General features: G+C 41.0%; 4 protein-coding genes across 12 annotated transcripts in view; 3 read left to right on the top strand and 1 right to left on the bottom strand.

Annotated features, from left to right (window-relative positions):
• The window catches only part of LOC144607158 (E3 ubiquitin-protein ligase TRIM62-like), a 5,890-nt gene extending 137 nt beyond the window's left edge, over window positions 1-5,753 (top strand). The window contains exons 1-6 of the mRNA XM_078423800.1: window positions 1-427; window positions 1,805-1,900; window positions 2,513-2,746; window positions 3,610-3,632; window positions 4,421-4,569; window positions 5,114-5,753. The exon at window positions 1-427 is cut by the window's left edge and continues 137 nt beyond it. Of these exons, the coding sequence (XP_078279926.1) occupies window positions 1-427; window positions 1,805-1,900; window positions 2,513-2,746; window positions 3,610-3,632; window positions 4,421-4,569; window positions 5,114-5,658 (1,474 nt within the window). The 3' untranslated portion in view covers window positions 5,659-5,753. The remainder of the gene's footprint in view (window positions 428-1,804; window positions 1,901-2,512; window positions 2,747-3,609; window positions 3,633-4,420; window positions 4,570-5,113) is intronic.
• A 2,548-nt stretch (window positions 5,754-8,301) lies between these two features.
• On the bottom strand, window positions 8,302-30,873 carry c28h19orf44 (chromosome 28 C19orf44 homolog). 2 transcript variants are annotated; one of them, XM_078423717.1, is made up of 9 exons: window positions 30,798-30,873; window positions 24,045-24,153; window positions 23,037-23,756; window positions 19,311-19,521; window positions 17,675-17,757; window positions 15,438-16,014; window positions 12,880-12,975; window positions 9,535-9,701; window positions 8,302-8,899 (listed from the first exon to the last, which is right to left on the bottom strand). In XM_078423717.1, the coding sequence occupies exons 2-9, from the start codon at window positions 24,150-24,152 to the stop codon at window positions 8,810-8,812; spliced, it is 2,052 nt and encodes a 683-aa protein (XP_078279843.1). In that variant the 5' UTR covers window position 24,153; window positions 30,798-30,873; the 3' UTR covers window positions 8,302-8,809. The 2 variants fall into 2 exon arrangements, with proteins under 2 accessions (XP_078279843.1, XP_078279842.1); XM_078423716.1 differs by lacking the exon at window positions 30,798-30,873 and adding an exon at window positions 24,452-24,682.
• A 1,191-nt stretch (window positions 30,874-32,064) lies between these two features.
• Window positions 32,065-88,438, top strand: LOC144607200 (uncharacterized). Its single transcript, XM_078423880.1, has 20 exons — window positions 32,065-32,261; window positions 35,667-35,768; window positions 40,165-40,368; window positions 41,072-41,166; window positions 42,736-42,945; window positions 43,297-43,410; window positions 45,698-45,841; window positions 47,710-47,802; window positions 49,224-49,406; window positions 53,331-53,486; window positions 58,710-58,802; window positions 69,011-69,092; window positions 73,230-73,309; window positions 73,946-74,265; window positions 77,646-77,701; window positions 79,297-79,424; window positions 80,959-81,052; window positions 81,210-81,337; window positions 82,925-83,068; window positions 85,108-88,438. The coding sequence occupies exons 1-20, from the start codon at window positions 32,171-32,173 to the stop codon at window positions 85,219-85,221; spliced, it is 2,631 nt and encodes an 876-aa protein (XP_078280006.1). The 5' UTR covers window positions 32,065-32,170; the 3' UTR covers window positions 85,222-88,438.
• Window positions 88,439-97,467: 9,029 nt separating this feature from the next.
• The window catches only part of eps15l1a (epidermal growth factor receptor pathway substrate 15-like 1a), a 207,958-nt gene continuing 175,899 nt past the window's right edge, over window positions 97,468-129,526 (top strand). For 4 of the 8 annotated variants that reach the window (XM_078423948.1, XM_078423949.1, XM_078423953.1 and 1 more), the window contains exons 1-3: window positions 97,470-97,739; window positions 119,133-119,174; window positions 122,658-122,747. In XM_078423948.1, the coding sequence (XP_078280074.1) occupies window positions 97,713-97,739; window positions 119,133-119,174; window positions 122,658-122,747 (159 nt within the window). In that variant the 5' untranslated portion in view covers window positions 97,470-97,712. Of the gene's footprint in view, window positions 97,740-119,132; window positions 119,175-122,657; window positions 122,748-129,526 lie in introns of all 8 variants that reach the window. The other 4 variants (XM_078423951.1, XM_078423950.1, XM_078423955.1 and 1 more) reach the window with 3 other exon arrangements.

Genomic DNA, 129,526 nt, shown 5'->3' with positions numbered 1-129,526 from the left:
GGTGAACGTAGCCAACTACTCGTGTCCCGAATGCAGGGCGGAATACAGCGAGCGCCCAGCGCTGGAGAAAAACTTCAAGCTGGCAAATATTGTTCAAAGGTACCTGGCTCTGGAGGTCTCCCAGAATGCGATTTTATGCAACTACTGCACTCAAAAACGGCGACCGGCTGTAAAAACCTGCCTCAAGTGCGAAGCCTCGATGTGTGCCGAACATCTGAGGCATCACACCGAGAGTGCGGTGTTCAAGAACCATCTCCTCGTCGACCCCACTGCCGACGTGTCCCGGTGGAAGTGCACGGAGCACCAGGAGCTGCTGAAGATTTACTGTAAAGATGACCAAGTGTGTGTCTGCACCCTGTGCACTTTAATCGGGAAACACAAGGACCACAGCTGCGAGAGCATTGGCGAGGGAGAGAAGGAGCTGAGGGTAAGGATGTGTCCCAGATAACGAGGGGGGTTCCACACCTGCTACTTCATCTCTGTGCCTGCACACATGTGCCTCAATCGGCGTTCGGGGCATCAATGGGGTGCCAGATGTGCAGATTGCTTTGTTTTGGATATTTGCACACTTCGAAAACAAAGCATACAAGCATCTTTCTACGTTAAATCCAATCCCAATTTCCACGTGTTTTTTAACTAACTAGTCCTTCCCCACGGCCTCCGTACCCCCCTCCCCCTCCAAATATTTTCTGCTTCACCAGGGAGCGATTTACAGACGCTGATTAGCACCTTTAGCACGAGGGATGTGGGAGGGGCGCACTATAAGGAAGGCCATTGACGGTTGGGTTTAAGCCACTACCAGAAATGTCTAAACTGCATTGATGTCCTGAGAATGTGTTGATTGGCTTCCACCAACCACAGCCATCTGTGCAGAGTGTGACTCCCAACAGCTGGCGTATTTCCCTGTGTTGCCCATTGACTTGTTTCACCAAATGCCTTGATGTCAGACTCAGTCATGTGTTGCCTTGATGTAATTTTCATCTCATCTCTGCAATTCAATGCCTAGGTCCATATTTTGAGCAGTGCTGGAATCGCCTGGAGCCAGTAGTCTTGATGAATAGTGAGTGGGTTATTGATGAGAAAATGTAGTCTTGATACAACTGTCACTGACAATTTCCGTCCCTTTACTAATTATTCAGAATAGACTGAATAATAATTAGCCAGATTGGATTTGTCCTGCTTTTTGAATAGTCCTAGGCTAAAGCTGGGAAGATGTCTGATCTCATAACCTTTACTATGTTCAGTGGTCTCATCTATTTCTTAAATTAAATTGATTGGAGATTAGATTTTCTTTTCATGTGGATCTCAGGAGGAAGTCTAGCAAATGCTTTGATCTTGTCTTTAGCAGTCACACACCAGGTCTTGTCATTGTTGTGAATGGGGGTGTTTCAGAAGCTTCCTCTTGTGAGCTGTTTAATTTTCCACCACCATTGAAGACTAGGTTGCATGATGTTTTTTTGCTGCTAGTATGCATGTGTCCTCCTGGAAGTTGCTTTCATCAATTGTAAATGGAGGGGCCGTGGTCCTCTTTTTCTGAATGGTTCAGGTTGTGTGTCGTTGCCCAATGACTTGGTTCCTCATTTTGTGAACTAATTGAATTGCCTGGGCATACTGCTCCTCTCACCTACAGATTCGATGCCAGCCACTGTTTCTGCTCAATGGTGAGCAATGTCAGTGACAATGTTATGATTTCCTCCATCTTGCTTTGTTTAAATACATTGTGTGTGTGTGTGTGTGAAATTGCTAACAAGCATCCTATGCCGATAAGCTTGACTCTCATTGTGTTTTCAATGCCTCACTTTAGAATCATTTGCAACATCAGCTCCAGAAAATCCGAGATAACGTCGAAGCTGTTCAATTAGCTCTGAGCAACCTTCACAAAGAGAAGAGGAATGCACAGGTAGGATATTGTTCAGTTATAGCAAGTACTAAACCAGACCACTATTTTCCCTGACTACTCAGCAAACTCAGGCTGTGCATGATGAAGCCATATTAGACTTCAGGTCCCAAGTATCATGTCTGCATTGTGCTGAGCTAATTGGTTTGGGGGAACCAAACATTAGCCTTAATTCCTCTGAATCAGTTGCTGTCTCTCCATCCATAAAGTGGATGGCATTTGTCAGTGAACAATGGACTTGGCCCATATTGGCATTGAGTTGCCAAATGACACTCAAATGCTGATACATGAGCATTTTTCCATAGAATCACAAGTAAATAACTTTGTGTAGGAAAGAACTGCAGATGCTAGTTTAAATTGAAGGTAGACACAAAATGCTAAGTAAATAACATTGTTGCTTTTAAAGAGGGGCTGCAAAGTGAAAGAAAATGTTGAGAACAACTTGTGCCACTCGGCACCAAAACCTTTGGTGAGTTCTGCTATGGATAATCAAGAGATGTTCACATGTGGCAGGACTGCACAACTCTCTCACCTGCAATACTCATCTATTTTCAACAATTATTCTGAGGAAATGGTCAACAATGGGTGATTAAAAATTTCTTCTGCATTTTTAAGAGCGTAAAAAGAAATGTACAAGTGAAAATTAAAGCGAAGTATGAGACCCTGAGGAAGCACATCGACAAGGAGGAGAGGAGAGTTCTGCGATTCCTGGAAAGTGAGCATATTTGCTTAGCTACGGAGATTGATGGCAAAATCAGTGAGCTGGAAGGGAAAGTGAAAGACTTTGAAAAGTCATTTTCCGATCTCGGTGAACTTCTGAAGCACAATGAGGAGCTTTCATTTATCCAGGTAATGTTGTACCAGTCTAATCTCTTCACAAGAATCGATAGATTTTTGACCAAAGAATAAGAGTTTATGAATTTGGGAAGGCCAAAATCACTGGTTCACAACTTTCTGGAGTTTCTGGAAAGAAAGATGTTAAATTCATACAATTAACAGATTATGGATACTTACGTTTCCAAATAATTGATGAATTAAAAATAATATGGGCATCTGGTAGTTTAACCCACTCAATAAACTGTCTAGGAATTGAAACAATGTTTAATGAAAAAGATAAGGTCTAAATGCATCTTACAACTCTGAGAAGAGGGCAAAGTGGCAACAAAAAAAATCACTTGTTAACTTGCAGCTGTAGAGACCCAAGTTCAATCCTAACCTCCGGATACAGTCTGTGTGGAGTTTGCACGTTTTGTCTGTGACCATATAGGTTTCCTCCAGGTGCTCTACTTCTCTCGCACATCCCGAAGAAGTGCTGGTAGGTTAATTGAGATCTGCAAATTACCCCTTGGGTGGCAGGGGAATGGGGGGGGGGGCATAGACTTGACAGACTGAATTACCTTCTACATTGTAAGGAAAAGAGAAATATGGGAAAGAGGTTAATGACAACATGGAGCCTGCGTGTCTTTCTTTGGGTTAGTCAATTGCACACAAATGTTGGGACATTGGAAAAATTGAGAAATGTTAGAAAATCAATAAATATCTTGCTTACTTCAGCGCGGAGTTGTCATTTTTGCCTTAAATAAACAAGAATAACAAATAGCAGGAAATTACCTTGAATGTTCAGTATTTGGGTCGCCAGATAGGATATTTTATAAAACACATGGTTCTGACACATTTATTTACACCATTTTTCAATGTGTGTTTCCTTTCAGCAGCTGAATTCGATGGCAGACAGGTAACAGGCAGAAACGTTATGTACTTCACTATGACAATTCCCGCTTAATTATCCTGAAATCGTGTAATTCTTTATTTCTTGTGCTTGTAATTTAGCACTTATCGACATTTGTTTGTTCGTGGTTGAGTATCGGTGGGTATCCAGTAATTGCTTTAAAGTGCAAATAATTAAATTAAGATTAGTATTGTGCTCACTCAAGTAACGTGGTCACTTGCATCAAAGCATTTCCAAATAGCATTTTGTCTGCAGACACCAGACAAGGGTGATGCAGCAACAACAGACTGAAATTGGACTGGCCAGTTAGAATATGTCAGCCATAGCTAAGTGCGTGGGTCTGTCTCCTGAGACTTGAGGATACGGGCTTCTACCTCTGTGCAAATACAAGGGTTAATGCTGCCCTGTTCCAGGAGGGCCCTTTTGTATGAGACATCAGACCAAGATCTCTTCTCTCCTTCGATCAACATAAAATATCTCGGGACACAAAGTGCTGGAGTAACTCAGCAGGTCAGGCACAGTGTCTGGAGAACATGGATAGGTGATGTTTTGGGTCGGGATGCTTTTTCAGACTGAAAACATCTCAGGCTTTATTTAAAGACCAGAATTCTATAATGTAAGCCATTGTTTGTCCCATGATCAATACAACTGGGAAGATTATCTTGTAGTTGGAAAGCTTGGATGTATCTTGGCAGTTAGATCTTCCAAATTACAAAAACAAATTATAATTCAAATGTAATTCATCAGCTGTGAAGTAGTTTGGAATGTTATAAAACAAGTTGTTTTTCCTTTAGATTGAAGGAAGCTTCTGAACCGTTCGTGACAGAGACTCCAACCTTTGATCTGGGTAAAACTGTTGTGGAAAGGCTTGCAGACTGGGTCCAGGGACAGTATGTGGCAGCACCTCCACCAACTCTGGGTAGTAACTTCCTGGTCAGTATGTGTAAGTACCTATAGCATTACTTGGAGAGAGCACTCGCAGTCCTGCCCACTTGCACTCTGCCTGGTGGAATGGATTATAGGGACTCTTGCACACCAATGCAGCAAAAGTGAGGCTATGTGGGCTGGGAATCAAAAGTTGTGAAAATGGTGGAAGCCATGCGAGGTGTCCTTCACGCAGTTTGTAAGGGGCTAGACAAGGGGAGATAGGATAGAATTAAGATATGAAGAGATATGTCCAGAAAGGCAACAGCAGGCAGAAACAGTGGGTCTGCTAGGAAAGTCCCATTTATAGACCTTGTATGTGATAGAAGGGGACAGTAATGGGGAATTATCAGATTACAGGCAGTGGTGGGGAGATCTCCTGATGCGATGAGATCTGTTACAATGCCTAATTTTCATTGGTGGAGCCATAGTCCAGGGGTAGGCATGAAGAGGTGCCCAGAGAGCTGCTATCTGGCCTCTGCAATGTAGATGCTCTGATTTTGTCCCTCACCCTGACAGAGGCAGACAGTTGGAGCTCATTCAGATACTCCTTTGCTTCACAGATGGACAAACTCCGAGTATGGATCCCCGTACGGCGTTTCCACACCTGATCCTGTCCATTGGCAACCTCTCTGTGTTGGGTTCCAAGCACCGGCAGCCTTACCCTGACAGCCCCAAGAGGTTCGACTACTGGTGGCAGGTTATGTGTACAGAGAGAGTAAGCTGTGGCCGCTGCTACTGGGAGGTGGAGGTGGGCGGAGAGCGCCGCCGCTGGGACATCGGTGTGTGTTACGAGAGCCTGAGCCGGAAGGGAGAGGGGAAAGAATGTTCTCTGGGACAGAACAAGGAATCATGGTGCCTGTACTCGGAACCTGGCAGTCTTGCAGCCTTGTACGATGACAACGTTACCAGGCTGACTGTTCCCATGCCCAGTAGGGTGGGTGTGTATGTGGACTTTGAAGCTGGAATTATTTCCTTTTACAGTGTCGTGGACAAGAGATTATTTCTGTTACACACCTTTCGGCAGCAAGCGTTCACTAAACCCCTGCACCCAGCACTGGGAGTGGCCGATTTCACCACCTCCCTGGCACTGTGCACTCTTAAGTAATAATCTCAGCAATGATAATACTTTAGATGTAAAGGAAGAATTACTGAAAGGTAAGAAACTACAAAATAGAAACAGCAATAGGCCACATATCTGCCCTGCCCTACCCTACCCTTGCACAAGACCTGGCTGATCTTTACCTTGATAAACCTCTGCCCTCAGTCTTCCCATGTCCACGCATCCACTGCTCATCCATACTCAGTGACTGGAGATCAGAGGAAGAGGGTAATAGTGGATGGGTGTTGTTCGGACTGGAAGTCTGTAATAAGTAGAATGTAGGTGGTCTGATTAGTAAATTTGTAGGCAACATGAAAATTGTTAAAGTCATAGATGATGAAGAAGATTACTTAAAGATCAGCTGGAAAGTTGGGTAGATGGATGGCTGATGGAAATTAATACAGACCAATGTGAGGTATCGCAGTTTGAGTAGTCAAATTCTGGTGGGACATGTGGAATAAATCGCAGGGACAGGAGCATTTATGTTTGGAGGGAACTTTGGGTACAAGTTTATAGCTTGCTGAAAGTAGTGACACAGGTGGATGATGTAATCAAGAAGGCATTTAATAAGTTTGCCTTCATGGACTGAAACTTTGAGTATAACAGTTGGGACATCATGTTGCAGTTGTACAAAACATCGGTTAGATTACACTTGGAGTTTTACGTACAATTCCTATTGGTACACAACAGGAAGAATGTGGCAGCAACAGAGAGAATGCAGAAGAGATTCACAAGAACTTTGCCTGAACTGAAGGTCTTATATTTTCTGGGACAGAATAGAGAGGCTGGATTTAAGCATCGGCTTAAGGCAAGAGGCAAGATATTTCAGAGGGACCTTGAGGGCAACTTTTTCATGCAGAGAGTAGATTGTGTCTGGAATGAGCTGCCAGAGGAAGCTACAGAAAAAAACCCACAATTACAACTTTAAAAAGACATCTGGATAGATATATGGATAGGAAGGGTTTTGAGGGGTAAGGACCAAATGCAGGCACGTTGGATTGAAGGAGTGACTTTTCCTGTCGAGTGAACAGCTCATGAGCCTTTGGCTCACCCAATAAGATACCAGCATTGTACCTATTTGCTATGGACATCAGCATGTACCCCAACCCTAGAAGCTACACGAGTCCATGGGGAACCTCTACTCCAACCTTGCCTGCCGAAGGAGACAAATTGATCCTCCAGGTAGCTTCAGTGCCAGGGCTGGAAACAACATAATCTTTCAGTAGGGCATGATTAACAAAGAGTAAGCATGGAGAGTTAACACTAACTGAGGTTTTCGCCTGAAGAAATGCATGTTTTTTTTGTAACAAACTCCCTTTTCACAAGAGGGAAAAGCACAAGATCTCACGGGAATACCCCTGGTTAGTACAGTTCAGTTATATAGAATCATAGTGCCATGCAGCTCAAAAACAGGCCCTTCAGATCAACTTGTCCATGCCAAACAAGATGCTAATGCCATTTACCCAAATATCTTTTAAATGTTATTGTGCCTGAATCAACTACTTCCTCTGGTAACTCGTTCCATTTAGAAGCCACCCTGTGTGGAAAACGTTGCCCCTCACGTTCCTATTAAATCATTCTGCTCTCTCTCATTCAACCTCTGCCATCTTGATTTCCCTACCCTAGGAAAAAGAATGGTTATTCACCCAATCTATTCCTGTCGCGATTTTATATACCTTTATGAAATCACTCCTCAGCCTGTTGTGCTCCAAGAAATGAAGTCTTAGCCTGCCCAACATATGGCTCATGCTTTCGAGTACTGGAAACATCAGGGCAAGGCACAAGCTGTGAACATTCTGTGGTTCCTGTCAGCTGGGAATCGACAGACTGAGATGTATGAGAACATCGAGCATTATGGGGGTGTTTAAAAGCTTTGACACGGGTTCTTTGGGGTGCACTTCTGGCAACGCTAATGTTTTGGAGATAGGAAATATTAGAGGAGAGTAGGTAGTTGTCAGTCCAGCAGTCATCAGAGCCTGTCATGGCAGAGGTGATGCTGACATCTGATTCTTGCCGGGACAAAGATATAAGACAACAGGTCCCATGATGTCTTATAGTTGTCCCTCTGACCAGAAAGGGTCTGCCTTGTGATAAGGACATGCTTCGATCCTTTCAAGAGAAGAACTGCATTGGAGTTAGCCTTCCCTACTCCTTTCTTGCTGAGGGTTGCAGCATGTCTAATCCTGTCATTGAAGCCGCTCTGGAGAATCAGTTTGTTTCATGATATGGTCCAGGGTTTTTTCAGGGCTAGAGTAGGGGTCCAAAGGCAAAGCTTCTAGAATTCAGGTGTTGGCACCAATGACCATATAATATTGGTTTCATGTTAGATTGAGCAAAAGGTCAAAAGGCATTCACTAATTCGGGTGGAGAGGGGTGGTTCCTGAACTAGCTCATTCTTGAAGGCAAAAGTAACTTCATAAAACAATGTTCCTCTTCTGTTTATCACTCCAAAAAGTGTACCTTTTTGGTTCATTAAATTGGCCATATTAGAAACAGTTGATGCTGTAGACAATAGGTCCAGGAGTAGGCCACTCAGCCCTTCGAGCCAGCACGGCTAGTTCTCCAGTGATGCTGTTACTCAACCTGCACTAGCTGGGTACTTTTATTATTGAGCACACCACCACCAATGGAACTGGATCTCCTTGCTGATATTATTCTTTCAACCAACCCTCTGAAATAAATTAATGTTAATTATCTAATTTGATGATTGTAGGACACTGAACAAATGACTAATTTCACACCATTTTGAAAATCATTTATTGACTATAGTGTTTAGAGGCCTTTTGACGTTCTCACAAACTTCATGTGGACCTGGACTGTGATAAAATATAAAACATTTATTGTTGTTCCCATATTGGTGATTATTGCTACAAAAACACTGATAATTTAGCAGATTCTGCAGAGATAATCGGTCTGTTTGCACAAAGTGTGTGAGTTATTCTATACATTTTTCATCCATGTCTGATTGTAATTTGTGTCAAGATTAGAAATATGTTTCCTCAGGATTTAAATACTTGGATATACATAGAACCAGAGTTTGAAAATCTGCTTTACCAGATCAGCAGCAAGAGATTGATTACTTTACTGGATAACATTGTTACGAGTGCCAATCTTGGCCGCAGTTGCTCTTCATCGCTGGCAGTGCAAACTCAGGCAGTCAGATGATGTGATATTGCTGCATTTCTTCTTGCACTTCTTTCAGAGCTTGGTCCAAGGTCAGTGGTGGTGATCTATGATTTCTGACATACTGTGCAAGGATTGGTACAAGTTAAGATGGCATAGGTTTAATAATTGGCAACATAGTAAGTTAAAGAGTAAATAAATTAAAATATTTCCTCTGCTTGTACCACCTTCTCCAAGTTGGTTATTTTTTAATGAAAGTATCTGAACATGTTCCTGTGATCAGTTGTATTTTTTGCATTACAACAGTGACTACATAAGTATCTAAATATTTACATGTATTTTTGGATGTACTGACGTCACATAGAAGATGCTATATAAATGCAAGTCCTTTTCTCAGACCACTGCTCAGCCTTTAGATCCCATCATTTCCCATCAGTGATGCCTTGCAGGCAAGCCACATTATCTGCCTAGATACCAGATTTTGGAATTTATTTCCCATTCTGCATTTCCTACTCTTTCTTTAACATCCTCCTTTAAATCCAACTCTTTGCAGCTTCTTCCTAATTTATTTCCTTTGATTTTTCGGTGCACTTATGATTATGACTGAAATATATTATTTCCAAATCAAAGATACTAAACAAATGCAAGACAAAATTATCAAACTTAAAATGAGTCTGTATTGTATCATCCATCTCCCCAACAAATTAAGTAGAATTGATTCTGACTGATTGAGAGGAGGAGGGTGGTCTACTTGCTTACCTCTTTAGTTTCTTCCAAAGTCGTGTAATGATATTTATCCTGTTCTATTGAATCCATAATGGACAAGTAGAGATGTTGATTGACTTGCACAAACTGGCGAGTGAGAGAGAGCTGCTGTTTCAGCAAGTCATTCAGCGCAAAAATGGCAGGACTGTATGCAGTCAGTGCTGTGGATTTGACAAGTAGAGGCAGCAGAAAGTGGCACACTAAAATGCAATACAATAATCCATAATCATGCAGTCACCACAGGACAGGTAGGTTTCATTTCCAGCACAACTCATATTATTTAAAAAAAATATGATGCTGTGTTACAAATTGACAGGACTCTTCTTTACATTGTTTTCTTTCCTCATACCGCAACTATGTGCCCAGGATATAAATAATGGAACATTAATCCAAAATGTAGACACAAAAAGCCTGAATAACCCAGCGGAACAGGCAGCATCTCTGGAGAGAAGGAATGGGTGAGGTTTCGGGTTGAGACCCTTCTTCAGACAGTCTGAACCCGAAACGTCACCCATTCCTTCTCTCCAGACATGCTGCCTGTCCCGCTGAGTTACAGTGCCCTCCATAATGTTTGTGACAAAGACCCATCATTTGAGATTTGTAATAGAAAAAAAACACATATGGTTAAAGTACACATTGTCAGATTTTAATAAAGGCCATTTTTATACAATTTGGTTTCACCATATAGAAATTACAGCAGTGTTTATACATAGTTCCCCCATTTCAGGGCACCATAATGTTTGGGACACAGCAATGTCATGTAAATGAAAGTAGTCATGTTTAGTATTTTGTTGCATATCCTTTGCATGCAATGACTGCTTGAAGTCTGCGATTCACGGACATCACCAGTTGCTGGGCGTCTTCTCTGGTGATGCTCTGCCAGGCCTGTAGTGCAGCCATCTTTAGCTTATGCTTGTTTTGGGGGCTAGTCCCCATCAGTTTTGGGGGGGGGGGGGGGGGGGGGGGGGGGGGGGGGGGGGGGGGGGGGTGTGTTGGGGGGGGGTTTGGGGTTTAGGTCCGTTGAGTGACTTGGCACTCAAGAATTGACCATTATTTAGCTTTGAAAAACTCCTTTGTTGCTTTAGCAGTATGTTTGGGATCATTGTCTTGCCGTAGAATGAACCGCCGGCCAATGAGTTTTGAGGCATTTGTTTGAACTTGAGCAGATAGGATGCGTCTATACACTTCAGAATTCATTATGCTACTACCATCAGCAGTTGTATCATTAATGAAGATAGGTGAGCCAGTACCTTCAGCAGCCATAACACACCGTGTTTCACAGATGAGGTGGTATGCTTTGGATCTTGGGCAGTTCCTTCTCTCATCCATACTTTGCTCTTGCCATCACTCTGATCTCAGTTAATCTTCATCTCATCTGTCCACAAGACCCTTTTCCAGACTGTGGTTGCTCTTTTAAGTACTTCTTGTACTTCTTGGCTATCCTATTTTTGCAGCTAACCAGTGGTTTGCATCTTGCAGTGTAGCCTCTGTATTTCTGTTCATGAGGTCTTCTGCGGACAGTGGTCATTGACAAATCCACACCTGACTCCTGAAGAGTGTTTCTGACTATGTATAAACACAGCTGTAATTTCTACATGGTGAAACCAAAATGTATAAAAATGGCCTTTATTAAAATCTGACAATGTGCACTTTAATCACATGTGATTTTTTTTCTCTATTACAATTCTCAAATTGTGGAGTACAGAGGCAAATAAATAAATGATGGATCTTTGTCCCAAACATTATGGAGGGCACTGTACTTCAGCTTTTTGTCTATCTTCCGTTTAAACCAGCATCTGCAGTACCTTCCTACACATTAATCCAAAATGTATGACCAACAATCACCTCACCACCAACACCATCACAATATCATTTCTCCTCCCAGGTAGTTTTCAACAATGTATAGATTGCAAGATTTGGTGCCCAGAATGTAGTTCATCTGATTATCAGGTCACAGGGCGGCACGGTAGCGCAGCGGTAGAGTTGCTGCTTTACAGCGAATGCAGCGCCGGAGACTCAGGTTCGATCCTGACTACGGGTGCTGCACTGTAAGGAGTTTGTACGTTCTCCCCGTGACCTGCGTGGGTTTTCTCCGAGATCTTCGGTTTCCTCCCACACTCCAAAGACGTACAGGTATGTAGGTTAATTGGCTGGGTAAATGTAAAAATTGTCCCTAGTGGGTGTAGGATAGTGTTAATGTACGGGGATCGCTGGGCGGCACGGACTTGGTGGGCCGAAAGGGCCTGTTTCCGGCTGTATATATATGATATGATATGATTAACAAGTCACTGATTAAAATTAAAGTACCAGTGATAAGCTACAAAATTCATCACCGAGTTTCAGATTCCCAAATCAACTTTAGCCTCTTCAACATTCCCTTTGATTTATCATGCCACCCAATCTACTAGATTGCTGGATGCGTGATGGTGCTACCTGTGGCATATTCAGCTATCTTTTTATTTAACTTTTTATGTTTAAAAACTCTGAGCGATTCAAACCTGAACTTTTAGATTCCCAGAGGTAGATTTGCATGCTGCACAATATAATTCCACATTTTAAATACAATGTGCCTGGTCTTTATGAAACCTTTTTGAAGATAAAAGCAATCTTTGAGGTATCATCTAATATCCCAACAATTAGCTTGTTACACATTTCTTGATGGATAGAGGAATTGTGAGTGAAATCACAGAGAAAACTGTATATAAAGCATTTTAAGATACACAGTTACAGATAAGGCACTATATTATTGCAATTATTAATTTGTCTTTAACAGACATCTGGACAGGACATGTATATGAAAGGATTTGAGGGATATGGGCCAAACATAGGTTGGTGGGAATAGTGTAGATGGGGCATCTTGGTCAGCATGGCAAATTGGGTTGAAGGGCCTGGTTCCATGCTGTATTAGTCCCCCAGGCAACTGCACTGCTGAAAATATAAGCAGTTTACATCAATAGCCTCAATTTGAGAATATTGTCCCACATTTTAGATTTCTAACTTCCCAACCACAGCTTCTATCCTTTTTTCACATCAACTTGCTCAAATGAGTACAGATTTGATCAGAATTGTTTTGTACCTCGTTAATTCTACTATTCTACATCGTTATTCAGCTTCCTGTTTCATAGTTGGCATAATTTTACGATGATTAATCTACCTACGCAGATTCTATTTTAAGAAGGTAATATACTCCATCCGATCAACTTCAGATGCATAGGTTATTTCAATATACCTTTGCAACTTTACATGCCATTACCAAACATCATTTGCCATTGCGGATTTACTAGATGTTGCACACTTCTGTTTAGTATTGTTACATAATGTTACATGCAAAATATTTACCTTCCATTGCCTCAGGGCTGATAACATGACTGGCAATAGGGGTAGGATCCACATATGCAGCTCCAAGAGATGTTCCAAGTACTGCCAGTCTTTCATCTGTGAAAAGAGTAATGAATGCTTATTTAAGAGACACAAATCTATCATTATAGAACATAGAACAGAACCGTACAGTACATGAACAAGTCCTTTGGCCCACAATGTCTGTGCCAGACATGATGCCAAAATCATTACATCCATCTGGACATAATCCGTATCCCTCCATTCCCTCCATATCCAAAAGGCATGAGAAACCACTAGTTTCCTCCTCCCTGACTCTGTCTGATGAAGGGTCTTGACCTGAAACGTCACCTATTCCTTTTCTCCAGAGATGCTGCCTGACCCACTGAGTTACTCCAGCATTTCACGTCTATCTTCGGTGTAAACCAGCATCTGTAGTTCCTTCTTACGCAATCCTCCCCAACAGTTTCCCTACCACTGACGTGAGGCTCACTGGCCTATAATCCCTGGATTCTCCCCTCTTCCCTTAAATAAAGAAACAACATTCCAAATTCTGAAATTAATATACCCAATGACCGAGTCTTCACAGAGAAGTGAAATCTAACGAATTGTGAAAATCTTGATGAAAAAAAAAAATCTCAGTCCTTAAAAACTGATCCCTTCATCTCTGAAAAGAGTGGCCATTCCTGGCAATCTCAAGAAAATAACCATTGTGGCCAACCATAAAACAGGGGACAAATCTGACTTTGGCAACCACAGAAGGAATTACGTCTCTTTTATTCCATGTAATGTATGGTCTGTATCCTTTTGAACAGCCTTCTAACCATTTCTAGTAGATTCTCCTAGAAAGGCAGTGTGCTCATCTTCACGTTGTTCTCTGCATATCTGACTGTCATACACTTCTCCTGAGATGGCATACCCTCTGATAAGCATTGAGTGGGCAAGTAATCTAATTTTTGTTGTTTCTGGGCTTAAAAACTCATGACCAAGATCATTCTCAACCCTCCGGTTGTGGATAACTACTGTACAAAAACTACGGTCCAAAAACGCTCACCAAATCCACCCAAAACTTCATCCTCAACATTGATGGTCTCCCAGTATCCACCTCACCTCACATCCGGAATCTTGGAATCATCCTTGATCAAACCCTCTCCTTCGACAAACACATCAAACACATCACAAAGACAGCCTTTTTCCACCTCAAAAACATTGCCCGTCTCCGTCCATCCCTCTCCTCTACAGCTGCATAAACCCTCATCCACGCCTTCATCACCTCCCGTCTGGACTACTGCAACAGCCTCCTCTATGGCGCACCCTCAAAAATCATCAATAAACTTCAATACATTCAAAACTCCGCTGCCCGTCTACTCACACACACCTCGATCCGTGACCATATCACCCCCGTCCTTTATAAACTCCACTGGCTCCCCATCCCCCAGAGAATCCAGTACAAAATCCTCCTCATAACATACAAAGCCCTCCATAACCTGGCCCCATCCTACCTGACCGACCTCCACAGGCACACTCCCACCTGCACCCTCCGCTCTGCCGCTGCCAATCTCCTATCCCCCCCACATCCGGACCAAACTCAGATCCTGGGGGGACAGGGCTTTCTCCATCGCTGCTCCCACCCTATGGAACTCACTACCCCAAACCGTTAGAGACTCCTCCACACTCACCACATTCAAAACATCACTGAAGTCTCACCTGTTCTCTACTGCCTTCAACCACTGAAGGTCACCTCACCTTCTGTCTCCTTTCTCTGTTCATTTATTTATTTACTTATTTATCTATTTATTCATTTCCCTATGTTCTCAAAATCTCTGTAAAGCGTCTTTGAGTATATGAAAAGCGCTATATAAATAAAATGCATTATTATTATTATTATTATTATTACATCAGTTTAGTTTTCAAATGGCTTACAAAGGGTTGTAAATTCCTTCAATGTTTCTAATATAGAACTTGACCTGTCATTGAATGTCAACAAAACAAAGGTCTTACAATAACATCCTCTAGGCTAGATGATTAAATCTCTTGTGTCATTCAAAGGGACGGATCTGGAAGATGTGGAACACTTTCTGTACCTCAACAGGCACTGCTCCCTAGACTGGCAACAATGAAAAAATCTAGTATTGGGTCAACTGCACTGGTGCTGCTTTCAATAAGCTGTGTCAAATGTCTTCAAAAATGTACATCTTTGAGAGTCAATGAAGGTCTTGGTTTATGTGAGTTTAATGCAGACTAACTATTTTGCTGCAGAGAAACTTGGACCCAAAACAAATTAAAACCTTTTGAGAGCTACCACCAATGTGGCTGAATCAAATCCTGGATTCAAATGAGACGATCACCAGACCAATGCAAAGACCCTGTGTAAAGCTGCATCCACCAGCAATGAAGCCTTGCTTTTGAAAAATACGCTCTGGTGGATTACTGTGTCCAGATGCTCAAGATCCATCTCCCCTACCAAGTTCCCCTCAGCTCTATCAATTGCCAGGCTTTGTCCTGACCCCACCTCTTTTCCAGCTTTCTGTAAATGAAAGTAAAAATATTCATAGACTAACCTCTGTGCCACGTGTAATGAAATCCAGATGGTTGTGTCTGTATTGCTGTATCTTTTACAGCCACTTTGGATAGTTTTAACTTTGTATATCTCACTGACTGGGAGGACTCTGTGCAGGTTGCTAGATTGGATTGGTCTGGAGTTGGGGATGAGGATGTTGAGTAGAAAGTGTTATCAGAATAATCAGTTCTTGACTCCTCTTCAGACGACTGCTGAAAATGTGATTCATCCTGATCCATTTTTACCGATGGCACTTCACAGTTAGAAGTTTCAAAGTCTTCTGAGTATTTGGAACACAGGGTGCTCTGATCATCTACTTCTAATTGCTCAGGCACATTCCCTGGAGATTTTCTTCCCTTCTTTGATACATTGGAATCTTCATTTAAACATTCAGAGATGTCACTTCCGGTTGCATCAAATTCTGCCCAGATCTCATTTTCCAAGTTATTTGCATTTTTCTCTCTTGAAAGTTTAGTGGGTTGGGAACATGAACTGATGACCTCATTTGTCATGTTTAACCTTGAGTTGTGGGAAACTGACTGTTTACTTTGATCACCCAAGTGCTGGATCTCTTCATTCTTCAAAAAAACAGATCAACAAAACTGTCTTTATAAAACATTCCTAAACACTGAAGTACATACAAGTAACGAGTGATATAAACATATTACTCAATTAGCTGCTTAAACATTAATAGCATATACTATATCTCCTTGATAGCTCAGCCAAAAGATCCGTAGCAAACAAACTCAATTTACTTTATGATTTCTCAAATTTACCAGAACTGTCATCTGTGATAATGGCTCAGTTTTCTCTCCCTAGTGCACTGCCTAACTAGTTGGTATGTCCTAGAATGCTGCATTTTGCAACTTTTACATCCCTTTGTTTGTTTTCTCACTCTCAAATTGCTCATATATCACAGTTTTTATGGTCCTTTGTTCAGATTCTCTCTCTCTATCTGTCCCCATTAATCCATCGACCAGAATTACAGCTTCTCCCCTTGCAATCGTATTATACTCCATTTATCCTGTCCAATCCTGCACCATGTTTTCTGCAACTTAAAACCAACATGCTTTCTCTCATTTTCAATTCTGACCAAGGGTGTTTGACCTACGAAGTTAACTCTGTTTCTCATTCTACTGATGCTGCCTGACCTTTTGTGCGTTTCCAGCATTTTCTATTTTTACTCAGAAAATTAAAGTTAGTTTAAAGGTAGAGAAACAGAAATTACAACGTCCTCAGAAAATGTAGTGTTGATATGAATTATGTGCAAAAATCCAACCCTAGTCATTTCCAACGGTGTGGTCACCAAGCATGATTGACTGCAGAATTACCCATTCATCTGTCTGCCTGATTTTGGGACAATCATTACCTGCAGTAAAAAAAACCTCCAGTCCACACTGCAATATTGTTAAATGTATTCAAGAGAGAGTTAGATATAGCTCTTGGGGCTAACGGAATCAAGGGATATGGGGAAAAAGCAGGAACAATGTACTGATTCTGGATGATCAGCCATGATCATATTAAATGGTGGTGCTGGCTCGAAAGGCCGAATGGCCTACTCCTGCACTTACTTTCAATGTTTAAATAACTAAAAACATGAAGCCTAATTCAAATAATTCAAAAAGGAATCCTTCTAATTACCCTTCCACCTTGCAGCCATTCCTCTCTAATCAAATGAATAGGATTGCAGTTCCTGTACCAAGTATAAACTGTTCCAGGCTCAGTGGTCACATTTCAGAAGGTTGTGCTCTGCTACATGATGTTCTGGGGCAGGGTGGCGGTCCAACATTGGTGTGCAGCCTTGAACTTGCCATTTTCCAGCTCAAACCAGAATAACAAGCCACTCACCAACTTTGATTTCTTAATAACTTTCAGAAAAGCTATTGCGGTAACCTTCTTATGATTATCAATGTGCTCCTTGTTAGATACATGCATTGTCTGTTTATTATTTCTGAACCGATCAGGAAAGATCCAATTGGACTAGAAAAAAGGCAGTGCAGAACTCATATTGGTGCAACATTCTGATTGCAGACCCTGTCATTACGACTGGCTTAAGCTTCATTGTGACATTTAAGTGAGCTTTTAAAATATTAGATTGGCAGATCACCCACTTGAAGATAAGAAAGTGCAAGTTATTGCACAAATTTTAAACCTTGTAGCCACTTCCAGAGGCCAATGCTGAAATGGATTTGACAATGGCATAGTATAGTTAGACAGAAAAATGTTAGAACCAGTTACCTTCAAAGCCAGTGATTTGTTCATACATTTTTGTTCAACAGATGGAACAAAATCCTCTAGAGTCAAAATATTTAGTTTGAAGTCTGAAACATACAAGGAATATATTAGAACTTAATACCGTATTTAAGTTACTATTGTACAAATTACTATTGTATAATTCAGTTATAAAAAGCAGATACTGAAATAACACCTCCCAATTACAGCATGGGAAACATAGCCCAGTGAGTTTAAGGGGTACACAGGAAATAGAACTAGGTATATTTAAATGGAAGCAGAGCAGAGTTTTTATAAGGAACATGGGCCCCAAAAGGCTTGAAGTGAGATTGGGAATTGAAGCCCCAATGTGTTAATGCATGGGTCCCAGGGTTCCAAAGTGTTAAAGGGGCATGGGAATTAGCAACTGGTATTGAACAAGTGAATGGAGGATATAGAGTTGTAATCGATGTTAGTAGCTAGCCTATCTGCTGAGATAGAGATAGTGATATCCAGAAAAAGAGAAGTGTCAGTAATTGACCGTGAAGGTAAGGGCAGGGTGGAAATTGATAACAACAAAAGGTCTTATCGAAACGTATAAGATTATTAAGGGGTTGGACACATTAGAGGCAGGAAACATGTTCCCAATGTTGGGGAGTCCAGAACCAGGGGCCACAGTTTAAGAATAAGGGGTAGGCCATTTAGAACAGAGATGAGGAAAAACTTTTTCAGTCAGAGTTGTGAATCTGTGGAATTCTCTGCCTCAGAGGGCAGTGGAGGCCAATTCTCTGAATACATTCAAGAGAGAGCTAGATAGAGCTCTTAAGGATAGCGGAGTCGGGGGGTATGGGGAGAAAGCAGGAACGGGGTACTGATTGAGAATGATCAGCCATGATCACATTGAATGGCAGTGCTGGCTCGAAGGGCCGAATGGCCTACTCCTGTACCTATTGTCTATTGTCATGAAATCGTCAAGTTCTCATGAGTCCAAGAGAGAGTACCAATGCAGTCATCGATGTGCCAGAAAGAGTTGCGTGGGCCCAGGTAGGACTGAAAGAAAGACGATTCCACATATCCCACAAAATAAAAGGGATAGCTTGGGCCCATTACTACAATTCTGATCTGGAGAAAATTATTGGAATTGAAGAAGTAGTTCAATATGAGGACAAGTTCAGCCAGATGAATGAGTGTATTGGTGGAGGGGAACTGGATAGGTATTGGCTCTAGAAAGAAGTGGAGGGCACTCAAACCATTCTGATGTGGTCATGCCCATCGTGAAGATGAGCTTTTTGGGACCGCAAGGAACTGGAAATTGTCAAAGGCCTGGCTGAAAAGGTGACATGATACAGGAGAACTCCAGGAATCTAATTTACCAGCTTGGGATGAGTTCAAGAAACAGTTAGATATTTCAAGAAGGAGTGAATAGATTAAAATGGTGAGAAGTAAATGTGAAACAGAGATCATTTTTTAAAAAGGGACACATTTATTGGTCCAAAAGACCCTTTCCTATTGCTACAATTTTCAATGTAACTTTAGTTATCATATTGTACATAGCAGGGATAGATACAAATCATCATAAGAAAAAGGTGAAGAGCAGACTCTTTATAAAAGTATCCAATTTTATGTTTGACCAATTCAAATCAGGATGCAAATAGGTACTTACCTTCAAAGGTCTCGTCAAGACTTTCGACATCATCAGCAATAGAGGGTTCAGTAAATAACTCATCCAGAGATTTAATCTCACTTCGGTCAGTTGAGGAAGTTGGGATATGTTTTACAAATTTCATTCTTGGAGACAGACTCAGTTGGGGGGAGCCGACACTGGGTGGAGAAGGCATTCTTAGATGGCCCCTTGGATAGTTTCTCAAGACAGACTACAATTAAAATGGAGCAGCAGTCAAAAAGAGACCAGTAGACCAAATATTTAAATATTTGCAACAAATAAATTGATAACCTTCTCGATTTGGTTATTATTTATGTGCTTTCACCTAGACCAAGGAGTGTGTTGAATTGAAAAAAATCTCAGTAATTGAAAACCCTGTCCTACAATGGTTCTCATTACTCTAATTTCACCAGCGTTCCTTTATGCCACACATGGTAAAATACGGCTACGATATCAATGGCGGGTCTCTCTCTTGGAATTCTTGGAATTCTCTGCCACAGAAGGTAGTTGAGGCCAGTTCATTGGCTATATTTAAGAGGGAGTTAAATGTGGCCCTTTTTGCTAAAGGGATCGGGGGTATGGAGAGAAGGCAGGTACAGGCTACTGAGCTGGATGATCAGCCATGATCATATTGAATGGCGGTGCAGGCTCGAAGGGCCGAATGGCCTACTCCTGCACCCATTTTCTATGTTTCTCTCACTTTATCTCAGGAAGTCAGTTCTTTCATCCATGCTTTGTCTAAGTCTGTAATTAAATCTGGAGCTGAATGATCCTGGTAAAATCAAAACTGAGCCTTTGGTAAGATGTTATTGGTGAATAAGTGCTGTTTGATAGAACAGTTGATGCCATAGATGATAGTGATAACCAGCTGCATTGGATCTGTCCTGCAATTTGTTGGTTTGACCTTTCTGGTTACATATTACCAGGTGAATGACAGTCTTGAAGCGCTGGGAGTAGAGGCATGGCTGCTCTCAAGTACAAACTTTCAGTACAAAACAATCAGGATGTTGTTTGGTCTTGTACAATTTTCTATATATAGTGCTCTCAGCCATTATATAAATATAAATTAGCATGAATTGAATTGACTAAAGCCTGATTTCTTTATATTAAATACACGTGAAGGAATTATTGAATATGGTACAGAATGAAGAATATGGTACTGAAAATTTAGAAACATTTATACCAGGAAGTGACGACCCATAGACAGAACATTAGCTGACTGATGGAAAGCAAAAGACTAAATGGATGTTGTTCAGAAAGGCAATGATGTTTCAACCCTTCGTTGCAAGTTACTGTTGGTGGCAAGGTCAGCATTTATTATCCATCTCTATAAAGGATCAAAGTGGCAGTTTCAGAGAAGATACGTGAATCTTGACTGATCAGTCAGATAACATATTTCCTTTCCCAAAGGAAGTAAATTAATTATACGGTTATTATTTAAATGACAATCTGATAATTTCATGGTCACTATTACTGTTACAAATAAATCTGAATTCGGGCATCTCAAGGGCGATGGCAAGATACTGACTCTTGATATACAACTGCACGAATTGGGGATATTGAGCACAATCTTAAAATTTGTTAATTACACAAGTGTTTCACAACCAATGAGGACGGGTGTGAAAGATGTCAAAGGTGGAGAAAGTGGAATATGCAAAAAGTAACAGATTAATTTGATATAGTTAAGCGAGAAGCAATAAATGTTGGGAGGGAGAAAATATAATAAAGGGGTTTAAATTCATCCTTGGTCCTATTAAATGCGCAACAAACTAGGAGCTGTGAATTGTACTGCACTACCAAAATTCAGTTCCTTTGCCATCGACAGAATTGAATATCTGAAGAAAAGTACAATCTGCAGCTGTTACCCTGGCAAAGGGTTTAGTGCAAGTGACTAAAACCATTTTCTAACCCTTTGTGTATACCATCAATGAAAGAATTCTGAATGTTCAAAAATATAATTTCTGAATCCTGAAAGATGTTAAGTGATTGAGAACGAATTTCTACCCCCTTCTGTATACAATCAATGAAAGAATTCTGAAAAAGTTCAAAATTATAATTTCAAGGAAGTGTAAATGCAGGTGTACAAGTCTATAAAAAAATAAAATCATTGGCATTGTGGATTTAATCCATTAGAGCACAGTGTGCACGCATAAAAGAAACAAACGTGTATACAATATTAATTAGATTGTAAGTGGTAGGCACAAAATTATAGCAAAGTTACAGGCCAAGTACAATGTAATTTAATCAAGGTAATGTAAGTGATAGGAAACCATGGTTATACTAAGATTTATACTGTGAAAGATTTCTTGGTTTATACAATGTTTGGGGTGCATGCTTCATTGACCAGCTGGGAAAGGTACAACCACAATGCTCTCAAGTAAGGGCCCCTGGATTTAGATCCAGCAGCAATGAAGGACTGATGATATTTTTTCAAGGCAGCATATTACATGATTTGAAGGGAAAGTTGCAGGTGGCAAAGTTCCCCATGAACTGCATCCCGCTCTCCCAGCTTGTCCTGCTTGGTGTTCGAGGTCACAGATTTGGTGAGATGGGGGTAGGAGTGGGTGGGGGAGGGCCTTGCAGGATGCTATCAGAATAGATTGCATAACAAACTGCAGTGCAATTTGTAGATGGAACACACTACAACCACAGTGCACCAAAGGTGAAGGGCATAAATGTTTCAGGTGGTGGATACAGTGTTAAATAAGTGGGTTGCTTTATCCTGGGTGGTGTTGACTATTATTGAATACCTCGACTGCACTTACCTATCACACTTTTGTCTTATGCCTTAATGACAGTGGTTCGGCTTGGAATGTCAAAAGGATACTTCACTCATCACAGGATATAAAGCTCAAAGTACAATATTATCCATTTGTGTTTCTGGTCAAAGGTAATCTTTGGGATATAGATGGTCGGGGGCTGGTGATAGAAATGCCATTGAACATCAGGGATAGTCAGAGTCGCTTCTGCTGGAGTTAGTCATTGTTGAAAGGGCCCCTGGATTTAGTGATATGAAAAGTGTTTGCCACATTTCCGTGATGTATAGCACTATGACTCCATGTCATCAACATTTGAATCAGTACTAAGGAAGTCATGGGCTAATTTCCTCCAGGCTAATCCTGTACATGCTGTAAACTTTGAAGCCCTTGGGATCCTGCCGTTACCTCAATTGCCAAGAGTGCCAAATATGTGCCACGCGGTGTCCATTCACTCAACACCAACCCTCACCTTACCCTCTTCAATATTCCTGTATAATTTGTGCTTCTGATAAGGATCAGCCTTTGGTAAATTCATGCTCAACGCATCTTCATAATCTGCAGTATCTGATTTTTTATAAACTTAACAAAATTATTCATTCAAATAAAGTAAAAATATTCTGTGTACTGACTCTTCAAATTGGTTTTGTACAGCTTTCAATTTTCCACCCTCCATTAACTTCATTACTGTGCATCTCTAAACCTCTTTTGCTCTACCATTGGTGGCTTTGCTTTTACTTATCTAGCCCAACCTAAAATTCCCACCTGGTGTCTTTCATAACTCTCCTTAAATCCTATTTCTTTCAGCAAGCTTGTGGTTATATGTCCTAATATTAGTTCATACCCCCTAGTATTTCCATATGTAGTTTGGTTTCAAACTTTGTCGGACAAGGCTCTTGCAATGGTTTTAAGGCGCATTCCTGCATTAAAAACAAGTTACAAATGTACGTTGTCATTGAAATAATACTACCTTTTTGTGTAATTTGGAACTGTATTGTAGGCTCCCTTGTGATCTTTTAAGAAGTTCACTTTCATCAGAGAGTTCCAGGGAGTCTCCTAACATCTTTTTCATTTCTTCCTCATCACTATCAATAGTGGGCACTTCAACTGGAGTCCGAAGATATGCATGAGGCAGGTCTTTTTTTGAAGCTTCTTTATTCTGAAACTCAGCTTTTAAATCCTGTTTTGCCGCAGTATTCATTGTTCTCTTCAGGAACCTGCTCCCTTTCCCACTCAGCTCAGTACTTGACTTAGGGGAGATTTGTTCATCGTCATACATCTGTAAATTTTTATCTTGATTGATTTGATGTTTATTCAGCTTCCTGTTCATGATTTTGTTTTCTATTTGTGCCAGTCTGGCCAGCACAGTATTGGAGGACCCAGCCGTTGCTGGTGCAGCGTAAAGGTTTTTTGTGTTTGCTTCATCAACTTTTTTCAATGCACAATTGCTCACTTTCAGATTCTGTGTTACTGCCAATTTGTCCCCTTTCTTCAAGAACTGATCGTAAGTCAATAACTGCTCACTGATGCCTTCTGCTGGCTTGATAGTGGCTGCAGTTATTGCAAATTGTTTTCCTTTCCATTCTCTTTCAACTGTGTCCTCCATTGAAAGATCACTTAGATCACTAATTTCATTGTTGAAAGGGCTAACCATCAGGGCACTGTTTTTCTTGCAGCCAATCATATAGTCCTGCAAATCAAGAGATTAAAAGATTAAAACACAGTTACAGTTATCATTTCAAAGAGAAAGCACATAGGTTCATGTAATTCCAGTAGTCGAACCTAACACCTTCACGTTTTCAATATCATTTGAATGAAGAGGAAGAGCTTTGAGGGGAAATCAAAGCTATTCACTTGAGAGGCATTGCCAGAAATACCATTGTTCAGCATCAATGCAAAATGGGAAGGGAACAAAATAAAATGAGAAAATCCAGAAACTGAAGATATTGTTATTAAATAAAATCAGTATTTTCATTACCTGAAGTTCATCTCCATGGACATTTAAACTCTCTAACATTCTTCGCCCAGAGAGCTGGGCCTGGGCTCTTGCTAGGGCAGAACCTTCAAGTCCACTTCTTCTGAACATCCTAATAAAAGCACAATACCTGGTCAGGTAAGAGGATTAGTGACAGACATTCTTTCAACAATAAATAAATGATTGTTTGCAAACATATTCCCATCTCTGCCCCCAAAAAAAGCCACCTCTAGCATCTCTTCCAGTTTCAAATGGTTGGCTGCTAGCAATAGATAGTACAACTGTAACCGGTCCTTTTCAGTGTCCAGTCCACACCATGACATCTGATGTGGCCCATGGACCTATCCTTGGCCATCTCCAATTTCTCATCTAGGGCGACATGGTGGCGCAGAGGCAGAATTGCTACTTACAGTGCCAGAGATCCGGGTTGAATCCTGACAATGGGTGCTGTCTGTAAGGACTTTGTACGTTCTCTCCGTGACATGCGTGGGTTTTCTTCCAATTCACTGGTTTCCTCCCACACTCCAAAGACATAAATGTTTGTAGGTTAATTGGCTTGGTGAAATTGTAAATTGTCCCTTGTGTGTGTAGGATAGTTTTAGTACGCGGGGATCGGCACAGGCTCGGTGGGCCGAAGGGCCTGTTGCCGCGCTGCATCTCGAAGCTAAACTAAACTAATCTACACTGACAATATATTTGAAAACATAATTCCTGATGACCAGAGTTGCAAACCAGGTGCAACTTATTGCTGGAAAAATAGACCTGAATGGCCCTTCTGATAAACAAAATATCCAACACCCAGGTTACATAATCTGTGGGCTGCTGACTGATCCTATCATTCAGATCCTTTTAATGTCTTTCTGTAACCAAAACCAAACCCTTTCTGTAACCAAAAGCTGAAGGCATTTATGACTTTGGCAGTTATTATTAAAATTTGGCTAGCTGGTCTACTCAGCAGCTGTTTCAGCAGGCAGGAAATGTTAGCAACTACCTGACATAAGAATCTGAGACACTAGACTGACATTTTGAGGAAGCTTATCTTTTGCGAGTAGACAATAGACAATAGGTGCAGGAGGAGGCCATTCGGCCCTTCGAGCCAGCACCGCCATTCAATGTGATCATGGCTGATCATTCTCAATCAGTACCCCGTTCCTGCCTTCTCCCCCATACCCCCTGACTCCGCTATCCTTAAGAGCTCTATATAGCTCTCTCTTGAATGCATTCAGAGAATTGGCCTCCACTGCCTTCTGAGGCAGAGAATTCCACAGATTCACAACTCTCTGACTGAAAAAGTATTTCCTCATCTCAGTTCTAAATGGCCTACCCCTTATTCTTAAACTGTGGCCCCTTGTTCTAGACTCCCCCAACATTGGGAACATGTTTCCTGCCTCTAACGTGTCCAACCCCTTAATAATCTTATACGTTTCGATAAGATCCCCTCTCATCCTTCTAAATTCCAGTGTATACAAGCCGAGTCGCTCCAGTCTTTTAACATATGAAGTCCCGCCATTCCGGGAATTAACCTAGTAAACCTATACCTTGTTTCCCTACACATCCCTGCCCTCTCACTCCTCGCACATCGGCTCTTTTCTCTCAAGTCCCTGGGCCACTTTCACTATCTCATCATCCCCCCCCATCTCTCCCACTCCTCCAGCCTTCCTTCTCCCTACTCCTCCGCGCTCTCTCCCACTCCTCTGGCACTTGCTCCCCTAAATCCTCTGCTGCTCACTCTTCCGCATACCTCCCGCCTGTTCTTTCCCTAACCCTCCGTCCCTCCCTCTCCTTGGACCTTGCTAGGGCCTCTCTTCACTCCTGCGGTCTTCTCTCTCTCACCACTCCTCCGACTCTCTCCTCCCCATTCCACTGGCTTCTCTCTCCCCAATCCCCCTTCCCTCTCGCCTCCCAGACGTTTGTCCCTCCAAATAGCTAATGTTTCAGTCCTCCCTTCCGCCAATCTACCTCCCCCCTTTATTCCCAGTCGTCTGGCCCACTCTCCCTCCTCTTCCCCATCCCACTCTCCCCCCTGCACATCTCCAATAGGCTCTCCTCATTTCCCCCCCCCCCCCTCCGCTGGCCTTTACTTTCCATTTCTATAGGCACTTTCCCTCACACTTTCGACCTTTTCTCAGCCCCGTACCTCTCTCTCTTCTCTTCTGGCCCATACTCCCAAAATCCAGCGACTCCCTCTCACCCATCCCAAAAGCGCGGGCCCTCTTTCTCACCAATCCCCCGGGCTTCTCTCCTCACTTCCCAGGCCCTGTCTCCTCCTCCACTCTTCTACCACCTCCTCTACCAACACCTTGCATGCCTCTCAGCATCCACTGCTCCACCCCTACCCCTACTCCGTCCCTCTCACCCCTACACCTCCAGTCTCGCCTCTATTCACTCCTCCAGCCCTACCTTTTCCACATTCCACTGGCCCTCCCTATCTCTACTTCTCTGGCACCCTCGGCTCCCACTCCGGCCCTCTTCTCGCAATCCTCCGTCAATCTCGCCACGGTGGCGCAGCGGTAGAGTTGCTGCCTTACAGCGCTTGCAGCACCGGAGACCCGGATTCGATCCCAACCATGGGTGTTGTCTGTACGGAGTTTGTACGTTCTCCCCGTGACCGCGTGGGTTTTTTCCGAGATATTCGGTTTCCTCCCACACTCCAAAGATATACAGGTTTGTAGGTTAATTGACTTGGTGTATGTGTAAAATTGCCCTTAGTGTGTGCGGGGATCGCTGGTCAGTACGAACGGTGGGGCGAAGGGCCTGTTTTCCCGTTGTATCTCTAAACTAAACCACTCCATCACACACTCTCTGAGAGTCCCGTATTAGGTTCGCGGGCCGCTGTAGGCCCCGACAATGTAGGCTAACAGCTTGTTAGTGTTAATACAATACAATACAATATATATTGTCATTGTACAGGGGTACAACGAGATTGGGGATGTGCCTCCCAAATGATGCAATAAATCAATTAGCTAGTCAGTATTAATTTAAAGAACCCAATGAAACAAATTAGAACAGTTTTAAAACAGAATAAAGTGCAAGTAGATCTGTGCCGGTTCACTGTGCGATGTGACCATCTGGCTCAGCAGGACCGGTTCATAGCAGCTATGGCCCTGGGGATGAAGCTGTTCCTGAGTCTGGAGGTGCGGGCCTTGAAGGCCTTGTATCGTCTGCCCGATGGTAGAAGTTCGAACAGACTGTTGCAGGGGTGTGAAGAGTCTTTGTGGATGCTGGTGGCTTTTCTGAGGCATTGTGTGTTGTAGATGCCCTCCAAGGCTGGTAGCTGTGTTCCGATAGTCTTCTGAGCTCTATGGATTACCCGCTGAAGAGCTTTCCTCTCTGCCTCCATGCAGCTGAGATACCACACAGGGATGCCATGTGTTAGGATGCTCTCTATGGTGCAGCGGTAGAAGGTCGTCAGCAGCTGTTGGGGAGCTCGGAGTTTGGGGAGCGGGGCTGAGTGTGTTTGGGGAGCGGGGCTGAGTGTGTTTGGGGAGCGGGGCCGAGTGTGTTGGAGGAGCGGGGCCGAGTGTGTTGGGGGAGCGGGGCCGAGTGTGTTGGGGGAGCGGGGCCGAGTGTGTTGGGGGAGCGGGGCCGAGTGTGTTGGGGGAGCGGGGCCGAGTGTGTTTGCGGAGCGGGGCTGAGTGTGTTTGGGGAGCAGAGCCGAGTTGCAACCCGCCTCCCGGCCTGGGCGGCCGTCATTGGTGGAGTGGGAGCACGTGGCCGCTGGCTGGGTGACGTCACCTTGTCCCGTATTTAAGGCCCCTTTATAACATATGCTACGGGCCCTGCACTAGCTTAATCCGGCACTGACTGGGAGCTGCTGCAAGCTGCACCTGTACTGTTTGGACTGGTCAGAACTTCAAGAAGTTGATCAGCCAAATAAGCTTTCAAAGTTGTCAAAGTGACCTTTCAGACAAGTACTCCAGATAAAGCCTTCTACATAAGCAAACAGAAAAGTGGCTATTAGGTGCCAACATGTTTTGGAACAATTCTCGGTGACGTCAAGCAGTAGACAATGAATCCTGATAAGCATTAAGCATTCTCTGTAATGTTTGTAATCAAAGAGACCAATAATAAACCCATCCTAAATGCAATTTAATGAAAGATAATTGGAGGTGACCAAAATAAAAAATTTGAAAATACAAATCCTATTTAACATCACGTCAACAAAGAGCAGTTTACAGTTTAAAGATAGACAGCTTAAAGAGTTGGTCTACACAGGCAAGACTAAGTGTAATTATAAAAGACGAAATTGCGGAGCATTTGGATAGGAGTAACAGGATCGTTCCGAGTCAGCATAGATTTACGAAGGGGAAATCATGCTTGACTAATCTTCTGGAATTCTTTGAGGATGTAACTAGGAAAATTGACAGGGAAGAGCCGGTGGATGTGGTGTACCTCGACTTTCAGAAAGCCTTCGACAAGGTCCCACATAGGAGATTAGTGGGCAAAATTAGAGCACATGGTATTGGGGGTAGGGTACTGACATGGATAGAAAATTGGTTGGCAGACAGAAAGTAAAGAGTGGGGATAAATGGGTCCCTTTCAGAATGGCAGGCAGTGACTAGTGGGGTACCGCAAGGCTCGGTGCTGGGACCGCAGCTATTTACAATATACATTAATGACTTGGATGAAGGGATTAAAAGCACCATTAGCAAATTTGCAGATGATACAAGGCTGGGTGGTAGTGTGAACTGTGAGGAAGATGCTATGAGGTTGCAGGGTGACTTGGACAGGTTGTGTGAGTGGGCGGATGCATGGCAGATGCAGTTTAATGTGGATAAGTGTGAGGTTATCCACTTTGGTGGTAAGAATAGGAAGGCAGATTATTACCTGAATGGTGTCAAGTTAGGAAAAGGGGACGTACAACGAGATCTGGGTATCCTAGTGCATCAGTCACTGAAAGGAAGCATGCAAGTACAGCAGGCAGTGAAGAAAGCCAATGGAATGTTGGCCTTCATAACAAGAGAAGTTGAGTATAGGAGCAAAGAGGTCCTTCTGCAGTTGTACAGGGCCCTAGTGAGACCACACCTGGCGTACTGTGTGCAGTTGGTCTCCAAATTTGAGGAAGGATATTCTTGCTATTGAGGGCGTGCAGCGTAGGTTTACTTGCAGCGTAGGTTTACTAGGTTAATTCCCGGAATGGCGGGACTGTCATATGTTGAAAGACTGGAGCGACTAGGCTTGTCTACACTGGAATTTAGGATGAGAGGGGATCTTTTCGATACATATACGATTATTAAGGGGTTGCACACGTTAGAGGCAGGAAACATGTTCCCAATGTTGGGGGATTCCAGAACCATGTGCCACAGTTTAAGAATAAGGGGTAGGCCACTTAGAACGGAGATGAGGAAAAACTTTATCAGTCAGAGAGTTGTGTATTGTCTATCGGCTACCTGACAGTTTCGTCACACAACGGTAGCGCAGCGGTAGAGTTGCTGCTTTACAGCGAATGCAGCGCCGGAGACTCAGGTTCGATCCTGACTACAGGTGCTGCACTGTAAGGAGTTTGTACGTTCTCCCCGTGACCTGCGTGGGTTTTCTCCGAGATCTTCGGTTTCCTCCCACACTCCAAAGACGTACAGGTATGTAGGTTAATTGACTGGGTAAATGTAAAAAATTGTCCCTAGTGGGTGTAGGATAGTGTTAATGTGCGGGGATCGCTGGGCGGCACGGACTTGGAGGGCCGAAAAGGCCTGTTTCCGGCTGTATATATATGATATGATATGATATGATTTGCACTCTCTCTGTCAAGGACTGCTGGAGCACCCGGTTGCTAGCCATTTTAACTTCACATTCACATACCGATCATTCTATCCTTGGCTTTTCCACTGCCAGAGTGAGGCCATGCACAAACTGGAAGAACACCACCTCATATTCTGCTTGGATGGCCTTCAAACCATGGGTATGAACACTGAATGCTCCAATTTCAAGTAATTCTCTTCCCAATCCTCCATTGCATACAAATTTCTTAAACCAACCTCTGCATCTCCCTGTTCGTTTCCCTTCCTCTTTATGCTCATTTCCATGTTCTTCCACCTGGCTTTACATTTCACATCACTTATTTCGTTATCTGATGCCCTTTTAATCTTTTGCACCTCTGGCCTTTGTCACTATCTCCACGTCTACCAATAACACTCCATTGTATCTGCTTATCACTTTTCAGGATAGACACAAAATGCTGGAGTATTTGCTGTCAGTGGGACAGGCAGCATCTCTGGAGAGAAGGAATGGGTGACCCTTTGGGTCGAGACCCTTCTCCAGTCTTGACCCGAAACGTTTTGGGGTCTATCTTTGATTTAAACCAGATCTGCAGTTCTTTCCTATCACTTTCCAGGCTTTACCCCAACCCCATCTCTCGTTTCTAGCTTTCTCGTCCCTTCTCCATCAATCTAAAGAACGGTCTCGACCCGACACGTCGACTGTCCAATTACCTCCACAGATGCTGCTTGACCTGCTGAATTCCTTCAGCAATGTGTTTTTAGCAAAGAGCAGTTCCCTGTTAAAAGACACAAATAACTCAGTAGGACGGGCAGCATCTCTGGAGAGAAGGAATGCGTGACGTTTCGGGTCGAGACCGTTCTTCAGACCTTCATTGGACTGAACGTAAGCAGCATTAACCGAACTTTACCTCATCTGCTCCCTCTGCAGCTGTGTGTATTTCTGCTACTTAAATTGAGAAAGTAACATTTTACATAGACACAGGGGTTTTGATCGAACAAACTGAACAAAAGAGTATAGCACAGTTTGACAGTTACCTACCTCACCCTCTGGGTCCCGTTTCCGGTGTTGCCTAGCTACGGTCCCCAGTGTTACGTGGTAATTCCTCCGCGTCCCGGTGTTACATGGATTTGTTTCCGGGCTGTTCGCCGCCGAATTGAGCACGTCGTGAGATGGTTTATAGTCTGATGGTACCGAGTGCGGTCCCTGAGCGAATCGAAATTAGGATCTGCTATATAGACAAAAAAAGCTTGAGTAACTCAGCGGAGCAGGCAGCATCTCTGGAGAAAAGGCATGGGTGACGTTTCGGGCCGGGACCCTTTTGAGATATGAAAGGATCTGCTCGGTTGTCAGTGAACATCAAATCAAATATTGTCGATCGTGGGCAGGAGTTGTTTATATCTATAAAAAAAAGGGTGCATGCGTAGACGACTGTGATCACAAGATGATTGTGCGCAAGAGAAAACATTTGGTCCAACCATCCGATAATCCTAGTCTATCAATTAAATATATAATCTTTTATTTAATTCAGATTTTCATTTGACCATATCTGGGAGCCTATAATATTTATTTTTTTCTAAAATTACATTTTACAATCTCGTGATGGTTCAAACCACTCACAGCCAATGAATTACTGTTGGCGGAATCACACACATTTGTGAATGGCAAATTCCCAGCGACGCAAGTTAAATTGTTTTGGCCTAAATTCCCAAACTACTTTTTCAAAATTGGCTTCCTTTGTCTGCCTCTAATTAGGATTTATTAGTTTCCATGCTGGTGTTTATAAATATATCCGGGAACGTTTGTATTTAATTTATCTCCTACCAAAAGTTACTGCAGACTTTCCTTTTATATTTTCGTATCATTTCTGTCACATTCTGTCGTATTTCTGTAGTATTGTGTGCTGGAGTAAATCCACGTTGCCTAATAATTTTGCTTATACACTACATATCTTTGTAATGTATATTCTGTCCAAACTCTTGTTAAACAGGCTAGAAGCCAATAACGCAACTCCAGCGGATTATACTTTAATTCAGATTTCACTGAATATATGGATCGAAATTCTGCCACCCTGATAATTATACCCATCGTGATTGGTGGATTTAATTGGTTGGTATGACATTATCAAGTGAATGATCAGGTTTTTATACCATGCAAGAGAACGTATATTGTGTGTAGGAGATGATGGTGAATCGAGAGAGGGTGAGAGTAACTACATGGGATCATCTAGAACAGAAAACCGTGTTTGGAGCTGATTTGCGGGGCGGTTGCTGACTGCGGCCAATGGGTTAAGGCCGTGTGGAGAGAAGGGACTGTCTTCAGCCAAGAATCATCGTGTTGCTGTTGCTGCTCGTATACTGCTGTTTCCCTGCCGATTGCTCAGCACGATCACAAGAACCCCCGGCCTGGTGTAAATGGAAATGCTGCTTCCGCTCTTGCTGCTCTGTTCGGCGTTCGGCTCCGCTCAGCCTGCAGTCTATTTCATTGAACAGTTTAAGGACGGAGGTGAGATTGTCAAAACTCAGACCTTTCGCTAACTTCCCGGGTTTGCAGAACTGTGGTTTGCCTAATGCACTCGTTAGCATAGCTGATTAACTAGTAGGATAACTGACTGATCCCAACTAGTTAGCTGACTGACTGTTACTAACTAACTTGTCATCTAGATGCAAGGAACTGCATAAGCTGGTTTACAAAAAAAGACAAAGTGTCGGAGTAACTCAGCATGTCAGGCAGATCTCTGGGGATCATGAATAGGTGACGTTTCGGGTCGGAACCCTTCTTCAGGTTGAAGCTGCACATGGATATGCGATATTTGTGGTCGAGACGGGGTTCCGACGTGAAACTTCACCTATCCATGTTCTCCAAAGATGCTGGCTGACCTGCTGAGTTACTCCAACAATTTGTGTTTTCTTAAACTGGCTAGTTAGGTAACTCGCTGCTGTTGGTTTTAAAAGACTAACTTTGCTGCTTCTCCTTAACCAGTAGAAGTTGTTGTCCACTGAAATCGCTCTGCCAGATCGATTGTTTGAACTTCGACGAACCTAGTCCTGTCCTTAGTATTGAGTTTATGTTATTTTATTACTTCTGTGAGGGTGGAACTTGCACTGTCATTACTTTTTGTGGCGATTTTCGTTTTGCTTTTCTTTCTAAATCGCGTAGGCACCTGAATCTCACAGTGACACTGTTTTCTGGTTAATTTAACCCATCATTTACTCATGTGTTTCTATTTTATGAAGTGAACATGCAAAACAAAAACTGCTCAGTAAAGCTAATATCGGAACCAATATTCTGTTGTGAGCTTGGCATGATTGGTTGTGGGTTTTGCATTGTCATAGGACACAATACTAATCGCCAGTGGACTGCACTGACGTGACTGTTTTGTAGACTTGTTTAGTTCTTGTGCACAGTTCTTTCGGGAAATTATTCTAGCATTCTACTCATGAAAAGGAAAAAAAACGTTATCAATGTTCCATCTCATAACCTCAGGACGTGCCACAATATTGTATGGTGGAATAAGTGCCTTTAAAGCACAGACAATCATTTGTGGGCACCAGTTAGGTGATTTCCCAACCACACTGCCTATTTAAATGACATGTTAATTTTGCTGAGTCAAACCATTTGATTAATCTTAATCTATTCATCTACAGTCTTCCCCTTTCACACCCTCTTAATAACTCCTACATTAGTGCCTCCTATAGTGCAGTAGTGACAAAGCGTTATATGCGATTGGTTGTAAAGCCACTTAGTCAATAGTCAATAGTCGTTTATTTGTCACGTACACATAAATGTGTAGGGAAATGAAACATTACCCGCAGTTCAACAATAAGACCAATAAGAATAATCAATAAAAATGCAATAACACATACAATCATAAACTAACACCAAACAAAAAGAAACATCCATCACAGTGAGTCTCCTCCAGTCCCCTCCTCACTGTGATGGAAGGCCAGAATGTATTTTTCTCTTCTCTCCCGAATATCCTGAGGTCTCAAAAACATGAGTTAAACGGTAGAACATTCCAAGGTGGAAACACAAGGAACAGCAGATGCCGGTTTACAAAAACAAACATGGAGTGATGCAGTAACTCAGATTCCAATGTGTTTTACAGGGCATTATCAAAAATAACCTCATTTGAAAAAATATATATGCACAGCTAACAAAGTTGGCTAAAGACTTACATAAGAACCTATTCAAGCATGCAGCTCCAATCAGTAAAGCCATTGGTGCTCCTTGACTATTTTTCACTAATCCACTCTTGCATGTACTGTATTCACACTTCCATGTAGTTTACCATATGCTTTCAATCCCTGTGGTTCCAAAACCAATGGAAAATAGATTAAAGAAATGTCAAAAAGAGAGATAGAGGCTTAGGAAGGAATTTCAGACATTGCGACCCATATGAGTGCATATCTGTCAGTGGTGGCTGAGCAGAAGTGAAAATTGATTGACTGTAGGAATTCCTGAGGTTTGTTGAGTTAGAAAGAAATAATGTGGGCGCTTGGGAGGCAGGATTTTGAGTTAAGGATGATATCTTAAAATAGGGCTGATGCTGGAGCAGAATCCAGTGTAAGTTGGGGACACAACTGTAATTGGAGACTAGGACCTAACATGAAGATCAGAATTTTTGGTGAATACAAATATATGAAAGATGGAAAAATAGGTGTCTGGTCAATAGAGTGCTGCAGTAAATAAGAGTTGAGGTAACAAAGGCACAAACGAGGGAGTAGTGGAGCTGGTTTAATAGGGCTGTGGTAGAAAATGATCATATTGATACTGTGGGTGTTTGACCAGAAACTAATCTTGGGTCAGTAGCAGTTTGCAAAATGTCTGGTTTAACCTCAGGAATAGGTTGACTTAGGAATGGAATTTATAGTGAACTTTCATACAGTGGATTCTGGTTATCTCAACATTTAGTTGTATATTTTGTTCTTGTAGTAGTACTGGTATTTTATTTAGGGACAGTATGGGTATCTATTAGAGAATGATGAAATAGATTTGAGTATCAAAAATATATGTGAATCTGATTTTCTTGAATGATTTCTACAAGGGATGAATAGTTTTAAATTTAGTTTTAGTTTGAATAGTTGAGGAATAGGTTGGGTATAGATCTTATGAGGGTGCCAGAAGAAACACCTCTGGAGTAGGTTGAGAAACCATTGCAAAATTTCTAGTTACAATTTAATAGCAGAATTGCAACCAAGCTGAAAGTGACACATTGTAGAAAAGTGCTTTCCAAAATCTATAATCTTCCAATACTTGGCCTTTCATTTTCTAAGGAAGCTTGTTAGGGAAGATTTTTCTCCTTTAAATAATGTGGTGTTATTTAATTAGTTTCTGATTATAGAGATAATTATTTTACAAAGTAGAAATGTAATATAATGTGTACTTGTGCTTGGACTGAAATGAAACATTTCAAAATTGCTTACTATGATTTTTATTGTATGGAAAAGGGCTTATTTTTACACTATGGAAATGGGTGTAAGGAGAGAGGTTTGGTTAAAGAGAGATTTTAAGAAGTAGAAAGAGGCAGAAAATTCCAGAGCTTGTGGCTAAAGGTTAAAAATTAATCTTCTAAGTAGGAAACCCTTTCCTGCGATTACTGCCTATGCCATTTTCAGTACTTGCAGAAATAAAATGTCCCATAAATCTATTTGAAGAACAGTTTCTCCCCAGTAACCTGAATAATAGATAGTCCTCAATTTGAAGTATAAGGTGACTTTTTCGTCATTATCTCATTGTTATTTATTGGACTATGCTGAATGAAAAACACTGCCACATTTTTGCATTCCAACATTGACAGTTCTCTAAACCATTTTGGGGTGTCCTGATATTTTAGATGGCGTGCTGAATCAACACCTGGTGAATTAACTAGATTATTGATGATTCACCCCTTGTTATATCTAATTTCAGATGCCTGGGAGAGCCGATGGATTGAATCCAAACATAAATCAGACTATGGTAAATTCAAATTAACAGCTGGAAAATTTTTTGGGGATTCAGAAGAAAATAAAGGTGAGTTATCGCAAAACCATATGATGGAAAAGGAATTGGCCATATGAAGCCCCTCTTGCCGGCATTATCATTCCGTAAAACCTGTTGAACTGTTCATGGTTTAAGTTCCCCTTTGTTTCCTTCTCTCCAGAACTCTTCTCTCCTTGCAGAATGAAAGTCTGCCTGCTTTGGCCTTGACTATTCTATGTCCTGGATTTCTAGATTTCCTCTGGCGGGAAACATCCTCTTGGCAGCCACCTTTATAAGCCCCTTCAGCAGCTTACGCTTCACTCCTCATTCTTTTAAATTGCAATGAATATAGGTTCAATCTTGCCTTTTAAGCCAACGCCACTAACATAGTATCAATTTCAGGAATTTTCTATAGTTGTAACAAGACTCTCCTACTTTTAAAATGCTTTTCTTTGTAATGAAGGCCAGCATTCCACTTGCCTTTCTATTTGTTGTACATACATGTTAAAAGGTTTAATGTATCAAGACACTCAGATCCCTCGTTATCACAGCGTTCTGTAGTTTCTCCCTATTTAAACAATTTTCTACCTATCTACCAAGTGGATAACGTCCAGTTTTATCTACGATACACCATCCTTCAAATTATTGCTCAAACACAGAGCCAATCCATATCCCTTTGTGTACACTGCATTCTCCTCATTTGCTTTCCTATCTGTGTGTTATTATTAAATGGGACTCCAATGCACTCGGTTGTTGCATCTTATCTATTAATATTATAAGGTCAAGAGTTCAAAATGCCAGACTATTTTTTGTGGCACCCAAAAGTTGCAGTTTTCCAATCTGAAAAATTATTTGGATTGTTTTCTAAGGCAATTTTCCACCCATGTCATGTAGTACCTCCAATATCATGAGGTCTTTATTTGTGCAATAGACAATAGACAATAGACAATAGGTGCAGGAGTAGGCCATTCAGCCCTTCGAGCCAGCACCGCCATTCAATGCGATCATGGCTGATCACTATCAATCAGTACCCCGTTCCTGCCTTCTCCCCATACCCCCTCACTCCGCTATCCTTAAGAGCTCTATCCAGCTCTCTCTTGAAAGCATCCAACGAACTGGCCTCCACTGCCTTCTGAGGCAGAGAATTCCACACCTTCACCACCCTCTGACTGAAAAAGTTCTTCCTCATCTCCGTTCTAAATGGCCTACCCCTTATTCTCAAACTGTGGCCCCTTGTTCTGGACTCCCCCAACATTGGGAACATGTTATCTGCCTCTAATGTGTCCAATCCCCTAATTATCTTATATGTTTCAATAAGATCCCCCCTCATCCTTCTAAATTCCAGTGTATACAAGCCCAATCGCTCCAGCCTTTCAACATACGACAGTCCCGCCATTCCGGGAATTAATCTAGTGAACCTACGCTGCACGCCCTCCATAGCAAGAATATCCTTCCTCAAATTTGGAGACCAAAACTGCACACAGTACTCCAGGTGCGGTCTCACCAGGGCCCGGTACAACTGTAGAAGGACCTCTTTGCTCCTATACTCAACTCCTCTTGTTACGAAGGCCAACATTCCATTGGCTTTCTTCACTGCCTGCTGAACCTGCATGCTTCCTTTCATTGACTGATGCACTAGGACACCCAGATCTCGTTGAACTCCCCCTCCTCCTAACTTGACACCATTCAGATAATAATCTGCCTTTCTATTCTTACTTCCAAAGTGAATAACCTCACACTTATCTACATTAAACTGCATCTGCCATGTATCCGCCCACTCACACAACCTGTCCAGGTCACCCTGCAGCCTTATTGCATCTTCCTCACAATTCACACTACCCCCCAACTTAGTATCATCTGCAAATTTGCTAATGGTACTTTTAATCCCTTCGTCTAAGTCATTAATGTATATCGTAAATAGCTGGGGTCCCAGCACCGAACCTTGTGGTACCCCACTGGTCACTGCCTGCCATTCCGAAAGGGACCCATTTATCCCCACTCTTTGCTTTCTGTCTGTTAACCAATTTTCTATCCATGTCAGTACCCTACCCCCAATACCATGTGCCCTAATTTTGCCCACTAATCTCCTATGTGGGACCTTGTCGAAGGCTTTCTGAAAGTCGAGGTACACCACATCCACTGACTCTCCCTTGTCAATTTTCCTAGTTACATCCTCAAAAAATTCCAGTAGATTTGTCAAGCATGATTTCCCCTTCGTAAATCCATGCTGACTCGGAACGATCCCGTTACTGCTATCCAAATGCTCAGCAATTTCGTCTTTTATAATTGACTCCAGCATTTTCCCCACCACTGATGTCAGACTAACTGGTCTATAATTACCCGTTTTCTCTCTCCCTCCTTTCTTAAAAAGTGGGATAACATTTGCTATCCTCCAATCCACAGGAACTGATCCTGAATCTATAGAACATTGAAAAATGATCTCCAATGCTTCCACTATTTCTAGAGCCACCTCCTTAAGTACTCTGGGATGCAGACCATCAGGCCCTGGGGATTTATCAGCCTTCAGTCCCATCAGTCTACCCAAAACCATTTCCTGCCTAATGTGGATTTCCTTCAGTTCCTCCATCACCCTAGGTTCTCCAGCCCCTAGAACATTTGGGAGATTGTGTGTATCTTCCTCAGTGAAGACAGATCCAAAGTAATGGTTTAACTCGTCTGCCATTTCTTTGTTCCCCATAATAAATTCCCCTGCTTCTGTCTTCAAGGGACCCACATTTGCCTTGACTATTTTTTTCCTCTTCACGTACCTAAAAAAACTTTTGCTATCCTCCTTTATATTATTGGCTAGTTTACCCTCGTACCTCATCTTTTCTCCTCGTATTGCCTTTTTAGTTAACTTTTGTTGCTCTTTAAAAGAGTCCCAATCCTCTGTCTTCCCACTCTTCTTTGCTATGTTATACTTCCTCTCCTTAATTTTTATGCTGTCCCTGACTTCCCTTGTCAGCCACAGGTGTCTCTTACTCCCCTTAGAGTCTTTCCACCTCTTTGGAATAAATTGATCCTGCAAACTCTGCATTATTCCCAGGAATACCTGCCATTGCTGTTCTACCGTCTTCCCTGCTAGGGCCTCCTTCCAATCAATTTTGGCCAGCTCCCGCCTCATGCCTCTGTAATCCCCTTTGCTATACTGTAATACCGACACTTCCGATTTTCCCTTCTGCCTTTCCATTTGCAGAGTAAAACTTATCATGTTGTGATCACTGCCTCCTAATGGCTCTTTTACCTCTAGTCCCCTTATCAGATCAGGATCATTACACAACACTAAATCCAGAATTGCCTTCTCCCTGGTAGGCTCCAGTACAAGCTGTTCTAAGAATCCATCTCGAAGGCACTCTACAAACTCTCTTTCCTGGGGTCCATTTCCAACCTGATTTTCCCAGTCTACCTGCATGTTGAAATCTCCCATAACCACCGTAGCATTACATTTTTGACACGCCAATTTTATCTCCTGATTTAACTTGCACCCTAAGTCGAGGCTACTGTTTGGGGGCCTATAGATAACTCCCATTAGGGTCTTTTTACCCTTACAATTTCTCATTTCTATCCATACTGATTCAACATCTCCTGATTCTATGTCACCCCTTGCAAGGGAATGAATATCATTCCTTACCATCAGAGCAACCCCACCCCCTCTGCCCACCTGTCTGTCTTTTCTATACGTTGTGTACCCCTGAATATTCAGTTCCCAGCCCTGGTCCTCTTGTAGCCATGTCTCAGTGATCCCTACAACATCATACTTGCCCATGACTAACTGAGCCTCAAGCTCATCCACTTTATTTTTTATACTACGCGCATTTAAGTACAACACTTTAACTTCTGTATTTACCTCCCCTCTCACATCGTTCACAATTGGCCCTGCCCTTAATTTCTTTTCCGCTCTAGAACTTCTGTTCCCATTCTTCCGAGGAACCCACCTCATTCCACCCCCCCCCCACCTTCACCTCAATCTCTGCAACAAACCTCATGCTATTGGTGGGTGGGATATGTACTTGGCCTTCACCTGATGTAGTTCTGTTCATGTGTTGCTTACATGCCTGCATTCTCTTGATAAATTTTGAGATTAAATTGACATTGTTTAAAAGCCAATGACACCGAGGTTGGTTGATTCCTTGTTCATAGGGCCAGACTATCTACCCAACTGCTACACATAAATATGCCTGTAACCCTCCTTAACTTGTAAAATATCAGGAGGAAATTCACAGAGGCCACCTTTTCACAAAATTCTCAATCTCGTTTGATCTTTCACCAGCTTTTGTGTGATTGATCACAAACTGTCATTAGGTTGTAGTGTGCACTGATATTATTCCACATGATCATTTCTGTCATTTTTCAAAGGTGCGTTTGTGTCATTTTATTCCTAAATTGTATTCTTGATGTTTTAGAATTGGCTATGAACTTAAAGTCATTTTGTTTCAATTCCTTGCAGGTATTCAGACCAGTCAAGATGCTAAATTTTATGCTAGGTCTGCAAAATTTGAACCATTCAGCAATGAGGGGAAAACCCTTATTATACAGTTCACGGTGAAACACGAGCAGAAGATTGACTGTGGTGGAGGTTACATTAAGCTTTTTCCAGCAGATGTGGATCAGGAAGGCATTCATGGAGAAACTGAATACTATGTCATGTTTGGTGAGTTCATTGAGCCTATTGGCAAAGATGAAACATTGCGTGGAGATGAAAACAGAAAATGTTGGATAGGCAGGATCTGGAGAGAGAGAGAGAGAGAGAGGGGGGGGGGGAGGGATTGCAGAGTGATGATCTTTGGTTTCTCTCATTGAACAGTTCCTAACCCATGTCATCAGCATTTGTAGTGTTTTGTTTTTGTGACAAAGTTAACTATAAACTGATTTTATCATAATCAAATCGATTAAAATGAAGAGCTGTCTATAAATCAGGCGAGTTAGGTGACTGGCCAGAAAGCTCTCCCATAAAGTCCCAATCATCTGTCTTTGATTGATCTATCCCCACAAAATCCAGGAGATACACAATCACTTGCATTGCATCCAGGAAACACGTACAAGCACATTTTACCTGTACTTTCTGTTGGGGAACTGTAGACCCACTGTGCAGTGCTTTATAATGGACAATGGGTACAGCACTCCTTGTGCCCACCATACAGTGCAATGAAGGCACTGCATTCTTTGGGCTACCTGAACATTTCAAAAGCACTTCGAATCTAATAAATTACTTTAGTAATTACGAGTGCATGAGCATATTTATAGACAGTAAGGTTTCATAAACCACAGATGTTCTAATAAATGTAAATGAAGCATGTTCAAATCTTTTTTAAGCAATAGTGAAATTGAAATTGTCTATTTACGTGGTGCCCTAGGTCCTGATATCTGCGGATATATTACAAAGCAAGTACATGTAATTTTGAACTACAAGGGCAAAAATCATCTCATCAAGAAAGAGGTTACATGCAAGGTGAGTAATTATCTCTCCTGAGATGCTGCCTGACCTGCTGAGTTACTCCAGCATTTTGTGAATAAATACCTTCGTTTTAAATGTTTTATGTTATATCATTTTACCAGAGCAAAGTATTTCGGTCATTTGAGAGAAACTGACTGTAAAAGGATTACAAGAGTTAACCTGATGCTTGATCTAGGAAGCAAATTTTATGGAAGATCTTGAACGAGGATGTAATTCTGAGATGGTACTTTGGATCTTGAAGATATGTCTGGAAATTAAAGTGGTGAAATGTACAAGAAGCTAGTGATCATATGGAATATTTACAAGTTTATATAATCAGAGATGCAGCTCGGAAATTAGCCCTTCAACCCACCTAGTCTATGCCAAACATCAATGCCAATTTCACTAATCCTTCATTAATTCAATTTTCTATTCTGCCCACATTCTTGCCAGCTCCCTCGATTTTCGACCATTCACCTACACACTTGGAGTGGTCAATTAATCTAGTAGCCTGCATGGCATTCGGATGTGGGTGGGAACAGGAGCACGCAAGAGAAGCCTACGTGGTCATAGGGAGAATGTACAAACTTCACACAGACAACATTAGAGGTCAAGATTGAACCTGGAACGCTGTGCCTGGCAGTGGCTCTACTTGCTGCATCACCGTGCTGCCCCTGATACCATTACGTGTTAGAGAAAGTTTTATGTCACAATTTTTATATTTTAGAAATTTAACTTAAAATGATTACTGAAAGGATAATGCAGGTTTTAACAAAGCGCCAGAATTAGTTAATCGCAGACTTTTAAAGATGTGTCAAACAATTCTAGTCTGTGTTCGGTATTTGTTAGTAGAAGGGTGGGGGTCAGTAGCAGACATGTAAAACTTTAATTCTGGGGTTTGGGGCGTTGGAATTCTCTTTACATTTTCATTAGGTAGTGGTCAGCTTCACAGCAATTTTAATGAAGTATGGGAATTGGCCTGTGTACCTGGTATCTGGTTAAGGAACCTTACGTGATCCAGAAAACCCATAAGTGAGAAATATTTAAAGGAAGTTACATGGAATGGGGATGAATCCCAGTTTCATTTCCAATTTAGATTGAACAGACAAAGGGCAGTTGAAGGACAAATGAAACATGGGTGCTATATCACAAACTGTGTTCATTAGAGAACATAATATTTTCTTAGGAAAAAAAACTGCAGATGTTGGTTTAAATCAAAGGTAGACACAAAATGCTGGAGTAACTCAGCGGGTCAGGCACAGCTCAGGAGAGGAGGAATGGGTGACGTTTCGGGTCGAGACCCTTCTTCAGACTGATGTCGGGAGAGGGGCGGGACAAAGTTAAAATATATATATATTTTCTTATCTGCTACCATCTGTCAGTGACAATTTTGCCCATATTTTTTACAGTATTCTACCTAGTTCTTAACTAGACAGATCTGGCTGTGACTTGACAGATCCTTCTATAAAAGAGGAATGCAGGCGCAAATTGGCATTCTGGCACTAAAATACCATTGATCCAGAACTGGGTTTTGGAAAGATTTGCTTGAGTCACCACATGAACACTATTTATTGTTCTTGGCAGGACGATGAGTTCACCCACCTCTATACATTAATCCTCAAACCTGATCAGACATATGAAGTTAAAATTGACAATGAAAAGGTGGGGTCCGGGACTTTAGAGGAAGACTGGGATTTCCTGCCAGCAAAGAAGATCAAGGATCCTGAAGCAAAGAAACCAGAAGACTGGGATGACAGAGAGACAATAGATGATGAAAATGATGAAAAGCCAGAGGTAAGATCCAATAACTATTGTTGCTGTCCTGCAGGTGACAAATGGACAGCTTGCTAAGATCTTCCATTGAACGTGGAGGTAGAAGATCTGAGGGCATTGGTGTGCTTGTTTTCTGGCAGAATTTAAGTATGACATAGCTGGTTGTGGTAAAACAGCTTTACTTGGATATGTTGGACTCCTTAACTTTCTCTTCGGGGATTTAACTGAAAAATTATAAGAGGAAGTTTAAAAAATCCCATACCTAGTAATGAAGTGAAAAAACAAGATTTCTAGAGTTGCAAGAGAAGGTATTAAAAAGGAATGCCTTCAGAGGGTGTTATCTAATGAAAGCGCCTCTCTTAATAAATGCAGGATTGGGATAAGCCAGAGAATATACCTGATCCGGAGGCTCAAAAGCCAGAAGACTGGGATGACGAAATGGATGGTGAGTGGGAGCCTCCAATGATCCCCAACCAAGAATACAAGGTATGGCAGCTAAACCTTTTGATGAGTGTAGGAAAAAAAAAACTGCAGATGCTGGTTTAAATCGAAGGTAGACACAAAATGCTGGAGTAACTTAGCGGGTCAGGCAGCATCTCTGGAGAGAAGGAATGGGTGACGTTTCGGGTCGAGATTCTTCTTCAGACTGATGTCAGGGGAGGGGGCGGGACAAAGATGTAGTCGGAGATAGTCTTCTTGTCTCTGAACTCATCCTATCTTTGTCCCGCCCCCTCCCCTGAGATCAGTCTGAAGGGTCTCGACCCAAAACATCACCCATTCCTTCTCTCCAGAGATGCTGCCTGACCCGCTGAGTTACTCCAGCATTTTGTGTCTACTTTTGATGAGTTTTATCATTATGTAAAATCTACTTGCGCATATGAAGACAATTCAGCCCAGATGTGTTACTATGCTATCTGTATTCCAGACAAATTTATTTTGCATCCTTTAACTGTATCAACATATTATTTTATTATGTTTTCCTTAAGTACTTAGCTTTTCCTGAAATCCATTTATAGCTTCCCTAAGCAATTCCATGCAATAACATGTCACACATACTAACATCTAACATACTAACATCAAATACAAAATCCAGGATATTTTGTTTTCCTTAATATTCATTTGACATATCTGGCTGACTTACCCTGCGTACCTAGGATGGTTCCAAGGAAAATTAGTTAGTTATGTGGATAGACAGACTATTTTACCGGGACGAGATTTAAAAAACTGATCAAAGGTGAAGGGTTTAGAAAGCATAAATGAAAAGAAAGTTGTTAGGCTCAGTAACCAGAGGGCACAAATTTAAAGTCTCTGGCAAGTGAATGGATGGCACGAGGAAAAGATATTTGATGAAACAAGTGATTAGTGTTTGAAATGCACTGCCTGATGAGGCATCAGATTTGATCTTATCCAACAAGTGATTGGATAAATACTTTTAAAATGAGAATGTAGCAAGAGAGTATAACAACTGAATGTATAAGAAAATAACTGCAGATGCTGGTACAAATCTGGTATAACAACTGAACAACTATACAAATGCTGGTATAACAACTGAATTGGACTGGGTAGATACAGTTTAAAATTTGCTTGTCTAAGAGCTGCATTGTTTTTTTTCAGAAAACACATTTAAGAAATTTTTCCGGAATATCTTATTGCATTTATTGATGACTATATTTCCGGCTTTTCATTGTGGACAACCATCTATGGATCTATCCTTTCAAACCATTCACAGTTTTAGACCCTAAAATTATAAGGGAAAGTTTAAAAAACAATCGCTGACCTAGTGATGAAGTGAGATAGCCAAGTGAGAAAACCACCCAAAACAAACCAGCTCATCTAAAACAAACTGCTGGAAGAACTCACCAGGTCAGGTAGGAATAGACAGATGACATTTCAGGTTGGGATCCTTTCTCAGTAATTTGTTTTTCTTTTGCTCAAGATTCCAGCAACTGCAGTCTCTTGTGCGTCCAGGTTATTCCTTTACTTTTCTAGAAGAAAAAATCTAGTCCATTTTGTCTTTCCTAATGTATTATAAGCTCAAATCTGACATAATACTTGTTAGTCTTATGTCCATTCATTAGTATCTTTATATACATTTTATAAATTTGGAGATGAGAATTGTGTAGACACCCTCGACTTTGACCAGAAATCAAAGACGCCAACTCATCTCCAAACCATGTAATGGAGTGGTGCAGGTTATACTTTTTTTTCCTTTTCCTTTTACCAAAAGGATTTTATTGTTACTCCATAGTCATAGTAAGTGACAGATGTCTTGCCATTTAAATTCAAGTAGTCACACAATGAATAAATCTCACCCCAAACTTCCCTTTAACTGCACATTTAACTGTATGCAGCTCATTTTAGTAAGTTATGAATGAAATAAAGATTTCCACCATAGTGTGAATTTAAACTTGCAGAATGCTAGTTTGTAGTGGCTTATAATTACAAATCCTGGTATTCCCTTGTTTCCTGCTAAAGGTATTCCATCATTCACACTTTTCCCACGATTGTAAATGAAGTTCCTTCAGTTGAATCTAGAAATAAGAAGGATTCACTATTTTCACTTATTAAACATGGTTGTTTTTTACAGCTACGTGGAGCAGAATAGCAGCCAACCAAAACTGTTTAAAAACTGAATGCACTGAAAAGCCAGCTATTGCTTGTCATAACGTGTATTAATGTTCTACTTTAAACACTTCCAAACTTGCATATTGCATTAAAGAATGTCAGATTGGTTGGTTGTAGTAATAATTTCAATGATTTGTTATTGGCCTAGGGTGAATGGAAACCAAAACAATTAAAAAACCCCGACTTCAAAGGAGCCTGGGTTCATTCAGAGATCGACAACCCCGAATATGCTCCTGATGACAACATATATAAATTTCAAAACATTGGTGCGATTGGCTTGGACTTGTGGCAGGTCAGTAATTGCTGGTGTTCCTAATTCATTGTAGCAATTGGCTTTCTTCACCTAATCTAGTTTGAACGTGAAGCGCTGATAACCTAATCTCAATAGCTGTCTGTCTCCATTACTATGAAGGGGAGAGATTAATTTACTTTGAATACATTTGAGCATTTGGAGCACATTTTTTATTTAATGCACCACTCGGGAATCTGTTGCTATTTGATAGGGTAAATAAAAGTCATCAGGTTCAGTATTGGTGAATCAATGAATGCTCTGGTTAATCATGATGTAAAAAATGATTAGTTCAAATTCTGTCTTATGCTACAAAAAGTGCAGGTTGAGAATTGGGTAGCAGGTTGAGCTATATTGGGTATTGGGAATTGGGTAGCAGGTTAAGCTATATTGCTCCTTCAACCTGCTCTTTCATTGAATAAAAGCACACTAAGGCCTTGCCTAAATATGGGTATTGTGGATTGTGCAATATTAAACATCTATTGTAATTTTTTTGTTGTCTGGTCCTTCAGTGTTTAATGCGTTTTTTTCCCCCTCACATATCCCTTCTTTTGTCCCTAGCACATCACACCACTCTGGCAATTTCATAGTTCCCCTTTCTCCTTCTCTGTTTCTTCTGTTAAGTTTGATTAGTGTGTTAAGTTCACTACTCTTGTATGGAAAGCCTCTGAAATCAGGGCTCAGGTCACGGGTCCGCCCTGAGGGGGGAGGGGGAGAAGAATGGAGGACGTGGTGTGGGGGGGACTGCCGTGAGGGGGAGGGGAAGAACAATGGAGGATCGGGTGTGGGGGGGACCGCCGTGAGGGAGGTGGGGGGAGAACAATGGATAATAGAGGGGACCCAGCATGGGGGAACTGCTGGGGGGGAGCTGCTATTTGTATACATTGTGTCTGCAAGCAAAGAATTTCACTGCCTAGTCACATGTGACAACAAAGTATTCCTATTCCTAATTCCACTGAATAAAATCTAAGGGTCCTCTGAGAGACTTGATCGTAATTGTTCGGTTGCTCATAACTATTCAAAGGTTAATAACTTTATTTCAAAGTTAAAAGAACAATCGACATATGATGTGGAAAACAAATCTGACTTGTGTATTGAGTCTAGTTATAGTTTCTCGAGATACACCAGACAAACAGGCCTTCAGCCCTCTGAGTCCACGCCGACTTTCGATCACTTGTCAACACTAGTTCTATTTTATCCCACTGCCTACACATTGAGAGCAATTTTATAGAGCCAATTAACCTACAAACCCGCATGTCTTTGGAATGTGGACAGAAACCGGAGTAGCTGGATGAAACCTATGCGGTCACAGGGAGAATGTGCAGTCTCCACAGAGACAGCACCCGTGCTCGGGTTCAAATCCGAGTCTCTGGCGCTGTGTGGCAACGGCTCGACCAACTGCACCACTGTGCTGCCCTGAAGTTTTCAGCTGAAGTTTGGTTCTGTTATTCCAGAGCTGACATTTTATTTTCAAAGAAGAAAGCCTCCAAGTGCATTGAGGAGAGCACTGTCATGTCTCAGTACAGTTGGATGGTTATGGATGCACTCCATATAATGTAGAAGTATTGAGGGTCTACATTGAGGTAGCATTTTTCAGATGTTGACATCTGCAGTAGATCTAATAGGCTGGAATATTAAAAGTTGAATTTTCTTTCTATTCCCAGTACCTTTTTATAATTGTCACTTTATATTATGATAATGCTCAATTTTGGATTGTCTGGCTTATGATGTGCCTCCTTGACAACTGGCCACGTACCAACTTTGAAATTTGCAATACAAAATGAAATTGAAGTGCATGAAGATTGGCATACAGCAAGTGCATGCTCACAACTGCAGCCAATGATTTTACTCCATTCGCTTTTTTAATATAGGTAAAATCAGGAACAATTTTCGACAACTTTCTGATTACTGATGATGAAAAGTATGCAGAAGAGTTTGGCAATGAGATCTGGCAAAAGACCAAGGTGAGATATCTATGAGTTGAAGTTGGAATGGGTAAAGTTCACACAATCACTTAATTAATTTTATTGACACGTTGATTCTGTAGCACATTTTGTCATAAAATTTATACCCTGGGCCCATACAACTCCATTGGTATTGCTTTATACCCCAGCCCCATACAACTGTGAACTCCATTGGTATTGCTTTATTATTGTCACATACTGAGATGACACAGAAAATAATGTTATTATATAAGACGTACAATCAAGCCATACACAAGTACAACAGGTAGTGCAAAGAGAATATACCAGGATACAGAATATAGTGTTACTGTGTTTAAGTGCTACATTTACAGAGAATGTACAAATTAAAAGTAAAATCCTAAATGAGGCATGTGGGAGATCGGCACTATTTCCTTAGCTCTAGGGAGAATCGTTCAGTCAATAGCATGAAAGATGTTCCTGAATCTGGTGGTATATGCTTTCAAGCTTTGGTATCTTCTGCTCATGGGAGTGGGAGAAGAGTGTGTAAATGGTGCCCTGAGACTTTGCAAGTGTACTAACTTGAAATTTGGAAAAATTGATTAGACTTCAGTCAGATTTCTTAAGAGCCAACTGATGTCAATCTTAACTAGAGTAATCAAATTGTGGATATTTATTTAAGTGATGGACTCTTTTTAAAAAATGGAGCAAAATAAATGTCTGTTAACTGTAGAAATCCCTGACCAGTCTTATCGATGTTACAAGATTATTTATTTTGTTATATAAGTCATATCTTACCCTGGCAGTTCTATTTTTTTGGAACAATATTACAACATTTGCATCTTAATCACCTGGTCTGAATGACTGACAAACCCAGCACCAGAACAGAGTTAATTTCATTGTTGCAATTATATAAAAGTGTTCCTGGGAGTCTTTGTCACTAACCACAGTCTAGATGGAGTGATACCAGGTTAAAAGAGGAAATATCCTGCTGATTACCACCTGGCTTCTGTCAGCTGCTGAATCAGTTATCTTTCATTTGAACAATACTTGGAACAAACACTGGAAGTAGTCAGGGCACAGAATCTAATTTTGTCAGGGAATAAAATGTCATTTATTAAAATGGACAGCACCACCACTGCCTGATCCAGCTGGATCTTCACTTGTTTTGTGGCAAATGGTCTGGATTAATTAGAGTCGTATCTGATGAGTGAGAGGTTTCACAATATCACAAATGAATTACTGTCAAACCTGTATAGTATCTTGTTTAAATGAAAATAGTTTCATATTCTGCTAACTTTCCAGAGGTCTTTGCAGGTTTTACTCAATGAACTGAGATACTCACTTTAATTAGGTAAATTTATCTGTTCATGACAAAAATGTGTGTTTTGTTCAAGTGTAAACTGAATTTAGATCTGCCTTTGAGTACAGTGTCATTCAAGCTTCTTGATCATTTCATTTAGGACTCTGAGGAGAAAATGAAGAAAAGCCAGGATGAAGAAGAAAGGAAACACCATGCTGAGGAGGAGAAAAATAATGATGGTGAGGAAGAGGAGGACGAGGAAGATAAAGAAATCAAAGATGAGGAGGAGGAGAAGGAAGAAGAGAATGAATCAGAAGATAAAACTCTGAAAAAAGATGAATTGTGAGATCTACATACTTCCAGCCTTCCCGAGTCATCACTGATTTTTTTTCTCCCTGCAATTTAACCTTTTCAACAGTGCATTCTTGTACAAAATTTCAAACTGTAATCTCTCCTACAGTTTAAAAGCTTCTTTGTTACAATCTTGAATCTATCAGCCATTATAGTACAGAATTATCTCGTCTTAGAAAAACTTCAACACAATATCATTGTGTTGTTGGTGCTCTGGGAGATTCCAAATAGAAAACTGAGCCCTCTGTTTGAGAATCAGAACTACCTTTTAATGCCATAATATTTAATGAAACCTTCAATTGGTTATAGTTTAACCTGCTGATATACATGATCTAAACATGTGCAACTGTGGCTGCGATTTGGCTGGGTGGGTGTTCCTTATTATTTCCCCAAGCATTCCTCAGCCTCCTCCTTTGACACTGTCCATCCATCATTTAAAATAAAACAATCCTAGCATCTAAGGTTTCATTTGGTTGGGAAAACCAAGTTTTCATCCTGTAGCCATCAAAATTGCAGACCAGAAGAATCCCCACAGCAGATAGTTTTTGTTGCTACAATGGGTGGGGAGAATCTTCTGCAACATTTAAAACATTATTTTAGTTTTTCCAGTGCTCTTGTCAGACATGGTGAATGTATCACCTTGAACTAAACAGTCTGTGCTTGACCCAATAGATTGGAATATTAATGCTGTCTAGCTTCTAAAGAAATAGTGACCTATTTTAAATAAGGTGTGACTAACCAATATTATCAATGACCTTATGTGGTGTTTGAAAATGACCTTTTAATAAAAAAGTATAGTTGTACGAAAAGGATACTGGAACCAAAATCAAGAAGACATTTTTATTGGATTGATTCAGAAAATCAGGAATATGTTTCTTTTTACTGAGAACTGATGAATAGATAAATCATCACATCTGAACTGCATTTAACATCAGTGCCTGATGACACATTCTACTGTCAAAATATTGTCAGGACTTGGTGTAAATAATTGCAATCTGAGGACCCCTCTTTATTCAGCTGAGGCCTTTTAATTATTTTTGGTACATTTTTATATTGAAAATGAAGTTTGTCTTTAAATGATTTTGTAGAATCTGAATGTATTTCCGGAGAGGCAGTTCATTTTAAATAAACCTGTACAAAAATGGGCAATAGAATTATTGTGGATTCTGTTCTCCCTGCAGTGGCTTCAGTACAGCACAGGGTTTTCCTTTCATCACCAAAAAGGAATAAGCAAGAAAACTGAAGATTCTAGAAATCTGATATGAAAACAATGGTGAAAATTCTCAGCAAGTCAGGCAGCATTTTTTAGGAGAGGAGCAGAATTAATGTTGTAGTTTTTTTTTTGCTTAAGATTCTAGCATCTGTAGTTTATGTCTACAAATAGTGGCCTATCTTTCTCAAACTATCATAATTGCCAGGGTACAATGTTCATCTTTCCTTTACTAAAAGGAGCACTTGCCTCCCAAAATGTTTATAACTAACAATATTCTTCTGTATCAAAAATATGAAGTAACAGAAATCCATGAATAAAGAGACAAAATGAGGGAAACTCAGCAGACCAAGTAGCATCTGTGGAGTGAGAAACAATGTTCCAAGTCTGGGACCCTTTGTAAGAACTGGAAAAGAGCGAAAACAAGTTAGTTTTAAGTTGCAGGAGGGTGGGAGAGTGATGGATAAGTCAAGGGGAATATCTCTAATAGGAAAATGCTTGCACATGAAGAAAAATAAGTCAACATTTTGCTTTTATTGAAATTACTATTCATTGAAACTTGAATCACTTTTAGTGCAGTCATCATTGTAGCACAGGAAGCATTGCAATGTAGACCTCAATGATATAAAGAAATATGTTTTTTAAGACTCAAATACGCAGATATGGACTTGTTTTATGTTTGATCTCACAAACAATGCTCCCAACTGCTTAAGTATTACATTGGAGTCAACTTTGATATTGTGCTCAAGTTGCTTGAATCCAGATGGTATTCATTTAGCAAAACTGATATTTTAATAGATTCGGGGAAACAAAGTGTGGAATGCACACAAATAGGAAGATCCATTGTGATTTTTGCAGAGAGTGGAAATGGGAAATGTAGCATTTTGGATGAATGTTTTGGAAAAGATGGTGTGTTGTCTCTCAGGATGCTGGAGGCCATCTGAAAGTCAACAATGTTGGGAGAAAAATGAAAATAACAGAGGAAGAGGAAGAGGAAGAGGAAGCTGAATTTAGCAATTCATAAAAGCTCAGCAATCATCACAATTTAATACCACACCCATCGAAAGGACCCCAATGGATATGTGGGAAAGGCTAGCAGACTGAGATGAGATAGAGGGAGATAATAAAAAACAAAAATAGCACTAAATATCTCTGCTGATTCCTACTTTGCACATTTCTAGCCTTTTACATTACAGAAAAAGTTGAAATTATTCAAAAGGAAATATTTGGCTGATTATGACCCCTGCATCTCGCTGCAATTTTCCTTAGTTTGATCTTTCAATGATACTTTACTTGTTATTTGTACTGAGATACAGTGAAAATCATTTTGGTGTTCAGTACAAGTATCTCGAGACACTAGGATTTGGATACATCTTGGATAAGCATCTCCGATACAGTACACGTGCCTGAGATGCTTTCAAAGATGTATCTAAGTGCTTATGTAGTGTGTAGGAGCCATTTGTATTTCTTAGCTATTTGAGCATATTATACTTTGTATCCTGTTATATTATTTTTGGACGCTTGGGGGTTGTCATGAGATGAGTACTAGGCTTACATTTATGGACTGGGAGGAGCCAGGGAAGGAGTTAGAATACGAGTGTAATGCACTGACGTAATGCTTCAGTCACGAGAGGAGCCTGCAAGGTTTTAGCAAGTCAATAATAAGATACGAAGGAAAGACGGTGAGATATTAAGTTCTTACCAGAAGTTATACGACAGACATTATACCACAGAAGTTATACGACGGGAGATATACTAATCTGTTTATATTGCTACTTCAATAAACGACGAACTAAACTGAAACGTCGTGAAGATCTCTCTTGTTGTTTTGCATCAAGAAATATCGCTCCACTCCTTTGTCAACGGTAGCTTAAGGACTTTATTGGGAAGGACTAAAGTTGCCGCTATATTGTAAGAACTTATCTCAGCTGGAGTGTATAGATCAAGAGCTATCCTCGGTGAGTGAAGATAGTAAGAACTTACCTGAACTGGAGTGTATAGATCAAGAGCTATCCTCGATGAGTGAAGATTAATTAACCTGTCTTTAAAGAGTCATTTAAAGTTATAATTGGCTCTAAGAGTGGGACTGGAGCTTGGAAATCGACTAGCAGAACAGCAAGCCTGTACTGAAAACAGACTAATAAGGGTTATTACCTGTGTTGATCTACTACGGAGATTGGAAACTTTGCAAGCCTTTACACAGGAATTGTAAGTTCTGCATTAAGCTTTATTGGAAAGCTGTTTATCAGAAGCTGTATTGGAAAACTGCTTCTGTGAGGAATGCTGAGAACAACGAAATGACCTTGAGCGTTGCTAGTTATCTGTTTTGTTTTTGAATTCCTTTCAAGATACAGCTTTGCGTCGATACGTCTTAAAGGGATACCCACAAGTATGCTTGTACTTGGGTCTGATGTTCGGCCACAAGGTGGCAACATCAGAATGGATTCCCTAGGGGAAAATGGTTTTTCTTAATTTTGTGAATCTTCAAAGTTCTCTTACAACCTGTTTGCAATCCTGAAAAGCCAGCATGAGATTGAAGAAGAAAAACAGAAGAAAAGACAGTTGAAATTAAAAGAACAACTGAGAAGAAAGAAAGGTTTAACTCGATATAAACAAGCTGCCAAGTTAATGTAAATGACGAAAGAGCTAATGAAATCAAATAAAAATGTAAATGAAGTACGATTCAACTTGATTCAATTTAACCAGCTCAATGAAGAGATTGAGGCACAAGAAGAACAGTTGGAGGAAGAACTGAAGAGAAAACAACTGGAAATGGAGGAAGAACATAAGAGGCAGGAGTTACACGACAGAGGTTATACGACAGACGTTATACCACAGACGTTACGGGAGATATACTATACTGTTTGTATTGCTACTTCAATAAACGACTAACTAAACTGAAACTTCGTGAAGATCTCTATGTTTTTGTTTTGCGTCAAGAAATATCGCTTCACTCCTTCGTCAACGGTAGCTTAAGGACTTTATTAGGAAGGATTCCCACAAAGAGACCTGCTGATCTCCGATCGTGTGTCAATACTGTCACCGCTTTGGTGGAGAATAAGAAGGCTCAACTAGTGGATTTGGATACATCTTGGATAAGCATCTCAGATACAGTACACGTGCATGAGATGCTTTCGAAGATGTATCTAAGTGCTTATGTATAGTGATACTTGTATTGAACTGTATACAAACATGAATGTCACTGTACTTCTAAATTGGTGTTTTCAACAACATCCAGCTCTTTGTTTTAATTTAGAGCATATATATGTGAAGATCAATGGTGGTAGCTCAAATTTCCCAGCTATTGTATGAGGCAGTAAGTAAAACATATATATAATGCTGCACAATTCTCTTTGATTTTGATTTTTGTTACATCTTTATCCAAAGGATTTCAAATTATCACATTGTGTAGGAGCTGCAGGAATTAACAAATTAAGATTGAGGCCATTAGATTGAGGCCATTGGGGGACTTGATAGAGGTTTTAAAAATTTTAAGAGGGATGGACAGAGTTGACGTGGGTAGGCTTTTCCCTTTGAGAGTGGGGAAGATTCCAACAAGGGGACATAACTTCAGAATTAAGGGACAAAAGTTTAGGTAACATGAGGGGTAACTTCTTTACTCAGAGGGTGGTGGCTGTGTGGAATGAGCTTCCGGTGGAAGTGGTGGAGGCAGGCTCGATTTTATTATTTAAGAGTAAATTGGATAGGTATATGGATGGGATTGGAGGGTTATGGTCTGAGAGCAGGTAGATGAGACTAGGTCAGAGAAAGTGGTCGGCGTGGACTGGTAGGGCCGAACGGGCCTGTTTCCGTGCTGTAATTGTTATATGGTTATTATATGGTTTATATTAGTGAAGGGAAATTAAAACACGGATGATAATTTTAAAATTAAGGGTGTTTCTTAACTAGAAGCTAATGTGGGTTAAGGGTGAATGGGTCTCCATGTGAATTAGAGCAGAGACTTCAAGGTAATGAATGTTGGAACAAGAAGTTTGGCCAGGAATACATTAGAACAGTCAATTCTAAAGTATTCTAAGGTAAAGCAGTGAGGGGAAGGGAATTATCATTGTTTCAGGTTGAGAACCCTGCATCCTCCACAGATGCTGCTTGACCTGCATTCACGGTTTGTGTTTTGCAGCCTAGTTCAGCCAGACAGCTGATAGTTATATTTTCTAGAAGAGCAGTTAATGAGAGTGATCAAATATAATGTTTTTGGACTTCCTGATGAATATTTTTGCTCACCCTGGTGTTATTAGCATACATTGTACCTCAATAATATCAAAAACAATGTGCACATCAGAAACATATGGGGGCACGTCTTTGGGACATGATTCTCTGACCACAACTGGATAGAAAGTGATTGTCCAGGCAACACCCCTCCCAGTTCTAAGTTGCTGGAAAATTATTTGAGGATTTGTGATGTCAATGGTTGCAAAAGGTCAAGAAGGGGGTACAGAATTACACTTTTTGGCTTAGCTGAGCCGTTTCTGTATTGTGGCAGATGTGGAGATCTAATTTGAACTCAGACATGGAGAACAGTGGAAAATGGTACAGATTCAGACGGCAACATGTTCAGGAGGAAAAACTCAAGATTGGAAATAGGACACTAGTTTTCAAAGTTGGATTAGGTCAATGATTGTTTAAATGAGAAGAGGTGTAATGACATTTATGGACCATGGTGAGGCAACATACTACCAATTATACCAGCCAACAAAATAATTCGAAAGAGAATGGAACAACAAGGAACTGCAGATGTTGATCTATACCCAAGATGGATACAAAATGTTGGAGTAACACATCGGGTCAGGCAGCATTCCTGGAGAAAATGGATAGGTGATGTTTTGAGTCTGGTCCATTCTTCAGGTTTTCCAATTAGAAAAATAAGTTGTCTGGTGTGCATTTTAACAGAAATATGAATAAAACACCAATCAGCAAACTGAATGCCATTTTACTTTAAGTAAAAATGGTAGGGTGCTGATGGGCTTAAGATACAGAAGGAACTTCCTGGTCAATGTGGTTCTCAGCGGAGTATCTTAATAGTCACATTATCTTTTCTTTAATGCTTGTAACCCCACACCATATGTCAATCGACTCCTCTTAGGTTATTTTAGTAGTTGCCTCCAAAAATAAGAAATTTACAGCTGCCAAGTGACACATAAGCATGATTCTATGATTTGGGCAGAAATACAGGGCAAAACCTATAGGGGGATTGCACGGCAGGCGAGGTCACGACCCCTGACCCATGCTGTTGCCATGCAACACCTTATGGAGTACGTGGTGTACTGGAGGCAAGCATTTATTGTGGCTGCCAGTACAGTGGGATCGTCTTCGGTCCCAGCAGCCGTTGAATTGTCGCAGTTTTTTGCCAGAATTCTGCCAGAGACTCTGAATCCAAAATCGCCACTAAACTTGCAACACCTCAGTCCCAACCAAAAATCTTTATGAATGGCACCACATAATTACAGTGCTTAATCACATCAGGCTGCTTAACTGCATCCCAATAAACGTAGTACAGCTGCAAACCTCATGCTACATACAACATGCATACACTGCCTGTTGAACCATGTCAATCTCACCACCCCAGTATAATTCACAGCACTTCCTCATTCTTGTAGAAGACAAGTTTCTGCAATTAGAGGAAGCTAGAACTAATGAAAATGGGAGAGACTTTCCTGCAGGGCCTGACCCCCATGTTGGTCATTGTCAGAGACATTAGACAGGGCTGGATGAACATTTGAATTGCCAAGGCATAAAAGACTATAAATGAAGTACTGTAGATGAGATTAATATAGCTAGGTTGTTGATGAATGGCAGGACATGATGGGCCAAAGGGCCTGTTTGGTGCTATGATTCTATGAAATGCTACTTGACTGCGATGTTCTCACTATTCTTTATTTTTTGTTTCAAATTCTGTTTTTCTTTTCGTTTTGCAAATGAAGGCCACAACACCGTTTGACATACAGCATTTTAATTTCCTATGTTTTATACATCAGCACTCTTGTAACTTCACAGTGATATTTAGCAGAATATTAACATTTTTCTAAATAAATCTGTTTTTGTTTTAATTCTTCGTATCAAAGTAAATAATTCATCTCATAGCTGAAAATCAACAGGATATACTCCTCAATATTTCTCTCCTTGTGAAGTAGACCTTTTTGTAATTCAATTTTTCTATTTTGTTTCCACCTTTCTGGAAATGACATGGAATATGGTTCTCTCTGCTCTGGTTATGAGCTCTGGCTCTGAGCTCTGGTATTTTCTTCATAACCCCCAGCAACTTCTTTCCTACATTCTCCCTACCCTTACTCATTGATTGGGTGGACTAATTTGTCCTTGTGTTATTTTGTGCCATTTGTCGTAGCGCTCTTTGTGACCTCTTTCTATGGTGAAGATGATATTTAAGTTTAAGATGCTCTTTTGATGTTAGACGATAAGACAGATACCAGCTGCAGAACTCAAATCACTGTTCCTTGAGGCTTGTAACAAGGAACTGCAGATGCTGGTTTATACCTGAGAAAGACATGTATGCCAGAATAATTTTCAGCAGGTCAGGTAGTATCCCTAAAGAACGTGGATAGGTGATGTTTCGGGTTGGAACCCTTCTTCAGACTGATCTGAAGAAGGAACCCGGCTCAAAACATCATGTTCTCCCAGGTTGCTGCCTGACCTGCTGAGTTACTCCAGCACTTTGCTTACATACTTTACAGTTCCCTTTTCTTGCTTTGGTACACAGGAGACCTAGTTACATTTCAAAAGATATTCCTGCAAAGCCTTTAAGGTAATGGATACCAGTGGTGGAGGGATTTAAATCAGCCCATTTAAATGCTGGAATTGGAAGACAATGGAAACAGGGAATGTAGCCAGGCTAGATGAAGATAATGAGAAAAGGATGGCCAAGGGTTTGGCCTGACAAAATAATATCACGGAATCACAGAGGGGAGCAGTGATAGAGGATGTGGCTGAACTCTTGTCGGAGAGAGAACTTCTTCAAAGTAGACATATCTTGAGGAGATTTTGCAATGGAACGAACAAAATGTGTAGGAAAGAAATGCAGATGCTGGTTTAAATTGAAGGTAGACAAAATGCTGGAGTAACTCAGCAGGACTTACATGTTGCGTGTGTTATGAGTGTATGCCAGAAGCTACCTTGTACTCCAGAAGGCTTGAGCGACTCCGTGCGTCATGCCCTTGGACCTTATGACCTACCATGCAAACCCCCTATTAGGTCACAGGGAGAATCTGAGGTCAGGATTGAACCTGAGTCTCTGGAGCTGAACAAATAATAAAATTTCTCCCAATATGCTTGGCCGAGCAATTTTATAATGGGGCATGGAATTTCAAACATTGAAATCTATTTACGATATAATTGCAGAATTTAGGGATAGCAAAACTGTTATTTTGGTGACATTTACTTCAAGTAGTCATTGACACGAATAGTTCCTATTAGAATGGCTGGGTGCAGGAAAGGAGGTAAGGTTGGATCACAGCTGATCCAAAGAGCTCCCTCGCACCACCCGCTGCTGCTGACATCACGCTGGAACCCCCCCTCCCCGCGTCGGCGACGTCAGCCACTGTGACGTCATGCCGGTGTCTGCCGGCAGGCGGCCGCGAAAATACAACTAGAAAATGGCCGAGTGCCCGCTGTCTGTCCAAAAGTTAAAGTTTCTCGTTTTGGCGGTGGAATGGGAGACTTTTGCTTAATTCTTCAACACGCCAAGGGAGGGTTTACAAACACCTCGTTACGCTCCCGCGCCAGGAAGAGACTGAGAGACGACATACTTATCCAAGCACAAACGGTCTCCGTCTCCAAGATGGCGGCGGTGTGTCGATCACGTGCTGGTCCGGACCGCGGAGCGGCGAGTCACAGGTGACTGCGCTGGGAGCGCGTTGGACGCTGTGCGTGCTCGCTCCCCGCCAACGACGTGCGGCTCTCGTGGCGCGGAGGCGCGCACACCGCGGCGTGAGGACAGTTACCCCCCTCGCTCGGCTCTAGCGTGATGACGCAGCATTTTGGGCGCGAGGACGCGTGGTGGTATCGAGAGCGCGCACGTTGACACTGAGTGACTGAGCGGCTGCAAGGGGTTAGACGGACCGAGAGCGGGAGAGGGAGACGATGCAGATCACGCTGAAGACCCTCCAGCAGCAAACCTTTCGCATAGACATCGACTCTGAGCAGACGGTGAGTCCATGCGGTGTGCACTAGGCCCTGCCTCTCGGCCTCAAGACGCGTGAAGTCGGAATAGAGGGCGGGTGCAAGAAGAGACGCGGCGCATTCGGACCAGGCCGCGGTAGCAGATAGGAGAGCGGCGCGGCGGTATAGGCCTCGGCCTGGACCAAAAATGTCCAGCCTATTGATGGAGTGAGGAGAAGCCTGCAAGCGTTGGACTGGCTTACAGCCCATGGGAGCGTCTGGCTGAAATTGGACCTTTCGTTCACTAGGGGTTCGGGGCGCGTGTATCCATAGGAAACCTCGGTGATTCTGGGGGCACCAGGCCTCCGAAAGTCAAGCAGACTGTTTCACCCCCTTGCCACAAGCGTTAATAGGTCCATGCGACTCTCCCTTCCCCACCCCGCGATGCTTTCTGAGAACGGGCAACATACCCGTGCCCATGCGGCCAACAAAATGTCTGTTTCCTTGCTGCAGGGACAGTATATCTGCTGAGTGGTGATGGATATACGAGTAGTCTTTAACATGAGTCGAGAGGGGAGACACTTTCGCGCTCAACACGGAAGGTGACGGATAGGGGGATGGGTATGATGCATCAAATTAGAAAGAGTAACGTTAAACGTGCACTGGCAACAGATCCAAAACAACCATGACACAGCAATGCAATACACAGGTTTGGTGTTAAGTATGCGAGGCCAGCAGAATCTGAAGCCAACATAACTAAATTGACAACTAACATGTGGAATTCTTACTAAAAACAGTTGTTGCTACCTTCAACCTAGTCTTCTGAAGTGCAAATATAAAAACGGGGTGTAGGAAATACTCTGGGTCAGGCAGCATCAGTGGAAAGAAAACAGTTAATCTTTCAGTTTGAAAGATTGCTTTCAAACTGAAATGAGCTTTAGCTTTTGTATATTACCACTGAAAACACATTCTTTATCTTAAAATCTATGGCGGTATTGAAAGCATGCGTTTTTTTAATGCAATGTTACAGTTTTTAAAATATTAGGGTTGTGTGGGGATGGAATGTTGGTTTTCTGATCCCAGAATAAACATTTTGTTCAGAACAAGTATTGTAAGGAAGTTGTGTTTCAAAATGTGTATTGTTGAAGTTATTCGAGGCATGTATGAAACCATGAAAAATATGAAACCATATTAATCAGGAAAGAGAAAATAATAAAGTCCGAAGGAATGAGTTTGGGGAAAAGGTGAATTCAAAACTCGTTTTAAATTTTTTTTTGAAGTCAAACCAAATTTTGAAGCAACATATCTTTGTTTCTGCTAATGGCCTATTAATACATTCAACTTGGTTCTTATAACAACTTGCATTTATTCACTGCTCTCCGTGTGAGAATGCTTTACAGGAATGTAATCAGCAAATTTTGTTATTGAGCCAGATGAAATGTAAGGACAGATTACCTATGGCTTGGTCAGGAAGGTGGGTTTTAAAGGAGGGAAGAGCAGGACTTGAACCATACATTGTGTGTAAATGGCTTTTATTGATTTGCATTCCCTGGGAAGCAGCTTTTTTGAAGTGGTTTTCAAAAAAGATAATTTGGATCATGGGATGTATTAAGCATTTTGAGCAGTGAGTACTTTATGGTTCAATTCCCGGGTTGTGGTGTATCTTATCTCAACTTGTGTAGAATTCGGAGTCCTGCAATTGATATCAGAAATAGGAAGGGAAGATCTGAGGCAGCATTTCTCTATTACTCTCCAGTGACCCCTGCTGGAAAGTATGCTTCGGGCAAAGGATATAGGCACAGCCTTTCACCATAGTTGCTCATGTGATGGAGAATGACCATTTTAATACGGTAAAGGTTCGTATATCAGCGAGAGTTAGTTCTTTCACTCTGTGAAATTACTGTTTACTGTAATTACAAATTACTGTTAACAAAAACAAACTTGAATGTTACCTTATTGTACTTGTGTTCTTTGCCTATTGATCCTGCCTTTTATTTAGATATCATGGGCAATTGGCACTTGAATTAGCAGGTACGTGAATAGTTGATGGCTAGAATTCTACCAAATGCAGAATCATAAGTTTCTCAAGTTGATAATATTGTTCAGACACTATTTCTGTTTTCCCTTGAACTTGGAGAATTGTTTTTGGTCTAGTTACCCAAATCATTTGTGTGAATTCTTTCTATTTTGAGTGTCATTCTAAACTTTATAAATTGTAAGGTTAGCAGGTAGAGGGGGTGAGTATTTCATATAAATACCTCCCTTTGTGGATCACTCGGAGTAAATTTTAAATGGTGGCAGATTGAAAAGTGGTGTTTAGAGGTTTCTAGGTGTTGTATCATTGAAATGCAGATACAGCAAGCAATTAGGAAGGCAAATTTTATATTGGTCTGTATTGCAAGGGGACTTTGAACGAGGTAAAGATGTCTTGCAGTAATTTTATGGGTCCCTGGTGAGATCACACCCAGAATATTGTATGCCTGTCTGGTTCCTCACCTAAGGAAGGATATATGTGATGGAGTGAGAAAATGTAACCAAATTTGTTCCTGGAATTTCAGAGGGGGGTTGGGAGTGATAAAGCAGCCTGGTCTTACTCCCTTGGGTTTACAAGAATGATAAATTATTTCACTGAAATATGCTAAACTTTAATGGGTCTTAACAAAGTTGGCTCAGGGGCTGTTTCCCCTGCCTGGCTATCTGGAGAAGGGTCACAATCACAATATTCAGGGTAGGCAGTTCAGCACTGAGATGTAAAGAAACATCTGAGAGGGTGATGAATCTTAGGAATTCTCTATTAAACAGCCGTGGAGGCTACTTTGAGTCTATTTAAGATGTGATACAATAGATTTTTTGATATTATGGGAGTTGAGAATAAGACACGGAAATGACATTTTGAAGGAAAATTTTAGCCATTATCTTATGGAATGGTTATGAAAGCTCAAATGTCTGGGTTAATGCTATTTCTCATCAGTGCTTACTAGCGGATGCGCATGTAATTCATTGTGAATTTTGAGAGTGGGCAATTGAATAATTCTTCTCCAATAAGAATCTGACTACATGCGAGCATAAAGCAAATTAATTAGATTATAATTTGTGGGTGGTTAGTGAGTTCTCGTCTTAGAGTTTAACAACTATAAGTCTTCACTGTCCAAAGCATTGAGATTTAAACATAATTTCAACTGTGCAGTCAGATTAGCTTCAAGTGCATACTATTTCAATGACCCCAGAGGAAGATATTACTTTGTGTGATTTTAACAGATGCGAAAGGCTTCCTGTTGGCCTCCTATGTTCTTGTTTTTAATATATACACATCCCATAAGGGTTTTATGTTGCTTGCTGCAGAGGTGGTTCACTGGTGTAGCCAATTTGTTTCTCTTTTTGATAAAGTCCAGATATTCAACTTCAGATCTATAGTATATCACTGTGAAATTGAAATAGATTTCGCTGTGAAATTGAAACAGATTTTTGAGTTAGTTGTATAAATATGATAGCAAAAGTATGTCACTAATTCTACAAGTCCTTTCACGAGGATGCATCCATGCAAAGTATCTGGCACAAATGGCATTCCTGACCGAGTGCGAGAGATGTGCCGGATCAACCAGATTCATGGAAATCTTCAATTTCTCATTTCTGTGATTTGAGGATCTCACCTGATTCAAGCGGGCATTGATTGTACTTGTATTGGTGCCCAAGAAAAGCCAGATGACCTCCATCAATGACTACCATCCAGTAGTACTTGCATCCACTGTAAGGGATTGCTTCAAGAGATTGGTTATGATGTGAATCAACTGTCCCCGAAATGACCCTGATCTGCTTCAATTTGCCGATCATACGTGATAGGAGTAGAATTAGGCCATTCGGTCCATCAAGTCTACTCGCATCATTCAATCATGGCTGACCTATCTCTCCCTCTGACCCCCATTCTCCTGCCTTCTCCCCATCACCTGACACCCGTACTAATCAAGAATCTATCTCTGCCTTAAATATATCCACTGACATTACCTCCACAGCCTTCTGTGGCAAAGAATTCCACAGACTCACCACCCTCTGATCAAAGAAATTCCTCCTCATCTTCCTAAAAGAACGTCCTTTAATTCTGAAGCCATGACTGCTAGTCCTAGACTCTCCCACTAGTGGAAACATCCTCTCCATATCCATTCTATCCAAGCTTTTCACTATTCTATACGTTTCATTGAGGTCCCCCCTCATTAAACTCCAACGTCATATGTTAACCTACTCATTCCTGGGATCATTCTTGGAAACCTCCTCTGCACCCTCTCCAAAGCCAGCACATCCTTCCTCTGCTAGGGTGCCCAAAATTGTTCACAATATTCCAAATGTGACTTGACCAGCGCCTTATAGAGCCTCAGCATTACATCCCTGTTTTTGTACATAAGCCCTCTCGAAATAAATACTAACATTGCGTTTGCTTTCTTTACTACTGATTCGACTTGCAGATTAACCTTTTGGGAATCCTGCACCAGCACTCTCAAGTCCCTTTGCTACTCTGATTTCTGGATTCTCTCCACATTTAGTAAATAATCTACGCCTTTATTCCTACTACCAAATGCACGATTCCACACTTTGCTACACTATATTCCATGTCAACAGTCATCTACAGTCAACAGCAGAGGGCCTGCTTTTAACGCAGAGATAGAGTTCGGGGTTAGGGCCAATGTACGCCTGGAACAGGGATTGTTCAACATACCCAGCAAAGAGACAGGCATAGCTGGGGCCCATGCGAGTGTCCATAGCTACGCCTTTGATTTGGAGGAAGTGGGAGGAGTCGAAGAATGGTTATGGGTGAGGACCAGCTCCGCTAGGCGGGGGAGAGTGTTAGTAGAGGTTCTGCGGTCGAGAATGAAATGGAAGGCTTTAAGATCTTCCACGTGGGGGATGGGGAATAGAGTGACTGAAGAAGGGCCTCAACCAGAAACGTCACCTATTTTTCACCAGAGATGCTGCCTGACCTGCTGAGTTACTCCAGCTTTTTGTCTAGCGTGGATCAGTACCAACACTTCCTCCTCACTGATGATTAACACAGGTGCACGGTAGACGTTCTAGGTTGAGATAGCTCCTCTGGATTGAAAGAGTGGAGAGAAGGTGTAGAGGAGAGGGGGCGGGTCAAAAGCTGGCACGCAATGTCCTATCCAGATAAGGAGGGGTGGGTTGGTGGATGGAGTCAGGTAAGAGAGAGGGGTGGAAATTATGAGGCTGGGATGTGATTGGTGGAGGCGCTGTAGATGAATGTGCAGTGCCCAGGGAAGAAGCTGGGTGAAAGGGGAGGGGTGATGTGAGTGGGTGGATCTAATTGGATCGAGGGCCTGAGACTGAGCAGGTTACCTGTATTTAGAGGATGTAATGCTCATGCAGTCAAGTTATACTGAGGTGGAATAATGAGGTGTTGTTTCTGATTTGCATTTGGCCTCAATCTGGCACTGGATGAGTGGAGGAGGCAGTGAGCAGATAGGTGGGAATGCAATGAGAATTGAAATTGCTAACAACCGGGAGCTCCAAGTGACCATGGCAGAAAGAGGACAGGTGCTTGGCAAAACAGTTGCCGAGTCTGTGCTTGGTCTCGCCAATGTTGAGGCCACAACGAGAGCTCCTAAAACAATGGCTGAGATGAATGGAGATGCATGTGAATCTCCTCATCATTTAGAAGGGGTGTTTCGGCCCCTGAAATGCAGTCAGGGTGAAGGTATAGGGACAAGCATTCCATTCCCTATGATTGCATGGGGTGGCGGAGAGATGGGTGAGGAGGAATCAGGGAGTCATGGGGAGAGTGGTTCCTGAAAGTAGAAAGTCGGGGAAGGGTTAGACGTGACAGATGGTAAAATTGTGGTATAGCTGTGGAAATGTCAAAGAAAGATTAGAATATCTTAAGTAATAGATTAAAACCACTTTGGCCACTGCCAAAGGTTTTACACACATGCCATTGTTTTCAAACTCTTGTTCTTCATGAAAAACTAAATTGACTATACTGTTTCTAAATTTGTCCTTTCCTTTACCTGTACCTTTGAATGTTATAACTTAGTTTATGACTTCATTTTCATTACCAGATTTTTCTTTCTCTATTCCCATCATCAAACACCATCTTTTTTCGTTTCAACCAAGTTTTAGTCATGTTTGATATTCTTGAAAATTGCGAGCAGCATTTCTTGGTTAGATATATGCTGGGTATTGACTTCCCATTAATTTGATTAATAATTTACCTGCTGTAGGTATTGCATTTTGAATGGTAAAATCTTATTGTTGAATAACCAATGTCCACTATGAAAAAAACATAGACACAAAATGCTGTAGTTACTCAGCGGGACAGGCAGCATCTCTGGAGAGAAGGAATGGAGGAGGTTTTGGGTCGAAACCCTTCAGACTGAAAAAGGGTCTCGACCCGTAACGTCACCCATTCCTTCTCTCCCGAGATGCTGCGTGTCCTGCTGTTACTCCAGCATTTTGTGTCTATCTTTGGTTTAAACCAGCATCTGCAGTTCCATCCTACACACGAAAAGACATGTTACTTTGGGATGTGGTTTTGCAATAGAGTTAAGGGCTGGGATCATCTTGGCATTAATGAGGAACTTCCCCACAGAGATATGTTTTTGTACATGTTGAATACAATAGATGACGGCACGCTTTCACTCCAGTTTTCTTGAGTAAGAATTGCTGTGCATTGAAGAACAAACTAGGATCAGCTGCTGTCCTAGTGATGCGACTGCAGCTGCTTTCCCTGGTACACCAGACTTGATATGTGACAGCCCTCTTTGTTTGGTCGGCTGTCTGGTCAGGGTAGAAGTATTTGTGAGATGTGATCTATAAATGTCAGGAATTTTGCAGCAGGAAGGATGAAGACAAAAAGGTTCACACCAAGTGGAGTGTTCCTTGGTGCTTTTCTGGTCTAGTTTTTTGATGTGCCATTGCTTTTCTGGGAGTAGATGTGCGGCATTTGTCATTTCATCATTAGAACACAGATTTGCTATCCGAACCTTGTGGTTAAATAGTGCAATGACCTCTACATATCTTACAAATAAAATAAATCAGCACTTCAGATGATCAACTTTTTAGACTATTTAAATTTCTATGCTTGTTTTTACATGTATATTATTTGTCTTATTGTCCAATTGTGTTCAAAATCATTTTGTATTTCTATTTATTGTGTTCAGAGTTTTGTTAAAGATTCTGTGAACATTTACTTGATTTCTCAGAATCAAGACATTTAAAGCAAAGAGCAAGTACATCCATTAGAAAAGTAGCCTGATGGTATTCAAATTACATTGGATGGCATGAAACTCCAATTGTGTCACCCATTTTATTGAATCCAAGCTAGAAGTACAAAAACTGGCTGTACAAAATCTAACGTTATCAAGGAGTGGTTGAATTAAATGCACTAATTTGACAAAACCTGGGATTTGCATTTAGTGATATCGTGGTCCATCATGTAACTTCAGTAGGAAGTGTTTGGTCTGTCAAATAATAAATTCGTAATGGTTTGATATTTCTTCTTAAATTCAGACATGTACAAATCAAACTTTTGTTTGAAAATTAAGTGAAAAGTTTTGAAGTGTAAAGGAAATGTCGTAACAGTTACTTTAACTTTGACTTTTTTTCTGTAAGTTTACTGAAGATATTGAAAACCTGATCTCTATGTACTCACTAACATGAAAAACCTTTTAAGACCAGTGGGTATGTAGAGAAAACAATCAATCATTACCTCGGGACGATAATCTTAGTTCTCATCTAATATCTGCACTTGAAATGCATGATCTATACTGTTCCACATTTTTCATATGTTGTAACTTAACGAGTCGGAGAGGCAGATCATTCTAGAACTTGGATCTCGGATACTGCAGCTGGGATGTCATGTTCTATGCTGTGCCATTGTGGTCTGCCTTTTACTTGGTGTTTGTGAAATTAATTGGCCTGGCTGGTTTCTGTGATGATTACAATCTCAGGAGAAGTGGAGCTGGCTCATCTTTTGGGCACTTTTGCCTGAATGTGGTTGTGAAAGCTTCACCATTGTCTCTAATGCTCCCATGCTGGTCCTTATGTATACTCAGAACATTGTTCTTTATCTCTCCACATCACCGTCTATATCTCTCGTTTTCCTTATCCTTAACCACCCTGAGGACGGGTCTCGACCCAAAACGTTGCCCATTCCTTCTCTCCAGGGATGCTGCCTGTCCCACTGAGTTACTCCAGCTTTTTTTCTGTCCATCTTTGAGTTGCCATGTCTGTCTTGAGTTTATTCAATTTAGCACAGCATAGCACGTGGGACTGTACAACTCAGGAAGAGACCCTTCTGCACACAGTGTCGGTGCTGTAATGTAATTTCATCTGCATGCACATGATCCATATACCTCTATTTCCTGCATATCCATGTGCCTATCGAAAAGCCTCTTAAATGTCACTATCCATCCATCACCAGCTCTGGCAGCATGTTCCAGGCACCCACCACCCTGTGTATATAAAACAAAATCTTGCTGGGCACATGTTTTACATTTTGCCCCGATGACACTAAAGGTATGCCCTATAGTCTTTGACATTTTCACCCTGGGGGAAAAGATTCTGACTGTCTACCCTATCTGTGCTTCTCATATTTTTATATACTTCTATCAGGTCTCCCCTCAACCCCTGAGGTTTCAAACAAAATCATCCAAGTTTGTTCAGCTGCCCTTTGTAGCTAATACCTCCTAATCCAGGCAGCATTCTAGTAAATGTCTTCTGCACCCTCTCCAAAGCCTCCCTTTCTGTAATAGGGTGACCAAATGCCATGCAACGTTCCAAATGCGACCTAACCAAAGTCTTATGGAGCTACATCATGATGGCTTGACTCTTACTCGATTTCCAACCAATGAAGGCAATCCATCTTTATCACTCAACCTACTTGTGTTGCCACTTTCAAGGAGCTATGGAACTGGACCCCAAGATCCCTCTGCACATTAATGCTATTAAGGGTCTTGCCATCAACCGCATACCTTCCTCATACAATGAATTTAACCCCATTGGCTACATCAGTCATGATCATATTGAATGGTGGTGCTGGCTCGAATGGCTGCCTCCTTTTCATAGAAACATAGAAACATTTTTCTATGTTTCTGCAAGGACTATGCAGCAGTTACATTTGCAGAAATTGGACTTTGTTTCTGGAACTGTGCACTCCAGTGCTGAAAACTATTTTACATAATTTTGTGCAATTATAAAGTTTCTGTTTTGGAGCAGAATGAAAGGGGTAAAAATGTGTTCCTCTGTAGGAGCCACTTCAGTTTTTCCTCTTTATTGCAGTTTGTCATATGACCTTCAATTGCAGTTGATGGTCGGGCAATTAAGTTCAGAGGAGAGTAGAACTGCTGGATATGCTAGTAATCATAGGTCAAATTATGCAGTTAATTTATCCTGCGCATGAAGCTATACTGTCAGTAGCATTGGCAAAAAGAGATGCATTTTGCAGAATATTGTTGACTGATGAAATGCTCTGTCTCAAATGGGTGGTTTAATCTGAATAGTTATGATTGTGTTGATGCCAGTTTTATATCCATTTATGAAAAGTTTCAAATCTTCTGGGTAGTTGGTAAAAGACCAAAACAAGTGTGTGTTGTGGTTGTTGTGGCAGGATTTCATTCTCTCTTTACAAGGCAAGTCTATAGATTTGTGCAAACGAGGAACCACAGGTGCTGGTTTACAACAGAGATAAAGTGCTGGAGCAACTCAATGGGTCAGGCAGCATCTCCAGAGAACACTGGTAGGTGACGTTTCAGGCTGGGACCTTTCTGCAGATTGATTGTGGAGGGAGGGGAGAGAAAAGAAGTGGGAAGAGGGGAGGGGCAGGACAAAGCCTGGTAGGTAATGGGTTGATAAGGGGTAAGGAGGAAATTTTGATAAGTAGATGGTTGGGCAAAGGCCAGAGCTGAAAATAGGTATGATAAAAAGTTGTGAATTGTGAAACTAGAAGAAGGAATGTAGGGGGAAGGGGCAGGGAGAAATAGTTGTAAGTCCAGCTGGGGTGCAGGGGAGAAGGGGGCAGTATATGAGGAAAGAGGAGGAGCGTTATATAGCTACCTAAACTTGGAGAATTCAATGTCCATACCGTTAGGTTGTAAGCTACCCAAGCATAATATGAGGTATTCCTCCAGTTTGAATATGGCTTTACTCTGGCACTGGAGGAGGCCAGTCTTTAGTTTTGGTTTGCTGAAAGTAACAATAATGAATGGCAAAGAAACTTCCATAGCAATCTCTTACCTTTTCTATATTTTTTTCAGGTAAAGTCATTGAAAGAAAAAATTGAAGCAGAGAAGGGAAGTGATGCTTTCCCAGCTACTGGGCAAAAGCTAATATATGCAGGTAAGATGCACCTTCTCTAGTTCCTGAAAAAGTTGACTGTTCACAGGCATTAGCAATTTAGAATGTATTCACATTGATGAAAAACTGTAGATGTGGGGCTGAGGTACGAAATACAAGGAGCTTGTACATTCTGTGCTGACATGTCTATTTTGACATGAGAATCTTTGCAGTCTGGAAATTTCTCTGAATGCCGTGGTTGCTTTGAGAACACGTTTAGTTTCAAGTTGGCACAATCTTGCCAAGATAAAATGACACCATGTGTTCTAGTGCAAATAGATTCACAACAGGAAAAGGAAGGACAGTGCAGGGGAGTTGCACAGAGATCCAGTGCCTCTTTAGTAGTGCAACTGTCTCATAGCTCCAATTCAAATGTGACCTCCGGTGCTGACTGTGTGGAGTTTGATTGTTCTCACTGACTGTGTGGGTGTCTCTGCTCACTTTCCTCCTGAACATACGCTGGTTTTTGGATTACATTAAAGTTACCCCTTCTACAGATGGTGGTAGGAGAAGTGATTGGGGGCCAGGGTTTGTTTTTAATAAACATGTATGACAGAAAAAGTTAGAACAAAGTAAGTGGGGCAATGATATTGCTCTCAGACATGATGGGCTGAATATTGCATTCTATTGTAAGGAATCTATATATATTTTATCTATATACTATCTATATACTATTAAAACTCAGATCTTGTATGTATATATATATATTCCACTGATGTCGGCTGAATACGGCAATTCCGGCAAAACGGTGAACCGTAGCGCCACGGTTTTTGTACCGCCTTAATCAGCATGCGGTTCGCTGCTGGAAAATGATATTTTTATTTAATTCGGACGCATATTTTTTAAGTTACAGAGGTTTAAAAGTGCTGCCCCCCCTCATTTATCGAAGTTTTGACAGAAGGGGGGCGCTGCGGTGCGGCAGTGCTCAGTACGCATGCGCGGAATCTCCTCACTCTGTACTCAACACGCATGCGCGGCATCTCCTCACTCGCACCAAAACAATGGACGCCGTTAGCGGCGCCAGCCCGCGATCACCGGCTCACCTCTCCTCTCTCCCATTGCTTCTCTCCTCTCTCCCACACCCGGGAGAACATCTCCCCGCTATCCCCCCCCCCCCGGGCCTTTGAATGATGAGATCTCCCGAAGCCCCCCCCCCCACCGGACTTTTCACAGATCCGATCACCCGTACCCCCCCCCCGGGCCTTTAACTGATGCTAAGAGTGTGTCTGGGGGAGAGAAAATGGGGGGGGGGGCTGAGAATGGGGAATGGGACAACAGGGGTAGTGCGGAGGGGAATTGGTGGTGGGGGAAAGAGGGGTACTGGGAAAAGGGGAGGTCCATATCCCTCCCCTCTCCCCCATCCCTCCCTCCCCCCTCTCTCCCCCCCCCCCCCCATCCCTCCCTCCTTACCACCCCATCTCTCATCACCCTCTCCCCCTCCCTCCACCCTCCATCCTCAACACATCCCTCTCTCCACCACTCCCTCCCCCTCGATCACTCCACACCTCCCTCCCCCAAACCTCCCTCTCCCTCCCTCCCCCCTTCACTCCCTCACCCCCTCCCGGATACAATGGAAACCCTAAGAGGACGGGCCAAAGGGGAGAGTGTGGGGCGAGTAAGAGTGGGGATGGGGGACGAGAGAATGGGGGAGTGGGGAATGGGCCCAACGGGCCCACTTTGTCTAGTATACTATTAAAACTCAGATCTTGTATATATGTACCTATCTTTCTATCACAGCTGCTATTGGGTGTTTAGAGGTTTTAAATTTACATGTACCTATCTTTCTATCACTGATTTCGGCTGATTACGGCAAAGCGGTAAACCGCAGCGCCACAATTTTGCACCGCCTTAATCACACCGCTGGACGCTTGCCGAAAATGATATTTTTATTTAATTTGGTCGTATATTTTTTAAGTTACAGAGGTTTAAAAGTCAAAACTTTTTTTCTCTCAGTTATTTCGGCCGATTTCGGTAAAAACGCTGAACCGTAGCGCCACGATTTTTGCACCGCCTTAATCACCACGCTGAACGCTGCTGGAAAATGATTTTTTTTATTTGATTCGGTCGTGTATTTTTTAAGTTACGGAGGTTTTAGTAAAAAAAAAAGATTCCAGCCGTTTTTTCCATTGCCTTCAGCGTGTGACGTCAAAATGCCCATGTGACAAGAGCTCGCCCTTGTAACAATCATGCTAAGAGTGAGAATGGGGAGTGGGACAACAGGGGTCGTGCGGAGGGGACTTGGTGGTGGGGGAAAGAGGGGTACTGGGAAAAGGGGAGGTCCCCCTCCCTCCCTCCTCACCTCCCCCCTTCCCCCCCCCCTCTCTCCCTCCCCCCTCCACACCTCCCCCCCCACACCTCCCCCCCATCTCTCCTCGCCCTCCCTCCCCCCCTCCCTCCTCCACACCTCCCTCCCTGGTGTGGGGAGAGTAAGAGTGGGGCTGGGGGAGGAGAGAATGGGGGGTGTGGGGACGGGCCCAACGGGAAAGGGAGGTCCCCCACCCTCTCCCCCCTCCCTCCCCCCCTCTCCCCACCCTCTCTCCCCCCCCTCCCTCCCCCCTCCACACCTCCCCCCCCATCTCTCCTCACCCTCCCCCCCGCCCTCCCCCAATCCCTCCACACCTCCCTCCCTGGTGTGGGGAGAGTAAGAGTGGGGCTGGGGGAGGAGAGAATGGGGGGTGTGGGGTCGGGCCCAACGGGCCCGCTTTGCTAGTATATTACTAAAACTCTCATCTTGTGGGTATGTGGATATATTTGTTATTTGTTCTGGAAATACAGCCAAAACGGTACACGATTGTGACAATTTTAGGCCCACCGTACTCACCAATGTCCTGGGGTTCAAATGTTTGTTATATTTTAAAGGGTTTTCACTTTTTAAACTTAAAAAATCACATTTTAAAGTAAAAAAAACCCAACTTTTCCATTCCCCTGGCCGTCAGCTGTGTTCAACGTCACAATGGGAACCCAACGCGTCCGCGCCTGCCTCCGTTTTCCATGTCACAATGGGAGAAGGTCCACGCGTGTGCAGTTGGGAGCTTGGAGGGGGGTGGGGACCCACCTGAGTAATGGGAGTGGCGGCCAATCAGAGGGAGGGGTGAGGAGAACTCTCCTGCTGCCGGCTGCCTGGTGTGTGGGGGGGGGGGGGGGTCAGTGGCTCCCTCGTGCCCCCCCCCCCCCCCCAGCTCTGGGGGAGTTTTAAGGGGGGTTCAGGTGGGATGGAGTGGGTAAGGGGGGGGTGGTGAGAGGAACCGCGGGGCAGGAATGGCAATCAGGAGAGGTTTGGACTCAATGTGCAGTTCCTCCCGCTCCGCCTCTTGTGTATGCTTCCTGCTGCCGCTCAGCCCACGGGGAGATGTAGTCCCCAGACCATACCCTGACTACAACCCCCAGCATGCAGCGCGGCGCACACACACACACTGCAGCCACTCTCCTCCTCCCGCTCCACTATCTTGTGCGCGTCTCCCGCTGGGAGGTGTAGTTCCCGGTCCCAGTGGTTGCCGCTCAGAGGGGGGCAGGGCCTACCCAAATGACGGGAGTGGCGGACGACGACGAGAGCTCTCCTGTTTTGAGGGGGGGATGGAGCGCGTAAGTGTCATCAGTTGGGGGAAGATTGCAGGAGAGGTTTGGACGGAGGGTTGCCGGGCCTGCAGGAGAGATTGGGTCCACGCCCGTCTAGTATGAAATAAAAACAATGTAAAGTAGATAAAAGTTTGCCTTCAGAGGAAATATCCCTCTTGACCTTTGGTGATGTTTTAAGTATTTCTACATTTTGTTTTCAGTCCCAATATTGATTGTAGCCAAACTACATTTACTTGGGTTCCTAAGTATCTGAATTGCTTCACAAAAACAAATTTATCCCGTTACACGAGGTCATCGATGAATCATTTTGAAGTTTATGACTAACCAGCAGTTTTGTCTTTTTAATGTTACCTGCTGATACGTTACAATTATATAATTCATTTTAAATTGAACTGGTGGGATTTGAACTCTTTGCTGTGCATTACATTACTTTTGAGCTCTCTGCTGTTCTCAGTTATACTTAGCTGCATCATACATTGTGGTGTGCTTGTGCATGTGTGAATCTGCCCTGGTTGTATATTGAGTCAATTAACATTTGAGCTCACTGGTGACTGATTGTTGCAGGTAAAATCCTCAATGATGACACACAACTAAAAGATTACAAAATAGACGAGAAGAACTTCGTGGTGGTTATGGTAACAAAGGTAAGCAATTTGATACGGGTAGCATCTGGTTAGTGAAGTGCCTAGTCATCAGCTGCATTAGTATGGTTAGTAATTTGTATATGTGGATGATCACAGCTGCAACCCAGTTTGGGTCAATCATTGGGTACAGCCTTCAGGTTCAGTGTGTTGCATTGTTCATGGAAAGGGCAAAATCACAGAATCAGTGATGTAAATTCCATTCAATTTGCAAGGATGTAAATTAACATCTTTTATTTTGAGTTCCTCATGAAGAGTATCAACTTAATCTGTGATGTGTTAGATAGTAAATGGACAGCAATTGAAAGGCAGCTGACTTTTGTTTCGGATACAGGTACAGCATATAATTTAAAAAAACTGATAATATTCAATTCCCAAAGCAATAAATCCTCTTGGATTATAGAGATATGTGGCAAATGCTGGCAAATAGGCCTAGATTAGATAGGCATCTTGGTCAGCATGGACAAGTTGGCAGAATGGTCTGTTTCTTGCTGTGACTCTTGAGTTTTGGATGGCTGAAAACATGTTTAATTTGATACAAGGATTAAGTTGATTGAATGTGCAGAGGTGCTTGGCTAATTGTCTACATATTCTTCAGTACAGCTGACCTAATTATTAATACTTTCTTTTAAAAAACAGCCTAAAGCTGCTCCGGCATCAACACAACAAACAACACAACCTGCTTCAGTGAGTACCACAGCAGCTGCCTCCACAACAGCAACTCCAGCTTCAACGACTCCAGCTTCGTTTCCAACCTTAATTGCAGATTCAATTTCTCCTTCAAATCAAGCTTCTACTCCTAATCCCGCTCCAACCTCAGCTGTGACTGCTCTTGTCCCAGTCTCTCCACCTGCTATAGTTCCAGCATCTGACCCTACTAGCACAGTCACGGAGGAAAGGCCAAAGGAGGAAGAATCAAAAGAAGACACCAGTGGTGCTTCTGAAGGACAAAACCCAAGGTATAATAAAGTTGAGTAGGTTAGAGCCTGAACTTTGCAAAACATAATTGTACTGCTGAAGTTGGGCATGATGAAGAGAAAGTCCTGCTGGGACTTTCCAGCTATGCTGGTCAACAGGTAGCCTGCTCTTCTGCCTCTGCTCATCAGAGAATGACTGCACCCAGCGAATGCTCCAATTCTTCTCACGCATCTGATTTTTTTTTTCAAAAGGCTTGATCAGCTCCATTAAGAGTTTTTGGGTAGTCCACTGCGAATCTCGCAGTACTTTTAAATTGCAGAATGTGAATGTATAGTTGAGCTTTATTTATTATTTGAATTCATTATTCATGTTTCAGAACACAAATTTACCACGCTTTTGGTAAAGGTTTTTTTGGTTAGGATTTTGTATTCTCAGTGAAAGTGCAGCATTCCACTGCGTTTTATTCATAGCACTAAACCACTAATTTCTTTTCATGTACTTAAAGCTGTGCCCTTCTGCCTCTGCTCATCAGAGAATGATATAGCGGAAATTGGGAACGTCAAATTTTACGAGGATGTTGCCAGGACTAGAGGATCTGAGCCGTAGGGAGAGGTTGAGTAGGCTGGGACTCTATTCCCTGGAGCGCAGGAGGATGAGGGGTGATCTTATAGAGGCGTATAAAATCATGAGAGGAATAGATCGGGTAGATGCACAGAATCTCTTGGCCGGAGAAGGTGAATCGAGGACCAGAAGACATAGGTTTAAGGGGAAAGATTTAATAGGAAATTCGGGGGTAACTTTTTCACACAAAGGGTGGTGGGTATATGGAACAAGCTGCCAGAGGAGGCCGGTGAGGTTGGGAGTATCCCAACATTTAAGAAAAAGTTAGACAGATACATGGATAGGACAGGTTTGGAGGAATATGGACTAACACAGGTATGTGAGACTAATATAGCTGGGACATGTTGGCCGGTGTGGGCAAGTTGGGCCGAAGGGCCTGTTTCCACATTGTATCACTCTATGACTCTTTAAGTCCTAAGCATTCTGAGCAATGAATCCTTAATCTACTATTTCACTGGAAAGGTACATGGGGACTCGCAGCCCATGGCAATTTTGTGGAGGAGCTTAAACACCTGTGCCTTTAGTTTTCAGTCGATGTTCTTGCTATCCCAATAATCAATACCATTAGAATTTGCTTAATGTTGCTGTCGAGAGACTTTGGTAGATGGGTGTTTCCGTAAATAAGGGTACCAACCTGTGACATGGGTGGCCAAATTTGAAAGTTATTAAATCATAATGAAATACCACAACATAAAAAAAATGGGCCTACCGATGATCCTTTTGAGTTAATTTGTGATCAAAATGTGACCAACATTTAATACTTTCAAAATTTGAAGGAAAAAACAATTACATCATAATTGTACAGCAAACAAATGGGGCCCTTTGGCCCGGCAAGTCGAATCTGACCTTTTGGTCCATGTCCACTAATGCCATTTGCCCATATTAGGTCATTATCCTGCGCTTGCTCATGTTAGTGTTTATCTAAATATTTCTTAAATGTAGGGTTAGGGGGTTGATTCCACCAACTTGGGCAACAGGTTTCAGATATCAACCATTCTGTTTTTTAAGCAAACTTTTCCCCTCAAATCCCCTTAAACCCTGACCTCTTAACTTAAACCTATGCCCTCTTGGTTTTGAGACTCCTGGAAAAAATATTCTGGTGATTTATCTGTGTCTCTTACAATTTTATATACCTTGATCTGTTTACCCCTCAGCCTCCTTTGCTCCAGAGAAAACAGACCCAGCTTGTTCAGTCATTCCCTATGACTATAGTCTCTCCATCCAGGCAGTGTCTCCAGTGTAACATCCTTCCTTTTAATGTGATGACCAGAACTGCCCAGAATATTCCAAGTACATTCTAACAAGTGTTTAGAGTTGCAACCTCATGTCATGACTTTTACCATGTATGCCCTGACCTGTGAAAGGAAGCATACCATGTATCTCCTTTATTGCCTTCAGGACTCTGTGAATTTTAATCGCAAGGTCCCTCTGTTCATCCTTTGTGCTGTTTCATTTTCTGAACATGTCCTAACCCTATTTGACTTCCTGAACTGCATCTACTCACATTTGCTGGATTAAATTTCATTTGCCAAAGCTTTGCCCAATTTTTCCATCTCATCTATATCCTGCAGCTTTGGACAACTTTCTTTGCTATCCACCAACATCGTGCCATCTGTAAGCTTACTAATGATTTCTCTCATGTTCACACGAGTTGTTCATATATATTACAAATGCCACGTGTCACAAACTTCCAATCAGAATAACTTTCTTCCACCACTGTCCTCAAGCTATCACCTATCTTTTCACCAAGCTAATTTTGGATCCAATGAACCAGTTTGCCATGGGTCCTGTGTTCTGTAATCTCTGGACCCACCTGCTTTGTAAGACCATGCCAAATGATTAGATTGAAGTAGACAATATCTTCTGCCCTACTGCCTTCAGTTTTCTTGATTGCTAAAGTAAAAATATCTAATTAAATTACTGAGACAAGATTTCCCCAGAACAAAGCAACACTGACTATCCCTGATCATTATCTTAGTTTTCAAATATACATAAATCATATCCTTTAAGATTTTCTCCAATATTTTTAATGTCTTATATTACCTAGCCCTTTAAACAAAAAACATTTGTTCTCCTCTAGTCTTCTGGCACCATGCTTGAGGATAACAAAGGTTCAAATATCTTGAAGGCCCCAGCTTTCTCCTCCCTTGCTTCCCTGTCATATATCTCTGTATTTTCCCGACCAAACATTTCATGTCCATTGTCAGTCAAGATTTCCTAATCTTGCCATTTTACTGGAATATGTTGATCCTGAACTCTTAAAAGACTCAATTGATGGCAGTTGTTTTACCGGCAAGTGTCCGCTCCTGATCTACTATTGTCAGATCCTCCATCAGCCTCGACCCAGGACCATTTTTATCCCTTTCCACAATCACCTCGGTGGTTACTGAATTATGGTCAGTATTCTGAGAGTGTTTCCCTCATCCACACTTCCACTACCACCCGTTTCCTTTCCTAAAATTATGTTAAGTAGTCTTGGATGCTCTAAGCAAATTCCGCCCTATCTTAGCCCCTTACACTAAAGCAATTGTGAAAGTTAAAGTCCACCAGAATTATATTATTCGTATGTCTGATGTGCTGACATTTGTTCCACTACTTCTCTGCGTGATTGAGAACTCAAGTATAACCCCAAGGGATTGCTCCTCTATGCTCAAGCCATCTGGCCTCATTGACTGATCCTTATCGCATATTCTCTGAGTATTGTGAGTAAGGTGTAAAATTGCAACAATGCTGTGATCTGATGTCTATGCTAATGTACCAGTATGATGAGTTTTATTGCCAAATTGTGATGTTATTGTAGATCTGTGGCTGAGGAAATCGACTTGAATCTGGTAGAAACCGCTGCTTCTACGTTAGGTAAGTGATCATTTGTATTTATTTGTCATCAGGCATAATTTGTAAAGAATAAGTGCATTGTTCTGCTTTATTGAGCATTCTATTTATGTATATTAGGCATTTGGTTACATTGTTTTGCATGCATGATATTAGCATGATATTAACCGTGATGGCTTGATGGTTATGCATTTGGAATTGTTTACTTGGGGAAAGGTTTTCTGTAATAAGCAGAATTTTGTTTATTCTTTGCACATATATAAAGCTTTTCCAGTTTTTCTGATCATTAGCATAAAGGATCACAGCTAACAATGTCTAAGCTACTACATTCCAGTTAGTTTGGAAGACAAATTATTGGAAACCATTGTAAGTAATGCTTAAGCACTTATGAAGAGTGGCTCAGATTATTTGGATACAGCTATTTTGGATTTGTTTAGGGAAAGGCATCTCCGATTAACTTGATTTAATTCTTTGAGGTGTAAAGGAGAACCTTGCTGCAGAACCTTTCCCATTTAAATGGTGCTTGCACGAGTTCTTGAAGAGCTGTTTGGCCTGTGGATCTAGGATCTGGTATTTTGGGTTAGGTTGGGGAGCTTTTTGTCGGATATAGACATGGTGGGCTAATTTGTCTCGGATCATACATTTTTAATGAAGCTTCAATTTTAAAAAAAGCAGTATTTACAACCCAACCCATTAATGGGGAGAAAAATTGAAAATAAATAAACTATCATGTGGAACAGGTAATCAGGTTAATTCTAAGTATATTTCAATGACAATGATTGAACCAAGAGCTGCTGGGGTCAAGATACAGGTAGGAGATTTGCAATTTTACTGTGAATAACCAGTCCCCATTTATGTAAAGAAATTTATGTACAGGAAAAAATGAGTACGGCAAACTATTTTGAGAATAGTCAATGCTATCAATAATTCCTGACTATGATCCCTTCTAGTACTTGCCAGCTCTTTCCCCACCCCTACTCCTTGCCTTTCTTTCTATCGCCCATATTCCCTCTATATCAGTTTGAAAGGTCTTGACTTGATACCTTGTCTGTCCATTTCCCTCCACGGATGCTGCCTGAGAGGCTGAGTTCCCCAGCTATTAATTGTTCACAATTCCAGCAATTGCAGTCTCTTGTGTCTCCATAGAGAACATGCAATGAATTGAGCTGGAAATGTGGATCCTGTGTGGGTCTATAGCAAGAAAGAAAATCTTTGCATATCACTGTAGAATTAACAGTTTTCACCATGTTTCCAATTTATTTTTTCTCAGTATCCTGATGTTGACATGTTGTAGACAGTTTTTTAGCAAGTAGATAACATTACAGTAGAAAATTCTGGATCTCTGGAACAAATTTATTGAAAAACAAAGTAGTCTACTTTAACTCATTCTATCAAGTCTACTTAGTATTGACTGCAGAATGAAGAAAAAAGAAACTCATTCATGACCAAAAAAAAGTGGAACTGGAATTTGCCATCATTCTTAACTGATGTATCCAAATGTTACATGGAATTGCTTAAATTTTGTTTAAAACAACTTGAGAAATATGCTAGTTTTGGCTGCTAAAATTTGTCAGTAATTTCATTACCTGTGTTTAGCTGAATATCTTCAATGTATTCAGTTACAGGACAAGCTTATGAAAACCTGGTGGCAGAGATCATGTCAATGGGCTATGAGCGAGAGCAGGTTCTTGCAGCACTACGAGCAAGCTTTAACAACCCAGACAGGGCTGTGGAATATCTTCTTACGGTGAGTTTCAAATGGATTCTGGGTAAAATCGTTTCCGTGCTCTTCTTAGATAGAAGACTTAACTTAGTTCTAATGCATCTGATGTTATCATGATGTGAATATATCAGAGCTAGGATAATCTCACTTATCGATGATGGTATAAGTTGTACAACGTATATTTATGTTTTTTGTCTGTTAGTTAAAAAAGAATGCATGGGTTTAATCCCACCACCCAACACTGGTTCACAGCCTTGCATGCCTGGGTGCACATCTAAATACTGTTTGCATTTCAATATCATGAGTTTTTGCCTATACCTTTCAAATGAGAGTTTGGACTGACCCATGGAATTCCAATGCTTAGTATGGATTCCAATTGTTTTTTTCCCCGCCAAAGTTAAACTAACTGGACTGCACATTGTTTACCAGTTTCCCTCCTTTTTAACAATAACACAATTTTAGCTGTTCTCCAATCATCTGGAAATGATAATTAATGTAACGGTTGGTTGTCCATTTGGCAAGCAGTTCAGAAATAAACATCCTGATGTCCAAGAATTTCTCTGCTTCCACTCATTTGAACCTAATGTCTGTGTTGTTAAATGAAACGGCCTATAATTATTTGGTTTATTCCCAACTTTCCTTTTTAAAGAGAAGTGGATTAGCTGTTCTCCAATTCACCAGTGTAGAAGGAACTGCAATTGCTGCTTGATACTAAAGATAGACAAACTGGTGAAGTAACTCAGCGGGTCAGGCAGCATCTCTGTGGAATAAAGGAATGGGTGAAATTTCAGGTCAAGACCCTCCGTGTGATGAAGGACTTGACCCGAAACATCACCGGTTCCTTTTCTCCAGAGATGCTGGCTGACCCGCTGAGTTACTCCACCATTTTGTGTCTTATCTCCAAATCTTCAATATGTCTGCTGTAGTCAGTGAGGATTGAGGAATTGTAAACAGAGTATATGCAATTTCCTTGTTTTGTTTAACGGCCTTGGGATATGTTTCACCTGCACCTTCCCATGTATGCATATTTAAATATGATTTAATATTTTTCACTGTTTACTCCATCAATATTTCTCACTCCTTGTGTGCATCATCCAGCTCTTTTGGGAAGATGGTTGGTAAAATATTCAATAGGATTCATAGTCATAGAGAGACGCACATGGAGATGGGTCATTCAGTCCATTGAATTAGCACTGATCATCAATGCTCCGTTTTGCACTAATCCTGTTATTTTTAAATTATTATCCGCACGTTCTCTTCACTCACCAGATTGTACCACTGACGTACACGCAAGAGCCAATTTACATTGGCCAATTAACCAACCAATGTTTGTGTCTTTGGGGTGGGAGGACACCCGGCTGAAACCATGTAGTTGTTGGAAGAATGTGCAAACTCCACGCAGCATCTGAGCTCAGGATTGAACCTGAGTTTCTGGTGCTGCGAGGTAGCAGCTCCACCAGCTGTGCCCTTTCAATAAGAATTTTGCCTACCTTCTCTGCCTCCACAAACAAGAATACAAAGGAAAGTGTGTAATAGATATGTTTTACTTTACAATTAGGGAATTCCAGCAGAGCCAGAAGTCCCAGAGGAGCCACAACCTCGAGTCACAACGCAACCAGCGTCACAGCCATCATCACAGTCTACACCAACCAGTGAGTTCAATTAATTTGTGTGTATATCAAAAGAATTGTGAACTTGTTAATATGGGGAATGTAGCAGGTAGTTTTGAGCTGCCACATTAATAGTTTGAGTGGAATGGTAGGCAATTACTTACAATTGTTGTTTTAAAATTGTATATGTCTGTTCCAGGTAATCCTCTGGAATTTCTGCGAACTCAACCCCAGTTTCAGCAAATGCGTCAGATAATACAACAGAACCCAGCGTTACTGCCGGCCCTTCTCCAGCAACTTGGTAGAGACAACCCAACACTCCTACAGGTGTGACAACCTGTGCTGCCCATCTAGTATTGGTCTAAGCACCACCATCTGCAAAAGTCTGCTTTTTGTTATCTTCTGCATGGCTGATTAATTGACATGGTTGTAGTTTCTGATTACCAACTGCATTTATAGTTCCTCCAGGTGGCTACTGTTTTCATGCAAATCCAAATTAAAAGCCTTGGAAAGTTACTATTGTTAAGGACATCCCAATAGACTATACCTCCGTTGTAGGATGTCCGTTCAGCTGTAGTGATACTAGATGGGAAAAGAGTAGAAATGGTAATTTACTTTCTTTGGATTTTTTTTATTTTTAAAGGCTATAAAGGGTGGGGATTATATTTTAACCAAATGAGTTATTTGTAAACCATGCTATTCTATTAATTTTTTTAATGCTATAGTTCAAGCAAATTTCATTTAAATCTAAAATTAGGTACCTTAAACCTTCTAGGTAATGTAAACATGAAAGTGACCTAAATTGATGGTTATAAGAAACAGAAATATGCTTATCCAGTGGTGTTTTATTTTTTCTGTTTATAATATTAAGTTATAATTTTACAGAGTAGAATGGGTTTATTCCTGATATAAAAACACAAAATGCTGGAAGTAGTGGACAGTACCAGCAAGCACGAAGAGGAATGGCAAACACTGAAATGTGAAGGCTTGTTGATGAAAGCTAATGTGTTTAGAGAAGGTGTAAATAGAGGGAGAAGAGAGAAACAAAAAAAGGGGTGAAACTGAAGTATAGGCCATGGCAGATGCTGGAAATTTGAAATAAAGGAAATTATGAGAAAGCTTAACTAGTCGGGCAGCGTAACTGGATAGAGAACCTGAGCTACATCAGAACTGGTCAAGGATTGAACAACAAAAAAACCCCTGTAGATTCTAAAAATCTGAAGCAAAATTACAAAATGGTAAAAAACACTGGGTAGGCCAGCCAACATCCTGCAGAGAGACTGCAACAATACAGAGAGGAACAGAACCTTTGTCCCACCATGTCTATACTGAACATGATGCTAAGTCAAGCTAATCTGCTTTGTATATGATCCGTATTCCCCCATACTGCTCATGTCCACGCTGCCCAAAAGTGGACTTTTGGTGAATTCCACTCTCCAGTGATGTTGCTTGTTTCGTGTGAATTAGTTCACCTAAAAAAGTTTCAGAATCTGGTTAGAAAAGGGATGTGCTTCTGTGGTTGGTTCTGCAACACATCAAAGGTAGTTTACCTACCATCCATTAACGCTTTATCAGATCGAGAATGCTTGATGCTGACGTTTAGTGCTTGGATTTGGGATTCTGTTTCCCAGTATCAACATCTGTCATAATGATGAGTACAACAAAAGTGTCGGATAATAGCATGTTCTTAACATTATTGAAATGTTTTGAATTATTAGATTGTGTTCTTTAGATACTATGTCTCCTGTACAGAACCTCCAAGGCTAAGGAGTTACTTATTGTTTGGAACATTGTCTTGCTATGCCTGCTCCAGTTACTCCAGTCTTTTGTGTCTATCTTTGGTTTAAACCAGCATCTGCCGTTCCTTCTTACACATTTCCTCTGATATCCATTTTGTGTTTGATTATCTTTCAGCAAATAACTCAGCACCAGGAGCAGTTTGTTCAAATGCTGAATGATCCTTTGGGAGAGGCTGGGAGTGAAGGAGCAGAAGGTCACGGGTCACCACACACTAACTACATCCAGGTTACACCCCAGGAGAAAGAGGCAATAGAGAGGGTAATACCATTTTGTTCATCCAAGGATATTTGTGAATTAATATAATGGATTTGTTTAGGTGGAAAATATATATATTACTAAAAATGTATTATCAACTTGCAGTGTATTTTTCAGCTACCTGTGGACTGTGATGCCCTAGATAGACAAAAATGCTGGAGTAATTCAGCGGGACAGGCAGCATCTCTGGAGAGAATTCCTTCTCTCCAGAGATGCTGCCTGTCCCAGAGAAGACACCCAGCATCTGGTGATGTCCATGAATCGCAGACTTTAAGCAGTCATTGCATGCAAAGGATATGCAACAAAATACTAAACATGACTACTTTCATTTACATGACATTGCTGTGTCCCAAACATTATGGTGCCTTGAAATGGGACTATGTATAAACTGCTGTAATTTCTACATGGTGAAACCAAAATGTATAAAAATGGCCTTTATTAAAATCTGACAATGTGCACTTTAACCACATGTGTTTTTTTTTTTCTATTACAAATTGAAATTGTGGAGTACCGAGGCAAATAAATAAATGATGGGTCTTTGTCCCAAACATGATGGAGGGCACTGTAAATGCTGCATGTGTTGTTCATCTGTAACACCCTGACAGATGTGTGCCAACCATCATTTTGTAAACGCATTATAGCAGTTGAACTCTACAGCAAACCCAGAGAGAATGTGTGAGAAACCCCAGAGGTTGGGAATTTCTGAATTGAGTCAGTGGCCTATTCAAAACGTGGTTAACTTGCCACGCAGCAGCCTACTCAGCCCTGTCTGCTTTCATGAATCAGATCACAGCTGGTTTTATTCAATTCCTACTTTAAGCCTGCCTACAAGTAACCTTTCACCCAACTGCTTATCAAGTGTGTATCTACTTCTAGAAAAGGACTCTACTTCCATTGGTCTATGATGAAGAGTTCCACAGACTGACAGCACTTGAGAAAATTTCACCGAATCTAGCTTAAAATGCACCCCCTTATTATTAAACCATAATCCTTGGTGCTAGAATCTGTCATGTCTGAAATCATCCACTTCAAGTCCATTGTGCTTGCACTCAGAATATTGTGTTTCAATCACATTGTCTTGCATTCTCCTAAACGCCCCTGGATAAAAGTATAGCCTACCCAAACTTTCCTTGAAAGATAAATCCTTCCGTTGCAGGTATTAAACTAGCATGCCTTCTCTGAACTGTTTCAAAAACATTAACTTCCTTAAATAAGGAGACCAACAGCTCGCACAATAATCCAGTCATCGTCTCACTGATGCCCAATATAACTGAAGCATAACCTTTGTTTGTAGGAAAGAACTGCAGATGCTGTTTTAAATTGAAGGTAGACACAAAATGCTGGAGTAACTCAGCGGGCCAGGCAACATCTCTGGAGAGAAGGAATGGGTGATGTTTCGGGTCGAGACCCTTCAGTCTAAAGAAGGGTCTCGACCCGAAATGTCACACATTCCTTCTCTCCAGAGATGCTGCCTGTCCCCCTGAGTTACTCCAGCATTTTGTGTCTACCTTTGAATCATAACCTACCTATTTTTGTATTTAATCTCTAGCTATAAGCAATCGCATTGTTGGTTTTCTTAATTACACGCACCTGTATACTAGCCTTTTCGAAGTGGGGCTATCCCAGTTTGCCATCTTGGACAAGATGGGCTGAAGGACCTGATTCCGTGCTGTATTGCTCCGACACAATGACAAACATATTCCTATGTATTTCTGCATTCTCACCATTTAGATAATATGCAATTTTCTGCTAAAAACAGACTGACATTTTCCTCACATACGCCATTTGCTAGATTATTTTGTATGCTGTATTCCAAACTGAATTTTTAAAACAAATTCATCTGATTTCTCTCCAATAACATAGCAAACTATTTGACTTTTAGCGGAACTTCCAAACTCCTGCACTTTTCTTGATGTATCTGTTTTTCAAATGTATTGGTTGTTTATGCTCTCATTTCAGTGGGTGCTTAATTCTGGATATGTATCAAGCAAAGTGGGAGAAAGGATCAATAACTAAATTAATTTTTAATTTTTTTTTTTCAGTTAAAGGCGTTGGGTTTCCCTGAGGGACTGGTCATTCAAGCCTACTTCGCCTGCGAGAAGAATGAAAATCTTGCCGCAAACTTCCTTCTCCAGCAGAACTTTGATGATGAATGATTTTTCTTTCCCTCTTTACATCCCTCCGTCCCTTTCTTCCTCTGTATCCCACCCCCCTCATTCTTTTTAACAAAACTTGGTTCACTTTCTATATAATTGGATGCTTTGGTAAGGCCAGGCAAAGTGGGGTTACCTGGCTGTATCAACATTGTTGAGGTGCAGCACTGGAAAGCACATTTAAACAATCAGAAGCCGTATTCCTTTGGTCAGTCTATACTTGGTGACATTTGACAGCTCATGACAAGTAGCCAGTGGGAGGGGCGGGGGGGGGGGGGGAGGGGAGAACACATTGGTGATGGGTGGGAGAGGAGCCTGTATTCACAAAAGTTTATGCAGTGTGCATCAAAGATTTCCTAGCCCCTAAATATTAGAGAAAACAGTTTTGCATTTGTGCCTTTTGTGAATATGGGTGTGGATGTGGTGGGAGAAACCGAAGGTCAAAGCAGCATAATGTTTCAAACTTGCCTATAATCAGAACTTTCAGTAGGGGTTTTTTTCTGTTTATGGTGGGGGGTGGGGGAAGACGGGCTAGTGGAAAGAAATGTACAATCATTTAAGTAGTAATAGCAGATGTGAGATTGCCATTCTGGAATGAAGCTGGCAGCAGATGTAATGCCCAATAAGATATTGCTTGAATTGTCTCTGCCAACTACTGGAAATGCAACCATACCCACAGTAAGGCAGCAAAATATTTTATTTTAAATAAAATCTAAAGTTTCCCATGTTGAAAACTGCTGTATTTTAAAAAAAGCCGCCTGTCTTGCATTGCTGTTTAGGAAGTGTATTGCGATCTGTATCTTTATTTAAAACAAAATTGAAGCACGATATTAAACAGCAGCTTGCAATCACTGCAGGAATCTTTATCTTGTCTGAATAAGTAGCAGCAGTTTAAGTTTGTTAGTTAACCTCACTCTCGAGTACAGCATGCCGCTGTTTCTTAATATTATACTACCTTGGCATCGATATTCTTAATAATGCTAACTGGCCCCAGTTTAGAGAGACAAATGGAGCATCCACAGGCTTTGACCAAGGACAGTTATTTCATGGGAATAGGCATGAAAAGATGTTCAGAAACTGAGCCTACATGATACTGATGCCTCCCACATATTAACAAATACAGAAAATTCAGTTTCAGCTGTTAAATTAGTATGGGTAGGTAATGTGAGAGGAAGAGACTGGCTGTCCCCAAGATGAGATGTGGAAAATTAATCTGTACATGTCCTGAATAGATGTTAAGTATCATTTTAAACTGCTTGGAAATGTTGAATAGCTATTTTCAAGATGTGCTGAAGGACCTTTGTCACCATAAGTCACCATTTCTGAGCACATACAAGGGTTGGTCATAATTTGGTTCAGGGGATGAATATTTTGATGTATTTTTTTTCTATGGTCCTTGTGGTTCATGCATGATGTATGCTTTGCTTATTCTTAATCTGGTGAAAGATTACAATACTGAGGTCTGAGGAGCCTAAAAACAATGCCATTATGCACTGAGAAATGCAATATAATTGGAAATGTTTTCATATTAATTTCCAATTTGCAGTGTATGATAATTTGAAAAATGTAGCTTTTAGGTTCATCTGAAAAGTAGATTTTATTTCTGCTTCTCTAAACAGTTGCTGTGCTTAGGACTGTCCTGAGCAGCCACCATTGTCCTTTTTCCACCACATTTGCATCTTTTCCCACTGAATGTGGTAGCTGAATGTTAACACTTACAATTTGAATCATTGACACAGTTATTTTGTGCAGAATTTCACGAGGCACTGTTGATTTCAGTTGTCTTCAAATAATATTGGCAGATTGAGGCGGAAGTAAAAATGTCATTGCATCTCGTCTGGTAGTAGGTGATTTGTAATTTCCCTTGCCACCTCAGTTTTTATTTGACTTGTGCCTCAGGAATTCAGAAGTAAGAAAACAGAATATTTTGAGCACTAAAGTTGATTTTATTTTCTATATGAAGTCTGCATCAAACAATATTTTAAAAATGCAGTGTAATTTTCAGTTAGGAGAGCCTTGCATTGTTGAGGTAGTTGGACCTGAAACAGCCAGTTGCCTGATTAGTTAACAATTAAAGCAGGAATTTTGCTTGGAAGCTACAGAGCTAACCAGTGTTCATCACCATTTGATGATCAATTAGTGTTCATCCTCCAAAGCTGGAGAAATGGCAGGATGGAAATTTGTGATTGAGGAAGAGAAGGTTACTGTTTGGAATTCATAGTCGGCCTCAGTACTTTCAGTAGGGCAAAAGCAGTCGCCTATTCTGCAAATGTTGTTTATGTTTTAACATGAAAGAGATCAGAAACGGTTCATACCCAATTGATTTTTCTTTTTTTCCTTTCTGGTGGATTTCTTTTGTGCTGTCGAGTTGAAATAGGCAGAGGGGGCATTGGTATAATGAAGGGTGGTTCATAGCTCAGTTCTACTCTCAGCACGGCAGGTCTCGAAACAAAAACTATTAATAATTGCTGGCGTCTTTTGCCCATTTCCCAAAAATATCTTTGCTGGCAGAAACAGATCTGGGAATATAGAATCAAATAAACCAAAACCGAGAACAATGAGGCTCAGTTCTGTTCACTTTTCAAGGCCTTTTAAATTCCTCCAGTGTGTCATGTGTTGATTCTAAATCAGAAGCTACATCTTAAAAAATAATTAGAAAAGTGGCTTCAGGAGGGGTGTGTGGGAAGGTTCATCTATTGGATACCGGTGCTGTTTCCCTCTGCACCCTCCTGTCCACGGGTCTGGTGGTGCAGATCTTGTGCTGGTTCACTGTTTGTGAGACTCAAGGAGATGTATCACTGCCGCCTCTTGTGTCTTGCTCTGTTTCTTCAACTCTCCAGAGCTATTTTGTTCCAAGAAAAATAAAACCACAGTTTTGGAGAGCAACACAGCCTGAGACGGGTTGCAGTGTAATTGACAAGACTATTGCTCATTCCCCTCTGCAAATCAGCTGGGGTTTATCATGTTCTCTTTCTGTTCTATTAATTCACTATAGAACCAGTGTATAACCACGATTCATATTTTACACTGGCACCCTTTGCAATTGACCTCTTATTTACAGCCAATGACTCAAGTTTCCCTTGTATCACTTTGAGTCAAAATGAATTGTAAGCCCCAATCTTGCATCAGGTACCTTTGACATAGAGCTGATTTGCTGAATGTTCCTGGGATTCATAATGTTTCAGTGTTAACTACAATAAAGGCTTTTTACAAAGCTTTATTATCGTATTTTTTTTGTCTGAACACAATATTGGCATCTTTATTTTTAAGCACTAAAAATACTTAACACCTGCCTTGTCTCTGGGTACTTGAATTTAATCTATTTCTGTCTGGTGAATAAATTGCCACTGGCGGTGAAGTCCCTATTTGAAATGAGTATGATTTACCTCAATGCAATTTCTATTGACATGATCCTATTTTGGTTGGGTTTATAATTTTGCTCATGCGTACAAAAAACTTAATACCAGTGTGGTAGGATAGACTTCAGATTTTGAAGAGTAGATCATGTGCAAAGTGGTGTTCTATATAATTCCTCTCTGAAAATGGAGTGGATCATTCCCAAACTTGGGTTTCCATCACTTCACGTGACTCAGAGCCATTTTAGAAGCATTTTTATGTATCAAATTATTTTTGTACAAAATTATGCAACTACCCTTCGATTCATTTAATATTGTGACGTGCAATCCAAAGCACGAAACCTGACCTCTGCTGTTGGTCCACAATGTGGTTGGCAGTGAGTAATGGTAACATTGACAAATCAAGTGGTATTTGGGGGTAAAACCTGGTGATAATCTAATACAGTAAAAGTCCAATAATCCACTATTGGGCAATTTAGAAATCGCAATGTTTGGCATCTGCTCACAAGGTAACAACAATATGTGGTTGTAAATCTTTTAAAAGCTTAACTGCAACATTGTGACTTCATGTTGAAGTTCAGAGAATTCTGCTTCTCCCTCCCTATCAGTATGAAGAGTATTCATTGTATGCAGAAAAGTTGGAGAAGCTGAGTAAATCTCAAGTTTAAAAAAATATGCTTGAATAAATGGAGACAAATTTCACTTGATGGAATGTGTGAATACCATAGAGCAAAGATTTAAAATTGGCAAATTAATCAGATTGGATAGAGTTGCACAACACAGAAATAGGTTCTTTGGTCCATCATGTTGGTCTTAAGAGCCTCCAGATATGTCGGTTTTAATTATTCATATGCAGGCCATTGGCATCATTGGCAAGGACAACATTTAATGCAGGACAATTAGAGGAATTCATTGGGCAAGAGCAGGCAGAAATAATGGGCCTACCAGGACAATAGTAGTACCTTGGGACCAGTGACCATAATGCTATTTGTTTTCAAGTAATATGGAGAAGGATAGGATTTCTTATGGTACTAAATAGGGGCAAGACCCAAGTGGGTGACCTAGTAGTGCAGTTTGTAGAGCTGCTGCCTCATAGCGCTGAAACTGAGTTTGATCATAACCTCTGGTGACTGGAGTTTGCACGTTCTCCATGTGACCCCTTGGGTTTCCTCTGGGTGGTCTGGTTTTCTCCAACATCCCAAAGATGTGCGGGTTATAGGATAATTGGCTTCTGTAAATCGCTCTTGGTGTACAGGGAATGGTGGGATAACATTGAACTGGTGTAACGGGTGATCGATGGCCAGTATGAACTTGGTCTAATGGTACTTTATTGTCACATGTACCTAATTACAATGAAATTACTTTTTTTGCATACTATTCAGTAAAAGTATTACTATACATAAGCACAATGATAGTTAAGTACGTGCATAGGAATAGTAAATTGAGAGAGTATACAAGAGTTGCCATGTTTTCGTGCCATTTTTCATTTCAAAGGATGGCCAGCAAGTGGGAGGCTTTCAAAGGTGAAATAACAGAGTACAGGCCATTATATTCCTATTAGGGTGAAGGTTAAGGCTGGCTAGTTTAGGAAGCCCTGGTTGATAAGAGATGTTGAAGAGACGTGTGTCAGTTTAAGGATGTTGGAAGCAAGCAAATCTCTGCGAGGAGAAGTGTTGGAGTACATTCAAGATGTTAATCAAGAGGCCAAGAAGCGGACTTGAAATGGATTTGGTAGGTAAGCTAAGAGAAAATCCTAAGATCTACAGGTATATCAAGGTTAAAAGGGTAGTTGGGGGAAGAATATATAGTACTAGCATGACAGTCTTTATGTATCACCACAAGTGATGGGGGAAGATATTAAATATTTACCAGTTTTTAGAAAAGACCATGGAAGCTAAGGAATTGAGGCATATGAGTTGTGATGTCTGAGACCTTATGCAAATTCCATAGATTAGGTAGTGAAAGTTAACATTGGTAAATTTGCAGATGACACCAAAATTGATGGTAAAGCGGACAGAGAAAGGTTATCCATGTCTACTACAGGATCCAGATCAGTTGGAACGGGCCAAAAAATAACAAATGATATTTAATTTTGATAAGTTTGAGATAGTGTACTTTGGTATTGTTAAATCAGGATTGGACTTGTGTGATAAATGGTACGGCCCTATAGTGTTTTGGAACAGATGTATGACTACAGGTGCAGGGTTGAGGTAGACATGGTGATGAAGGCATTTGGCATGCTAGCCTTTATTGGTTAGGGCATTGAGTACAAAAGATGGGACATTATGCTACATCTGTACAAGTTGTTGGCGACACCACACTTGAATTATAGTGTGTAGTTCTGGTCACTTGGGTACAGGAATGATGTGAGTAGCTGGAAAGGATGCAGAGAAGATTCACCAGGATGTTACCAGGACTTGCAGGCTTCAGTTTTCGGGAGAGGTTGGACAGGTGGGATGCCTTTTCTTTGGAACATAGGCCGAGAGATGACTTTGCTAACGTGTATAAAATCCTGAGGGCCATGGATAAATAAAGTGAATGTTCAGTCGTTTCTCCCCAGAGTGCAGCGGCAGAGTACAGCTTACAACGTTTTCAGCACTATGGGTGCTGTCTATATGGAGTTTGTACGTTCTCCCCATGACCGCATGGGTTTTCTCAAAGATCTTCAACTTCCTTCCACACGTACAGATTTGTAGGATAATTGGCTTTCCATAAAAATTTAAATTGTCCCTTGTGTGTAGGATTGTGTTAACATGCGGGGATGGCTGGTTGGCGTGGACTCGGTGGGCCGAAGGGCCTGTTTCCATGCTGTATCTCTAAACTAGACGTAGAATACTTTAAAATCTACATGGCATATGCTTAAGGTGAGAGATTTAAAGAAAGCCTCAGAGGCAACTTTTTTACTCAGTGGGTAATCATCTGGAAGGAGCTGCTGGAGGAAGCTATGAAAGCAGATATAATTATGATTTTCAAGACATTTGGTCAGATATGGATGGGAAGTTTTATACGCATATGGGATTTAGCCCATAATGCTAACTCAATCAGTATGAACAAAGTGGGTGGAAGGGGCTATTTCCATGCTGTGTAGCTCTGACTTATTCCCTAACATAATTTCCCCCTTCTCAAGCTAAAAAGGACCATAACTTTTGCAAATCTTTTCGTTGGTATATCTTTAGAAAAAAGTGTAATGCAGATCTCGCAGAAATTATTTGAATTCCATGGGTTTATTTACACAAAGATTACAAACTCAGATTGAAATCCCTAAAAGTTAGAAAGAGGTGAATTATTTAGTTTTCAAGATAATAAGAGAAACCAAAATAGTATTGTATATTCTACAATGAGTCTACAATAAACTAGACTATGAGAGTGCAGAAACCAATGTACGAAGAGCAACCACTCGTGGAAAGTCATAGGTAGGGTTGTGTTTGGATGGTTCAAGAACCTGATGGTTGACAGGAAGAAGCTGTTCTGGAATCTTAATATCTCTCGCTCATGTGTATTCTTCCCGATAGTAGCAATGAGAAGGAATGTGGCCAAGGAGGTGTGGGCTTTTGTTGATATTAGCTGCCTTCTTGAGTCAGCACTTCCTCTAGATCGTTTCCATAATGGGGTTGTCAGTATCTGTGATGGACCAGGCAATGTCCACCACTTTCTGCAGCCTCCTTCGTTCTCGAGCATTCAAATTATCGAACCTGTTCACTGGATTTGGATATTAGCATAACACAACTGATTATGAATTTTGCTGATAATGCCAAATTAGGGATTATGAACAAAAATTCCCAACATAAAAGGGATTGAATTTATGCAGTTTTTTTAATGACCTCAGGACATTGTGAACTGTTTTACCAACTGAGTGTTTTGTAGATAAATTGCAGACGTGTCACTGATATGGCAGCCAATTTATGCACCTCATCCCCACAAAAAGCGTTGTGACAATAAACATATCCATTTTACTGATGTTCAATGAGTGAAGAATGTAAGCCAGGTTCCAGAAACAACCTTTCTGCTCACGTTTGGAAAAGATATGTATAGGGTTTCTTTTGTTCACTTGACTATCGCTCAGTTCAATTTTATTCAAAATAGAGCACTACTGACACGTGTGCTCAAGAAAGAACAAAATGTTGGAGCAATTTGGTGGGGCTGACAGCATCTGTGACGGGAAAAGGACAGCAAAATATTTCAGATCTGGACCCTTCTTCAGACTGATGGAGGGGGAAAGCTGGGAGCGAGTTGAGGCAAGAACTGGCAAGTGATGGGTGCAATCAGGTGAGTAGGATAATTGGCAGATAGGTAAAGATAGCAACCAAAGCAAGAGGTGGGGACAAAAGGATGCAGATATGGAATCTGATAAGGAAGATGGGGAGTGAAATGAGAAGGAGGGATAATGGATAGAAGGAAACAGTGAGGAAAAGAAAATGGGGATCTCGGGGTACAGAGTAGGATACGAGTGGATGGAGAAACAGAAAAATAGGTGCAGGAGTAAGCCATTCGGCCCTTTGAGCCAGCACTGCCATTCAATATGATTATGGCTGATCATCTAAAATCAGTACCCCGTTCCTGTTTTTCCCCCCATATCCCTTGATTCATTTAGTCTTAAGAGCTACCTCTAACTCTCTTGAAAACATCCAGTGCATTAGCATCCACTGCCTTCTGTGGCAGAGAACTCCATAGATTCACAACTCTAGGTGAAAAAGTTTTTCCTCATCTCAGTCAATAGACAATAGGTGCAGGAGTAGGCCATTCAGCCCTTCGAGCCAGCACCGCCATTCAATGCGATCATGGCTGATCACTCTCAATCAGTACCCCGTTCCTGCCTTCTCCCCATATCCCCTCACTCCGCTATCCTTAAGAGCTCTATCCAGCTCTCTCTTGAAAGCATCCAACAAACTGGCCTCCACTGCCTTCTGAGGCAGAGAATTCCACACCTTCACCACTCTGACTGAAAAAGTTCTTCCTCATCTCCGTTCTAAATGGCCTACCCCTTATTCTTAAACTGGCCCCTTGTTCTGGACTCCCCCAACATTGGGAACATGTTTCCTGCCTCTAATGTGTCCAATCCCCTAATTATCTTATATGTTTCAATAAGATCCCCCCTCATCCTTCTAAATTCCAGTGTATACAAGCCTAATTGCTCCAGCCATTCAACATACGACAGTCCCGCCATTCCGGAAATTAACCTAGTGAACCTACGCTGCACGCCCTCAATAGCAAGAATATCCTTCCTCAAATTTGGAGACCAAAACTGCACACAGTACTCCAGGTGCGGTCTCACCAGGGCCCGGTACAACTGTAGAAGGAATTCTTTCCTCCTATACTCAACTCCTCTTGTTATGAAGGCCAACATTCCATTGGCTTTCTTCACTGCCTGCTGTACCTGCATGCTTCCTTTCAGTGACTGATGCACTAGGACACCCAGATCTCGTTGAACATCCCCTCTTCCTAACTTGACACCATTCAGATAATAATCTGCCTTTCTATTCTTACTTCCAAAGTGAATAACCTCACACTTATCTACATTAAACTGCATCTGCCATGTATCCGCCCACTCACACAACCTGTCCAAGTCACCCTGCAGCCTTATTGCATCTTCCTCACAATTCACACTACCCCCCAGCTTAGTATCATCTGCAAATTTGCTAATGGTACTTTTAATCCCTTCATCTAAGTCATTAATGTATATCGTAAATAGCTGGGGTCCCAGCACCGAACCTTGCGGTACCCCACTGGTCACTGCCTGCCATTCCGAAAGGGACCCATTTATCCCCACTCTTTGCTTTCTGTCTGTCAACCAATTTTCTATCCATGTCAGTATCCTACCCCCAATACCATGTGCTCTAATTTTGCCCACTAATCTCCTATGTGGGACTTTGTCGAAGGCTTTATGAAAGTCGAGGTACACCACATCCACTGACTCCCCTGTCAATTTTCCTAGTTACATCCTCAAAAAATTCCAGTAGATTTGTCAAGCACGATTTCCCCTTCGTAAATCCATGCTGACTCGAAATGATCCTGTTACTGCTATCCAAATGCTCAGCAATTTCGTCTTTTATAATTGACTCCAGCATCTTCCCCACCACTGATGTCAGACTAACTGGTCTATAATTACCCGTTTTCTCTCTCCCTCCTTTCTTAAAAAGTAGGATAACATTTGCTATCCTCCAATCCACAGGAACTGATCCTGAATCTATAGAACATTGAAAAATGATCTCCAATGCTTCCACTATTTCTAGAGCCACCTCCTTAAGTACCCTGGGATGCAGACCATCAGGCCCTGGGGATTTATCAGCCTTCAGTCCCATCAGTCTACCCAAAACCATTTCCTGCCTAATGTGGATTTCCTTCAGTTCCTCCATTACCCTAGGTTCTCCGGCCCCTAGAACATTTGGGAGATTGTGTGTATCTTCCTCAGTGAAGACAGATCCAAAGTAACGGTTTAACTCGTCTGCCATTTCTTTGTTCCCCATAATAAACTCCCCTGCTTCTGTCTTCAAGGGACCCACATTTGCCTTGACTATTTTTTTCCTCTTCACGTACCTAAAAAAACTTTTGCTATCCTCCTTTATATTATTGGCTAGTTTACCCTCATACCTCATCTTTTCTCCCTGTATTGCCTTTTTAGTTAACTTTTGTTGCTCTTTAAAAGAGTCCCAATCCTCTGTCTTCCCACACTTCTTTGCTATGTTATACTTCCTCTCCTTAATTTTTATGCTGTCCTTGACTTCCCTTGTCAGCCACAGGTGTCTCTTACTCCCCTTAGAGTCTTTCCGCCTCTTTGGGATAAATGGCCTACCCCTTATTCTTAAATTGTGAGTCCTGGTTCTGGACTCCCAACATCGGGAACATTTTTCTTGCATCTAGCCTGTCCAATCCTTTAAGAATTTTATATGTTTCCATAAGATCCCCTCTCATTCTTCTAAATTCATGTGAACATAAGCCCAGTCGAACCATTCTTTCATATGTCAGTCCAACCCTCCCTGGAATTAACCTGGTGAACCTACACTGCACTCCCTCAATAGCAATAATGTCCTTCCTCAAATTAGGAGACCAAAATTGCACACAATACTCCAGGTGTGGTCTCTCCAGAGCCCTGTACAAATGCAGTAGGACCTCCTTGCGCCTAAACTCAAATCCGCTCGCAATGAAGGCCAACATGCCATTAGCTTTCTTCACTGCCCGCTGTACCTGCATGCTTACTTTCAGTGACTGATGTACACCCAGGTCTCATTGCACCTCCCCTTTTCCTAATCTGACACCATTCAGATAATAATATTGGTTAGAAAATTGGTTGCCAGACAAAGCAAAGAGTGGGGATAAATGGGTCCCTTTCAGAATGGCAGGCAGTAACTAGTGGGGTACTGCAAGGCTCGGTGCTGGGACAATATACATTAATGACTTGGATGAAGGGATTAAAAGTACCATTAGCAAATTTGCAGATGATACAAAGCTGGGTGGTAGTGTGAACTTGAGGAAGATGCTATGAGGTTGCAGGATGACTTGGACAGGTTGTGTGAGTGGGCGGATGCATAGCAGATGCAGTTTAATATGGATAAGTGTGAGGTTATTCACTTTGGTGGTAAGAATAGGAAGGCAGAGTATTATCTGAATGGTGTCAGGTTAGGAAAAGGGGACGTACAACGAGATCTGGGTGTCCTAGTGCATCAGTCACTGAAAGGAAGCATGCAGGTACAGCAGGCAGTGAAGAAAGCCAATGGAATGTTGGCCTTCACAACAAGAGGAGTTGAGTATAGGAGCAAAGAGGTCCTTCTGCAGTTGTACAGGGCCCTAGTGAGACTGCACCTGGAGTACTGTGTGCAGTTTTGGTCTCCAAATTTGAGGAAGGAAAATCATGCTATTAAGGGCGTGCAGCGTAGGTTTACCAGGTTAATTCCCGGAATGGCAGGACTGTCATATGTTGAAAGACTGGAGCGACTAGGCTTGTATACACTGGAATTTAGAAGGATGAGAGGGGATCTTATCGAAACGTATAAGATTATTAAGGGGTTGGACACGTTAGAGGCAGGAAACATGTTCCCAATGTTGGGGGAGTCCAGAACAAGGGGCCACAGTTTAAGAATAAGGGGTAGGACATTTAGAACGGAGACGAGGAAAAACTTTTTCAGTCAGAGAGCTGTGAATCTGTGGAATTCTCTGCCACAGAAGGCAGTGGAGGCCAATTCTCTGAATGTGTTCAAGAGAGAGCTAGATAGGGCTCTTAAGGATAGCGGAGTCAGGGGGTATGGGGAGACGGCAGGAATGGGGTACTGATTGGGAATGATCAGCCATGATCACATTGAATGGCGGTGCTGGCTCGAAGGGCCGAATGGCCTACTCCTGCACCTATTGTCTATAATGTGCCTTCCTGTTCTTGCAGGATAACCTCACATTTATCCACATTATATGTTCTTCCAGTTTGCTTATTGCCTTACTCTGGCAGTTTCTGACATTCATGATGATGGCATAAATGATAACTTTCAAATGTGCATAGAAATCCCATTCTTCATTTAAAAATGAATAAAAGAATTATCCCTGATGCCCAATTTTATATTAGGTTCTCATGGTTATAATTAAAACACATTAACTCATCATTATCGCGTTGTAAACGTTGTTCTGCATCAATGACTGCGGATTTCAAGTGCTATTGTACTTTAATGAGCCCTTTCGATTTTTTTATCCCAACAACAGGCCATTTTAAACCTGCAATAAACATTTAAAATATCATCAATTCACTGTTTGTTCCTTGGTCCTCGGCGGACTAAACTAAAACCAAAGAACTGGAAGTCAAACCTTCTTTCTCGTGGCATTTTTAGTAACCATTTCCAGCTGTTTAAAAAATATAGGTGCGAGCGCCGTCCAAGGTCGGTCCGGGTCAGGAGAGGGAGTGTTAATCGCTGACAGTTCGGGGCGCGGGAGGCCCATGCACCGCCTCGTACGGCGAGGGTTACTCCGGGCGGAGAGCCATCAGCAGGCTGCGCCATTGGAGTGCCGCGCAGCCTCTCCCCGCACCTGGAGAGAGCGCGCGCGCGCGCCCGCCTTCCGCTCCCGCCGGCGCGGGTGGGTGTGTTTACCTCGCGCCCGCGCCCGCTGGTGGGCCGTCCGTCGGTCGGTCGGTGGGTGCGCGGCTGCAGTTCCGCGGCGAAGATGGCGGCGCTGCTCTCCCTCACCCAGGTACTGAGCGATCCGATGGGCCGCCAAAGCGAGCTTGAAGGCCAGGCTCGGACGCGGTCCCCGCCCTCGGCTCAAGCCCCGCATCCGACGCAGGCCCCTGAAGGCGAGAATTGCGCGTGTTTGTGAGAAGGCAGGGTTGGCAAACGGGAGGCTTTTAGGCCGCGGCCGGGGAGTCGGAGCGGAGGAGGGCCGAGTTCCAGCCCCGTGGGTACTGTTGGCAGCCCCTGCAAATGGCCCCCCTCGGCGGATAACCTCGGCTCTCGGCGTCCACCATTAGCCGTCTCGGTGTGTGCACCGCCGTCTCCTTTTCTGCGGTCGGCGAGGTGCTGACCCTGGGGTCCGGCACCGTCTCTATCCCCAATGTTTACATCAGTACTGGATCCGTACATTTCCGGCGGAAGAAGAGAACCGTTGCCCCCTATTTATACCTTCTCAGAAAGATACGCAAAAGACGAGGTGTCCTGAAATTGCCCCTTTTACTGTTTTGGTCACTGTTAATGTGTTGATCTGCCTGCCATTTGTATATCAATCTGCTGTTGTCGATGCCTGTTTTCTCATTCAGGCAGAAGCTATATGACACTGATTCAGAAATTGCATGTGCTAATATGTACAATATAGAGCCTCAAAATGTTTTATTTTCCGTTTACTATCTTTTCAGTTTTATCCTGAAAATGGGAGTGTTGAACAGTGTTAGCATTTAAATGTCAATGGAATGTCACAATTCTCTGAATGATCATTGCTGGTGATTGCTGGCACTTTATTGTCTGAAGAAGGGTCTCGACCCGAAACGTCACCCATTTCTCTTCTCCAGAGATGCTGCTTGTCCCGCTGAGTTACTCCAGCATTTTGTGTCTATCTTCAGCTTTATTGACAGTTTCGGGTTCACCATTGAGCCTGACATACATAAAAAATAAGTGCAACCACCAGGGGTCACTTAGTAATGGAGAACTGCAGAAAATCTGCCATCCATCCCATCCCATCCCATTGCTTGGATCGATCCTTGTCGCTCTTCTGGACGTGACCATTTCTGCTCTGACTAACTGTTTAGGCTAAATATGGAATACAGGCAGTTATGATTGCAGTGGGACCCTTTAAAAAAAATGTTGTTACATTTGTATTGAGGCACAACTATGTATATTCTGTTCAAAATATATGTAGATATTCTTTCAGTCTTGTAGTTCTTTGGGTTAGCAACATTCTAATGAACAAGAGAACATTGTTTTCTATTTTGATTTGCTTAGTTCACTGGAATAGGACTGGTTATGATTTTATAATGTAAAGGTTTATGGATTTTTCAAATTTGCAGATTGTTATGCTGGTATTAAAGGTACGCAATTAAGATGAGTTTCCAGATCTCTGTCAAAGGTCATTGATAAATGAAAGATTGAATAGAAAATACTAACCATATTTGCAATTCAGCAAACAATGTACAAAGAGAAATAGAAGTAAGTTTACACATTCAAACTAAGGTTGTAAAATGCTTGAAATACTAAACATTTGTGGAGAATGAAGCTAAAGTTAATGTTTCAGGTTGATGACCCTGCATTCATGTTTGATTAAGTTTTGACTGAAGTCACACAATTGATTACACACTTTTCTGTTTAAAGTTTTATAGCGATAGTGTCAATGAAATATTTTATTTTAAGATCAAAGAGTTGTAATTGATTTTTTTTATGAACTACAGGCTTCTATGCCAAAATTGTTGCACAACAATTGTAAATTGTAAAGCTGGATGTTCCTTTTTAAAAAAAATGGTTGTTCCAAACTGATGTTTTCCAAGTATTTCTGTAATAGCAACATACCTGTTTTGTGATAGTGAATTCTCTCATACATATTATCTTTCACACCAGGGTATGATCACGGAAACAGGCTCTTAGGGCCAACTTGCTTATACCGATCAAGTTCCCCCATTTCCACTAATTCCATCTGCCTGCATTTGGCCCATATCCCTCTAAACTGTCCCTGTCCAAGTATCTTTTAAATGTTGTTATAGTATTGGCCTCAACTAGCTCCTCTGCTATCTCATTCCATTTACCCACCGCCCTCAGAATTATAGGACGTTCTTTCAGAATTAAAGGACGCTCTTTTAGGAAGGATATGAGGAGACATTTCTTTCGTCAGAGGGTGGTGAATCTGTGGAATTCTTTGCCACAGTTGGCTGTGGAGGTTGTCATTGGATATTTTTAAGGCAGATATAGATAGATTCTTGATTACTACAGGTGTCAGAGTTTATGGGGAGAAGGCAGGAGAATGGGGTTAGGAGGGAGAGATAGATCAGCCATGATTGAATGACATAGACTTGATGGGCCAAATTGCCTAATTCTACTTTCCATGATGACCATATGACCTATATGGGAAAAAGTTGCCTCTCAGATTCTTTTTACCTTTCCCCTCTCACCTTAAACCTCCAGGAATGAGTAGGTTAGCCTAGGATGAACGTTTGTCGGCACTGGGCCTGTATTCGCTGGTGTTTAGAAGAATGAGGGGGAACCTAATTGAAACATGAAGAATAGTGAAAGGTTTGGATAGAGTGGATGTGAAGAGGATGTTTCCACTAGTGGGAGAGTCTAGGACTAGAGGTCATAGCCTCAGAATTAAAGGACGTTCTTTTAGGAAGGAGATGAGCAGATATTTCTTTATTCAGAGGGTGGTGAATCTGTGGAATTCTTTGCCGCAGAAGGCTGTGGAAGCCAATTCAGTGGATCTTTTTAAGGCAGAGATAGATTCTTGATTGATACAGGTGTCAGAGGTTATGGAGAGGACAGGAGAATGGGGTTAGGAGGGAGATATAGATCAGCCATGATTGAATGGCGGAGTAACTTGATGGGCTGAATGGCCTCATTCTACTATTCCTTATGACCTCTGTATTTTCGTTCTTGATTCCTCTTTTCTGGTTTAAAGATTCTGTGCATCTGCTCTATCTATTTCCCCTCATGATCTTATACACTTCATAAGTTCACCGTCATCCCTCTGTGCTCTAAGGAATAAAGTCCTAGCCTGCCAAACCTCTTCCTATACTTCAGGCCCTCAAGTCTTGGCAACATCCTCGTAGACTTCTGCATTCTTTTCAGCTTAACAACATCTTTCTTGTAGTTGAGTGACCAAAACTGAATACAGTAAGTACTCCAAAAGTGGTCTCACCAACGGTTTGAACAACTGTAACATAATATACTCAATACCCTGCCTGACGAAGGCCATTGTCCCAAAAACCTTCTTGACCACCCTATCTACCTGTGATGCCACTTTCTAGCATTTGCTCTACTGGATCCGTCTGCTCTACAACACTCACCAGAGTCCTGGCATTCACTGTGAAGACCCTGCCCTGGTTTGACTTCCCAAATTGCAACGCCTTGTACTTATCTGTATTAAACTCCATTAACCATTCCTCAACCCACTTGCCCAACTGATCCTGATGTAATCTTTGATAGCCATCTTAGCTGTCTACAATACCATCCACTTTAATGTCATCTGCAAATTTACTAATCCTGCCTTGTACATTCTCATCCAAATCGTTGATGTAAACCACAAACAGCAATGGGCCCAGCACGGTCCCTGAGGCACACCATTAGTCACATGTCGCCAGTCCGACAAAACAACATTCTACCATCACCCTCTGCTTCCTTCTATGAAGCCAGTTCTCTATCCAATCGGCTAGTTCTCCCTGGATACCATGTGATCTAACCTTCCAGAGCAGCCTACCAAGCGGAACCTTATCAAATGCCTTGTTGAAATCCATAGAAAAAGTCTACAGCTCTGCCCTCAAGTTTTTATTTTACATCTTCAAAAGGCTCAATCAGATTCGTGAGACACAATCTCCCATGCACAAAAGCATGCTGACCATCGCTGATCATCTGTGTTTATGTAAATGCATGTATAGCTTATTCCTCAGAAAACACTCGTAACTCGCCTACCAAATATTATTGAATGTTATTTGTAGTGGAGATAAAGTACTGATATTAGGCAATGGATATTAAATTAACTATATGCAATCTTGTTAGGGACAAAATATGGTTAGTTGGTTGCTTTGGCTCAAACATTCATTCCAGATACAGAGGGTATAGAAAATTAAAGCATGATCTGCATATTAAGTTCCAAATGTGAGAGAGTGGTAGCTTCTTGTTCAGTTTGTGCTGAACCTTGAAATGAACACATTTGGTTCAATAAATCTTTTTTTTTAAAAAGCATTCCACTCTGTTGCAACAGAATAAAGGAGATGCTGAAAACTGGAGGTGGCCGTATATTGAGCGTTATTCATAAATTTTCATTAATTATTTTACCATGCATATGCAAGTATCTCTACTATTTGGATTAGCTATTAATGGAGTGAAACAAACATAGATTAACAAACCAGAGAAGGGATGATCAAAAATGAAAAAAATCAATGAAGAATGCAATTAATCAGGTATTCAGATGATTTGTTGGTTTTAATAGGAAAGGTGATGGAAATGAGAGGAACGTTAAAGGGGAGTAAGAAGAATACATTTTAAGTAGATATTTGGAAACTGTTAAAATTCACATTTCTGGTTTCTGTTCTGCTGTACTTAACAGTTTAGTCCTTGTTTAATTTTTAGCTGTTTGACCTTTTAAAAGTTGGATGCTCACACCTAGGCCTTCCATACTGGCAGGGGCCGTGTAGACTATCAGTCACTAGTGTTTTTTTAAAAAAGGATAATTAATTGAAAGATAAGCTTTCATATATGTATTTTTCTTCCTCTTTTTCGCCGCTGAATATCTCTTGTTAGGTTGACTTTTTCATGATTTAGTAATTCTTCTGTACTCCAAGGAATATAATTTTATCCTGCCCAACCTCTCCCTATAAATCAGGCCATCAAATCCTGACAACCGATCCAGGGAATCCTGCCTCCGATCCAGGGAAACAAACCTAGCCTATCTAATCCTCCCCATAATGAAAGTTATCCCATCCAGGCAACATCCTAGTCTCCTCTGTACTATCTCCAGAGCAATTGCATCCTTCCTATTATGTGGTGACCAAAACTGCACAGTATACTTCCAAGTGCGGGCTAACCAGTGTTTTGTAAAGTTGCAATGAACTGAATGATTTCAGTAGGTATTATGTGTAGCAGTCATGATCCGAGATTTGGTTCTTGGCTACGATACTGCCTTATTTCATCCCTATTTTGGTTAACATTTTAGATCTTGAAGCTATATTTTCATCAGGTTACTGCTGGGATGTTTAAATATATATTTTTTATCCCACAGCATTTTGTTGTAGTAGAGAGGGAAGATTTTACATATCATATCATATCATATATATACAGCCGGAAACAGGCCTTTTCGGCCCACCAAGTCCGTGCCGCCCAGCGATCCCCGTACATTAACACTATCCTACACCCACTAGGGACAATTTTTTTTTACATTTACCCAGCCAATTAACCTACATACCTGTACGTCTTTGGAGTGTGGGAGGAAACCGAAGATCTCGGAGAAAACCCACGCAGGTCACGGGGAGAACGTACAAAATCCTTACAGTACAGCACCCGTAGTCAGGATCGAACCCGAGTCTCCGGCGCTGCATTCGCTGTAAAGCAGCAACTCTACCGCTGCGCTACCGTGCCGCTACATAGCATCCCGTCAGATTACCAACAAGTTCCAAAGGCTAATTGCATGAGTGTAGAACCTTTTTATTTGATGGTGGTACAAGGAAGTTCATGTTTGCTGTATTGCTTTTGCAATTGGAACCTGTATTTTTTTTTCATGGCTTTGTTCTGAAATCCCATTCTAAGTAATCAGTTCCTTCAGGTAAAAACTCATCTTTGAGGATTGGATCACTAGTAAAACAATTTTGTGGTGATGGTAGCTACTTTAACTAGGAATTCCAACCAATGCTTAACTCGTGTCAGTTATCGAAGTTTCTGTTATATTTGATTTGATAACCTGCAGGAGTTCTAAGATTAGCGCAGTGTGAGTATTGAACAGTGCAATTGATTTGTTTTGCAGGGTGTTTTAATTAAGCTGCCGAATCCTCTGCACAGAAGCAAGGAAAGGATCAGGACAAAGGATTTTGTTTTAGTTGCAGGTTTGCAGTGTTTGAATGTTACCTGAAGCCCTGCACCTGACTAAGCTTGGTCAGTTCACTTCTTTGTAGTCTGTGTTTAATTTGGTTAAATTCCAGGTCTCAGCCATGTGTTGTCTTTCCTGTGCAATAGGTGGCTGTTTGGAATTGGAATCTTACTTTCAAAGAGTATCTGACATGTAGTTCAATTAAGGTTGATATATTTGTACAGCATTTCATTGTTTGGAGAAACAAAATGCTTCTGTGAGCTATAAAGAAAATAGATGCCAAACCAGTAGCTATAAAATCCAGGTGGACTCGACCAACTGAATATTTACATATCCTATCAGTTTTATCGGTTCAGAAAAGGAGGGATGTTTAAGGAGTTTTCTGTAGATGCGTAGTTCTATAAAAAGACTTTGGAATGGGTGCGGTTGTGCACATGAGCCTGGAGTCAGAGAAACAAATGGATTTTGGACTAGTGGAGCTAACAAGGGTTTGAGTGTGTTTTTCAGAGCATGTCAATATATATATAATGGAGTTGAGAGTTGCTGTTCAATCTGGGTTTGTTTGAGAAGCCTTCAAAAATAAAAGTTGCAGGAAAGCTTTATTTAAGGAAGGACACAAAATGCTGGAATAACTCAGCAGATCAGACAGCAGGTCAGGCAATTTCTCTGGAGAACCTGGATAAGCGATGTTTCGGGTCAGAACCCTTCTTCTGACTGATCATCAATCTGAAGAAGGGTCCCGACCCGAAACATCACTTATCCATGTTCTCCAGGGAAATTGCCTGACCTGCTAAGTTACTCCAGCGTTTTGTGCCTTTCCTTGATAAACCAGCATCTGCAGTTCCTTGTTTCTACATCTAAAGCTTTATTTAAGTTGTGTTTCAAAATTAAGATTGGTTGCTTTTGCTAACTCACTTGAAGCAATCATAAGAATGTTCATAGACACCCCTAATTATCTTTTAAGGTATTAAAATGAATAGTTTAGTACAAGCTGTGTGATTTCTGCTAATTTGAGCTATACTGATTTTTCTCAGTTTTTCCTTTAATGTTGCATTCAAGGTAGGCCTTTGAAATAAATGGCTCATTTTGTAAAATTGGATTTTTTTTTGCTTTTTAAAAATACTTATGTTTTTCATTTTGTTACTATCCAAGTTATTTAATATTATAATTTCTAGTTTTTAACGTAATTACCTATTCTAGGTGAAATAGGTTCACTGAATTTAAAAGATGCTTGGCAGCAGAGTATTCTTGCCATAAAGTTTAAAATAGGGTGGAAATGATAGCAAAGTAATACAAATAATTTATGGAAAAAGAAATGTAATTAAATGTACAATATAATTAAATATTTCATTTACATTAAGCCTGGCAGGACACAAATTATGTTGCAACTGCAGCACATGGGTGCTCCAGACTGAACGGTGGATGCTCAATTTCAAGGAGAAATTTCTGACGAACTTTAAGGTCCGTTGCATTTACGGAGAAACAACTGGAATTGCTGTCTTCCCTGGGTTAGCAGTTATGATGCATTTTTTCTTTGGCATTACTTTGAAATTGCATCCACTTGCGAGTTAATGAGTTGAAACTACAGGATCTTCCACAGATAGGGCATGCAGTTCCTGACAGGTGGATAGTTTATACGATTCTTCCATCACTTATGCAGGGCTTCTATACAGTGCGTTCAGAAAGTATTCAGACCCCTTCATTTTTTCGTAACGTAGCAAAATGTGGAAAAAGTGAAGGGACTTCTGAATGCACTGTATGTTGTTTACTAAGACTGATATAATGTCATTATAAAGTTCTTTCTTTGTCACAATGCAGATCTGTCAGAATTTAATAATGATAAAAGTTGACAAAATGAAAGAAACAAACAGAGATGTCCTGGTTCATTTCTGTTCCATGTTAATGAGTAATATTAGATATAATCCTTATTTGTTACTATGCATTTTCTGCTTCACTTATTTTTATTCTCACCATTGAAATCTACAAACAAAATCATACAGCATAGGTGGAAGCTACATAGTCCAATATATCAATGCTGTTTTTTTGATAGAGTTGGTCAATTGCACATATTATTTTGTCATTGTCCTACAAGTAGTTATTTCAATTCTTTTTGAAAGTTATTGAATCAGATTTAGGTACTTTGAGATTGCATTTCAGATTATTATAATCTGCTGAGTAACAAATTCTTCAGCCCACTTATTCTTTTGAATCTATTTCTCCTACTAATGGAATAATATATCTTTATTTTTAATGAGACTTTCTGATTTTGAATATCTTTCTCTCTTTTAACCTATTTTTTTAGGACAGTCCTGGCTTTCCTAATCTTTTGCGGTTGCAGCTCCGAGACTGTGGAACAGCATCCCTCTCCCCATCAGAACTGCCCCCTCCATCGACTCCTTTAAGTCCAGGCTCAAAACCTATTTCTACTCCCTAGCGTTTGAGGCCCTCTGAGGGGCCGCTGTGAACAGTTTATGTATGTGCTGTTATGTTTGTGTGCCATTGTATGTTCATTTCTTAGTACCTGAACTGATGTACAGCACTTTGGTCAACGTGGGTTGTTTTTAAATGTGCTATATAAATAAAATTGACTTGACTTGACTTGACAAAAGTAGAGATCCTCATGCAATAAGATGAAAATCTAACATGAAAATTTGATGAAAATCTCTTGGTAACATCGCTCTCACAATGTGTCCAGTGCAAAGTTTAAACGTTCCAGTTCAAACAACATTGTTTCAAAAGATCATTTGCAGGTAGTATTTTTTGACCACGGTAATAGTATCATAGACCCATGCAGCACAGGAAATGGCCCTTTGGCCTTCCTTGTCCAAGTTGATTAAATTAACCATCTATACTAATTCCAGTTACCAGCACTTGGTCTAGACCCTTTAATTCCTTGGTGTTGTCCGGAGCCTTGATCTAAATGCCCTATGATATCACCTAAAGATACCAGAGCAATTCTCTTTGGGTCCTATGCATCATCTAAATCTTAACCAATACCTCTTCAGTAGATTCAGGCACAAAATATTGCAGATGTTGCAAGTCTGAATTAAACGTAGAGCTGTAAATACTTCAGTGATAAAATAGCCGTTTGTTTCTTTTGGAATCTGAGCATCTATAGAAAAGCCACCATTTGTTTCTGTTCTTGGGTGACCTTGAGGAGCTGCAGCTGAGCCATTTCCTTGAACTGCTGCAGTCATTCTGATGAACTATCATTCAGTATAGAAATTCAGGATTTAGGGTCAGTGGTGATGAAGTAATGGTAGTATATGTCCAAAATCAGAATGTCGTATAATGCACGATAAGGAATTTTTTTCCCCAATGTTGGGTGAGTTCAGAACCAGGGGCCACAGTCTTAGAATAAAGGGGAGGTCATTTAAAACTGAGGTGAGAAGGAACTTTTTCACCCAGAGAGTTGTGAATTTGTGGAATTCTCTGCCACAGAGGGCAGTGGAGGCCAAGTCACTGGATGGATTTAAGAGAGAGTTAGATAGAGCACTAGGGGCTAGTGGAATCAAGGGATATGGGGAGAAGGCAGACACGGGTTATTGATTGTGGACGATCAGCCATGATCACAATGAATGGCGGTGCTGGCTCGAAGGGCTGAATGGCCTCCTCCTGCACCTATTTTCTATGTTTCTAACTTGGACGTGTTGTCCTGATTGGAGGTAAATGTTTGGGAGATGTTGCTGGAAGGAGAAATTGCGGTGCATTTTGTAGATAGTATTCCCTACAATCATAATGCATTGGTGGTGAAAGAATTGAATGTCCTCTGTGCCAATCAAGTTGGCTGCTTTGTCAAAAGTGACATTGAGCCGGTTGAATGCTTTGGCACCCATCAATGCAAGTAGCAAATGTGGAAACTGATGAAAGGTGAACTTTGCTTCAATAGATGTTTTCCAACCTCCTGAGTATTATCAGTATTTTTCTTATTCCATCTGATCATCATTGCGCCTGTGTGCAAATTAACAATTTGCTATTAAAAAAGACTCAAAAGTATGAATTTGCTGTGATGGTTTTTGGCTATCATGTTGTGCAAAAGATATTAAATAATTGTAGATTTTTATTTCTGTACTGCTTCCTTTTATTGACTGAAAAGATGATCACACCATTTATTTGACAACTTTGGTTTAGCTTAGAGATTCAGTGTGGAAACAGGCCCTTTGGCCCACCGGGTCTGCGCCAGCGATCACCCGGCACAATTTACAGAAGCCAATTTAACCTTGAAACCTGCATATCTTTGAAATGCGGGAGGAAACCGGAGCACCCGGAGAAAACCTGCGTGGCCACAGGGAGAATGTGCAAACTCCATGCAGACAGCTCCCGTGGTCAGGATTGGACCCAGGTCTCTGGCGCTGTAAGGCAGCAACTCTGCCACTGCGCCACTGTGCCGCACACTACAACTTTACTACAACAGGGGAAAAGTTTGATCAATCCTGACACAAAATGAGGAGAGGAATGAGTTTACATTTCTGGTGAAACACCATTTTCCTGAAACGTTACTCGTTTCTCTTTCCATTGATGTCTGACCTGAGAATTTCCATTTTTTCCGTTTTACATTTCTGCAAGTGCTTTGCTTTTGGCTCCATTTATTTCCTGGTACTACCAGTTGCGATGGACAGGTGGCAGATGGAATCAAGTGCTTCCCACTTGGAAAATTATTGCATTATGTAACTCCAGAGCAGTTTCAGCTAAAGTCAAAGCTGATGGGAAAAAAACACAACCTAACTAGAATGAAAGGCTCTGTTGTGATTGACATTTGAGGCACGCCAATTTACATTTCATTAGGCTTTTGTATGTATGAAGCAGTGATGGGGGCATAACGTGGTGAAATATTGTGAGGGAGTCTCAGTTGATTCTTGATCTCAAGTTTTAGAAAAATCTAAAACCTAGTATACTAGTAAGAAACCAGAAAAAATAGTTTTTTCATTGGTTAGGTGCCAGATAATGCAAATTCGTTTTTATTTTCAGTACATTCCTTGTTAGGTAAGTGATGGAAAGATTCCATATTTCATAATGGTAAGGTTTATAGCTGCCGAACTCCATCAGTATCCCTTAATAGATTGACTTGGTAACTCGTCTTAATAATAAAGTTTAATATTACCTCAAACACTTTGTAACATTAAAAAAAGCCTTTTTATTTTATTACCCGGGCACAGTTGAGAAAGTTGTGAATATTTAATTACATTCCTGACTTGTGACTTATAAATGGTGGAAAGGCTCCATGGTAACAGAAGATAACATATTTGCTGCAGGACACTCATCTTCTGACCTGCTCATGTAGTCATATTGTGGATGACCCAATTGAGTTTCTGGTCTATTTGCTTCCCGGGATATTAGTGGTGGTGGGGTTTCGTAATAATTGGTTAGATATTTTCTTGGGATGATCATTGCCTGGCATTTTTGTGTTACTTGCCATTTGTCAGTCCATACCTGAATATTGTTGAAGTCTTGCAACATGCAGGCATAGGCTGGTTCATTTGCTAAGCAGGTGTGAATGGAATTGAACATGGCGCATCCACATTTCTGATCTTATACTGGTCTTATCTTATACTGATCTTATCTTATACCCAGTGGTATGAACATTGACTTCTCCAACTTTAGATAGTTCCTCTCTTCCCCTCCCCCTTCCCAGATCTCCCACTGTCTTCCTGTCTCCACCTATATACTTCCTTTGTCCCGCCCTCCTGACATCAGTCTGAAGAAGGGTCTCAACCCGAAAGGTCGCCCATTCCTTCTCCTGTGATGCTGCCTGACCTGCTGAGTTACTCCAGCATTTTGTGAATAAATACCTTCGATTTGTACCAGCATCTGCAGTTATTTTCTTACGTTATACTGGAAGGAACATCGTTACTGAAATAGGTAAAGATGGTTGGGCCGAGGAATTACCTTGGTTAATTGCAACATTGATATCCTGAGTGTGGAGTTGTCCTCAAGCAGCCTAGAAGAATCTTTTTTGTCTGGTGTATGACTCTAATCATTAGAGAATTTTCGACTTAATGACTTCAATTTCATCAAGATTCCTTGATGGTACACCTGATCAAATGTTGCCTTGACTTTAAGGTCAGTGACTCTCGCCTCACCTCTCTGGAATTCAGCTCTTTGGTCCCTGTTGGGACAAAGGCTCTGTTGATGTATGAAGCAATATGATTCAAGCAAAATCTATTATGAACACCAGTGAGCAAATTGTTAGTGAGCCACTGCCATTTAATCCCATGATACCTTCCGTCCTCTGGCTGATCAGTTGGGTGATAATTGGCCAAATTGCTTTTTGTGAAAATGACACACCTCCGCAATTTTTGCATAATTGGATAGATGGATACCAGTGTTGTACCTGTGCTTTAACTGCTGTTGTGCATGCGGTAGTGCTGGAGCCAGAATCTAACGGTCTTCAATACCACAGCTTGCATATTATCTGGTTCTGTGGGTGCTAATGTATCCAATGTTCTTGGTATTATGTGGAGTGAGTCAAATTGGGGCGGCACAGTGGTGCAGTGGTAGAGTTGCTGCCCTACAGCGCCAGAGACTGGGTTCAATTCTGACTACAGGTGCTGTCTATACGGAGTTTGTACATTCTCCCTGTGACCGGGTGGGTTTCTTCTGGGTGCTCTGGTTTCCTCCCACACTCCAAAGACGTACAGGTTTGTAGGTTAATTGGCTTCGGTAAAAATAGTAAATTGTCCCTAACATGTAGGATAGTGTTAGTGTACAGGATGGGTGGACTCGTTGGGCTGAAGGGCTTGTTTCCGCACTATATCTCTAAAGTCTAAAGGCTGAAAACTCTTTTCTGTGGTGGTGGGGCATTCCAACAACCATGAAAATCTTGCTGATTGTCTACATGTTATTTTTCAGTTTTGGTCTGCTGTTTTCTTGCTAAACTTTGATTATTAGGCTTTACTTTAAGACAGAGATTGCTTGTTACGTGTTACTTCTATATTTAAATCAATTCAGACCTGATATTATGCACAATGGGTCTGCCAGGGCCGTCAGTCCCTTTTCACTTTGATAACCTCTGTGAAAAGTTTTCATCTTTTCAAATTTGATTTCAAAGTTTAAAAAGATTGATACATCTTTGTGATCTTGTGACACTTTATTACTATAAAACTATAAAGCCCTGCAGTGCAAACCATGTCAGGGATCTGATGTTAGGCAAACAAATAAATACTATTTTGCTAGTTGGTTAAATTTCTCATGGTGATTTTTTTAAATTTCACCAAACAAGTTGATCCTGATTAGAAGAAATACATCACTCCAGGAAGAATAGTACATTTTCAAATCACCGACTGTAACCCTTTCCAAAGCATATGTGTGTGGTATTTCTTACTGTGCATCAATTTTTCTTTGCTGTTGAAATTCTAATTTATGATGAAAACTGATCCGATTATTTGAATGTTGGCTCCAGTGTTGTTGATTTACACATTAGTCCACTGCCTCTATCTGGAAGCAGGCCATTTAGTTCAGCTTTCCCATGTGGACCAATGGTCACCCATCCATATTAATCCCATAGTCCAACCTTGTTTCTTAGCCCCCTATGCTTCAGCGATTCAATTGGAGACATCTGAAATGTACCAATACTAATGTCTGCCCAGTGTTGTGTGTGGCACACTTCAAGGATGGGAATGTCAACTTTAATTTTTCTCCTGTTAGCCATATGTAATTTGTTAATTTGAGTGATCTGGCATCATCAGTTTTGTAAAATTTGTGTCTGATTAGCCTGCCTCTGTCCTTGAAAGCTCTCAAACACACCATACACTGAATTCCAAAGCATACAGCAAATACTGGATGAGCCAGTGTTCTGGTATATATTATTTTGACTTCAAAGCACTTGCCACAAAGGTGTTGTTGTGAAAATGTGACAGCAATCTAATATGAGCAGCAGCCACACATATATGCTGGCAACTCTAAAGCCATCCCTGACAGCTGAGTAAAGGGTGTAAATAAAGCACGGACTTACTCCCAAATAAAATTGCATTGCTTCCGACCGAGTTTCTTGCATTGTCATGCTATCATTTGACTTTTCTGGTTTCACAATGTGTTAGGTTGCATTTAATGTATTTTCTATTTATAGTAAAACTCCGATAATCCTCTATCCAATTGTCTGGAAAGCCGATGGTTTGGCATCTGACTCATGTGCTGCTGTGTCCTGTGAACAGTTTAAACTCACCAGGGCCCTGCTTTCCACCAGCCCTGTACATTTACTGGGGTCCTGGTTCCTATATCCTTTTAAACTCGTCAGGTTCACTGGAAAATTTATTGTATTGTATTTATTTATTTAATGTATTACAGTATAGCCTATATTTAAAAAATGCAAAATGTGTAGAAGTACTGTACCATTAGGAATAGTATTCAACAGTCCTGAAAATCTGCTTATCACCAAAACAAGGGTGCTGAATTATTGGAGTTTTCTTGTGTGACTCCAAAGTGCAAAGTCTACATGATAACATTTTGCATACTCGACGTCATTGTTGTAGTGGCAAGTAATCATCACATATGACTTATTCGAAATGGAAAGCCGATTCCACAATACATCTTGATTTTCAGGTACACAGAAGGGTATTTTCACCATTCTTAGCGCACACACTATTGATGTTTCAGCTTTTATGGATAACATAATGTGAACTTGGAATGAACCTATCCCTGTGGATAGTTCATGTATCCACCCTGTGGATGGCTTATTCATGAAAAATGAACAAGAAAATAAGTTTATAGACCAATTGGCTTTATTTTACATTTTCTTTCAATGTGGTCTAACCTTAAAGGACAGTTCCTATTCTCTGAATTCACTATTTCTAGTTCCGATTTCAAGAGAATAAAGTACACTTTATGTTGCTTCACATCAAATGTTTGTGGGCTAATGACTTGCATTATTTTGTGCTGTAAACAGATACAATGTCTTTAATTCTTAACCCAAAAATGTACTGATGATTCCCTCCCCTCTCTTCCAACTTTTGTAAACGATAAACTGTTGCTAAAAGCTGAAGAACATTATGTCTGTTGAACGGAAGTAGCTGTATCCATACTTTGATAATGACTACAAAAGCATAACGTATGAAGAAGTTATCGAGCATGTGGTTTTATCTTAAGAATTACTCAATTTGTTTAACTTGGTAGTGAAACCATTCTGTGGTGAATTTGGCAGTTTAGATCTCTATCAATGAACTCCAGGTCAATACTACACTGAAATGTAACGAATGGAGTGTCAGATTTTTAAAAGAAACTTGGTACCTTTCAAATGAGCAGTCTTAATGCATTGTGAATCTACTTCTTTTCAGTTACTCAGAATGTAAAAAATGTTGGTATGCTGATTTGATTCACAGGAGATTGAAAGTGAAAAATGAAATATTTTTCTGATCTTCATTAAGAAAATGATTGGTACTAGGGGCTCCTTGTGCAAGCATAGATGTCATTGTGATATCTCCATATTGTTTTTATGAACCGATCCATTTGACCAGTTTAATGCAAAGAGGCCACACTTTTGGGAGAGGAGACATGACAGTCCCAAATTCCTATGTTCTGCTATGCTTTGCAACTGGCATGCTATTAGATTATTTGAACTGTTGCTGTACAAACAGAAGAATGTGGAAACTTTCCTGCTAGTCTTTCCCCAGGTTTCCTGTCCAATTGTGAAAGGAACTGATTTGTTCTTTTATAATATGACCTTTAATGTAAGTTTTTAAAATAATCTCTTTTGTTACAGAAAGAGTATCAATTTTGGTAGAATGTCAGTTTTTTAACTTCGTAGATATAATATCATCCTGTTATATTGATATCGCTCAAATTTTATGCTAATTAAAGAAAGTGAATTGTTGACTACAGAGCAACTGCTGCAGATTTCAAGAGTAATGAAATGCACATTTACTTCATAAAGGTTAATGCCTCAAATTATGATTATATACGATATCTAATATAAACAAATTGAAACTATGTATTTATTCATGCAACATCTCGCTTCTTTCTTTATTATATATTATACATTATTATACATTATATCAAAGCTCTGTTACAGCCAAACATGGTATCTGTGGCATTGTTTTTTAGACTCAGCAAAAAATATTAAATGAATGTTTCCATTGTTTGATCCAGGTCAGCAGATGATTACTTCACACTCATTTGCTTATTTAGCTTGTTTGGACTCTATTTTCACTTTTTACATACCAGTTTTCAGTGGAATGTTTTTTCTATATTAGTGGGACATTTGGTAAAGTCCCTCATGGTAGGCTGATCCAAAAGATTAGGATGCATGGGATCCACAGTGACATTCGGATTCGGAACTGGCTTACTCAGAGGGTTGGAAGGATGGTATTCTGGATGGAGGTCTATGACACAGACAGAGATTTGTGCTAAGACTTCTTGTTTGTGATTAGTACAAACAATTTGGACGTAAAAGTAGATAGATTTGGTCAATAAAGTTGTGCAATTATTGCTAAATGTTCTGAGAAACAGTATAAATCGCCATTTACAAAGGCACGGATAATCAGATGAAAATGGGCAGGGATTTATCAAAGGATAATTGTCTTGACCAAAGATTACTTTTTTAGTATGGTTACCCAAAATGAGAGTAGTGTCTTTGATGTAGTCTATCTGGATTTTAGTAGGTACTAGACCAGGTGGACCCATTGGGCCCAAACCTCTCCTGCATTGGTGCAGCACCCTCTCCTCCCCCACTCCCCCCTCTCCCCCTCCCCTCTCCCCCCGCCCCTCTCCCCCCACTCCCACCTCCCCTCTCCCCCTCCCTCCTTCCCCATCCCCCTCCCTCCACTCCCCCTCCCTCCCCCTCTCCCCTCCCTCCCCTCTCCCCTCCCTCCCCTTTCCCCCCCTCCCCATCCCTTCAACCCCCTCCCCCGCAACCCCCTCCTCCCCTTCCCCTCCCCCACTCCATCCCCCTCAAACCCCGTTATCCCCCCTCCCTCCCTAGAAGATAGATTTAAACTGTAAAATGTGAATAACTTAAAAAATATAACACCAATTTCAATGAAACCTCTTCCATTAGCACCAAAGGGGCGACGGTGAGTAAAGTGGGCCTAAAATTGTCGCACTATCGTATATAGTTTTGGCTGTAGTTCAAGAACAAACAAACGAGAGTTTTAGTATATAGATTTGACAAAGTCTTACATCACAAAGTAGAAGCAGAAAAGTAAAGGTTCAAGATAACCAATAGTAAATGGCAGAATGAATCCAAATTTTGCTCAGAATGTAAATCGAAATAAATGATAAAAGGTGTGAAGTCATGCCGAAACTGTAGCTTGGCTACAGCGAGAGCGCTGTGTACAGCTATGTTTACTGCATGCAGGAAGGATGTGATAGCACTAAAGAGATCTGCCAGATAATTACTGTTATGAGGCGAGACTGGCTGTTTTTTTGTTATTTTCTTTAGGAGAAAGGGCAAGAGGGGAAATTTATTTTAGGTATAGTAAATGTCAAGATGCAAGGAAAAGGTGAATTGCAAGGATGTGCTTCCCTCAGCAAGAGAGGTTAGTGTACCAGGGACCATGAGGTTATCGAACAAGGATTAGAAAAAAGTTGTGGAAATAAAAATCATCCAAAGAAAGGAGATCTAGAATTCCTTGCTTGGAGCAGGTACAATCAATATATTCACCAGTGAATTGGCCTCCATTGCCTTCTGTGGCAGAGAATTCCACAAACTCACAACTCTCTGGGTCAAAAAGCTCCTTCTCACCTCAGTTTTAAATGGCCTCCCCTTTATTCCAAGACTGTGGCCCCTGGTTCTGGACTCCCCAAACATTGGGAACATTTTTCCTGCATCTGGCTTGTTCAGTCTTTTTTATAAATTTATATGTCTCTATAAGATCCCCTCTCATCTAAACTTCAGTGATCCTTCTAAACTCCAGTCGAGACCCTTCTTCAGACAAATCCTTAAAAAAATCCGTGTCGTGGCATTTGAGCTGATCATTAAGAAATTGACAGCATGAGTTAGTGGTATCTTTGTAGCAGATAACTCACTGAAGTTTGCAACAAGACACAGAGTAACCTAATGTGTGGAATCGAGTGGTTCACTTTGTTGACAGCAGAGACTGACAATGTCATTTAGCCTGATAGATTTATAAAGATCTTTGTGGATGAAATAAGCCTAGCAGCATTGGCTGTTAAGTGTCCATGAATCTGCAACTTGTGCACATGCATAGTCAAGTGTGTATCTAATTCTTTAAATCTGATACAGGATCGGCAATCCCATTGATTTATAGTAAAAATTGTGAAGTTGCACAAACCAATTAAAATGGAAGGCAGGTTCCTTTTAATTATTGATTCATTTTTTTGAATTTTTTATGTTTGAATTTCAAGCTAATATTTTGCTTTAAAAATCCATTTTAAAATTGATTGTTTATTACATTATTAATAGTTTTTAAATACTCATCATGATGTGTGTGGTGACTACAAATGATTATTGTATGTAGTGGACTTGTGAGAACAAGATCTGACCCAATTTTTTAGATAATACAATTTAACTGAATGTTGAATAAGTTGAATGATAGCTACATAACTTACTAATTTTTAAATAGCGTCTTAGTTTCTCTATGAAAATATTAGGTTGCATTTTTGATGGAGTTACTGGGTTTACAGTAGTAAAATCAGTATTTACTTAAAGAGATAAGTGTTGCCTTTGATTAGCCAAATTATTAGGTTCCATACGTAATTTGTTAAATCCTGAGGCTCAAAATTGCAGTATAGGAAGGGAATTTTTGGTTTATTTCTGTTTCCTCGTGCTGTATGCTGGACTTCCATTGAGCTGTGACCATGTATTTTGAAAAAAATGTCCTCCTGCTTAAAATGTAATGCAACCTCTACTCTAAACATATGAATGGGCCAAGACGAAGAAGGTCTTAACTGTATACTGGCGGATGCCGTGTTATAAGGGGGCGGGGGTGTTTTCCTAGGAAATGATCTGCATTGTGATTTTTCTGCAAGATGAAGCCTCATTATACGCACACGTGTCATGAAACAAGGGTTATAGTAATAAATTCTGTGTTTATTTCCTTTTTTTCACATTGATTTTGTTGGAGTGAATTTTATTTTGTATCTCAAATTTTTTGGGTAGTGATTTGTGAACAGGGCAAACTCCTGTAAATTTAGGCCCCTGTCATGCAAAGGGGCCTATATATATATATATATATATAAAATATTGTTACTTTATGCATTAAAAAAACTTCTAATTCCCTGTCTGTTCATTTTGTAATTGTAAAGTTAATAAGCTACCAAATAATAATAGGGCTAAGGTGTTGAAATAATGCTTCCAGCCCTAATGAACAGAGCATCAAATTGCTCATCAGTTATAAATTATTTTTCATGATCAGTAATTTACACCAGATGAAATTATTAGCATTGTGTTTAACCTATTTTTGAAGTTGAACTGTGTTCAGTATTTTGTAGTTATTTTTAAAACAAAAGAAGTGATAACCTTTCATCTTGACTCACCCCACCTTCTGCAATTTTTAAACTGGTGTGGGAATTGTCTGTGCTGCATGAAATTCCAGTTTTAGTTAAACGTTGACAATGGTTCAAGAAGTAAAAATTAAATGAGCAATTAAAGTGCTGCCTTCATGTAACTTTTTGTAAAATTCTGAATGATCTCAAGCGTTACAATATATTTTATTTAATTGAAAATTTTATTTCAAAGGAGCTGGACTCCTCTTCAAAGAAAGACTCCTATTTAGCTAGATTTTGGAATGATGTATTGCCCTAGTTCCGTGATTCGTATCTCTGTTGTTGAAATAGGAAGAGCACAGAAGTTGAAATAACCACATAAACTTAAGATTCTGCAAAGGATTCAAAGTTTTAAGGCACTGTTTTAATATTTTAAAGCAGAGCTGTTAAAAGTGTACTAAATAAACCATTGAACTGAACCCCATAATTCAACATTCAATGCCACTGTTCAAAGGATAGTTTGCTTCATAAGTAGAAAAATCCTAAGTCAAGAATATATCAAGAATGTTAGCACAACCATGAGGCATGGACAAAACAGTTTTATGTATTTCTTCCTCGGTGCTTCAGTTTAGTAGCTGATAATAAGCAAGCTTTAACATCTTGCTTTCTTGTTTTGAAAAATGAGCAGCACATAGCTGATTATTTTAATATTTTGTGTCTTCTATAACTTTATCACATGCAAAATAAAGTAAGTTCAAATGAATGATTATACACCTTGGCCCTTATCTGTTTAGAATAATTTAGGGGAGGTCGCCAATTGCCAGAAAAGTGGTAAATATTGTCTCTTATTTGCAATATTAATAAGATTGTCAGTTTTGGATCCCAGGAGAAGCAAGTCTATTGTGCATTTCTTTAAGCTATTGATATGAATAATTTAGGAAATTTGTTGGGTATTTCCAGCATTCTCTTTTATATGATTTCCTGTGATTGCAATGTACTTTTTTCCCAGCATTTTTTCTCTCATCTCTGTCCTCATTCACCATTTATTTGCATTTCCTCCGGCTAGATCGTTTGCAAGTAGCAAGACTTAAATATTAAAAAAATCTTGTCCCAAGTGTTACTGAATGTTTACGAAAGAAGACACAAAATGCTGGAGTAACTCAGCGGGACAAAGAACATCTCTGGAGAGAAGGAATGGGTGATGTTTTAGGTCGAGACCCTTCTTCAGACTGAATGTATATGCTTGTCAAAGATATTGACAAACAATCAGCAACACCATTATACTGACAGCTTTGACAGCTTGTGAATTTAGTGTGGTGGGGTGGCGGAGACTCACCATCTTTCAAAGTGGTTCTGAAGGTCCTGCATGACAGTGGATATGCTGCACTCCTCCCTCCTTGTTAAATGCTGGGAGCTGGACTTTTGGCAGAGTACGGCGCAGGGGGCCATGCTAGAACAAGCAATGTGATAGAGAGACCAGCAACCAGCAATCTAAGAGCAATGGATTCTCTATCCTGATAACTCCAGTCTCTTGACACATGATCAGCAGTTTCATTACAACACCATGGGGGGGGGTTTCTAAGGACATTCTGTAACTTTTTATCATTCAGTAATGGTTATATTACAGAAATGGTGCGTGCACTGATTAACTTGTTGAGTGTGTGGGAAGGAACTGTAGATGCCAGTTTACACCGAAGATAGACATAAAATGCTGGGGTAAATCAGCGGGACAGGCAAAATCTCTGGATAGAAGGAATGGGTGACGTTTCGGGTCGAGACCCTTCTTCGGACTGAGACTCTTAACTTGTTGAGTATTAGGAACTCCTAGACCTACCCGGTTTCCCAATTTGTGCAATTCATTGATTGAGCAGCTGTAATTTGTTTACCATCTTTATTATTATTATTATTATTATTATTATTATTTAAAGCTCTGATAATTAAATAAGAGATGTTTATCAAAAGACAGATTTTAATTGGTATTATTCTTTCTCATAGCTTTCAAGTGGAAACCCTGTGTATGAAGCGTACTACAGGCAGGTGAGTTTCGTAATTTTTATCACCAGACTCTTCTGAGAGCTACATGAGGCTAGAGCAAATATACATTGTAAATACTGTGTACCTAAATATGTGGAAGCATATGAAATAATGAAGGAGGCCATTTGCTATAGGTATCCAGTTAATCCCACATTCTCTTTTCTTCGCCCCCCCCCCCCAGATATATATTCCAGTTGCTTCTTGAATATTACTATTGACAATAATTGCATTACTTTCAATCAGTATGTTCCAGATCACAACAACTCGTTGTTCAAAAGAAAGTGTCTTCAATTTGCTTTTTCTTCAGTCCGTGTCCTAAATGTATCAGACTATTTGCCACTGGATATTACATCTCACTCCCTCTCTCTCTTTTCGATTGTCCCAAAATCCTCCCATTTTTTTCTCCTCTTTCCCATACCCCTCCTCCTGCACCCTATTACCCATTTTCTTCTCCTTCCACCTACTGTTTTCATCCACCGCTTATCACATTTCACTCGCAGGCAATACCCCCCTCACCCACCATGCACTGGTTCCTTCTACCATTCAGTTCTCACCAAAGATAATAGAGCAAGATAGACCACGTGACCCTAAAAACCGTAGTATGTCATGGCATCATTTTAGTAGGCAAAAACTTGCAGAAACATTTAAAAATAAAAATAACAAAAATCTGCGAATTGATAGATGAGATATATTCTGCATTTTAATGGTATCACACATACTGTTCCCCCAAAGCACTGATTACACTGCGAGAGGCATAGCGAACGGCGGGTTTTGTTTACTAAAATGTCGGCCGTTCCGCTCCTTTGCGTACTACACTTCAGTATAGGCGATTTCAACAGAGTGGTCCATCTTGTTCCTCTAGTATCTTTGGTTCTCACCCAATGGCTCTCATTATTACCTTCCATACTTATCAGTTACCAGTTCTAACATCCTTTATGTTCCTACTTATCACCTCCCACCCACTGTCTCCTTCATCTGCCCACCCTCTCACCCGCCTCCATCTGCCTTTTTTTTTCTCCTTTTTTTTCCTCATTTGTCTGTCTTCATCCATATCTGCCTACCTCTGCTTCCAACTGCATCCCTCCCCCTCTCCTACCAAGTTCAATATGCCAGTCATCCTTCACCCCTTTCCTGGTCTACTAATTATCTCTTGCTTCTGTCTCATTATTCCTCGTCTCCTCTTCATACTAGTTGCCTTCCCACTCAACTCTTAGTCCTGATGCAGGGGTTCAACCCAAAATGTCAACCACTCCTTTCCAACCACAGATGCTGTTTGATCCACCGCGATCCTCCTGCAGATTATTTGTTGATACAATACACAATATTCAGGTACCATCTCACCAGGGTTATGTACTGTTGCATCAAGACATCCTTAGTCCTATATTCAGATTTTCTTGTAATAAAGGTTAATATGTATTTTCCATTTTAATCGCTGGCTGTACCTGCTCATCAACGACTTGTGAACAAGCAACCTAGGTCTTCTTGAACATCAACACTACCTAACCTTTCATAATTTAATAAGAACAGTAACATTTTGATCATCCTCTATTCAATTATTCAGAAATCCCAATGGTCTAGCATCTAGTTCCCATCAATTCACTGGGAACCAGGTACCCGCATTCTCTTTCTTGTCTCCTGGGCCCTAATCCTGCACTCTCTGATCTCAATTTGTTTGTTAGTGTTGAACCCTTACGCACAGCCATCAATGATGGACAAGACCATCTTTGATAATTTACTCATTGCTCTCTCTTTGTCCATTTACTTTATCCTGCTTTGCCCAAATATAAATTATCCTGTCATCTGGTTCATTTATTGTAGGTATTTCTAGTTCTAGTTTGTCACAATGCCACTGTTGAATTATTTAGTTCCTTTGGTTTGGCCTTTTGATGCTTTCAACCCAAATCACTTGGTGTATCCCATATGTGCCATTCTCACCGCTGTATTAAATGTGGGCACTGCAACCACAACCTGCAAAATCATCCTTATTTTTCCACTGCTGAATCAAGTGTTGACATTTCTAACAGCATCCAAACTGATCTCCCGGTGGCCGAGCACTTCAACTCCCCCTCCCATTCCTAGTCTGACCTTTCTGTCATGGGCCTCCTCCAGTGCCATAGTGAGGCCCACCGGAAATTGGAGGAACAGCACCTCATATTTCGCCTGGGCAGCTTGCAGCCCAGTGGTATGAACATCGACTTCTCCAACTTTAGATAGTTCCTCTGTCCCTCTCTTCCCCTCCTCCTTCCCAGATCTCCCTCTATCTTCCTGTCTCCACCTATATCCTTCCTTTGTCTCGCCCCCTGACATCAGTCTGAAGAAGGGTCTCGACCGGAAACGTCACCCATTCCTTCTCTCCCGAGATGCTGCCTGACCTGCTGAGTTACTCCAGCATTTTGTGAATAAATACCTTCGATTTGTATCAGCATCTACAGTTATTTTCTTATACTTCTTAAATTGTCAAATTGTTTCTGAAAATTGAGACTCTCATTCTTAATTCCGCTCTGTTTGCACCATACCTCCTCTTTCCTAGACTTTTATGAGATTTTTTTAGTAAATATTTTAAAATACAGACTATTTTGCAGTTACCCTTCTCCCTTGTTCTTTCGTTTGAAATTAGGGGCATGTTTTTATCCATTATGCTGCTTTCATCTTCCCTGCTACTTCTCGAAACCACCTAGTTACGCAACTACAAATCTTGCCTTTGAAAGGAAAGAACCCACAAAGTGACACTCAATAATTCTCGATGCTGCAACATTTTTTTATGGCTGATTAAAAGCTTTTGTTATTTAGTCACTATTATAGGAAATCTGACACTCAATTTGTATACATCCCACAAACATCATTAAAATAAATGTCATTTGACGTATGCATTGCGTAATGTAGGCCTGAATGTTAGGAAAACACATCTCTGCTTCTTTAGTGTTGTGGAAGTTTGTTGTTACACCCAATTTAAACATTTTATCTAGCGTAATATTTCTAAGGGCGCAACAATAAAATGTGCCAAAATGTCAGCCTAGGTTAAGTGCTTAAGCCCCTGGAGCAGAATCTGGACCCATACCCTTCAAACTCAGTGAAGTTCTTCTGCTGTGTCAAGGGTGAAACTTAAAGTTATTTCACATTGTATGTATTTTTTTAACTTAGCATCCTGTTCTTTTGTAATTTGACAACCAATTTGTGTAGCATATTTTGCCTAAGGGAAGAAATTGCTTCACCTGCTAGTAGATGCATGCTGTGAAAACGGAGAGGATGAGACGGAGTTTCTTCCCACAGGCCATCAGGAATGTTAACTTTTATAACTCCAGGGACTAAATTTTGTCTTCTCTGTATTAACTTTTATTTATATGCTGTAACTGTAATTCTTTTTTGTGCACAATCCGCAGGCATTGCCACTTTCATTTCACTGCACATTGTGTATGTGCATGTGACAAATAAACTTGACTTGACTTGACTTGACTAACGTTTACTGGATGGTCTTGTTTTGTTTAGGTGGATCCAGCTCATACAGGAAAAGTTGGGCCCAATGAGGCAGCATTGTTTCTGAAGAAATCGGGGCTCTCTGATGTTATCTTAGGAAAGGTAGGAACCTGCCAAATAAAGTTAACTGTAATGTATTATGCTTGTTAGGATGGAACTGCTAGAAGAATGAAAAGGTATAAAATGTTGGCAATTTTGGTGTGCTCATTTATATGTTCTTTAAAGGGGACTTCAATATGCAGCATTATAAATCACCTCAACATATCTTTGAATTTACGTTCAATGATAACAAATTAATGCTGAGGTTTATTTATAGTAAGATGTGTCTAAACCTAGTAGAAGCTGGATAAGACTGCACAGAAGCAAGTATGTTGACATTGCATTTGTCATTTCTTTCTCTTGTTTACATGCAGTGAGCTGAAAAGGTGGGTGCAGTTTAACTGGGAGATAAGAACAAGACTAACGATTCTGAAAGAACCTGCCAAGGTTCAGCTGTTTGCATTGAAATAAGTCCTGGGTGTGCAAGGCTTTCTTAGTTGCAAATAATTTTGTATCTATCACTATGGTCCATCACTGGATTCCATATGAAGTTTAGCTGCGGAGCCCAATCTTGCTGAGAATCTGCAAACATCCTGGTGAAACATCCCTATGAAAATGCTGGAAATACACATCAGGTCAGGCTGCATTGTTGGGAACAGAAACAGAGAGAACATTCCAGATCAATGACCTTTGGTCAGAATTGGGAAGGAAATAAAATAAGTTTATTAAGCTGCAGGAGAATGGCGAGTAGGCTGTCTCTGATTGTGTAATCCCAGGTTGACCACAGGGATAAACTACAAAGTTATCTGGTCAGTGAATGAATAGGATAAGTTAGAGAGTGAGAACTAACAAAAATACCTGGACAAAAGAATCTGGGAGCAGTGAAATGCAGAGCAGGAAGATGTGCCAACATGACAATTTGGACGTGCTCCACTGCCAAAGGAAATAGACTACTTACATTAGTGGGAAATATTAAGCACTTTTGTGTGCTGATCTGCTGCGAAATCTGTTGCCTTGGATATAGGGGTAATTGTTGAGTACATTAGGCAAACAAGTTTTGTTTGGCATAAATTTGTAACCATTTTATCTTGAAATTCACTGCATGTTATTTGCAAGTTATTTTGTTATTTTAGTATGAGTGTCCTCAAAACAGACTACAATTGAATTAACTTCTTTTTGTAAAATATGGGGGCAGGAGAAAAATAAGAAATCAGCTCAGTAAAATCAAAAGTACAAATTATAAAAATAAATGTGTCATCGTGATTTTGATTAAGTAGTTCAAGGTTAATTCAAAAATTGTTATTTTATTAATGCTGTTAATTTTACATTGATTAACTTTGATTCTGCCCCTAAGGGAGGTATGATTTGGAAGGGAACCCGAGGCCTTTGTGGTACTGTGGGTCAGTGATGGAGGAAATTAATACTTGCAGTGATGGAGAGATTCTAGCAAATTAGGGTACTTTTTCATGTAAGGTATAGAGGTTTCTTATTTTGATGGAGCTGTTCTCATCCACTTTTGTCATGCTGATAATGTTGATCTTGTCAAGAGTGTTTCATTGTGACATGTCCTGAAAAAGAACAATTAGATTTTTACTTGGTAGTTTTAGTGTTTAATAACCTGAAGTTGTTGGGAAGAATCTGCTCCTGAACCTGGATGTTACAGATTTAAGGCTCCTATACCTTCTCAATGGCAGGAGTGAAATGAGAGTGTGACCAGGATGGTTTGGGTCTCTGATGATGCTGCCTGCCTTTTTGAGGCACTGACTCCTGTAGATCCCTTCGATGGTGGGGAGGTCAGTACCCGTGATGGACTATGCAGTGTTCACCACTTTCTGCATTCTCCCTCGTTCCTGGACGTTTGAGTTGCCGAACCAGGCATGATGCATCCAGTCAATATACTCTCTACTGTACACCTATAGAAGTTCAGATACAGTTTAGTTTATTGTCACTTGTACAGAGGTACAGTGAAAAGGTTTGGTTGCGTACTATCACATCAACAGAAAGATAATACATGATTACAATCGAGCAATTTACAAACTAATGTCAAAACGACATGCTGATGCTCACAATTGTCATAATTCAGGAGAAAACATTTTACATTGATCGGTATCTTTATCATTCATTCCCTTCAGCACTATCACACTGTAACTTCACAGCTTATCCACGACAAAGGACACTACATTTTAGCTCTGAAATCTGTGACCAGTCAGTTTTCAGTTTAGTTTATTGTCAAATGTACCGAGGTGCAGTGAAAAGCTTTTGTTTTGTGCTATCCAGCGGAAAGACAATACATGATTACAATCGAGCCATTTACAGTATATAGATACATGACAAGGGAATAACGTTTAGTGCAAGGTAAGGCCAGCAAAGTTTGATCAACAATAGTCCGAGGGTCACCAATGAGGTAGATAGTAGTCCAGGACTGCTCTCTGGTTATGGTAGGATGATTCAGTTGCTTGATAACAGCTGGGAAGAAAGTGCCTAAATCTGGAGGTGTGCATTTTCACACTTCTATACCTTTTGCCTGATGGGAGAGGGGAGAAGAGGGAGTGGCCAGGGTGCGACTCATCCTTGATGATGCTGCTGGCCTTGCCGAGGCAGCGTGAGGTATAAATGGAGTCAAAAGAAGGGAGGTTGGTTGTGTGATGGTCTGGGCTGTGTCTGCAATTCGCCGCAATTTCTTGCGGTCTTGGATGGAGCTGTTCCCAAACCAAGCTGTGATTCATCCTGATAGAATGCTTTTCTATGGTGCGTCTGTAGAAGTTGGTGAGAGTTGTAGGGGACATGCCAAAATTCCTAAGCCTTCTAAGGAAGTAGAGGCGTTGGTGTGCTTTCATGGGCCGTTACTTCAATATGAGTGGTCCAGAAGAAGTTGTTGATGATATTGACTACTCGGAATATTCAAGAGAGTATTCCTGTGAGTACTCAAGAAAGTATTTGTCGACATACCGAATCTCCTCGGACTTCTAAGGAATAGAGGCATTGATGAGCTTTCTTTATTGTTGTATCAATGTGTTGGGATCTTCAGAGATATGCACGCCCAGAAATTTGAAGTTTCTGACTCTCACCACCACTGTCCTGTCGATGAAGACAGGTTTATGGATCTTCGGCCTTCCTCTTCCAAAGTCAACAGTCAGTTCCTTGGTTTTACTGATGTTGAGAGCAAGGTTGACTCAAGGGGGACTAACTCAGCAGGTCAGGCAGCATCTCTGTGGAAAATAATGGGTGATGTTTCGTGTCGGAGCCCTTCTTCTAAGCAAGATTGGTGACCAGGTACCATTCGGTCAGTCAATCCATCTACATTCTATACTCTGACTCGCCGGAGACTCAGGTTCGATCCTGACTACGGGTGCTGCACTGTAAGGAGTTTGTACGTTCTCCCCGTGACCTGCGTGGGTTTTCTCCGAGATCTTCGGTTTCCTCCCACACTCCAAAGACGTACAGGTATGTAGGTTAATTGGCTGGGTAAATGTAAAAATGTAAAAATTGTCCCTAGTGGGTGTAGGATATTGTTAATGTACGGGGATCGCTGGGCGGCGCGGACTTGGTGGGCCGAAAAGGCCTGTTTCCGCGCTGTATATATATGATATATGATATACTCTGACTCGTCGACTCGCCCAACAATGGTGGTATTATTGGTGAATTTGAAGATGGCGTTAGAAATGCAAAAGTAGCCCAAATTTAAGCTGTAGCACTGATGCTGAATGGCTACCTTGAATATTTCATCAAATGCCACAAAGCAGTCTGTACCGAAGTCTGGGTTTTCATGTTTGATAGGTACAGGAAGTGACTAATGGAATATAATTGTTGCAACCTGCTGTGAAAGATACTTTCTTAGATAATAAACATGCTCTTCAGCATTCCATTAACAGGAAGTTATTTACATTAGGTTATTAAATGTTGGCTGAAGTAGATGTTAATGGAGTATGGGGTTAGTGGTAAAGCCAGCATCCCTAGTATGGGCTTAACTGTTGTAAATTCATAACTGTATAAAATAATTAACTGGACAAACAGACAAGATTAATGTGTTTGGCTTTGTCTCTGTCGATGATCTGCACAGGTTCTTTTTCTTAATACAGGCTGTACCTGGATAATGAACTGGTTCCGTTTTTACAGACATCCATAGGTTGATATTGTTGATAAGTCAGAAAGTACACAGAAATCACTTGATAGGGTAACCATTTCCTCCAGGTATTGTAATGAATAGTATCAAAACCACATAAGATTGATAATAAAGAACACTTACTAAAATGGAGAGAGAGAAAATTAGTTCTATCATTCATAAGGATGGATGTAAGTATTACATTAGAATTTTGAATTTAATAAAATTATATGAGCTTCTACAAACATAGGGGTTGGGCATTTGTAATTCAGGGACTGTCTGTATCCTTTTTCCTTTGTGTAACTTTCCTTGGACAGCACAGGCGGAGGCAGTGAGATATCAAATTAGTCCCACTCACATGTGCAATTCCAGTTTCTCTAATCACAGAACTAAATTACCTCATACTAAAATGTTGTTAATTTCCTTAAAGTATCAATCTCAGAATTAAATACAGTCCTCAAGCAGACTTTTGATCAGAAATTTATAAATGTTTAACATCTTTGTTTTTATGTACTCTTTAAAAAAAAACACTGCCTTACTTATTATCATCACTATCAAATATTTTGGGCATGTGAATTTGCAAAACTCTTTATCTGCACCCCTTTTAAAATGTAACTGTTTAGTTTATATTAATTCTCCTCATTCCTTCACCAGTAACTATTTGCGCAGTGTTGAAATGGTAGGTCTTTGAGTATGTTCCTAATTATTGAGTGGCATAAAATAATAAATAAAGATCGCATAGACAAGTTGTGATCTTGAATTTATTTTTACAATAGAGGTTTCTACTAATCAACAGTGGAAACACCAATATCTCTTTCTCTTCATCCATGCCATACATCCAACTCACCATTTTTTGTTTGGAAGAATTTAATACCCTTACTAATACTGCAATTAAACCATACTAATTTCAGATTGAAGTTGGGATCTTTTAATGTCTGCAATGATTAGTATTACAATGTGCAGTGTATTTTACTGATCAGCTCAGGAGATTTGGTGCATTATGGTGCCCTGAAATGGAGGCACTATGTATAAACACTGCTGTAATTTCTACATGGTGAAACCAAAATGTATAAAAATGGCCTTTATTAAAATCTGACAATTTGCACTTTAACCACATGTGATTTTTTTTCTATTACAAATCTCAAATTGTGGAGTGCAGAGACAAATGAATGAATTATGGGACAAAGGGGACAACTTGTACGTTGCACAAGGCTCCTGCATTTTTGCATGAAAGTGGCTGTCCCTCTTTCCTTTCTCAGGCACCACATTAATTATCTTCACTTGGGAATAAGTAGGTTTTGAAATGTAACTCAAATGATCCCCATCAAATTATTTTCAGTCCTTTACCCTGAGGAAATGGTTGGTTGACCGTGACACTTTGCCACGAGATTTGCTGCTTAGGTTGATGCATGTAGCTTCAGGGAGCCTGCGGATTGCAGCTCTGTTATTTTTGGACTCTTGTCTCCCCACAGTTATTTAAGATTGAGTATTGGTAAAAATGCACCTCTGGCCTTTTTTTGTTGCTTTTGTGAATATCACCTACCTAGCAAAAACAACCTTCGATTCGTTCCTAATGACCCAAATCTGTAAACCTGATGACTCAAGATTTTGTTTTCATTACATCTAGAATTGTGATGTAAATCTGTGTATCACCGTCATGCTCCATGCTCTTTGATATATGCACAACCCCCCCCCACCCCGGATTTATGTGTTATATGGTATTGGTCCCTCCTTTCCATTTCTCTAATGGTGTTAAGTTATTGCTGGAATATAATTCCAGGGTATGAGCTATCTTTTGCTATTTTAGAATACCAGTCATTGGCAAGCCTTGATTGAGTGTGCTGACAAATTATTTGAGCATGGCGATTGCTGGAATGTTGACAGAGTTTCTGCTCCTTAGCCCAAAGGTTTTGAGATGGATTGTGGCACCCTGGCAGAGGTGTTGGTTGCAGAGAAACCTGTTTCTGATTTGCTCTACGGCTCGTGGTGTGATGAACTCCGTGCCATTAAAAATATATATTTATCAGAGTGCAATGTTACTAGAAGACCAACAATTATTATCTATATCTAATCGCCATTTGAGAAATTATTGACGATCAACCACCTTGAAGAACTGCAGTCCTTCAGGTGAAGGTACTTCCACAGTGTTTTTTGAGTAAGAGAGTTCAACATCCAGTGAAACTAAAATAGGATGTGTTTCCAAGGCAGAATAGCGCGTGACATTAGGGCTGCTTGTAGATAATGGTGTTCCCATACATCTGCTGCTCTAGGTGGTAGAAGCCATTGATCTGGGTGGTGCTGTTGAAATAGTTTTATTCAGTTTCTGTGGTGCATTTTTGAAATGGCACCCGTTTCAGCCACTGTGTTATGGTAGTAGAGTGTCAGTCACATGGGCTGCTTCATCAGGAATGTGATTAGATTTTTGAATGTTGTTAAACCTATGGTCATAGAGACAAATGGAGAAAATGCCATTTGCATGCCTGACATATCTGACAGATGGATTTGGAAATCTAGGAAGTGAGTCATTTGCTGCAGCGCATCCAGGTACCTGCTCTTGTAGCAACATTCCTTATGGTTAATCCAGTTATGTTTTTGATCAGAAGTGACTCCCCAGGAAGATGATAAGGGACTTTGTATGGTAATGTTTTGAATCTGAAGAGCAGATTAATAAGGCTGTATCATTTAATGTCAAGCTATTGATTGAAATTGATTGATTGAAAAATACACATGGAAACATGGA

This window comes from Rhinoraja longicauda, chromosome 28 (genome assembly GCF_053455715.1).
Source record: "Rhinoraja longicauda isolate Sanriku21f chromosome 28, sRhiLon1.1, whole genome shotgun sequence".
In the NCBI taxonomy this organism is placed as follows: domain Eukaryota; kingdom Metazoa; phylum Chordata; class Chondrichthyes; order Rajiformes; family Arhynchobatidae; genus Rhinoraja; species Rhinoraja longicauda.
The sequence above is the reverse complement of the archived record's forward strand: the minus strand, read 5'-3'. Positions and strand labels throughout refer to the sequence as shown.

Bases quoted from the DNA above. Each gene is read 5' to 3' on its own strand.
- LOC144607200 (XM_078423880.1), top strand. From the start codon at position 32,171: ATGGAAATGCTGCTTCCGCTCTTGCTGCTCTGTTCGGCGTTCGGCTCC. The intron at 43,411-45,697 runs GTATGGCAGCTA...TTATTGGCCTAG, and splicing joins TCCCCAACCAAGAATACAAG to GGTGAATGGAAACCAAAACA. The intron at 47,803-49,223 runs GTGAGATATCTA...CATTTCATTTAG, and splicing joins AGATCTGGCAAAAGACCAAG to GACTCTGAGGAGAAAATGAA.
- c28h19orf44 (XM_078423716.1), bottom strand. From the start codon at position 24,525: ATGTCACGGAGAGAACGTACAAAGTCCTTACAGACAGCACCCATTGTC. The intron at 24,154-24,451 runs GTAAGTAGCAAT...TGCTTTTATTAG, and splicing joins CAACCCGGATCTCTGGCACT to GATGTTCAGAAGAAGTGGAC. The intron at 16,015-17,674 runs GTAACTGGTTCT...GTTTTTTTGAAG, and splicing joins ACAAATCACTGGCTTTGAAG to AATGAAGAGATCCAGCACTT.